Here is a 119,541-nt window from a genome sequence, read left to right as displayed (position 1 = left end):
AGTCTGGCCCTAGCAACGCGCTTTGCATCGACCGAAAAGCAAGAGACCGAACATGTGCGCGCTCGGCAGAAGCGCCTCGGCGGGGGCGGGATCGTCGTCCCGCTGGGGGCAGAGGGGGCGCCGGAGCACCCGGCCGCCGGAGGTTTTAGCGAGTCGGCGTGTGCCGGCTTGTCCCTGCTGCACCAGAGGGCTTCTGCTTTTTGGGGCTGCGCAGAGAGCTGTCAGTCAGGGAACGGCCCCAGCCCAGGGTGATGTCAGTGGATCAGCTGCTCTATAACAAAGCGGGGAGAGCCGAGGGTGGGGAGAAGAGCGGCGACAGAGGAGCTCGCCGGCGTGCGTGGCGGCTCCTCGCCAGCCTGCTCAGCGAGCTGTAGGGGGAGACCGCGGCAGTCAGCCGCCCGCTCGCCCCGGCTGGACGAGGCAAGTGCCGAGGCGCGGGCGCGCTCCCGGACAGGGTTAGCTGAGCAAGTTGACTCTGCCGCCGGCGCGCTGTGCTATGGACAGTGACGAGGAGACGCTGGAAGAGACCGTCGAGGGTAACTGCATCCTCGCTGGGCCTGGGCGAGGGAAGGCGGGCGTCCCCTCGGGGAGGGCAGGCAAGCCGAGGCGCCTTTCTGCGCCGGCTGTGGCTCCGCGGAAGCGCCCCTCCCCCACCGGGAGTTGTGGGGGTGGTAAACATGGTGCCTACTTTCCCGCCTCCTTTCTCTTTGGCGCCCACTGGGGCGTATGGGGAGGGCGGCCAAGCACCGCCCGGGGGAAGCCGCTCGGCGCGTGGCACGGCCTGGCCTGCCGTTTCAGAGAAAGCTCCAGCCCGCCTACCTCCCCAGTAAGCCGGACAGAAATAGTTGCCCCACCCCGAGGGAGGGTGGGGTTGCCTCGTCTCCTCCTGCATCTGTCGTTCCTCCCTCCCCGCTCGCTTCCCATCTCTTCCCTGTGCTGAGCTCTTGGGAGGATGGAGCGGAGAACACGTTTGACCGCCCTGAAGCGTCCAAGAACCTTAAGCTAAGTCCAAGTTAACTGAAGAGTAAGTTCCGTGGGCTTGCTGGGGCTTGCTTCCAGGTAAACGTGGTTGAGACAGTGATGCCAAAACAGCAAGCCTCAGAATGCATCTTTAAAATGTGTGTGTGTGTGTCTGACTTAGCTCAGGAGCAGAATAGTCAAGTTGTCAAAAACATTTTCAACAGCCATGACGGATGATGAAATAGTAAAGAGTCCAGTAGCACCTTTAAGACTAACCAACTTTACTGTAGCATAAGCTTTTGAGAATCACAGTTTTCTTCATCAGATGCATCTTAAAGGTGCTACTGGACTCTTTACTATTCTGGCTAACTCCTCTGGTTCTATGACGGATGATATGAAGCTTAATGAAAGTTGAGGCGTTCATGATGTTATCACTGCTTGATTTATTGAACTGGCCTTATGAAATGGGAAGATGTCTGATCAAAACTGCAAGCCTTGGAAAGCTTTAGTATTTTGCTTTCTTAATTTCCTGCTTTCTTTCTTTTTTGTTTGACAATATTAATGTGCCAGAAACACCTTTCTGTAACAGTGCAGATTTTAAGAAGGAAATAATGTTGATCTTGGCCCATGATTGCTATGGCTCAGTCTGTTTCATACAGAGGGATGATAATGTGTCTTAAGGACACATAGATCTCAACAGGCTTTGAGTGTTCAAGTGACCATTAAGGTTTCAAAGAGGTGAACTTCCAGTTGAGCTAAAAGAGGAGCAGGCAAGTGTGTCTCTGTAAAAACACAGTTCTGGTGATGGAAGAGACAGAGAAGCAGGGAGTGACTGCTTTGAGTTGGCTCCAGTGCCTTGGGTGCTCTCTCTCTCTCTCTCTCTCTCTCTCTCTCTCTCTCTCTCTCTCTCTCTCTCTCTCTCTCTCTCTCTCTGAAGATGGTGTGGGGTAGCAGATCTTCTGCCCCGTAGGCGTGCCTCTTTGCTTCCATCAGTGCTGCTGTTTATTTGTATTTGTATATTTACTCTCTCCTACAAAAGTAAGGACTGCCCCCCTGAAATATGTAATTTCTTTTGTGTATGTACTTTTAGATTTTGTACCCAGGATACAATGATGTATTTATCATGAAGTCCCTCAAATAGTTTCAGCTGAATTGATAGAATGGGTACAGTGACTATTATACATTGTTAGCATGAAATGTGTTTCATTCTGAGTTGTAAATTACTATCTGTAAAACAAATCTGACACTCTGTAATTTGGACATGAGAGCCACAACTTTCCCTCTTTTGTCCAATATGGATTATGACACTTCCGCTGCCGAGCTGACTTTGTTCCTGTTGTGGGTATATTTAAATGCTGCCTTCTGTTTGAAGGAGTAGCTCCTCATTTATTGTGTTCTAATCCTATTAATAGTTATGTGCAAGTCCCATTGACCCTGGCCTAAGCACAATTGTGGACAGGATAGCAGCTGTGCACAAGAGTTTTTCACATAGCATATCTGTGGAAACTGAACATGATGAGGGAAGGAAGATTCTACTTCTGCTCTAGTGTGCTGAATATCCATGAATATGCTATGTGAAAATAGTTATTGTGTCATGTAAAATATATTGGAATTTTGTAGCATTTGCAATGCTAAATTATTTTCTGTTGCAAATGCTACAAAATTATTTTCCAGCAGAATTATGGTGCACGGCTAATGATTAGATAATGGGACTGACAGACAACTGTTATATTATGTCAGTTAAAATAATTTTTCAAGCACTGAACAGATAAGTATAATACATAGTTTGTGTTTTGCTTGCTGTCTCTAAAATGTTAAAAATACTAGATGTGAGTATTTATCAGTAAAAAAAATGGTCCAGTATTTTTAAACATTACATTTATTAGAACAACAACAAAAACATCAACAGGTTTTAGACTGGTGTTGATTACAAAATTATAGTATTTAATTTTTAAAATAGTAATGTATTATTGTAACTTTTAAGAATTTTAGGTAAGATTTCTACAAAGAGTTACTGTTCGTTGGAAAGGTCTGCTATTTGGCTTTTATCTTGGTACACCAGGGTTAGTCTGCAGTTGCAGTTTTTAAAGTTGTAATTGAAAGAGAAATAAAGCTAAGAGACAGAGAGGGGGGGGGCTAGTGTCTGTTTTCTCCAGCACAACAGAGACATGGACACTCTTAGGCCTCTGGTGACTACTTGTGTTTCTGCTCTGCTTGGAGATGCCTACAGATGTAACAGGTGGTTAGTAAGAGAAAAGCTTTGCTTTGTTGCTGTGCTTTTCCTTTGCAGCATGCTAGAGGGCCCTTTCGAACAAACTCTAATAAAACAACAGAGGTGAACGTACACCTATAAGATACTGTTGTGGCTTTGTGGAATATATATAACAATATTTCACCATGATCAAATAATAAGCAGTCAATAAACCTGTGGACTAATAATATGTGATCAGTCAGTTGACTGTTGTGAACTTTTGGACATTTCTGAGAACTGTTATTATTGATAATAAGTATTTTATTTCTTTAATATTGGAGGCATGAGCCATGGTATAATTCAGGACTCCTTCACATTTCTGGAGTTCCTCATGACCCCATCCTCTGTGGACCTTATCAGTCAGCATTTCGAACTTGAGACCTAGGGTGTATTCCATTAGATGTGAAAAGGGCATTGGAAACACATACTGGGGAGATGGGTCACTTAGATGTAGGCCAATAAACTCTCTAAAATTGGCTCTGTCACTGGAGATTGGTACGTTTTGGTATGTTTGGGGCAGAGAGAGAACCCTCAGAAAGGCCCCAATACCTTACTATGTAACAGGGCTTTTTTCTGGGAAAAGAGGTGGTGGAACTCAGCGCCGGATCTAGGCGCGTGGGCACCTGGGGCATACCTTGCCTGGGTGCTCCACATGTGCGCATAGCGTGTGTGTGCTCCCGGTGCTGCATGATGATGTCACTTTCATGACATCATTACGCGGGGGCGGGAGGCATGCCTGCCTGCACGGCAAGCCAGCCGCTCCAGTGCCCGGCGAGCCGTGGAACTGGCGGTGGTGCTGGCATGCATTGGGGCGGCTGGCTGGCTTGCCATGTGAGCAGGACCTCCCAGCCTTGCACTCAGCCACCTGCGGGGCAAGCTAGCTGCCCCAGCGTACACCCTCGCTGCCGCCAGTTCCACGGCTCACCAGGTGCTGGGGTGGGCGGCTTGCCGCACGGCCGGCTGAGCGCAGGGCTAGGAGGCCGTCTGCATGGTTCGCGTGCCCCACTGCCCTGTGCCGCCTGCGTGGCAAGCCGGCAGCCCCAGCACATGGTGAGCTGCGGAGCTGGCAGCAGCGAGGGCGTGCGCTGGGGCAGCTAGCTTGCCATGCTGGTGGCTGACCGCAGGGCTGGGAGGTCCTGCACGTGCGGCAAGCCAGCCACCCCATCGGCGGGGCTGGCGAGGGTCTCTGAACCCTGTGCTCAGCCTCCCGGGTGGCTGGCAGCTGCGCCCGGCGCCCCCTCTTTGGCGGCACCAGCGGCAGGCTACCCCCTGCCCCCCCTCGTTCCGGCCCTGGTGGAACTCAGTGGGTTGCCAGTACAGGGGGCAACTCTTGGCGGGAGGTAGTACCCCTTTTACCACATGCATGTGCGCAAAGTGTGCGCATGCTCCCAGGACTGCACAGTGATGTCACTTTGGGTCAGCTGGAACAAGGGGGAAGTTTTTTAAAGTTTATGTCGCCCTCAGCGAAAATAGTCACATGGCTAGTTGCCCCACCCCTGCTCTTGAGACAGAGGAGAGTTTAGATTGCTCTCCGCACCGCTCCAGTGGCACGGAGGGCAATCTAATTCCCCTCTGTCTGGAGAGCAGGGGGCGGGGCCGCCAGCCATGTGACCATTTTCAAGAGGTGCTGGAACTCTGTTCCACTGTGTTCCTGCTGAAAGAAATGCCCTGCCATGTAATATTTTCTGTCTAGGGCAATGTTAATATAATGTATTGGGGGAATTTTACATGACATGACTAATGGCAGAGCTTATCCTAAATATGCTTGCTGGTGCAAAGGACTGCCCAGTTTTAAAAAAAAAATATTGGTGAACAAAAACAGAAAATGTTTTCTAACGTATGTTGTTGCTCATATTGGAAATCCATTATATTTATTTTTAGTTAGATGTTTGTATTCTGCTTTTCTCCCCAGTGGGGACACAAAGTGGCATATCCAAAGTGGTCCCTCTCAGTTTATCCTAACAACACCAACCTTGTGAGGTAGGTTAGGCTGAAAGAGTGACCGGCCCAAGGTCATCCAGTGAGCTTCCATGATGGAGTGGGGATTCAAACCTGGGTCTCCAGGATCCCATTCAGACACTCTTGATTGTTATATTGTGTTGGCTTTATACATATAATATGTATTAGCCTGGATAGGGGGTGCATGTGAATGGGAAGCAGAATTATTACAAGAGATGAAATGAAAACAGTAACAGTGACGGTTTGACTTGCCCATAGAAAGTACAGTTTATGTCTTGCACTTTACTGTTATTGGATTCAGGCAGAACTAAAAGGCTGATACCAAGCCCTTTAAAGGGTTTTTTTTTAACACACACACGCATTCGATCAGTCATTCGATTAGTCACAAATATTTTTAATGCCTGGGAACAAGACTAGCAGTGCCTACATAACAACAACGAGTTTTGAGAAACTGCGCTATTGAAAGCTGTTCCATCCCAAGCACACATTCACTGCTACCATAAGTTTCAGAACTTCCTTTTCTGATCTTTATTCTCACTGCCTCAGCTTGGCTAATACTATGCTATTTGCTAAGTGCTTACTTTTCTGTGTGAAAACTTTTTTTAAAACCAATACATTCTAAATGATTAAAATATCTTTTAAAAACTCACACAGATTTCTTTAAAATTGTCTCTGTCAGAATAAACTTTGATGCAGTTGACAGCTATTTTATACATTACATACATTCCAACATTTGGATGAGAAGTGATCTTGCAAATATTTTAAATACATTAATATTTCCTGTGTTGTTTTTTCTTGGTTTGATTTTATTATTTTTAGGAGCGCTTGATGATGACGGGCTGCCACATGGGTTTTGTACAGTCACATATTCATCCACAGACAGATTTGAAGGAAATTTTGTGCATGGAGAAAAGAATGGCCGTGGCAAGTTCTTCTTTTTTGATGGAAGGTAGGCATATTGTCATGGGTTTTTTATTTGGGGTAATTTGTGGTATATATGCCACAGTGCTTGGAAGTATAATCATTGACTTCTAGTTTCTTTTTCTCCGTGGCTATATGAAACAAAATTAATGTGAACAGTTTTGAAGTTTTATCAAAGGTGGATCACTGAAATTGGTTGTTTAATTCTGCTCCCGGTGTTCTGTAAATGGTTTAGTGCTTTACTGTCTTTGCTGTAATACATTTCACAATGGAATGCCTCTCATCTAAAACAAAAATGTTTAGTCCTTTGAAGAGAAAATAATAGATGTGATGAAGATAACTGATGGGATCTGTTCAGCAAATATAGAGCCTCCCCCTCCCCCCGCCAATCTGTAATAGCTGCCCCATTCCTTTCAGGGTAAAAGAAAGGAACAGTCATTTGCCATGTGCACATCACTACACATGTGAGGCTCCATGTTGGGGTGCAGAATACTTTATTAATGTTGTCTTGAAAAACTGGTAATCTGCATGAAGTAATACATATGACTCCTCTGTACGACTTAACTTCTTTTTGCTAGTACACTTGAAGGATATTATGTTGATGATGCTCTGCAAGGCCAGGGAGTGTACACTTATGAAGATGGAGGAGCCCTTCATGGCACTTACATGGATGGGGAACTGAATGGGTTGGCCCAGGAATACGATGCTGATGGACGACTGATATTTAAAGGGCAATACAAGGATAATATCCGGCATGGTATTTGTTGGATATACTATACAGTAAGTCAATATTTAAGTGCTTTCTTAGTGGGTCACTAATAAACATACTTATGTAATTCTCCTCCGAGTCTTCTGTAAATCAGGGTTGGGGACAGAATGACATCTGTTGCAGTGTAATAGCAAACTGTTCTGTATTGTCAGGAGAATATTGCAACAGCAGTCTTTCTATAAAGGCTGTTTGAGTCCAGGAGGCCATGATTGGCCTATCAGTGTTCTTACTCAACTGATAAAGAGATCACTTTTTATCATCAGCAAATGACACAGTAGAATAGGATAGATTTGCCTTGCACTGAACATTGCTTGTGTGGAAAGTACACTGTGTCATGGTAGCCATGCCTGTTAGATTTGGATTTCACGAGTGAGGGATCTTTCCTGAGCTTTATTTTTGTCTCTTTAGACAGAGGCTTGTCTTCTTCCTAAGTGTTTAGTGAATATCCTTCTTTAATAGTTCTAAATTTAAAGACAGTATAGCAGAGTTGCTTCTTGTTTTCACAAATGAATAGCTCTATTCAGGCCATTCAAGCTAGTGACACTTTGCCTAAATAAATAGTGAATAGGTTCTGTAATAACCATGTACGTGGTTCAGCCATCAATCCGCTGTAACAAAATGTTCCAAATTCTGAAGCTGGGAAAACAAATTATGCTTTAAACTTCTAAATTTTTTGCTGTCGTCCCAAAAGAACAATGATGAAGCTGACTTCTGTATTAAGCAGTGTAAAGAGACTGATTGTAAATATTGGTTGTTGGATTTATGGCTATTCCTTAAGAAATTAGGCCTGCAATCCTAAAAGCACTTCCTGGGAGTAAGCCTCATTAAATAAAATGGGATGTAATTCTGAGTAGAAATGTTTAGGATTGCTCTTTAATAATTTTCTTAGTATATAGGAATGCTTGAATCTTGTTGGAAAATATACTACAGATATTTTCCTAATGAAAATTATATGGCACCTTGGGATGATTGTTATTATGATGTTACCTCATCCTTACACAACAGAAATGGCACTAGAGGCATTTTTAAAATTCCAAAAATAGCTAACTATTTTATTTACTTTGGAGGGGAAAGGTCAAGTGAAATCAGGAGTTGAAAATTTCTGAGGTAATTCAACATATACAGAACATGCAGAGACTTCAGTTCTTATGCTCTTCACAGATACTTAAAGACATGTTTTGAAGCTTTGGTTCCCTTGTTTTTCCCCAAGTACTCTAGGATACTTTCTTTTAGTGTTCTCGTTCTCTTCTGTAGTTAAGAATGCTGGTGCCCCAAACCCTGTATCCTCACACCCCAGTGTTTTCCTTCAGTTTTTAACTGAATCTGAACTTCTCCACAGGCAGTTTTCAACCAACCTGCCTAAGGATCTCTTCACTCTCCAGAGCTACTTCCCTGTTTGACTGGATAGGGCAAATCTCCTCTCCTTAGAAGATCTCTCCCCTTTCGCTGGCCCGTTTGGGAGTCTGAACCTACTTCCCAAACCTCCTTGCCAACTTTCCCAGTTCTCCTGCCAGTGTTAAAACTACTCTCAGTTAGGACTCCCATCTCCCAGCTCTTCACAGTTGATTCCTCTCTGATAGGGCTGAAAAAAAAAGTCCTCTTTCCAACACATGCTACCCTTGGAGTAGCCTGCTACTCAAAGCTCTTTGATTCTGTGAGAGATTAACACTTAACAGTCCTGCAGCTGGGTGTGTACAGCACTTCCAGGCTTTGTAAAATCTGCAGTCCCTCACAGTTGTCATGGATGAAGTAGACATTGTAGAAAGAGAACATAACAAGGGTCTTGGCTTGTATGATTTTCATCTTTTTAGTGCACAAAGTTACACTCTTCTAAGTCCATTGCTGTCTATGAGCATAGAAGTGTATAACTATTCTTAGGATGATGCTGTAAATACAGCTCAAAGCTTTTATGCAAATTAATAATAATAACATTTGATTTATATACCACCCTTCAAGATAACTTAATGCCACACTCAGAGCGGTTTACAAAGTGTGTTATTATTATTATTTTTTTAAAATAGTAGAAAGATAATGTTTAACCTCCTTAATGTTCAGTATTTGGTGAAACTAAATTGTTTGATGTTTTTTGCTTTGTTTTAGTAGAAATTGTAGGATTTGACCAAGGCTTTTTATATTTTAAAAAAAGCAAAGTATAATGATGTGATGAGAGAGGGACAAGCTGAGGACCGACTGGCATCATGGGATGTAAGTAGGGCCTGGAAATGACTTCAGGGTCAAAGAAAATGAGCCTCTACTTGGCATCTGTGGAATCAAAATATTGTCACAATATTTTGATTATAGAAATGGTTAACTTTATAACTGACAGGATCATAGAACTGATTATAAGAGAACACACATTTCTCCCCAATTCATGAAATTCTTGTACCAACCTTATGGTTCTCTTTCAGGATGGTGGCAATCTGGTTGGAGAAGTTAATGAAGAAGGCGAGATGACTGGAGAGAAGATAGCCTATGTGTACCCTGATGGGAAGACGGCCTTTTATGGGCACTTCGTAGATGGTGAAATGTTAGAGGCAAAGTTGGCAACCCTTTTATCCATTGAAGAGGGAAAACCACAATTTGAAGTAATGCCAGGCAGTAAGTTCCCAATACAAATTTTTGACCCATTGCATCACATGATGTGTGTACATTATGTACAACACAGCCTTCGAGATGATAACTTCAAGTAAAAAAATGTTGCTATATCTAAAAAAAGAATTTGCAAGGAAACCTTTTTTAAAAAACAATGAATTGACAACATGGATAGATGCAATTTTTCCCATAGAACTAAAAAAGTATACACAGGGTTCAAAGGAAGTTTCACATTTAGGCACTGACCTGTTTCAGATTCAGCAGGGTTGTTGGTTCATGCCCCTAAGATCATGCCCTGGAACCATGCTTGTCTGGAATGAATGATTGCTGCTGTAAAGCATGGAGATTTAGAACTACTTCAGTTTTCCACTTTGTATTTGCCCTGCCTTGGATAGCCCAAGCTAGCCCAGCCTCATCAGATCTTGGAAGCTAAGCAAGGTTGGCTGTGGTTAGTAATTGGATGGGAGAGCAAGGTAGTCTAAGGTTGCTATGCAGTGGCAGGCAATGGCAAGCCACCACTGTTCATCTCTTTCTTTGAAAAGTCTGCAGCATTACTATAAGTGTACTAAGACTTGACAGCAAAAGTACCAGATTAACCTGGGTACAAAATACACTCTCCTTGTGCAGAGTTGACATGTATGGTTCATTTACCACTTTTGTCAAAATAAAGGAAATGAGTACAAATGCAAATTGCTGCTTCTATAGACACACATTCATCATTCAGAACATTTATACTTTGCACTTTGCTTATACATACCGAAGCATAAAATATAAAATGAGAACAGCAGCATACGAGTCCAGTGGCACCTTAGAGACTAACAGGATTTTCAGGGTGTAAGCTTTTGAGAAGCTCCCTTCATCAAATCTCTGACTCTTGAAAGCTCACACCTTGGTGATCTTGTTGATCTCTGAAGTGCCACTGGATTCAAATCCTGTTCTTCTACTGTACACCAACACCACTACCCATCTAAAACTATAAAATGAGAACTAGCCCTTGTGGGGGTAGTTTCTTAAGAATTTTTTCTGCACATTTCCTTTTTAAGCTTTGTTAACGATAAAGTCTATCTATGGATAAGATACACAGTGAGTACCACTATTTCTGTCAATGTTGTCTCTGCAAGATAGAAGCTAATCTGGATCAAGAACACACAGTAGCAGGGCTTTTTTTCAGTGAGAACACAGTGGAACTAGTTCCGGCACCTCTTGTGTCCAGTGGCCCCATCCCCCCAATCTCCAGACAGAGGTCAGTTCCCCTGGAGGAAATGGCCGTTTTGTAAGGGGGCCCGTGTGTTCCTCCTTTATTTCCCTCTTGAGAGTTCCACCACCTCTTTTCCCAGAAAAAAAGCCCTGCATAGTAGTATTTCTCAAACAACTTCAACTCTGTCCAGCCTTGTAAACTTGTTCTGCTGTCTGGGCTCTGCTTAATCCTGTGCTATCATTTTGCTTGGCAGGTGAATATGTAGCTATTTTGTTATACTGCTCTTGATGAATCCTCCTGACACATGTTCTCCTACCTGCAGTCTTTATTTATTTAGAACATTTTTTTTAAATATCTAACATAAAAAAACTACAGAAGACTACAAAAGTATAAAGGGGAGGGGGGAAAAAAAGGGGAAGGGAGAACTGGGAAAAGGGAAAATCAACATACAAACAACAAACACTACACTACATGTCTTGTATTCCCTTCATACTGCAATTTTTCTTAAAAGTTAACTTTCTAATATGCTATCAGATTGGTAGGTCTTATACAATACAGATTATATTCAGGATCAGGACTTCTTCCCCACCCCCTTGCGTCTCGGTCTCAATTCTCTCTGTGCAGCTGGAGCAGCTGCGCCCGCTCTTTCCTCCCCCCCACTTTCCCCTTCAGACTTCGAACTTTCTTCCTGCTGAAACTCCTGATGGTTGAACAAAAAGTCTGTCAGCTGCACGTCCGATGTAATCTTGTAAGTTTGATCTTTATATCTGAACCAGACGCCTTCTGGAAACAGCCACTTATATTTTATATCACATTTCCTCAAGAAAGCTGCAAGTCCTTTATACTTGAATCTTCTTTTACGAGCCAAAAATGGAACATCCTTCAATATTTTAACCTTATTGCCCAAATAATCCAAGTCCACATTATACGAATTGTCTAAGATGGTGTCCCGAGTCTTCTTAGATGAAAAGTCAATAATAATCTCGCGAGGCAGCTGCCGCTTCATTGCATACTTTGAAGATGTCCGCTGGACTTCCAAAATATCATTTTTTATCTCTTCTTTAGTTGCCTTTGCGAATGGCGCCAAAAGTCCAGACACCAAATCTTTTAAATTTTCACTTTGCTCTTCTTTTACATTTTGAAGACGCAATACCGTTTGGGCACAGTCCACTTGTAATCCTATTATTTGATTCTCCAAAAGCTTCACTTCCTTACTTGTTGCTTTCATGAGTACTGCGTTCTCGTGCGCAGACTGCTCTGCTCTGGTCGCTGTTTCTTTAATGGCTTTCACCTCGCTCTCCACTGAATCAACCTTTTGCCCCATTTCATTCAGTTTCGCTACAAAGGGCTGCACAGCATCGAAAACTGCTCGTCTCACCAACTCTTCCAAAGTTTCCCCCTTCCCCTGTAACGTCGCCATCACCGATTTACTCATTGCTGGGCTCTGCTTTCTCGTCGCCATCTTAGGGTGGGGGGCGCCAACTAAGTTCCGAAACTCGGTGCAGGGGAAGAAGTCTGCGCCTTTTTAGCTTCAATTCCCACCGATCCTTCGCATACGCTTAAAAATCAGAAAGGATTCGCTTACTTACATGTCTTCACCTTAAATCTGCTTATTGCCGTTCTCCATGGCCCGGCAGCACACGCGGTGCTGCGCAAGTCTGCCGGCCTCCGTTGGAGCAAGCGGGCAATTTACTCCCTGCATTACTTCCAGAGGGTTCTTCCCGCAGCGCCCCGGATCCAGGCTCCCTCACTGGGAGTCCTGGAGGTTAACCCTCGCGGGTCAACCGCCCAGTCAGGCTGCTCAGACAGTTCCCCCCGGACCTGCGGAGAGGAACGTCCGACATGGCCGGGAAAACGAAACCGAATCATTTATTTAGAACATTTGCATGCCCTCTCTTTAGACCCACCCAAGGCAGTTCCACACCTAAAACAATAAAACAAAATCAAGCAAGGAATTAACATAACTCAATAAACACAAATCATGGCAATAAAAAAATCAATAAAATAGCCATCAATAAAATATGTAATTAAGAACAAGTCAGTAAAAACAAGCGTTGGGGTGTTATTGCACATAATCAAGTAGACCAATCTAAAATGAAATTGACAAAACAGTCCTCAAGATAGGAACAGACCAAAAAAAAATCTTTAAAAGATAGAGCTCATAGTTAAAATCCTGGGTGAATAGGAATGTTTTGGCCTGACACCTAAAGGAGCGGAAAGTAAGAGCCAAGCAAGCCTTGGTGTATGTGTGTGGGTGTTCCAAAGGCGATATGTCTTCAAAGCTCTGTCGCTGATCACTCCTCTTTAACTCTGCAAGCAGGGACACAGAAAGCAGGGCTTGAGAAGAGTATCAGGACAGTACGGGAGGAGGTGGTCCTTCAAGTACTTGGCCCCAAGTCATTTATTGCTTTGCACTGAATAGAGAACTGGAGGGAAGAAAAGAAAGCTAGGTCCTGTGGGGGAGAGAGAGCAGCTTGCTTTGTAGTTGCAGTGGTTATGGATTGCTCCTAGAATCTCACTGCTCAAACTCTTCCTGCAGCTATTTTGGTGATTCTTCCCACTGTTTGAGAAACTAAGGCATACGTTAAGAGAATTCAAGATTTCATAGAAAAATGGTTATTGGTTCAAAGCTGGTGAAACAAAACATGCAAGATAGCTTACTTTGAAAATAGAATATAACTACATTCTGTAAAAGGCTGATAGTATTCATACTACAGCCCTTTTTAAAAATTTGGTTTCCAATGAAAACATTTCCTATTTATCTTCAAATATCTAGCTTCCTTACCTGCTTTCTTCTGCATGTATTTTTTCTTGAAGAAAAGCACCAAAGGGCTTATTTAAAGGGAGGGTGTATAAATTTCATACAACCACCTTATTTTACTATTAAAAACTTCAAGAAATGGAAACTAAAACAATTAAAAAAACCTTTTGGCTTGAAATTCAATTTCTAGCTTTTTGTTTTTGTTTTTCATTACTGAACCAAGACAACAAAACTTCAGAAATTATTAGCAGCTTCACTGCTCCCATCTTAAATGTTTCCAGAGAATCTGTATCCCTGATTCCCATTAACTTTAGTGATATTTAAGCACTTGTTACTGTTGTCAGTTGAATAAAGACCTGACTGGTCAGTGATGGAGAAGGCAAGAGGTAGTGAGCATGTAACATTTCTGTGCAAAACTGACCTGTTATGTTCTAAATAAGTTAAGAATTGGGCTGGAACCTATACTTTGATTCCTCTTGGTCTTCCCCTGTGGAGGGCACATTCCTCAGGCTCATGCAAGATCAGTGTCTTTCAGTGAACTATGAAGTGCCTAGTAACAGAGGAACAGGCTATACAGCAGAGGGAAACTGCAATGTACAAAAGAACATTAGCAGAAACAAGATACAGGATCCAAGTCATTATTTCTAGTTTGGGTAAACTTAAACTAATCCTGATAACAAAATATGTCTGGCCACTGTTTCCAGTTGGAGAAAGACATGAAAAGGTAGAATAGTTGGATGCAAGTTTAGTTAGTTATTAAAATAGCACTAACAATATTTTATCTTGCTTTTTTACAAATAAAATTTCCTTGTGGTTGTACTGAATGTGTAACCCTTTTATAAGAAAAATGACTGAATGTTAATATTACCTATTAATTCCTGTACTGATTTTGTTTTTAGGCCCAGTATACAGTTTTGATAAATCATCTTCAACCTGCATTTCTACAAATGCTCTTCTTCCTGACCCTTATGAATCAGAGAGGTAGAATCACATTTTTATTTAAATGAAATTTTCACCTTGCTTAAATATTTTCAAGAAACTTTGGAAGTTCTGCTTGCCTGTTAGCTCACCATCTCACAACTTTTTATTCCTTGAATGGTGAACAAGGTTGCTTGTGAAATTGCTTGTCAGATTTGCCTTTCCGTTTGAAAGAGGTCTTGCATGAGCTCAGTTGAACTGAAATGTTTTCCTTAAAACATGACTTGACATGAAAGATGTGTGATTGTATCATACAACCTATTCCTCTGGAAGACAGTTTTAAAGAACTTTTAAATACAGAAGGACTTAACAGAAAAATTGAGCATCAGTTTAGACATTGTGAACAAACAAGACGTTTGTGACAGACATGTAATTCATTCATTGCTGGACTCGCATATTACTTCTAATCCTTTTCCCCTTATTGAAGAGTTAAGATGAAAGTCTTCAGGAAATTCCAGTTAATTGTGACCTCCAAATGTAGATGACTTAACTCACTGTTACCCATTTCTATCCCAGTAACAGGAAATCTTAACTGAGATTAAACTGAAGTTAAATATCCCAGTAATGGAGGTAGAAACTAACCTCAGGAAAGGTACACCCATGAGAGCCAGTGTGGTATAGTAGTTAGTGCAGGGGTCTCCAACCTGTTTGAGCCTGCAGGCAGATTTGGAATTCTGACATAATGTGGTGGGTGCAGCCACGAAATGGCTGCTGCAAGAGGTGGAGCCAACAACAAAACTGCTTCTACAGCTTACCTTCAGTCACACAGTGAAGATCCTTGTGCTGTGGAAGCAGCTTCTGCCAAAACAGTGTTTTTAAAAATTTGCACAGCCAATCAAATCCCCAGTGGCCAATCAGAAGCCATGCTTGGTAGAAGCCCCATCTGGCCCCATTCACTTTCTAAAAATACTTGGCGGGCCCAGGAAAAGTGTCAGCAGGCACAGTGGTTGAGACACTTGTCAAACTAGGATCTGGGATACCCCGGTTCAAATCCCCATTCTTCCATGGAAGCTCACTGGGTGACCTTGAACCAGGTATACACTCACAGCCTAATCTACCTTACAGGGTTGTTGTGAAGATAAAATCGAGGAGAGGGGAATGGTGTAGGCCACTTTGGGTCTTCACTGGGAAGAAAGGTGAGGTAAAAATGAAGTTAAATAAATATTTGGATGTCACAAGTAACTGGAATTAGTCTTGGCTTGCCATGTAAAGAGAGAAGGAAGAAGCTCAACAATTTAATCAGGTTTGTGCCTGTGACTGATAATGAGTCTCATGGGCTTCAAAGAAAGTGTACATCCACCAACCAATATGCACAGTCAAGAAACCAAAGCATTCATGCACAGAATTCAGAGAATGCTACACATTTCCATTAACACAAAAATGTCAGTCACATTTAACATTGGCACTGACATATTTTTTTTGCTTCAATTTTTTCCCCCTTTCTGGCTTAAGTAGTCCCTGTGATTAATCAGTGGTGTGAAGCACTTTTCTGCATGTATATATATAAATTACACCCTGGAGAGACTGGTGAATGAAATGTTGTTTTTGTACAGAGCCGCAATTGACTGGTACTTAACTGTGCTACATCTTAATTTAGAGCCATTTAATCTTATTTTGAAATCTTTTAAATATATGCTTGCTCTGACATTTAGGTTTCCCTTTTTTCTATGCCATTTTGGAATATAATGTAAAATTATATTGGGTTGGATCTGAAATTTCCCACCAACTAAGTAAGGATCCTTCAATTTGTGGGAGATTCCTCCCTTAGAAGAAGGGAACCTAGGATCTAGCCTGTTATAATGCAGAAAATTGCCAATGAGTCCTCAATATAGTCCCAACATTTTTTTTTTTTTGCTGGTAGATTCTCAGCTGTACACCAAGTAATATAATCTTTGGTAGAAACATGAATGTATCTACAGGATATAAACATTATTTGACTTTTCCCCTTTTTGTTAGGGTATATGTGGATGCATCTCTCATTTCAAGTGCTGGAGAAGGGTTATTTACTAAAATAGCAGCTGAAGCTGGTACAGTTATGTCCTTTTACAATGGAATACGAATTACACACCAGGAGGTAAAGTATACAACTTTACTGCTGTTTATAACGCACTTTGTCATAAAACCTCTCTTGCTGATTGTTAACTGTGTAATACTTAGGGTATACTTCAGATATTTCAGTAAGTACAAGTCTTTAATTTATATTTAGGGATTTTGTAAAATGAGTGATACAGAACACCATAGCCATTGAGGGAAGACGTCTTCTGATTGCTACATATACAGTTTTTTATTTCATTCTTTGCCTGTGGCATCAAGGTAAAAGAAGCAAAAGAGCTTAATCATAGAAAGAGAAAACTACATTTTGACAGATAAAACATCTATATCACTTTATTTACTTTACAGTACTTACTCAAAATGTTTTTTATTGTATGCCATCTATTTTTAGAACAGGCTGTCAGGTGTTGTTTGCTTTTCAGTTTCTTTATAGAAGGATGCCAGTGTGGTGTAAATGTTAGAGTGTAGGACTAGAATCTGGAAGAAACAGATTGGAACCCCCGCTCTACCATGGAAGCTCACTGAGTGACCTTGGGCCAGTCACACACTGAGTCCTGGGAAAATATTAAGAATGAATTTGTGTACTCTAATGCTACCAATCCAATTTGGCAGGTATGCCAGCAATCAGTTGAGTGGTGCAGTAGGAGAAGAAAGAAGTGTGGGAAGACTTGGCTATGGACAGAAATACTAAAGTGAAATTGTCGTCTTTTGGGTTTGACTTCTGACACACTTGCCATAAAGGCTGTATTCCTGAAAACATGCAATAAAAGACTACAAGTCTTTAATTTGATGAAATATAAACAAAGGTAACAGTGCAGTACTATTATTTTGCTTTGAAAATTAGGTGGACAACAGGGACTGGGCTTTGAATGGAAATACAATATCGCTCGATGATGAAACAGTCATAGATGTACCAGAGCCCTACAACCATGCAGCCAAATACTGTGCCTCTTTAGGGCATAAGGCAAACCACTCTTTTACACCTAACTGTCATTATGAATCGTAAGTATTAAAGTTGCATTGAATATCTGGTACTGCTTTGGAATGTCAGAATCTTACATAGTAATCCAGTACCTTGTGATAGCAGATCTGATCTAAGGACCAAACTCAGGCCAAGAGAAATTCCTGCCATGTACAATTGGGATCAAAGAAGAAGACATCCTTAGAAAGGGCCAGTATCCAGGGTGTCCTCAAGAACCCCAGGGCTAGTCTAAATTGTTTCTGTGATGAACTGCACTTGAAAGCAGGTTTCCTAAGTGCAGCAGTCAGACAGCTGGGAAAGAGTTCACTCTTTCTTGGACTAGAGAGCTTGAGGGACAGGCTGCTCCTTCCTCTCTGATTGGTCAGTTAGAACCCAGCTGAAGGGCTGACAGTTGGTTTCTGACTGGATTGCTCATAGAGAGTTTGTGAGTGAGTCTGATAGGGAAAGTCAGATAGGTTCCCCTCTGGAGTGAGGGAAGAGAAATCTTTTGCCTTAGCTGTAATATCACTGTCCTGAAGAAGAATTTTATTTAAGAATTCTTAGTTTAACTGTCAGCATAAGCTGAAATCCACTTGACACAGACACCTTAGGAGTGTGTTTTGGCACTCCCTTTCAAGCCAAAAGAGAAAAGGTTATATCTTCTTAGGAAAAGAAGATTAATTCCTGCCCAGTTTCTAAAGGAGGGTTGGCTCTGTGGAGGATCCCAGGTCTGTTGTGAAGAGAAAACAGTTTAAAGCTAACTCCAGAAAACCTGAGTTGTCATAGGAAACTCTGTGAAGAAATATTGTTACTTTTACTAAAGAATTAAGTAAAACACCTCTTACTGCTAAGAACTAAGAATATAAGAAACTAAGCTTCGCCAAAACCATTTTGCCTGTTACTCAAAGTGTATTCTGTACTACCAGCAAAATTTACCCTCAGCACTTTCATTCCCTGACTACACTTATTCAATCTCTGCCTGTTAAATAAAGTTGTTACTTTCTTTTTGAATGTTATACAGTTTCCAATGCCATTTCCCACATAAAGGAAGAGGGCTCCTGCTTCTCCCTATTAAGTTCCTGGGCAGGGCTAAAAAGCCAAAATTATATCTGATTGTCAGAGTGGGACAGACTTTCAAACCACAAAATATTAACATGCTACTTGGGGCTGCTCAGCCAAAGCAGGCAGAGTGAATTTTGGTGAGAAAATCTGCCTCACAGTGGGGGAATGAAGGTGTGTCCATCATAGTTTCTTTGTCTCAAAAGGTGTTTCTTGTAGTATCACAGACTATAATCAAAGCTGGAAATTCAAGAGCCAGTGGTGTAGTGGTTATGAGCGGCAGGGCTCTAACTGGAAAACCGGCTTTGATTCCCCACTCCTCCGCTTGAAGCCAGCTGGTGACTTTGGGTCAGTCACAGCTCTCTCCAAGCTCTCTCAGCCCCACCCACCTCACAATGTGATTGTCATGAGGATAATAATAATACACTATGTAAACCACTCTGAGTGTGCATTGTTGTCTTAAAGGGTGGTATATAAATTGAATGTTATTAATGTTATAAGACTTGGTGATACAATATAAGCATGTACCCACAGTGGTAAGCTGCAGTACTGCAGTCCAAGCTCTGCTCATGACCTGAGTTTGATCCTGGCAGAAGCAGGGTTCAGGTAGCCAGCTCAAGGTTGACTCAGCCTTCCATCCTTCTGAGGTTGGTACAATGAGTACCCAGTTTCCTGGGGTTAAAGTGTAGATGACTGGGGAATGCAATGGCAAACCACCCTGTAAAAAGTCTGCCAAGAAAACGTCATGATGCGACATCCCCCCATGGGTCAGTAATGACTCAGAGCTTGCACAGGGGACTACCTTTACCTTTTTTACTTTATATTATGTTTATAAAATGTATAAAGAATCAGCTTTTTAAAGAAGTGCATTGGGCTGATTTAAAAACTCCCATGAAAACAAATTGTTTGGGGTGCCTTACTTTTTCTGTGCTTGAAAAAATAACATTATCTGCTTCCTTGCTTTCTAGGTTTGTTCATCCTCGTTTTGGGCTGATTAAATGTATTCGCACTATTAGGGCTGTTGAGAAAGATGAAGAATTAACGGTGGCTTATGGCTATGATCACAATCCCACTGGACAAAATGGGCCAGAAGCACCAGAGTGGTATCGAGTGGAACTGAAAGCTTTTCAGGCTGCCCAGAAAAAGTGAAATGTATACAGCTTCCCAGCTCAGCAAATTGGATCTATGCACTATCTTCGTACTGAAAATGGGATAGCCAGAGATTTTTGTTCCATGGCTCTTCGCTCTATGTTAGAGAGGGATTCCTTGCATACTAACAGATTTTAACCTTTAGAGCAATTTTTAAAATTTTTGCTAGTGCTGTGAAAGAACTGTTTAATATGCTGTACATGACAGTGTGATTATTTGGCAATCTTCATCTAATTCTCCATCATATGCAAAGATGCCAAAACCTAAGAAGAAAAGAATGAGTTTCCCCTCTACAGTCTAGTTGTTACTGTGCAACTATGTTTTGTATACATGCCATTTGTGATGGTACTAGAATTGTGCTGTTTTAATATTCCTGAAGATGAGTGTGACTTTAAAACCTTTGATCAGAATATTACTTTAGATTAGTTTTTATCTTGGTGCATGAGAGTTTGGCCTTTATAAGTCCTCTCTCTGAATATTATTGCTTTCTAAAACTTGTCTCTTCTGAGGCTGCGCAGAGGCTTAAGCAACAGTGCTCTGTGCAGGTCTGTGTTGCTGTATATGGACAAAACCATTTTTTGATGTGTTCATAAAAACAGCAGGGCTGGTGTAAATCACATTTGGATAATTTCTAGTTGTTCGTTTTTTAAAGTTGAAACAGGTGACAGGGTAATTTATATAAAGAGAGGCTGCTGATTAGAATCAGTATGGAAGAAAGTGATTTAAAGATGAACCAAGAAGTCTCTTGCTTGCTTGAATCTTTTTCCTTCCTGTCCTGCCTGTGAATGATCAGGTGGTTTCCAGGAATACTGAGAAAGAAATATGTACCTCAGGTGGGAGGGTCAGGGGGTGTTATTTGGTGCACAAGGATGAAGTCATAACGGGAGAGCATTGAACTTTGAAGCTGCCTTTTATTTTATAGGATGAGGTATAGTAAAGAAAACTAAGAGTAGTAGTGTTAAAAGGTAAAATCCTGAATTATTATAGTAAAGCAGAGCATTCTGTGTATATTTAAAATATGTTTTACAAGTGATTTACTAAAACAATATCACTATAGATCAGTAACTTTTCAATGGTCTGTAATCCTGGAACTTGGCTTTTTGAATAGCATTCTAAATATTTGCAATGCAATATTAAATCTCTTGCTGTGTGATTCTTGTACCAGAAGAATAGTGTGTATGCCACTACAGGAATTTTTTTATTCTTAGTTTTTGCTGTAGAAATAGATTTTAGGTAGGTGAGTTATTTTTTTAACTTTTGGGCTGATCGTTTACTTGTATCGGGATTAAAACTAACCAGTATTCAAGCAGAACTTCAGGGTGTGAAGTTCAAATACAAAAAAAATTATTCTTTTTCCACTTCTAGGTTAGATTTTAAAGAAGAAAAAGGTTGCTTGTTTATGGTATTAGACAAACCTCAGTATGATTCTGTTACCTTATTAATGGAATGTACTGATAAAGCCTTATTTATTTTCAGCTTTATTTCAAAAGTGTATTAATCACAGAAACTTTTCTGATTGCTGTTATTTAGTTTTGCGCAGAGGATTAGCTTTTAATTTTCATGCCTGCCTGAGATTTTATGGCAAAAAAGCTATGGGTAGGAGATTTGTCAGTATTCTGAATTTTCACATTGGTGACTCTAGCTATGTCTCTTCTGCTTCTTCATGGCCGGAAACATCCATGGTTGAGATTTTAAGATTTTATTGAATCAGCTGGGTTTTCTGAGGTTCATCTGATTCTTGCTCATGAAAGTGAGCTGAAAAAGGCTGAAATGCTAACACAGCATCAGCAAGTTGGTACCAAAAATTACCTGAAACTTCCTTCTTGCATGTAAAAATGTAACCATACTACCAGTGAAGCTGCTGTTGGTTTACAAAAATGTCTGTAGAGACATCTTCTGACTTTGATATTTGTCAGTGAAATTACCCACTACTCAATGAGAAGGCATAGTCTACTGCTAGTATCCTCCTTGAGTTTGCCTGCATGTATCCCTTTGAGGTTATAGTGCTAAACACATTTATAATGGAACTTGCTTCTGAGTGAACATGTTTAGGATCACACAACCTAACTAATGTTACAGTGGATGCTTTCTGTAGGGGTAGCTGATGTGGAATTAATAGAATAGTTCCTTGTAATGCTTTGTATTGTATCTAGAGCTACTTCCACATGGCAAAGTTCTTGCTAGATCACTGTAACTTTATATCAACTGTTGCAACAATCTGATAGTTCCTCTTAACTATTGGCTTTTAAAAATAAATGAAATTAAGTCCTAATTCAGAGGAACATATTGTTGCAATAGATCATTATAACATTATAACAGTCTAGTAATTGCCTATTTTTTTAAATCCCCAAAGCAGCCCACCAGTGGCATGGGGGAGAAAATGGTTACCACAAGGGACTGTGGAAAGGAAAATGATGCCAGTGTGTGCAGGACCTGGGACAGTGCACACCTTCCTTTCCAGACCATCTGACAATGCTCTTGGACTTTGTTGTTCCCTCAAAGATTTTTCAAAAGGCAGCTTTGAGAAAGAGCATACTGGGAAAGGCTTTGTTATACAAATGGAATTATAATAACCAGTTCTGGACCTGAGAGCTCCATTAGTTGGGAGTTTTGTATGAAAAACAAAGGACCTTTCTGATAAGAACTAGGACATGTAGGAAATTATTCTGAAGTTAACAGCAGCAATGTAGTCCTAAATCATAATGCTTCTCACTACATTTTTGTAAAAGCCCCCTTTTATTGGCTATATGTGCTCATGTTTCCCTCTCATAATTCGGAAACTACTTTGGACCTTCTTTACCTTATGGCCCTTTAAGACAAGTTCCAAGTGAAAGGAACATATAGCTCAGGCCAGGGTGATCACAGATAGAAATTAAGAGAAATAGGATAAGAACTCTGCGTTCGATGAGTTCCCAATATCACTAAAGGAGTCTTCCTTTCATTTTGAGAAAAATTAAGCAGTCTGTGGGACATGTAAAGATTGAAGACTTTATCAAAGTAAAATCCTAAAAAGTTGATTGTGGCATATACACTGTTTTCTTAACTTTCAGTAACCTGGCAGCCAGTAATTTTTTTAAACTTTCAATAGCTGTATCATGTTACTACCCTATATCACCCTTATCTGAATTGTCAAAAAGTCTAGAAAAGCAAAGCAGATAGAAGTCAGCTAGAATTAGAAATGTAATGAGTTACAATATAGAATACAATCATTTTCATCTCTGTTCTGCAGATTTCTGACCTACTTGATCAGTAATTGAGCAAGCACTTTATCAGAGGTCACTGTGGATCTGCTTTGAATAAAGTTATATGTACAGCATATAACTTTGTTGTGGAAAGCCAGGCTTAGAGGAATTAACAGAACCTTTAGTAACTTTTAACCTGTCTTAGCATTGTGTGCTGTGTTTCTGACTAGGTTCACATGAGATCACATGTTATGGCTTTGTGGTGTGGCTCTTGTGAGCTGAAGTTAGCTATTGGATAAATCTAATCAGGGTAATGTATGCAGGGGGACTTCACAGAAGCAAACTAGATTTGTTTTCTGACACGTGAACTTTTTTTCATGTTCATTTTATGACTGACATCCTCTTTGCTTGGTTTGCCTATATCTATGGAGGTAGTGTTCAGTTGGCATCTCTCGTTCTCTCCTTTAAAAAATTCAGTGGCTGTGGCTTTAGATAGGTATCTTCCACACGGGGATGGGATTTTGTGGTTCCTCTGTTGCTGGTGCTCCTGCAGATCACTTCCCTGTTTCTCCAGCAGCAGCCACACCCCTCCCCGGCCACCAGAGCTTTTAATTTTTTTAAAAAATTGGCACTAGACTATTGTTACATCAATATACAATTGTAACAGTAGGTGTAGCAAGTTTTCTGAATTCCCAGCTTTCATTTTTTTAACAAAAGTTAAGTCTCTGGTAGGGTTGCCAGGTTCCTATACCTTCCGCGTAGAGGGCAGGACACAACCAGTACTCACTGGGACAATTGTCCTAGTGCCCGCACTCCTAACACTGATGCAAAGACGTCACTTCTGGAAGTGATGTCATTGCGTCAGTTGTAGGAGTGCTCCCGCACTTTGTGCGCAATGATGTCACTTCTAGAAGTGATGTTGCATCTGCCAGGAGTGAGCACACTGCACTTGTACCTGGGGTGCCTGCTAGTGGCAGCTGATCACTGAGCAGCTTGGAACCTCCTGCCAGTCACTGGCAACTGGCAGACAAGCAGGCAAACTGCCGGAAGGTTGACCTCCATCGGCAAACACCTGGGATCCCTAGTCTCTAGCCATTTCAGTTACAGATATATGCCTTTTTCTTTCTATCTTTGCAAGGAAGGGGGCTAGAGACTTTTTTAAAATGAAGAGAATCTGCTACCTCTATTCTTACAAAAGGAATATCAATATAATGGTATTCTAGTGCCAATTTTTTAAAAATTAAAATGGCTCCTAATAGCAGAGGGAGGAAATGGTTGCTGAGGAGACAGAGTCAAGGAAATGGCTGCCATGTGAGCCCGATAGTCCAACTTTTGCCACCCACACAGCAGCCATCCAGGCCTTAGGCCTCTTTCCCAAAACTATAGAGAAAAGCAAGTTTGAGAAAGATGGAGAAAAGGTTAGGGAAACCCCGGGAGGTGCACAAATGCACCATGATGCTGTGGGGAAACTGGAAAGAACCCATTTCTCAAAAGCCTTGACCTAGGATAGATAACTCGTGTGGAAGACGTCACTGTCTCCTTCATTCTGCTAAAATCCTCTACCAAATGATGATGTGATCAGTTCTAAATAAGCCCTCTGCAGTAAGATGAAGACTTCTCGAAGATGGTTCCTGCAATCGTTGCAGAATACAGTCTTGCTACTCTAATGAGACGAGTGTTTCTATTTGGGTTTCTAGGGTACAGTATATTTGGCTGTACTCAAACACAAGCCTACAGAACCCTAGTAGCAAACATCTAGAAGCCTCCATTTAGGCTGCAGTAGACGCTCAAAGGTTATGCACACATTTGCTTCCATGCATTTGCTTCAAAGAATGAGGGGGGGGGGGTGGAATTCATCCTTATTCTTATCTCCAGAGAAAAAATTCTTTTTTTTTTGTCTCTAGAAACAATAATTCAGGGATAGGAAGTGTTATGGCTCATCAGCTATACCTAGCCCATAATCTTTGCCTCTTGTCCACACAGACACAGTTTGGCATCATGTGGTGACTGCATGGTTGTCCTGGAGAAAATCAGTAGAGTTCGTTTGCATGTCTGTCACTGTAGGTAAAACCTTTGGCAGGCTAAATGTAGTCTGTCAGTTGGACGCAGCTTTTCCACAGGTCCCAGCTTTTCCACAGGTGAAAAGGGAAGACGGGTTCCCTTGGATCACCATAAAGGCTATGCTGGGGATCACAGGACCTGCATTGACAAAAACCAGGTGGGATGGGGCTGTAGTAAGGATGGGACTTGGGTAATATTGAGAGAAAACGCTGCCTGTATCTAACTCTATTGTCTTATGTTACCTATCAGTGAGTTAGTGAAATCAGTGCATAGGAAAGTGTTGATATTTTCCCCCATTAGTAGAACTATAATATTTGTTAGCAATTTTTTCTAACCAATTTAGATATATGTTTGTGTCTGTACTGCATCATTTAGAAAAGTGCCAACTTCAAAATAGGTGTAGTTGTGCAATAATACTCAGCAATCATGGTGGTGGTAAATTGGCCCTAGCTTTTATATAATACCACTAGAACTGTTATCTAGAAATACATTCTTTAACTAGTGAATAAGTTAACTACAAGATGCTTGCACCAATCAAAGGTTTTGAGCATAACTGTTTCTTATTGGTGTCTATTGCTGCTGTAAGATGGCTTTTCCCTTCTTACATTTTTACTGACAACCAAAATGAACATAATATAAAGCTGCAATTAAAAAAATATTGTGGTATTACCTAGTGAAAGCAATTAAATATCCAGGCCATAAAATCATGGGCAAGTTTTACTTTACAAGTTTTCATGTGTACATAAATAGATACATGAAAGTTATTTTTATGGCAGAATGCATATGAAACCAAGACTTAAACTAATAAATATAAAAATTAGAAGAACATACAAGAAGATGGGAAATGCTTTACAAAATAGAAATTAAACTGGTGTCTTGCAACAAGAACAAGAAAGGCTGATAGAGAATGTATATAGCTTTTGCATCTTTATTGCTAGTTTTTAATTTTTGAATTTAGGTAAATCTGATACTTTCTAAGCTCCTCTTCCTACTATTTTATATTTATTCAATGCCAGCGCTAAGCCCCAAAAGTAATACTTGGCATGCTAGATGTAAAAATTCTGCAAATTGTTATAATAAGACCTGCTTTTCCAAGATCTGTATCTACAGATTCTAATACGACAACCACATAAAATGGTGGTTTTGTTATTGTTTTAAACTTTCTGTGTCATATATGAAAACTATGTCCACTTCTTTGGTTTTTAAGGACAAAGCATCTATTTGTGAACAATTGAGGTAAGTTTTTAAAGTGGTATTTAAAATATTCTTTAGTTTCTAATTTTCAAGGTAAGCTATCTGAAGTAACATTCTAAAATTTAAAGAAAGAAAATCAAAGAGAATTTATGTTCAGCAAGTAAGAGTGTAATAACTTGGACCTGTAGACAGGTCATTCTACATCTTGTGTCAAGATCCAAATTAGAGTGGTTTGTGCTGCACAATAAGACCTCTGAGGCATAATGTAATGCAGGTTGTGGTGCCTTGACAAGTCATCACAGAATTCAAAAACTGTATTATCCACAAGGTTTGTTCTTTAAAACTTTTGTGAAGACTTGTGGGGGGGAGCATGTTTCATCAAAGAAAACTAGCAGAAGTGTACATCATTACAGTAGATGGTGGAATGAACAAAGAAAAAATAGGAAGGCAAGGCAAAGAAACAACAATTGACTTTGGCAAACTATCCATACACTTTTTAAAAAATAAAATCTATAAAAAGATAAAAGTACTGATAGACTTGCAAAAGGACAAAGAGTGCTGTAATTAAGATGCAGGGCTTTGAAGGCTGGGTTATTCCAAAGACTTGTCAGACTTTTGGAGAAAGCATCTCACAAAGAGGGCTGTTTCAGTTGCTTAGGAAATACATTGTAGTTTGTCTTACCCAAATAGAAAAGAGTCCAGTAGTACCTTTAAGACTAACCAACTTTAGTGTAGCATAAGCTTTCGAGAACCACAGTTCTCTTCGTCAGATGTATTTGTGAGGGTGATTATATCTAAGGTAGCCAAAATGCAGAGACTTTACTGATGGGAACGACTGGGGCAGGAGGGAGCAGATAATAGAAAATTATGTATAGTGGATATCAATATAGTTGTCCTGTCAATAATCTATTGAAGTTACTAACTGGTCAGCATAATTTGTCTTACATATGGCAGTGATCAAAAACAAGCATACCTGCACAAGAGATTACACAAGCAATAGAACAGGACAAATCTGAAGGTTTACTAGAGAAGAAGTAGTGTTTCAACATTCAATGGAAAAGAAAACAAAATTGTAATGGAAGACATGATGAATATTTATAAAGTTAGAACTCATATATATCTTTCATGCTCACAAAGTTATTTTAACAGTTAAAACTTATCTATGTATCAGCAGTTTATTCTGCAAATGACCAATTGTAAGGATAATGCAAGTGAGAAACTGTTTCACACACAAAAAGTCCAAAGTCTGCCAGTCACGTGTTAGGCATTGAAAATACATACATTATAAGCTACTTGCTAAGGTGATCATATTTGGTACAAGCAAATAAATGTAGTCCTTGAGTTCCCTTGCACAATGCTGTTCAGCGATTGTAGCAGGAATCAAAGGGGGTCACAGTTTCAAGAAATATTTCTCAAATGGCTGAAATGTGCTTGCAGAAAAAATACACATCAAACAACTATGGTTGTAGGCAATCAGGACTGTTCGTACTATGCTATGTACAAGCTGCAAAGGAGAATATTTAATCGGACTTGTGCATTTTATTGTAAACTATTTACAATTTTATTGTAAACTATTTTCATTAACATGCTTCCAAAAATGTAATTTACTTTTTGGTTCTCAGTGTTACTTATATGCACAAACACCTGTTTTCACTGTACACTGAGATATAATGTAGAAAGTTTCATTTTTATATACTTAGGTTGTAGTATACAAAAGGTTGTCCTGACCTGGACGGCCCTGACTAGCCTAATCTCAAGATCTTGGAAGCTAAGCAGGGTTGGCCCAGTTTAATACTTGGATGAGAGACCACTGAAGGAAGCCCAAGGTGGTTATGCGGAGGCAGGCAATGGCAAACAACCTCTGAAGTCCCTTACCTTGAAAACCATACAATAAGTTGCCTGTGACATGATGGCACTTTCTGCAGCCACCATAAAATGGTTCTATGGCAGATTATTCATGTGAAGAGACATATTTCCTGTTATCTTAGCAAGATGAAGATAATAGTATATCATGTGGCTTATTTGTGTAGAAATGGAATAAGTTACATTAAATAATTATGGAAATATTAAATTGCTTTTTTATTCAGAACATGCTTAATGTTCAGAAATGACTTTCTAAACCACATTACCTGATACCATGTGTGTTCTCTCATGTGCTACTGAAAGATTTAAAGATGGGGAAAGAGGCTGCAGTTTTTACATAGCCACCATGTGATCTGTGAATTTTCTATATATACTTACTATCCTGCAAAAGGGCACCTTATCGCAATTAGGAATACTGGAATCCCAGTTGTAAGTTTATCCCTTAATATGTTTTATAAATTGAGATGCACTGTTTTTTCTCTCTTGTATATTCTGTGAAAGTTTCCTACTGTAAGTAAATTTTGTTTTCTAAAACAGCTGCTGCTACATTTAAGCCTTGAAAAAATACTCTTATTTTTTGGATATATCAATTCACTTGTTTCTCCATGGCCTATTGGGGTGTGCCCTTCCCCTTCAGGTTAGACTATATTTTGAAAGATGTTAGATGGCTTATGTTTACAGGCAATCCCACAATATTTAACATATACTTGATGGTATAAAATAATTAATTGTACTAGAATTATGAGCCTTATTGAAATCCATAGGTTTACTTGGTTTTGTTTCCCTAAAGCTATGGATTATTGTAAAAGAAAAGTTTACATGAATGAGAGTTTCACTTCCTGTTTTTATGACTGAAATTTTTTTAGTATGTTTGGAGTGCTTATACGGGGAAGTAGAGAAAATGTTTCTGGGGGGAGAAATATACCTGGAATAATTTTAAAATTTGCTTTAAAAAGTGCTATGAAAGCAATTGCATTAAATGAATTAAGCTATTAGCTGCCTCTATCTGATTAATCTTTGTTCTGTTTTAAATTGCTTCTGCTACTGCCATCAAGTTTGTATTCATCTGGCCAAATATATTTCCTGCATTAGAACCAAAAGAACCACTTGGTTGAAAGGGCAGCTAGTATCATTTCTGTTGCCTTTTCCTTTAAGAGCCAAGCTACAAGTGACGCCTTACACAGGTTGGACACTTGTCAGCTTCCTTCAAGTTTTGATGGGAAATGTAGGCGTTCTGGTTTTACAGCTTGGCTCTCCATTACAGCTGCAAGACCAGGATGCCTACATTTCCCATCAAAACTTGAGGGAAGCTGACAAGTATCCAACCTGTGTCAGGCGTCACTTGTAGCTTGGCTCTAAGTTGTGTGGCTACAGAGGGTGGAGCTACATGTTGTGGGCAATGTCATAATGGTTTTTCCTCCAAGGATTTTCTTCTAAGACAGCTGCAGGAGCCTTGAGGGTAAGCTCTGCCATGTATGCGGCAGAGGAACTGTTTCAACTTCTTTCATCCACTCTTGAAGGCTGAAAATCCCACCCCTTTTTACCCCTCTGGAGAAGAGTGTGGGAGGAGAAGCAGTTTTGAGTGGCCTCTTCAGCCAAGGCATTATACCTTATGTAAAAGGCTCCACTGAACCACAGCCTCATCCCCATTAATGAAAGAACTGGATTATTTAAGTGTCTTAAATGACACTTGGATCATTTAACTGTCTTTCTCGTTCAACTGGCAGAAATGACAATGTAAACGATCACTATTTTAGGTATATACAGAGATTTAAAAGAATATAGGTATACAGACATTCAACTGACCTTTTGAGCAGAGAGTTTGCTGTAGTATCTCACTAGTCCCAGCAACTCAACCCCAGGAGAAAATAATAACCTAATATAAAATAATATAAGCCCTACAGGTGTTATCAGTGACACTTGATGGAGCATGTACCCAAACATTCTCAGCATGCATGAAGCGATGCAGAATTCAACATGCAGTCTGTGTGCCACCTGGATGGCCAGCTTGCAACTGAAGACACATTTCCCATCACACTGTAGTCAAACCACTTTTAGCTCCTTTCTCTCGGTTGGTTGGTTGGTTATTTCTTTGTTAAAACTTGATTCTCCTTTCCCACAGCCAACCGTTTGGGGGTTTATTGGTGTGTGTGTGTGGCAATAATCCACTTTGATACCCACACTGAATATCTATATCCTCCCAAAGCTCCTTAAATCTTACTTTCCTTTCTTGTGCTGCTTATTAAACAACCCCCCCTTGTCTTCCAAACACCTTTACAATCTCTCATGCTGACAATGATGGGGATAAACAGCTACATAACAAATGGGACTATTAGGTGACAACTGAAGAGTTTCATTTTAGTTGGGCAGCCAGTGTGATGCAGTGATTAGAGTGTGGGATTAGGAAAGTTAGGTTTCCTCGGCCACAAAGTTCCCTGGGTGACCATGGCTCAGTCACTCTCTCTTTCAGGCTAACCTACCTGACACAGGTGTTGTCAGAACAAAAAGGAAGAGGGGAGAACAATGTAAGTCATTTGGGCCCCCATGGGAAGAAAGGCTAGGAATAAGAAAAGTAAATAAATGATTAGAACATCCTTGTACCATTCTAAACTGGCACATTAGTACATCACTTTGGTGTTTTGTTTTTGATTACTAACAACTGTCTGAAAATAAGCAAATCACTGAAATGATAGAGGACAGCAAAGTGACATGAACTGGCTGAGCATTCAAAATATCAGCTTTAAAACAAACAGTTACCTGACTAAAGTCTTCATTTCCAAATGTAAACCTTCAGAATATGTACTATTACAAGAGCTTAACAGGTTGGATAAAATTTAGCCAGTATACTTTGATTAGTTAAATAGCTACATGCACAGGGTTTAATCTCAGCATGGGGACCTGATTTTTAGAGACCACCAGAGCTTGGGGTGGGGGGTGGGGCAAGTGCTTACAACAGTATACTGCTTAATAAGTTGGTGCTGCTGTAGAGCACTCAATGGGTTAAAAACAAGGGGGAAGGGAACAAGGAAGGGTGCCACCTGCAGAGGGCCCGGCTAGTTGAAACAACACTTGGGTGGGGCAAGCCTTATTCAGACTACAATGAGAAATGAACGAGAGGCTGGAGGAAAAACAAGGCACTGGCTGGCTCATGCTCCCCCCACCCCCAAAGCAGCCGCTTCTCTAGGCTGGGGAGTTCTCTCAAGGGTGTCTCACAGAGGGAGGAGAGAGGGGCTGAGGTGAGTGAATGTCTTTCAAGGCTAGAGCCCAGTGTGTGTTCCCAGGTGCTCCTGTTGCCTCTTCCTCTGGCTCTCGTTAGTGAGGCAGGGAGCCCAACCTGCCAGGTACTTTCCTCAGAAATTGCCCTGAGCCAACTGGTACTTCAGAGCGTTTGCCCTGGATTGCCTTAGCACTTGGTTGTGTACTTCAAGAGGGGGAGCTCAACCCCTCCACGAGGCAGTTTGACCAGTAATTAAATCTTATTAAATCCCCCCACTCCCACTAACTTCTTCCTGTGCAAAGAGTTTTTACTTCAACTTGTAACTTCCCATTATTCTAGTGAAAGCTTTGTGGTTTACTGGTCTATGTCTTCTGAATCATTTCTAAATACTGTTTCAAACCTTTAAAGAAAGGTTTTGGAGGGTTGCTTATACTTGATGATTGATAGCTGCCCTTCTACATGACAAGAAAAGCTGTAGCTGCCAACCTTCTCCTTCCTTCCCTCTCTCATCAACTTGCCATAGAGAAGAGCTGCACCTGCCATGCCAGTGCACCGGCCAGGAGCTGCCTGTTCTGGTGGCCAGAGCCACTTGCCAGCAATCCGGCTTGCTGATTTACCCTGAGACCTCAATGTCTTGATACATGGGACTTAACTCAATAATAACCCGGGATTGTTCGGGCTGTGTTCACCTGGTGCTTTTCTTTCTGTCATTTTCGCCACTTTGGGGCTGGACTACTTTTCCATTTCCATTTACAATGAAAAATTCTTCCATGAAACAAGACTCTGAAGACACATCAGGGTGAGACACAGATGAGACTGAAAAAGAATTTAGTTCAAAAACAATAATCTTTTAACTGGATTACAAGTTACACTATAGGCTTCTAGCCCATAAACTACTGGTTATTTTATTCTTGATGGTATCTGGGGGAGAGATGACAAAGAATCCAATTTCACACTGAAATGTAGACCACAGCCCTCATCTAATTCACACTAGAACATCTCCATTGAAGAACACACTTCCAATATTCCAGTTGTAAATGCATGAGTTTGAGAGCAGGTTTACAATCAGGGTGTGAGGCTGATACATGAAATAGAAATTATTTTATGTAATGATGTTATTAGACAAACGCTCATAACTTTATCAAGTGTGGTTTTTTTTCTGTAGCCCTTCCTCTAAGTAGCTCAGGTAGTATATATCTCCCATTTATCCTCATAACAGCCCTGGCAAATAGTTTAGGCTGATAGAGAATGACTGGCTTAATGTCGCCCTGCAAGTTTCCATACTACCCCACTGCACTAGACTGGCTGGTAGGTTCTTTGTTATTTACTGCATCCAGTCCTATATGCAGGTGGCGTTTTGTCTAGAAATAAATGGTGCACTGAAATCATTATGTACAATATGAAATGTATTTGCTACCATTGTGCATTTCCACATAAAGACTGGTTCTTCTAACTTTTACTAAGGTCAGGGCTGAGTAAAAGACCTTTTTCAAACTATTTTTAAAATATGCTGCAAGTTTGTAACTCTAACGGAATTGTTGCATAGGAATCAAGTGCCTTTCCTGAAAATTGACAACAAAATAATATTATGGATGATTTATCTATTCAAAGTAGATAAAGTGAATGTGGTTACATTATGGACAGTTATTGTACAGTGCCTATGATGTTGTGAGTGAAGACTTTCACAATTCTAACCCTACCCTCATGTTTTAGTGTACTTTGGCTGGGTGTTGTCCTGTTCTCCTGAAGCTCAGAAATACACCTAGCCTTTCAGCTTGAAAAAGCAGCATGAGTGAACAAGGATATCTGTCTTCCTGGATCCTAACACACACACACTTGTACACAGATCTAACTGGAAAAAGAGACACAACAAGCAGCTAGCATGTCACTGCAGATAGATGGGGGGCGAGGGCAGGGAGCAGGGCTGAATTCTCCTTCCATCGTCTGGAAACTTTCATACTACTGATTGAATGCATTTCTATACTGTTTTTCTCCCTGAAGTGATTCAAAACAACATACATAAATTCATTATGCTCATTTTGCACCATGTGGTCTACAATATGTTTTTAATTTGAAATTTCTGTCATGTATTCAATTCCAAACCAAATACTGGTGTGTTTGAAATATTAATCTTTTTTTAAAAAGCCTGCCAGGTTTTTTTTGTTCATGTTTTTAGACGATGACAATATGCCAGTCTCCATATATGTAGCAAATCTGACTGTTGACATTTCTGGACTATAACAGATCCTTCAGTCTGTGAATGCAATGGCATGTGAACAATTTGCCAGACTTCTTGAAGCGCTGATGCCTTTTTGTATTTTTTGCTCTGTCGCCTTTTGAAAGGTCCCCGTGCTTCTTCCCACTCAAACGTGTCTGTTAACCTGTGGATCGACTGGAATGGATCGCTACAGATATTTCATCTTCAACCAGAAAAGCATGGTTGTGTTGGGGCTCTTACAGATAGCTTTTGCTGCAATTTGTATAATCAGTGGATTAATAGATAATACTTTCAGAAGAGAATCAACACTGAGTAAAACTAGGATACCCATCTGGGCTGGAGTGGTAATTTTTAAATATATATAAAGTCTCCCTTCTTTGTATTTATTAGATTAAGATATTTTGTGTAGTTTGTGTTTCTGTTTTAAGAAAAATTTATCTTTTGTCTAGTAGACCCGTTAAACCACAAACATGCAAATGTGAAATTGTAAAAAGATATTCTGTTGATTATGTTATTGAGAAGACACAGCATGATAAACCATTATCTTAAGAGAAAAAAATTCAGTTGCCATCTCTCTGCCCTCCCCAAGTAAAATCATTTGTGTTTTCTTTTGCTTATTAAGATCCTATTATCCTGGCAAGATCACAATAAATGGTTTGCAAGATTTACTCTCTGCCTGAACTGGAAGCTGGAGCATCTGATAGTTGTTTGGTGAAAACAAGAAAGAGTCTTGCAGCATCTTAAATAGCACCAGATTGGTTGTAGCATGAGCCCACTAGATGCATGAACTAAAATTTATATAGATGCAGAGGAGTCAGCCGTGTTAGTCTGTGGTAGCAAAATCAAAAAGAGTCCAGTAGCGATTTCAGTATTGGACTAGGACCTGGGAGACAGGTTCAAATCCACACTCTGCTTTGAAGCTGACTAGACAACAATGGGCCAGTCACTTTCTCTTAGCTTAACCTACTTCACAAGGTAGTGGGAGGGGGCAACCATATGCCACCTTGAGTTTTGGGAAGGGTGAGATAAACACACGACAGAGAGACACACATGAGGGGGGTTGTGAACTGTGGGGTAAATGGCTTTAAAATGGCTATAAAATGTAATCTGTGACATTTTGGTGCAAAAGACAAAAGTATACAATACACTGATTATCCACAACAGTTATAACTAACTGTGGTGTTTAAGATATATTTTTTTAAAAGGCCATCAGGATTTTCATCCCTATTTAGAGGGTGACAATTTGTGGGCCTCTATATACATAGTTAATCTGAATGTTAACACTGCTGAATGTTGACACCTTTTTTAGTTAATTGAAGCAAATTACAGTGCAATCCCAGAGTTACACTCTTCTAAGTCCATTGACTTCAGTGGACTTAGAACATTGTAACTTTGCTTAGGACATTTTAAAAACACTTTTACTTCCATGTATCTTTTACCTTCTCCCCTGCCCCATCTGCAAGTTTTACTTATGCATCTTATTAAGTGGACTCTTCTTTCTAAACTAAATCGGGTACTCTTTTAAGTGCATCAAGATTCAATTTTGCTTTTGCTGCAACAGATTTGCATGGCTACCCTACTGGAATATGTTAGGTGGAAGGGCATAGGAAACCTGATGTGGGCTGGCTGCTATATTAACTGGCTCCTGTTCAGATTAACAATTCATTTTGGAATCCTGTCTTTTTGAAGTGGCATGGCTTTGTTGCCAAGGCCTGTTTCTTTAAGCTGCAGGCAGGGGATCAGAAGATTGGATTGCTCTGAAAGAGAGCTCTGGGCAGGCATGAGAGGGCATAACAGCTATAACATTCTCCCTGTTGGTTGTTTTCAATATCTGATAATTGGAGGTATATGGCTTCAGAAAACTGAAGTTCCTCTTAGGTTTCTTGACTGCTAGGAGGGGTATCTATGGACAGAACAGCAACGGGGGGGGGGCTTTGGACAACTAGAAACAAGGGAAAATGTGATGGGAGTGCTTTGGCTAGTTAGGAGGGACTTCTGGAGGCCCTAACTGCTTCATTTGGGGGAGGGGCATAGGGTTGCCAGCCTCCAGGTAGTAGCTGGAGATCCCCCGGAATTACAACTGGTCTCCAGGCCACAGAGATCAGTTCACCTGGAGAAAATGGCTACTTTGGGGGGGGGGTGGACTCTATGGAATTATGCCATGCCAAGGTCCTTTCCCTCCCCAAAACTCTCTTTCTTCAGGTTTCTCCAGGTTTCACCCCCTAGATCTCCAGGAATTTCCCAGCTTGGAGCTGGCAACCCTAGAGGGGCATGAGATTAAGAAAGGCAAATATTTTTTCCAGAATGAATTATGTTAGCCCGTCAAACTAATCTGGTTCTGCTACTAGCTTTTTAAAAAAATATTACCCCCCCCCCCAAAAGCTACCTTGGGTTGAAAACAGGAGCAGGAACATTGCAAGCAAAAACCAGCTGGGAACATTTGTGACATTACTCACTGGTAATGAGTACCAGCATCTTTGGGGGCTCTCCCAAGTCCTTATCCTCATGCACTGGCCCACCCCACTCAGCCAGAGAAAGAGAGAATGGACCCTCAGGAATGGCAGAGGGAGGCGAGAATTGGTGGAAATAGGCTCAGCATTATATATGAGCACTGGTAATTTTTTAAATAGAAAAGCACTGAGATTAAGTAATTAATGGCAGTAGTCTATTTCAGTACAATAATTCTCTCCAAATTTCCTTTACTCCTGCTGTTATCAGGGGTGAATTAGATGATATAATTTATACTTCAAAAAGTGCAGGCACATAATTCCTCATCTATATATGGACTTAGATGCAGAGAAGTTAGCCGTGTTAGTCTGTGGTAGCAAAATCAAAAAGAGTCCAGTAGCACCTTTAAGACTAACCAATTTTATTTTAGCATAAGCTTTCGAGAATCAAGTTCTCTTTGTCAGATGCCTGATACAGAGACTGGTCAAACACAGAAGAGCAGAGGGAAGAGGCAATTAGGGGGGGAGGGGGAGGGAGCAATCAAAACATTCCTTTGCTAGTATATGTAAACATCTCCTTTTGGTGTGTGTATCAGTTGGCTTCAAAGGAGTTTGCCCTGTTAGTTTGTAGAAGCCAAACAGCTAGACCATCCAATTCCAATGCAGTATGGGCCTTCGATAACCACAGCTCTCCCTGCCAGATGCATCTGAATGCAAAAAACTGGACATTCTACCCAAAGGACTGTGTGTGAAGAACCCATTGAAATCCACTTACCACACAGACTACAGTGAGAAACTATGTAACACCTTATCCAGAAAACTCTTAATTCACCTCATTGGACTGATGTACAGCAAGCAACAATGGATCAAACAAGAGATCTCTGAACTAGACTCTTCCATTAAAAACAACCCCTCTGCACAGACCAGGAACTGGCAGATGTTTACCAAAACCAGAGGAAGTATTTATTGCACACTATTTACTGAACTACAGAAAAAAAGGAGAAGAAATTCTCAAAAATCCTGCATGCAACAGAGAACAAGAACACTCTGGATCCACCCAGCAACATCATCAATCTATCCAGTCATAAACTGACTCCGGCAGAGGAATCTGTCCTCTCACGTGGTCTATCTTTTTGCCCAGCCAGACCCACACAAACCATACAACTTTGTGGAGACCTGGAGGCCTATTTCAGACGCCTAAGACTGAAAGAATTCTTCAACTACTCTGCTGAACAAAATGAGGCACAAAGCACTGAACAGACACCATCACAGCAACCATCACTCTCCCAACCCAGCAATACACAATCATCGTTACAAAACTCCAGAAAAAAGAATTCCACATGGACACCCCCTGAGGGCTGGAACTCTTCATTGGAGTTTTACATTGAATGCTTCCGTCGACGCACCCAGGCTGAAATAATTGACAAACAACAACACCTAAAGCAGAACCTCAGCCATGCAGAAAGAGATGCCATAAACAGCCTCCAAAACAATTCTGGCATCGTAATCAAGGAAGCAGACAAAGGTGGAGCAGTGGTCATCATGGACAAACAGAATTATATACAGGAAGCGGAAAGACAACTCTCCAACACAACATTCTATAAAATACTACCTGCTGATCCTACGGAGCAATATAAAAGAGAACTCAATAAAATATTGAAGACTCTTCCCGTGGACATACAAGAATGCATCCATACGGACACACCCCAGGAACCACGGCCAGGAAAATTCTACCTACTACCCAAAATCCATAAACCGGGTAACCCAGGACACCCCATCGTCTCAGGAAGAGACACTATCACGGTAGGAGTCTCAGGATACATGGACTCTATCCTCAGGCCCTATGCCACCAGCACACCCAGCTATTTACGGGACACCACTGACTTCCTCAGGAAAATACAGTCCATTGACAACCTACCTGATGACACCATCCTAGCAACCATGGATGTGGAGGCTTTATACACCAATATCCCACATGCAGATGGACTGCAAGCCATACGGAATATTATCCTGGACAAAACCACAGCACACCTTGCCACTGAACTTTGTCACTTCGTACTCACTCACAATTACTTCGAATTTGGTGACAACTTATATCTACAGATTAATGGCACAGCCATGGGCACACGCATGGCACCACAATATGCTAACATATTCATGGCGGACTTGGAACAACGCTTCCTCAGCTCCCATCCACTGGAACCACTACTATACTTAAGATTCCTGGATGACATCTTCATCATTTGGACCCATGGGAAGGAAGCTCTTGAGAGATTTCATCAAGACTTCAATAACTTTCACCCTACTATCAACCTAAGCCTGGACCACTCTACACAACAGGTACACTTCCTGGACACCACTGTACAACTACATAATGGACGAATAAATACCACTTTATACCGGAAACCAACAGACCGATACTCATATCTACATGCCTCCAGCTACCACCCTAAACATACCACTCGGTCTATTGTCTACAGCCAAGCCGTACGTTACAACCGTATCTGCTCCAATGCTCTCGACCGAGACTCACACTTGAGAGATTTACAACAAGCATTTTTGGGACTACAGTACCCACCAAATGAAGTGAAGAAACAAATCAACAGGGCCAGACTAGTACCCAGAAACAGCCTACTCCAGGACAAACCTAAAGGAACTAACAACAGAACACCACTGGTTGTCACCTATAGCTCCCAGCTCAAACCCATCCAACGTATCATCAGTGAGCTACAACCCATCCTGGAAAATGATACCTCTCTCTCAGAAGCCCTGGGTGGAAGACCTTTCCTTGCCTACAGACAGCCCCCCAACCTTAAACGACTTCTCACTCACAACCATGAATCGGCCAGCAGAGCCACCAGCACAGGTACCAGGCCCTGCAACAGACCCAGATGCCAGCTCTGCCCCTATATCTACCCAGGGAATACAATTACAGGACCCAATGGCATCAACTACACTGTCTCTGGCTCTTACAGCTGCTCATCCTCCAATCTGATATATGCCCTCATGTGCCAACAATGTCCTTCTGCTCTGTACATTGGACAAACCAGCCAACCTCTACGCAAAAGAATAAATGGACACAAATCTGACATTAGAAATGGAAACGTCCAGAAACCAGTGGGAGAACACTTCAATCTACCAGGACATTCCATCAAAGACTTAAAGGTCACTGTAGTTCAACAGAAACCTTTCAAAAACAAAATCCAACGGGAGGCTGCTGAACTGGAATTCATATGCAAATTTGACTCTGTCAAGCTGGGACTGAATAGGGACTATGAATGGTTATCACATTACCACAGGTAACAGATTTCCTTTACAGAGGTGGGGTCTGGGGGAGCTCAGTGGTACCTAGTGTGGGCTTTCGGGAACCACAGATCTCTTTGTCAGATGCATCTGGCAGGGAGAGCTGTGGTTATCGAAGGCTCATACTGCATTGGAATTGGATGGTCTAGCTGTTTGGCTGCTACAAACTAACAGGGCAAACTCCTTTGAAGCCAACTGATACACACACTAAAAGGAGATGTTTACATATACTAGCAAAGGAATGTTTTGATTGCTCCCTCCCCCTCCCCCCCTAATTGCCTCTTCCCTCTGCTCTTCTGTGTTTGACCAGTCTCTGTATCAGGCATCTGACGAAGAGAACTTGATTCTCAAAAGCTTATGCTAAAATAAAATTGGTTAGTCTTAAAGGTGCTACTGGACTCTTTTTGATTATATATGGACTGTTGGCCTGAGGATCATCCTTGATGGGTTTAATGCCCTCATGTGTCAATTAGATTTCCACTAATACAAAGAGAAAGCAAAATGTAACATTGGTTATGAATATTGGTTTTAGAATGGAGAGGCAAAAAGAACTCCACCCCCATCTGTAGTGTCAAAATGCTCTTCTCCACAAGCCCTTGTAAAATGAATAGAAACTGTACATCATGAGGCCCGTAATCGTTTTGTATCACTAGGTAGCTAAAATCATGAAACATCTTGACAATGGCTATAATTTTAATTCTTTTGAAACACATTTTGATTTTTTGCATGCTAAAATTTATGCACAGTAGATGCATAGTTGTATTTAACTTTATTCCACCGTCCCAACTCTTCTATTCTGCAGTTTATGGGTATTCCTGGAGTAATGGCTTTATTTTCTTCTCAGAAAAAGAATCCAGTTCTGGTAGGTTTTTATTATTTATTTTATTATTACTTGGTTTTTATCTGAGATAGAGAAAATCCACAATCACCTTTATATAAACAATAAGTTATTCATATAATGTGACATGAATAATTTATATAATGAAAATAATACCTCCAAACCATATAAACTGTTACAATATTTTTAAATTCCTGTTGGGAGTGGGGGTGGGGGTCACTTGTAAGCACCTTCCATTTACATGGAACTTGCTTCCAAACATGTATGGGGGAGGGGGAGGGGGAGCACTATAGAGATTTCTTCTGGATTCTTACACAAATTCCCGAAAAACACAGGCACAATCCATCACACCAAGTCCCATTGACTTTAATGGACTATATGACTAATTAAAGAAAGGATTTGGTCAATTGACTAGTCAAATTTTTAAAGCATTTTTAAAGAACAAAAACAAAGAGAGTTTGTTATATAGATGATACTTGTACTAATTACAAAACAAATTTGTTGTGAAACAACTTTATAAAATTGGAATTAACGTTTATAAACTGATGATTGAACAGTTCTTCTCTTTGGCTTTTATTTTGGAACACCAGATAAGCCTAGTTTAATTTTTTAATGAACTGAAATTAAGGAAGAAACACACCAAAATATATCATCTATGAAAAGATTAAAGGCTGTTTTTAGGTAGGCAGTGGGCCAATTCTTCCTTTGGCAGATGTCAGTCTTTACTGCAGGTAGTTAGCAGGATACCCCCTGCTGCTAGTCTGCTCCTGACTGCTGTGTAACTAGGAGCCATTTATAGGGTTGCCAGCCTCTAGGTAGTGGCTGGAGATCTGGAATTACAACTGGTCTCCAGGCCACAGAGATCAGTTCACCTGGAGAAAATGGCTACTTTGGGGGGGTGGACTCTGTGGAACTATGCCATATCAAGGTCCTTTCCCTCCCCAAACCCCACTTTCTCCAGGTTTCACTCCCCAGATCTACAGGAATTTCCCAACTTGGAGCTGGCAACCCTAGCCATGTATCTCCTTCACTAATAAAATGATATCCTGATAGTCTAACAGATGTAAGCTGTTATATAGCATGGAGTATTTTACTGCAGTCAAATAGCTTGGGAAGTCACTGTGGCTCAATGGAAGAGCATTTTCTTGGCAAGAAGGTTCAATCCACTAACATGTAAAGCCAACTTTACTGCAAATTAAGCTTATCCTTAGTTTGGGCCAGATTTCATGCTCATGTTCCAGATGTACTGTAAAAAAAAATTATTATTTTTTTGCTCTTGTCTTCATCTTGGACAGTAAACCACTGCAGACTACAGTGGTGGCAGGCACAGCACAGCTTATTTGCACTATTTAATTTTAAACCCAGACTGATTTTTTAAAAAACTTCTCTATCCCTTGTCTTTCAGGTAAATGTGATGATAATTGCCTCTGTGTTTTCCTATTTCACCACTTTAATTGTGGTGATCTATGCCTCTCTAACTTTAGAGTATGGTGAAAAATATGAGGAGTTTAACGATGTGTCTTCTAATCATCCAGCTGTGGTGAGTGCCAGATTTTCTGACAAACTCTCCCACTTCAGTTCCTGCCACTTAGGAAGCATTGCAAATATTCAGGAAACTGTAATTAAAACTATTTCAAAAATAGTCTTAAGGTTGAATTAAATGACATAGACGTGTTTTTGTATTGCAGGTGTTTGTGCTTGATCAGCTTGTGGAAGGAGCCAATATAACAATGCTGATTGCATCTATTTTTAGTGCTGTTACTGTGCTCATTATTATTTATGTCAGTTGCAGAAGCCTTCCATTTTGTTCATGCTTTGACAGTGTAACTGGGCTTGTAAGTAGCAATATTATTAAATTTGGTATGTTGAATTATCTTGAGTTTAATTGAAAATCCTTTGGGGGCTCTAAAAGCACCTATTTTTGATAATTTGTTGATTATAAAAGCCATTTTATTTCTTTACCCAACTTTAGTAGTCTTGCCAAAAATTGGTTTCTTCCTACATCCAAAATACGTTATCACTGTGTTACAGTGAGGAGAATGAATAAACCACAAGCAGGGAATGCCATTAACATTGTTGAAATTAAATAACTGTGGATCTCATTAGTGCCAGTATGGGATGCTACAGGGACTCCAAGAAACCCATCCTGAGCTTTCCAACCAAGGATGGGTCATAAATAAATAAAATGTTAATTTTTCTCAGAGTAAACATCTTGTATTGCATTCCTTGGGCTACATATGTTCAGAAAGTATTGTTGGTTAAGTTATTGCTTTCGTTTCCCTTTCTGTGTAGGGCTTATACTAGGGTTACCCCCCTCTGGCTTGGGGAACCCTTGTAGATTTGAGAATGGTGCCTGGGGAGGATAGAGTTAGGGGAGGACAAAGAGCTCAGTGGGTTGGGATGCCACAGAGCCTGTCCTCCAAAGCTGCCATTTTCTCTAGGGGTACCAGTCTCTTTAGTACAGCTGCTGTCTCTTAGCCATGGCTAGAACTCTCTTGTAGAGGAAAGGCATTTGGTTGTAATGGAATTTTTTTAAACCAGGAAACCTAGGTTCATATCTGTAGTATGACATCAGTCTTAATTCTTATCCAAATCTAATGCTCTTGTTCTTAGGAAAGACTACAATCTAATGAAGATCAACTACAAACTGCAGAACTAGTTACTATGTCACATGGTATGTAGCTTCTGTTTTGTGACTGTCAATTTTAGCTGCTTTATCTATCACTTATTAAACATACAAATGAATCCTGAGGAAAATATTTGGGGTTTGGAGCAAATAACCATTGTGCTCATGACAAACTATTGTTTTTCTCTTCTAGGACAAGTGGACAGAATTTTTAACTCTCCAGTGCAATTTCCAGATCTAAATTTAGAAAGAGATGATGAAATAACCAAACCGCCCCCATATATCAGATTTTCTTAGAATTTTATAATGGATCATGGTTTTTATCAGGATAAATGTAAGAGATTCTGCTATAAAATTTGAACATCTGCCGAAGTCTTCATTTCTTAAAAAAAGACCACTTAAAATACTACTGACTCTCATGAGCAGAAGAGCCTGTAAGCTTTATGACTGGTGATCATCTTACACAGCCAATATACCTCATCCCGTCTCAGATGAAATTTGAACCTCAATTCCCCAACAGTTACGTAAGCTGGGATGTTTATCAGTTTTATACTAAGACAGCACTTGATTCAGAATCAGGGAACTATATGCAGGCAGATTACTTTGTTGGATCAGGAATGTGCAAAACAGGATCACATGTAGAAGGTACATGCCAATTGGCTTCCTTTGCTCCAAATGTACAAGGCAAGGGAGAATACTGTAGATACTGTTAATATCAACGGTGGCAGTCCACACCTCAGCCCTAGGCTACCAATTTCCCTATTCATTTATCTTCATGGTTGTCATATGGAATTACTTACCTCCTTAAATAGCATTCCTATAACATCCCTCAGATGCATAATCTCATTGATTTCCCTCCTTTTATTTGTTTTTAAAAGCTACATGTGTACAATCAGGGTTTTAGATGATAGTAGGTTTTGTAGCTTAAGGTGGGTAAGAATGTTCCACATGAACAATTATCCTTCCATGAGTTTCATAAAACCGGCCTATTCCAAATTTTTAAAAATCAAGAAAAATATGTAAGGCACTAAGTTTGACAAATATTTATGAAGTATTGCTGAAATCAGTGGTCTTCAAATTTTGACAGCCTGCAACCCACCTTTACCACCCCCTAAGAATGTGATGTAATAATCATATGATGGAAAGAGAAGCCAGAGTTATGATCTTATTGCTAAAGAGGGGTAGCTTGATGCCTGAAACATGCTTGCAACACTGGAAAAGCAAGTGGGAGGAAAGATAAAGAAAGCTTTTGAGGATAGTGTTTTTCTGAATATGTCATAAAAAGAAGTCCTCTGCATTGCTGAGTAAACTCACCTTGTCTTCCTGTTGGTCCTCTGTGTACTTGTGGGTGCAAACGGGGGCTGGAAGTGAGACAGCCATGCTCCCTGTACATGCACACTAGCAGCAGATCCGTTCAATACATTGTTGGCTCTACATGGGCTTGCAACCCACCACCAAACGGTCTACCCTTCCATGTTGTATAGAAAATATATGCAATCAACGAATGGCTGCTTCCTTAGAAATTGGCAAGAATGTTGGGACTAACCCACGGGAAGCATTCAACAATATCAATCATCCACTTAAATAAATTTTTATAAATTTTCAGTTTTTAAAGTGCAAGTGCTATAAACAAGGTTAGTGCAATACATTAAGTGTAATAAATATAATAAGAAGCTAACTCTTCATAAAAGCAATATAGCAGCAACAATTCATGTACAGTTTAAGTACATTCTACTGGAACAACCGGGAACTATAAGGTTAATGTCCATGTCCTGTCTCCGTTGTCGTTTCTTCCAACAATTATCTTAAGGTGTCTCCTCCAGATGGTAGAAAAGCCGCAAGGTTGAGACTGGCAAGGTGAACCTTTTCACCCTATCTGGGGCCGGCTGAAGCACAGATTTCACAAAAGCTTCCTCAGGAGTAACTGCTCTATTAAAGACATGCATACACTCTAAAACCATCTCAAAATACGATAGGTTTACCACAAAAATCCTTCCTCCCATAGTATAGAAAATATAAGCTGGAGGCCTGTGAAGAATTGCAGGAAGGAGGAACAATTTTGAAATGCGAACTCATCCTTCACATCTCCTAATCTAAGCACTTGGGGTGAAATTGTCATCCTGCCACCCTTTGGTGTGCGGGGTCCCGCAGGGAGCAATACGCTCCCCATTATTGTTTAACATCTATATGTGCCCCCTTGCCTGGTGCGGTTTCGGACTTGGGTGTCATCAATATGCAGATGACACCCAGTTGTATCTGATGATGGATGGCCGGCGTGACTCAGCCCCAGATGTCCTGGAACATGCTTTTGCAGCTGTGACTGGTTGGTTGAAGCAGAGTTGGCTGAAACTGAGCCCAACGAAGACAGAGGTCCTGTACTTGAGCCACGGGGGATTAGGTTTGGGACTCTGGCACCCAACCCTCGATGAGGGAACAGTTAGTGCCAGTTCCGAGGGTTAAGAGCCTGGGGGTGATCTTGGATGCCTCCCTGAAAATGGAGGCACAGGTCACAGTGGTTGTCAGGTTCTCTTTTTTCCATATGCGGCAGACCAGGCAACTTGTCCCTTACCTGTCAACCCGTGACTTAACTACAGTGATCCAAGCAACGGTCATCTCTAGGCTAGATTACTGTAACTTGCTCTACACAGCGCTGCCCTTGAGCCTGACCCGGAGATTACAGCAGGTACAAAATGCAGCGGTGCATGTTATTGTATGTGCCAAATAAGGCGCATAAAACACTGTTCTTACGCGAGCTGCATTGGTTGCCAGTGGAGTACCGGATCAAATTCAAGGTTCTGGTATTGACCTATAAGGCCCTGTGCGGACTGGGACCAGCGTATCTACAGGACCGTCTCTCCCCATATATTCCCCAGAGGACACTCCGATCGGGACAAACAGCTGTTGGTGGTCCCTGGCCCCAAGGAGGCCCGCCTAGCCTCGACTAGAGCCAGGGACTTTTTCGGTCCTGGCTCCCACCTGGTAGAATGCTCTGTCTGCTGAAATCAGGGCCCGGCAGGACCTACTATCTTTTTGCCGGGCCTGCAAGACAGAGTTGTTCCGCCAAGCATATAGCTGAGGCTGGGCCTCCGCCGGCCTGGAAAAGGGGTGTATAAATCTTAACCCTCCTTGTGAAGGCTACCATCCTGTTTTAAATGTGTTGTTTTTAATGTACATGAATTTTTTAATTGTATTTTTAATATGTTGTTATCTGCCCTGAGCCCGCTTGCAGGGACGGCAGAATACAAATCTGAAATAAAATAAATAAGACTTTGTAAATTCTGAGGGCCTTGAGAAGGCTAATTTCCCCTCCCTTTTTACTTACTTTCCCACCTGTCTCCACATTCTTTGCTATGGGAGCATGTTCACTCACCAGCACAGCGAGGTTTGTTTTTTCTTAGTTAAGTTACAAAACCATTGTTTCTAGATGCCTGAAGAGTGCCTCTGTGTGGCACTATATTTTCCAAGGGGGGTGGGGTGGGGTCTGGCTGTGATTATCCATACAAGTGGGTAGTCACTTCACTATTAGGTATAGTGATTTTATCATATCAGCACCACCTGCTAATTCTTTACATGATTTGAGAGTGAGACCAGAGAAAAACTACAAATTGATCATAGGTTTTCTACCTATTGCAGCAATTGAACTTTAAAAAAAAAACAATCAAGAGGTCTTAAAAACTATGATGAACCTGAACAGGAAATACATTCTTTAAATAAAGAAAAATCTTCCCAACTTCCTGAAACCACTGAAACTGCTGTATACATTGTGACCATTATGCAAAAGTCAATTTTAATTGCTCTATATGGTGAACAATTCACGCACAATGGATCGTAATACAGATTAAACAGTTTTCATGCCACTTCTGGAATTTTGTCAGCTTGCCTGATCTTCACACATACAAATACTTAATAGGTAATAAAAGGTGCCATGTGGAATGATATAAAGTAGCAAGAACTGAATCGAATATGTTCCATTAATACAGTTATTCTGCAAAATCCAAATTTAAAAATTAAAAGTCTGAAGCAGACAGGAAAGGCTGTTGATTGTTGATATTTTAGCAAAAGTCAATTTAATTGCTCAATATAGTGAACAATTCACGCACAACGGATCGTAACAAAGATTAAACAATTTTCATGCCGCTTTCATGCCAAATGTTGTTTCAGTCAAATAAGGCAACAGATCATGTAACTAACAGGTAGAATGTTGACCAGTCAGCAAACAGGATATTCTCACTGTACACTGATAGGTTTCTGTCTATTATTCCTGCCAAGCTTTGCCCTATGAAGGACAGTTCAATGGATGCCCATATTTGCCTTTTGGAGGTTGAAATGCTTCCCTGTTCCCAGGAGAATTTTAATAACTTATAAACATGAATGCTTTCTCTTATCTGTCTGAAATTTAGCAGGGAGGATTTCAACCCAATTGCTTAGAGAAGAAAAAAAATTATAGCTGAAAATCTTTCCCATTGCACCAAAGTGAAACAAAGAATAGAATAAACAAAAACAAACATGGATAATATTGTGTGTGACATATTCCTAATTTAAGGGAGACTCCATTTGTTATTAAGCTCTGAATATTGGACATGAAACTATAACTATGTACTGGACTTCAGCTAATTCAGTAAACTTGACCTGAAATGACGTGGTATCCCTGTCCCAGCTACCTCCATTTGATTATGCAGTCCTCCCCCAGCATAGCTGGCAGAGGAGGTGGTGTTGCTATTGTTTTGTCTCTGAAACTTTCAGCTTCCTCCAACTCCCAGTATAGACATTATGCTCCTTACATTGGGAACTAAGGATAGATTGGGTATTATATTAGCTCTCCAACAAGTACCTTTTCTGAGCTGGCAGAGCCGTTCTTGGACATGGTGCTAAGTGACTTCAGCATCCATGCTGAATATTCCACATCAGGTTTGGCCCAGGACTTCTCAGCTTCCTTGGCAGCCCTAGGCCTCTGTCAAATAGTGACGGGCTCCATACATGAAAAGGGCCACACCTTGGACTTAATCTTTTGTTCTGAGCCTTTGAAGGAAGGTCTTTTGGAGTTGGAGATTCGGCCTGAACCATGGACTATTTACCTGGTGAAGTCAAGGGTGACCATGACCTTGATAGCCCACAAAATACAGGAGCCCAGTTAAAATGGTCCACCCATGAAATCTCATGGATCTTTCTGGATTCCAAAATGCACTGGGAGATTTTACAATTCCAAACTCAGGCCTTGTTGAGGCTGCAATGGAAGCATGGAGGCTGAAGCTCCTGGAAGCTCCTGGCAAAATTGCTCCTCACCAACCCTTCCCTTCCTTGCAGAGGAAACCAGTCCCTCGGTTCATCACAGAGCTGGGTGACCTAAAGAGGACTGGAAGATGCCTGGAAAGATGCTGATGGAAAACTAGTGCTGAATCTGATAGAACATGGTATGGAGCCCATTGGAAGACTTATGAAGCAGCAGTAACACCTGTGACACCTTTGCAAAGTTTTTTGTTGATAAAATAGCTTGAATACAGTCTGATCTGGATGCTACCTGTAATATAGGTGAACCGGAAATAATGCTTAACACACCATTCAGTCTATTTCTAAATCATTTTGACCCAGTCACTGTGATGGTAATTGACAGAATTCTACCATCTGTGAAGGCCACTACTTGTACTCTGGGTCCTTGCCTATCCTGGCCACTAAAATCTTGTAAAGACCACATAAAAGAGTCCTTGATGTCTATCATAAATCCGTCGCTAACTCAATGCACTTTCCTTCAGCCTTTCAAAAAGGCAGTCACCCACCCACTACTTAAAAAGCCATCCTTAGACAAAAATAATGTAGCCAGTTATTGCCCAGTCCCTAATCTACCCTACTAGCAACAAACTTGGCAGTCAGCTCATCACAAAGCACAGTGACTTTATCTGTAAAATAAGCTGCAAATAAGTCACAGCTAAAAATTGAACCATCTACCACTTTAGACTCCGTAGAAGCAGTTAACTGCCAAATCAATCTAAAAAATTGTGCTGTACATGAAATAACAGATGTGAAATGTAATTCCTCTTTGCTACCTTCATTGTCACTTCATAGGTCTTCAACTGAGCCCTGTATGTGTTCTCATAGACTCATCACAAGTCTGACACCATTTATGCTCTAGCTGTCTTAACAATCTCTCAGCCTCTCTCAACTCCTCGTTATACCATGGAGCTGAGGACACAACCTGGGAGAGACCCAGTGTCACCATGGCAGCCATAAAGTCCAAGGCTGCCCCAGACAAGACAGCCTCTGCATGGATGTTGAAATCCCCCAGGACCGCTGACCTGGGGAACCGCAGCACCCAATCAGCGACAGCCTCTGGGCAAGCTGGGTGATCAGAACAGCAGCAGAACACCCGTTCTCTCTCCAGCTCCCCATGCCAGGCCTGCACATTCAATGCCAGAAATCTTTGGTGCAGGGATCCCTCCAGAAGGTAAAAATGTCTTGGAGAAGTATCACTACCTCCCCAACCTTCTGTTTGAGGTTGATGAAGGACTGGGTAATCTGGTGGTGTTGTGTGAGAGGGGCCATATCCTCCTCACTCAGCCAGGTCTCTCAAACCAGGTCACAAGTGTCCTTCCTGGCAGGATAAGCTCCCGGAGGATATCAATTTTGTTCATCACTGACCTGGTATTACACATCAAACTGGAAGAGAAGGAAATGCACTGGGCCTGACCACCATCATTCCGAAGGATGGGATGGAGGTTAGAACAGAACCGAGCATATCCATATCCCTACCCACTCCTTTGAATTCCATTCTTCCTCCTGTGTCCTCCCCCTCCCCCACAAATGTCTGAGATACTCTGATCCTGGGGGCACATTTCCACCCCACAGGCCTGAGATGTATACAGCTAGAACTAAAATTTGGCTGAGCAGCAAAGCGAGGCATACAGCTAGTTAGTACCATTCAAAGCAGCTGATCGCTCTCAGCATAGGCAGTTTTCCCTGTGTCACCACAGGCCCCTGGAAGCAGGCCTCAAGTTGCCACCAGTTCCCTCTAACTAATCCTTGTGCTTAGAGACCAAAGAAACCAAGACTCTAGCCTTACCAGGCGTTAATTAAAAAAATCAGCCCTGCAAGGTAGAAGGCCTGCAGACCAAGTTCCACAAAAATAGTTATTTGGTAGCTAACAACAACGTTCGATTTATATACCGTCCTTCAGGACAACTTAATGTCCACTCAGAGCAGTTTACAAAGTATGTCATTATTATCCCCACAACAAAATACCCTGTGAGGTGGGTGGGGCTGAGAGAGCTCCTAGAAGCTGTGACTAACCCAAGGTTATCCAGCTGACTTCAAGTGGGAGTGAGGAATCAAACCCAGCTCTCCAGATTAGAGTCCAGTGCTCTTAACCACTACACCAAACTGGCTAAGGCCAATCAAACCAAGATACTGGATTCAGATCAAAGCTCCAAAACCAGTAACACCACAGAAGTATGAATAATAAAGTTTATTAAGAATCATGCAAATATAAATACAGAAATTGTGCAAGACAAGAAAGAAAATAACAATCTCAACCTTTCATTAGAGACATAAAATATCCAAGAACTGTTAGTCCAAGATGGCTGGAGGCAAAGGCCCATAGCAAGATGCCTTAGAGGGAACATCTGAACTAGTTATCAGCCCAATATCATAAAACAAAGTGAAGACTTTACTCTATGCCACGTCACCTCAATACAGTTCAATCAGGGTGTAGCTAAGGCATGTGACTACATCCCTCTGCAGCTATGTGCCCACAGTGCCACTGGCCCCCATTGGTGCTCTAAGCGCTTATGAGATGGAATGCAGGTGATGAACCTCCCTCTGTTCCTGGCCTTGAAGGCCTCGGATCTAAATGGCAACATTCACACCTGGGTTCTATGAGTCTCATTTCCAACCTTCTCTTTGAAAACAGCTAGCTCAAAGTTACAGTAAGTTTAGAATTCTTTTGTGGCCTGACTAGACCCCGAAGTCTGAAGGAGATTTATTCTTTTAAGCTCCTCATGATAGTTGTCAAGAAACTGGTCTCTTCTAGCCTATTTCTTGGCTCTCAAAACTTGGTTTAGGCTTTTCTGAGGTAGATTAAGCTGTGTGTGTGTGACCAGCAACTCCCATCATCATCCTAAAGCTGATGGCCAATTTTGAAACTGCTAACTTTATTTTCTGATGAGTTATGCCTACCACCCACGGACGGACATACAGATCCTTTTATGATAGTTTCCACTCTACCATCTTTTGGTTCATTTACAAAAAGTCTGTTCCTGCATACCTCAGGAGGCTCCCATTTATGTAGCAACCATGTGTACCTTTGAAGCTTTAAATTGGCATAACCACCCATTTTATTATAATATATATAATAGTAATGGATGTAATGAACTGAAGAAGGCTCTACTAGTATATTTAAACATTTTATATTCACGTTATCCACACAAACACAATCTTCCAAGCCCTCATAACTGTTCTAGTACTAATTATTTCTGAGTGGTAGAGCCTTATCCATGTTAGCTGGTAATCTAAAATACAACAAAAACAGAAACAATGTGTCAGAATATGATTTATTTGTTTTAAAACAGTGTCACATGGTGTGGTTATTTTAACAAGAACACATACAAAGAAATTCTTCATTATTTTGGCATGATAAAAAATACAAAATGACACTGCCTTTGTACTTAAAGCATTATTGTTATATAGGGAAGCATTGTGGATTAATAACCATGTAGATATGTAACAATATGATTAAGAAATGCTGTTGGAAAATGTTACATAGCTTCATTATTTTGTGATTCTATGGCAGAATGATTCTATACTGTAAAGTTATTTTATACATTTTAAACTAACTACTTCACAGGTTGTATTGGGAGCTAGTACCTACATGGCTCGTTTTTTTTCCACTCCCTATCCTCTAGGATTAGAGAACCCTACATTTTGTGCTTGACTGACAATTTTTAAAAGTTTGTAGATAAATATTAATACATTTGCACTAAATCCTTTAATTTGTATTCTTAATTTAAGTAAACAGGTGAGTCCTCTAAAAAAAAATGTAAACTATCTTTGAAAATCATGTATTTAAGACATTCCTTTATTCAACATAATTACAAACACTTACCAATTATTCATGGAAGCAGTATAAAGCAAATGAAAATTGCTTAAGCTTAAAAAAAGATAAAATTCCCTTTTTCGAGTGATGTACAAAGAAGTCCTGTCATAGCTGTACTGGTAATTGAAAAGACTATATAAAATCCTGAGCACAATCCACACGCATGCTTAAGTGTCAGTGGGTTATGCTCCCTTGTTGTTAAATGACTTGAGGTGCAATTCATATTTATTTAAACCTAGACATAAAGCTAGCATTTTGTACTTCAGTAATTTACAAGATAATATCTTTTCTCTATTATTTAGTTATTATATATCTGTAATTATGCTAAAATGACTGAAGATAATTATAGCACAGGAAAGGTTAAAAGCTTGAGATGGTGCTTGTATTAATTTTTTCCCAATAGTGGCATATAACAAACATAGTGTCAGCAAACTACATTGAGCAAATTAAGTGTTAACACACAATGGTGATTCTCCAAAGGTGGTTCCATATTCCACGCCTTACTTTCCCTTTTTATTTCAGGTAATCAAATGGTTATATGGCCATACTTAGAAGAGGCATTGTTCTTTCCCTGTCATACAGGAAAGAAGCTCTTTTCTTAGCTCTTCTAATGCTGTATGTACATTATCTAAAAGCAAAGGAAGTATGCATTATTCATCAGAACTATTGTTTTATTCACATGCAAGCTTATGCCAATTTAAATCATTAAAAAAGCCTTGATTAATTGTATGAGTTTTAAATGGATGACAGCTTCATGTCCAGAACTTACATGAAACTCAGGAGTCTATCTGCAAAGAGATAAAAGACAACTTGATCTCAATTTTCCTATAAAGCTCTGCCAGAAGGCCACAGGATTCTCCATTGTCAGAACTGCATGTTAAGAAATGATCATGGGAATGTCAAGGGATTTTGTTAATACTGTTTGCACATGCAGAAACATCAAGCCAGGCCTGTCATATGTACCTAAACAAAGCTTTATAGTTGCTTCATTTACAAAAAAAGCAAATTACTCATTTCTATTTTTCCCCTTGACAGCCTGTAAAATATACTAAGGCACAAGTTCTTACATGCTGCAGACACTTAATTTTAGCCATATTATTTTAAAAAACATTAAAATAACATGAACAAGGATCAACTTGTCACAAAGAACAGTATTTGGTCTTCCAAATCAGTCTACGTAAACCTAAATTTGCACTTCACTAGACCTTTTCAGTAGTGTTATCACTTCAGTTTTAACCATTTTACTTAGACATCAACTTCATAAGCTAGTATCCTGATCTAAAATGTGTGCCTGGAGCTCTCTCAGGCTGTGATTGGTTTGGATGCTCCACTAAGCCTGTAAGCCTATGCCACATTTCACCGGACAAAAGAACACAAAATATAAATCAATGGTTAAGAATTGTCTGATCTCGATGGTGTCAATAATTTTAAAAGCACTGAAAAGCAGTACTTGGAGGGGGGCACCCCCACCCTCCTGCTGTAATACAGAAACAAGTTTTGCTCCATGGCAGCCAGGAGAGGCAAAGGCTAGTGGAGTGCAAGTGGGAATTACCCAGCTCTTCTTATGCTGCCAGAGAGCTCTTAAAGGTATAGGCACAAGGTTAAGAAAAGAAAATACTGATTGTTCCACCTCCAGAGTACAGTTACTGTAGCAACAGTTATATAGTTATAGTTTTCCAGTGCTGTTTCCAATGTTTCATTAGATTCACATGACATGCCTATCTGGTAAGAGATGACAGTGTAAGGGTGTGGAACAATGCAGGAATAATTCTGGATAGTCTCTCAGAAGTATTTTCTATCATTCTCTCACACAAGAATGAGTATTAAGATATAAAGAGTGCTAGTCATATGAAAAATGACATTTTGAGTTTCAAACATATTTTTATGCAGAAAAGCTCTGAATGTGCATCCCTTGATTCATGAACCTAAAGAGAGATTATAATAAAGCACCGAGAAGAATGCAAAAGGCATTCAACATTAGCACTCAAGCAAAATTTTCCCATTCCATTGGGCATTGGTCAAAATATACAACTGAAATGTTAATTTCACCAAGTATCCAAGGTTAGTTCTTTGTAACACTTTAGGTTTCTACAGAACCATGATATACTCAGGTTGGCACACATTTGAAAACTAGCCTATATATGTGTTTTTTTAGTGGAGAGAAGATCCTGAAACTACAAGCTACTTTAATAGGATATATCAGCTTTTCAAGTAAAGTTTAACTTTCAGAAACTTCAGTGATTTGGATGCAACAATGACAAAGTGCAAAGAGTGTAACACATCTAGACACAAGAGCATACAGTAAAGTGCCAACATAATTCCTACTGCGCTGGAATATGACCAAGGCCACACTCTTAAAGCATTTGCACACTAGACAAAGTGATTAAAAATAGTTAACACCAACATGTCACGGCAGGTTTTGGTTCACATTCTAAGTGTATTGTGCTATGAGCAGGTGGCTGACTAAGCATTAGTGGCTTGTGGCTCTTGAGCTTATGAGCCAGTGTCATAAATATGGCTTCCACATGATCATTGTCATCAGGATTTTTAGCAGATGTTTCAAAAAGTGGCATACTATGAGTATCAGCAAATTTCTGTGCCATGTCCGTAGGTACCTGAATTGCACTTCTCAAATCACATTTATTTCCAACCAAAATCCGGGGTATGTCATTGGTGAGCAAATGTTGCTTGCACTCCTCGATCCATGATGGTAAACTATGAAAACTTGCAATGTTTGTCATATCATATACAAACACAACAGCATGTACATTCCTATAATAGTGCTGGACCATGCTCTTCCTGAATCGCTCTTGTCCCGCCGTATCCCAGAGCTGGATCTAGAATGAGTCAGAGGGGTGAGGAGAAGAGAGAACACACAAATGATTCTGCCCATGGTGGCAACAAGTTAAAATACTGTTCAACTTGTTAAAATCAGATCTTTTCTACTGCTAAGAGTTTGGTTTACATGAACATCTTTCAGACAGTGCTTTTACGGGTGAATCGGGGGGGGCTAACGACCAGTATCCTAATGCTTTAAGGGAAAAAAACTATGTGAAAATTAACACAAGATATTAAGAAAGGGTGTGTCACACTTCTTTAAGGAATCTATATCTTCATTAATGTTATATTGCTACCTCCTCCTTCCTTTAAGGAACGTGAAGAGAGATTCTCGGTTCTCTCCCTTCCCCATTATATCCTCTTATCAAAAGAGCAATTGTGCTCTAGGAAAACCCCCAAAGTCGCATTTCTCCACTGACGGGGATTTGCGCTTGGATCTCCCAAGTCCAACACATTACCCACACCGAAGGTCTCCTCTAATAAGCTCTCTTCGCATATTACCTCTTGAAAGGTAACGATACCCAACAGCTCACAACGTTTGCATCTGAGAGCTAACGGCGCCAACAATGTCACATTTCCAGGCGCTTCAGGCTTTGTGACGAGCAAACGAAGTTCGAAGCCTGAGCTTGGAGTTGCAGCGGAGCACACGGTTTCAAAAGGGGACCCGGAGCGGCTTTAAACACACGGGGGGTCTTTAGTGGCGTGGAAAGGCCAGAGCCGGGAAAGAGGAACCCGCGTTCAAACCCCGTCCTCGTCGCCACCCCCTTCGCCTTAACAACCCCACAGGGTTGTTGTGAAAGCGAAGCGCGCCTCACCGGAGGCGAACGTGAGCAGCAACACCGTCCCCCCCCCCCCCACCCGTGCTTAAGGGAGGCGCTTGTGCCGCCTCGCCGCTGCGAGCGAGGGGGGCTTCTGGCGTCAGCGCCGCCGTACCTTAATCCGCTCCCCGTCGATGGCGACGGCGCGCTCGCGGAAATCCACCCCGATGGTGGCCTCGGTGCGCTCTGGGAAGCGGCCGGCGCAGAAGCGGTAAGTGAGGCAGGTTTTGCCCACGTTCGAGTCCCCGATGACGATGATCTTGAAGATGCGGGAGCGCGCGGGGGGCAGCGCCCCGGGTTCCGCGCCGCTGCTCGACAAGCTCAGCTCCAGCGACGACTCCAGCTCGGCCGCCATCGCTCGGCCCGCCGCTCCGGCACGGGCAGCGGCGCCCCCTCCCCAGCGGTGGACGGCTGTACGCATGCGCAGGGGACGGCTTGGCGGGATGCAGGCTCTGATAGGCGGTGGCCGTTCTCGGAACACCTTCCTCCCCCTGCAATACTGCCATTGGTGGGACCTAGGCAGCCACGTGGCAAAGGTTACCCCGCCCCTTTTTTGGTCAGGAGAAGGCTGATAGGCGGAGGGCGAAGCTGGGCAAAGGAGCGCCAGAAAGGGAGGCTGGTCAGCGGGGTCGTGGCTTCTTCCGGCGCAGTGGCGCATCGTTAATGGTGGCTGCTGAAGGCACGATTTTTAAAAACAGCCTTCATTTCGCCTCCCATCACTGTGGCAACCCTGAGCGCCAGGATTCTTCGTTTGGGCCTGGCTAAAGCCAAACGGACCCTTTTCTGGTTTGCAAAACAAAACAGAACTCTAGTGAATTAATCTAGGAAAGCTCTCTGGAAGCCTATGGACGGGGAAGACAATGGGGACATAAACCTAACTAGTCCCCTCTAGAACAGCCATTCCGGGGTACTGCCTGCAGGCAGGGGCTTTCCTCTGCCTTGTCCACCATTATCTCCACCCTTTCTCCTGCTCTTGGGCCTGTCAACCTCCAGAAAAACCAGGGAAGAACTTCTCTCCAGCTGCAAGGCTAGTGCCAAAGTTTGGTGTGCAAGTCTGCTCTATGTACATAGTCAAACACATCTAATCTAAAGGTATGATTACATGCTGAAACAAGAATACAAAAAAAAACTAGTTCACTTGTAGGGATACTTAGAACTTTTGCAGTCCAATAATGTCACCCCATCCTGGCAACCATCAAAAGCTTGTAAAACAGCAGGGTTAATATTATGGGCCAGCTAAGCAAGTCTGAATTTTCATCTTACACATATTGCAGGAACTAAGTTGCCTGTGCTTGCTTATGACGAGAAGAGTGCTATGCAAGTTAATGGGAGCACTACTTGCTCAGCTTCCTTTGCCTTCTACAATTGTACCCATATTGTCATGCAGATGCTTTTTAAAAATAAAAGGGCAAAGCTGATCTGTGTACTTCTCCAATTCTGTATCTCTCTGAACAGGAAACACACAGCCCTGAAACTATGTTTGAAGTGACTTCTGGAGCAGAGCTTACAGTTACCAACTGTCACTGAATTGGAGGAAGGGGAATAAGAGATATCTGTAGTAACCACCCATATCTACACTTTAGTAGAGCTCACACGTAACATAGCTTCCAGCTACACAGAGAGGGCTGTATCAGCATGGTTTCTATATAGTCATCTGCACATGTAGTTTATGGATTCCTGTTGTAAAAACTGAAAGTTTTACAGCCTGAGATCTTTTGGGGCTAAGCATAATCTTGCTCTTAATACTGCTGACACAGCATTTGTTCCACTAACGGAGCAATAATTTGCTCAAATACTGGCCCATGAACAGCGTGATTAACATAAGTATGACAAAACTAATGTTGTTCGTAAGTATACATTTGCACAAACAGTATATTTATAGATGTGAATGAGGAATCCATACTTTTTATATACTTTTCTTATCACAGAAAGAGTAATGATCTCCCTTAAAGGGATGCACAACAATGAAAACCACCAAAATGTCAACTGTCAGATCTTGCCAACTGGCAACAATTTAGACATTTCCCTTACTAAATATTGTTTCTAGTCTGCAGTTTTCTAGTCTATTTAAGTTCTCAGTTAATTCACGCTCTTCCAAAATGACGATGTATTTTTCAGAACCATACCCTTTGCCAACTTGTAAATTACTATTCACAGTTTCAGCTACTATGGTTAAAATTAATTGGGGGGAAAGGGTGGAGGGGATTAGTGTCTCCAAGCACTGTTGCATTATGCATTGTGGGATTTCACCAACACTAATAGATTGCCCTACTGCTTATAACCTGACAGCAGCTTTCAAATTCTCCAGTCACACAGCTCTCTTTCAAAACATTTTATTGCATTATATTTGGTACCTTATGTTTGACAAAGGAAATTACATCTGTAACTGCAGGAATAAGAAGCTGGTCTGTTATTGAAAAAAAATTCTTGGGCCCGTTAAAAGTTACAAAGTCATGGGCTTGCCTGAAACAACTGAGCAAGAAATATATTCTTAGAAATGTAGGGCTTCAAGTATTACAAACCTGTGACACTGTGGAAAAGTTCCAGAGGTATCTAAACTGCAGCACTTTTTTCTGCATAACGTGAACAAGGCCTGCTGAGGTTTTTAACAATTAGTCTCTCGATCAGTCAGCAATTGGTAGTCAGGAGTTCTGCTCTTTGAAATTTCAAGCCATAGTTAAGTTCATTTATATTTCCACTGTACGTGAAATATACATGCTGTCTTTCTAATGAGTTGGTGCCACATCACAGTGCATAATTTCATTTGGTTCTTGCATGACAGTTTTAACAAGTTTAGCCAAACAATACTTGTTTCCTGAATAAGCAGTTGATTTCTTTTCAAATTCTTAATTAAAACGACAAATGTTCTAACCAGTTCTTTCATTTAAAAACTGTGGTGCAAGAACACCAAACTGATCACGTGCAGTGAATTTCGGAGACACAACAAGCTTATTGAACACCTTATGTTTCGTTATTTTGCTTCATATTTTATGTCCCAGTCTCTACAACAACATTGTATGTGTGTTGCAGGTTTGTCTGCAAATAGTGATTCACACCACATACTTCCAAAGGGTAGAATCATCTTGGTATCAAAATCAGTCAGATGCTAAAGCCCCAACAACTCTTTGTGCTCAGTGAAAGGATCCAGTGCTAAAACAGCAGTTTTGCTGTCTGAGATAGTCATCTCAACAAGACAAATTTAAAGTAATATTTCTGCCACACACCTGCTCCCATGGTGATCAGCCTTCAGATTCCATATAAATTAGTTTAAAAACGGGGTGTGTAGATAAGGGATACGTTTCAATTTTAGCAGTGCTTAGTTTTTCTTTAACTGAGCCACCTATATCCAGTAATACATTACTTTATATTATATACTTCGTCAGCAGGATAAAAAAAGTAAAACTTTGAAGGCAACCATTTTTACTTCTCCATTCGGTGTACGGTAGAACAATTCAGCAGGTGCGTGACAAAAATATTATACACCAGATACGATCCAAAGTTATTCCACTCCTTTTAAAAGTTCATATTTCATTGGCCAGTTCTTCTGTTTCTGCAGATATATCTCCGTTAACTGTGATCTTCATATCCTCTTCATATCCAGGGGGCATAAAAGCCAAAGCATAAGGGAAAAGCTTATGACAATTTGCTCTGTATGCTTCTGCTGCTTCTTTACAGTCTCCAAGGCTACCATCATTCAATGCTTCCAATACCTCCATACAAGTCTAAAAAGGGGGGGGGGGGGAAGGGGAAGAGAGTTAAACTTTTTAGGGGTTCCTCTCTACCAATAAAGCATATTAACGGTGATGGATGATGTTATAGCTAGGCATGATATTTTCTAGGTTTCATAATGAAACATTTGTTGTAAAATTATTATCTGAGGACATAACCGCAATGCACAAACATATTTGTAAGAGGGGCTTTTTCTGTGCTCTCTAAAAAACAGAATATTCCTATCATGTTAAGCAAAGCAAAGCAGTTTTTTTTAAAAAGAGAGAGATAAAAGACTACTATCATATTTGGCAAAGTCACTCCTGGACCAAAGAGAGTAAGTAATTTTGCATTACTGATAATATTTACCTGAAGATTTCTGTTCATAAGGGATTCGTCAAGGCAGGTCGCCAACTCCACAGCTCTTTTCTGGCTAGCAGGATCCAAATAGTACACCATTTTGGCAGCTACAGAAGAGGGGGAAATCAGCTCTATTCAGTTACACTGGTACAAGGGCGATTTCTTGAATTTACTTCTGAATTTAGTTTAGTGATTTTGACTGCTTTTCTCCATAAAACACCCAAAATTACTGTTCTATGAAAATGCACGTGGTTCTGCTGTACCTTCTACTGAAAAGAAAGCTATTAGATCAAGCAGTATCTCACCATGTGGGAAACTGCATCAAATTGTTTAGGATCAAAGTCATTCAACATGGTTTGGCACAAGGAAACGCAAAGTACTCATACTTGTTCTCCCCCCATCGTTTAACTATAGTATTACAAAGCTGTTTTATATAAAATATATGAAAATTTTATGGAGTTACAGCTTTAGAGAGGTGTCTAAAATAATTTACTTTTAAAGAAAACAAAGTTTAATCTACTGTGATCAATGCAATTCATTATTTTCATTGTATGAAATGAAGACCAATATTATTTCTAAGAACATTTTAGCATCATGGCATCAAAAGTGGACAAGCCAAATTCTATTTTTTAGAAACTTTGCTAACATAACCATTCACGAACTTTCAAATATGTTTTAAGACCACGGGTTGTTTCCAACCACTGGTAGGAAGTTCTGACAGTCTTGGATTTTCCCCATAATCCAAAAAGCCACACGAGTCACGGCTGCTGTGGCAAGGAAGAGAAAAAAATGTTCATCCCCCGTATTCTGCAAGCAGAACTCAATGAATAGTAAAGGGGCAATTCTGCTCGACTCTCCTCCTCACTGTGGCCTCCTGACCCACGCAGCCTTCTGTCCACATCGTCTCTCTACTGCAGGTATCTTCTTTCTGGGCTTCAAAAGGACTGCTATGAAAGGGGAACTTAGGGGAGATCTGTATATGTTGTGCTGGAAGTTGGTTGGATAGAATCCAGCATAATTTGTTTTCATAAAACTAAAGGGATAGTTGCAATGCGAAGGCTGAAATTCCACACCATTTCAGACACAAACTCGGTAGCTGCTTGCTGCAACACTGCTTTCAGTAATCGGTGGGTTTTAATGACTATTACGCTATTCCCACAGCTTTATCTAGCTCATTATCCTTAAGATACTTTGTTTAGCTAGTGAGGTGAACCCAAGGCTTCCATGAATTGTGCTTATCTGCAGAATGAATTAGGATTTTTATTACCTTCACCAAGCAGCATCTTGAAATCTGCTGCCTAAGATCATGAAATCTTCCAAGAAACTGTCCTGTAGCATGAATGAAATCAGCTACGCCCTCCCCTACTTTTGCCTCAAGGGAAGAGGGGATCTTGACAATGTCTTTTCTTGCTTACCCCCCCCCCCCCCCCAAGAATACCACACTGTTCTGGGAAGGTCCAAACCCTCAGCAGTAGCTCTCTGTTCAGTAGGAATTCTATTAACATGCTTCAGCTGCAGAAGCTCTGTGCCCATTCCTATGACAGTTGTGAAAATGACCTCTGCATGCCTCCTTTAGGCCCTCGTAATGGATGATCCATTACCTCTCCCTCCCTTTCCATTAGCACAAGTCTTCTGTTGGATTCAACCCTAGTTTGCAGAGCTTTGCAGCTGATTCAGTACTTCTGCTAGGGAATACAAGAGTCATGACATCTCCCCTGTAAGAGATAAACAATCAGCAGCCGCATGTGATAGATCAAATGCTTGAGCTCACTGAGAAATCAACAGTTTTATGTTCAGACAGCATTTTTGAAGGGAAAAAAGGAGACCATGCTGATGTCTGATCTCTCATCTGCAGTCTGAAGTGGTACCATCAAGCAATAATCACAGCATGTGAGGCAGATTATGTGGCTGACTATGTGGCTTGGATCTAACATTCTCTCTTGTGCCTCTTGAATGAAGTATAGACTACTGTGTTTAAGTAATAAGAAGTATATGAAGGACTAGAACTGCTACGTTTTCAGAGAGCAGCAACAACAAAAAAAACTCTTGAAGCAATACAGATCAAACTACATACCAGATAACCTGTGTGGTAGTGAATCATAGTTCTGTTTAAGGAAAGTTTCATTGAAGTTCTTTGGATTAGTTGCTCCAAAAAGCCGATTCACTTCTTGATTCAACACTGTTCTGACTGTTTCTGGTAGATCTTTGCTTTCAGAAACTATAGCATTAAGAATAGAGAGTTAACTACTTCATGTTGTTTTTGGCTTTAATAATCTAGCCAATAAAAATGCTTCTCCTATGATATCAAAACCACTACCTTACCTTTACTCTACGCAAGCTAAAATTTGTTCTGTACACTCATGGCAGATAACAGATATTTATGTACTCTCTATGGTTATGTTTCAGTTTTATTTCTCTACAAATCAAACATATTATTTTTCCATATAAAAGCTCAAAATGTCATCCATGTAATTTTAATTAAGGATACTACTTATTGCTGTATACAGGTGGTCTTTGAGACTACAGAGGACAGCTTTAGACAAGGTAGGATCTGAAGAGATAGCTAGGATTATGCATATTTACACATCACTTAGCACAGAAACTGGTACAGAACTAGGCTACTGGAGAATGAATTTCTGCCAAAATCTGCAAATATGCAATCTCCACTTTATGCTAAGAATCAGGACAGGGGAAAAAACAAATAGAAGGGAGGCAGTAGAGGAAAAGAAAATTTTGGAGAGATTAAATTTTAAGTATGATGTTTGTTAAAAAGATAACTGTTGTAGAGAAGAATGGAAATGAAGTATGGATTATTGTTTTATTTCTAAGTTCTGTTTTTTCTTCTTTTCCTTGTACACTTTTTACTATTTTCTTTATTTTGCTTTCTGTCCTTTTTATTGGGCTTTTAATTCTATGAATAGAATAAAAAAATTAAAATAAAAGAATCAGGACAGGCTGGTAGCCAGTCTATCTGCTTGATTTCAAGGGCACTGCCTTGACTCCAGTTCCAGCTCAAATATTTTTTCCTTTCCAACCTGATAATTCCAGTATTTAGTAAAATACTCTGATTTGGCCAAATCTCAAGCACTATATAATTAAGAAAAAGCACCACCACCCTGCAATGAAGGGGTCACATTTATATAAGTCAGATGGCAAAGCATGTATTACACTGCTTTATATCCTGATACCCTGACAAATTATTAAAAACTTGCAGAGAGTATATTAAGGCTGAAGTGTGCAAGGGGGGGGGAGGGAGAAAGAGTTTGGGCTACATGAGCATATGAAGCTGCCTTATATTGAACCAGATCACTGATCCATCCAAGTCAGTACTGTTGACTCAGACTGGCAGCGGCTGTCCAGAGTTCCAGAAACAGATCTTTCTCATCAACTGCTATCTGATCTTTTTAAGTGGAGATGCTGGGAATTGAACCTGGGATCTTCTCCATGCCAAAGAGATGCTCTACCACTGAACCGTTGCCTTCCCTTACCAAATATGTTTGGATATATTCAATTGTACAGTAAACTACATTATTAGCTGGGCTTTTTTGAGGGGGAACACCCTGGAATGGCATTCCGGCAGCTCTGGAATCTGCCCACATGATTCCTTCCTCCTTTGGCCCCGCGGGCTTTGCAGAGAAGGCTAAGCTGTTTGAGTTCATTCTGCTTTCTTTTCATTCCTTTCTTTCTCTCTCTCTTTCTCTCTGCGTGTGTGCGAGAGAGAGAGAAAGTGCTGGGGCCCAGTGTGGGCGCTCCAGAGGAGGCTAAGCTATTTTGAATTCATTCTACTGTGAATGAGGGAAAGTGCAAGCTGGGGCCCAGCGCAGGCTCTTCAGAGGAGGCTAGCTACTTTGAGTTCATTCTACTATGAGTGAGTGAGTGAGAGAGAGAGAGTGCAAGCAGAGCTGCTGGGGCCAGCACTCCAGAGGAGGCTAAGCTGCTTTGAGTTCATTCTGCTTTCTTTTCATGGGGGTGGGTGGGGCTGTGCGTGTACGTTTGTATGTGTATTACTTTCATTCTTTTGTTGACTGAAGTTGACGTTGTTATGGTTCCCACAGCTTTTGAATGCAGACTGCTTCTGTGTTAGTTAAATATGGATAGCTGTGTCCAAGTCACAGAAGGCTTTCATCAATATATTCATCAGCATATAGGTGTTCTTATGTCTTATGTCAAATGGTTCTCCCCACCCTCATCTGATTAACATCACTGAAATTGCAGTGGACATATGGGTGTTAAGGAAGTTTTTATGAATACTGTTTGTCTGGGACATTGGAATATTTATGAGCATTTCACAATGTCACAACAGCTTAGCCACTGGTAGAGTTGGCAGGCAACAACAAAAAAAAGCCATTTTAAACTAAGTATAAATCTAATGCAGCTAAAGTTGAGTATCTTCTTTTGAATTGCTCCAGTAAAGCAAAACCCTCCCTGAAAATTTGAAAATTCAATATTCATTAGATTAGGAATTTCAGACTCTCTGGAATTTTGAGAGTTTTAGAATTTTTTTTCTATGCTGGCAGAGGGAATCTGTTAGAATTTAGATTTGTGAGATGGGTTTTGGATTTTTAGAGGGCCCCTCCTTCTTGTATATTTTAAAATATGATTCCAAAGAAATGAAATATTTGAGAAAGGGAATGGAAGATTTCACTTTTTGTAGAGGATATAGAAAAGGAAAAAACCCTTTCTCCTAATAGTGTAATTTCCCAAGCTTACTAACATTTATCTCATTGTAATGCATTGTGCTGGGTTCCGGGCAGCGCCATCACTTCCAGAAAGTGGCGTCACTTCTGGAAGTGATGTCATCACACATTTCTGGGAGCGTGCACACGTGTGCGTGTGCTTCATGCACAGACATGTGGTAATAGAGAGTTCCACCACCTCTTTTCCCAGAAAAAAAGCCCTGATTATTTAGTAACATCAGATTAAAAAGTTTGCTTACAGCACATGTAGCTCATGGGTTGGATCCAGACTAATGTTTCTGCAGTGCCAAGAATTTCTGCCCAAGGTGCATGGATTTTTCCACCTCTCCACTACCAGAGCACCCTGAAATAGCACCCCAATCCTCCTCTAGGAGAAGATGGGCCCATGGATGGAAATCCTTGCGTCTGTGGAAATATCTGGCGAGATCCAAGCCCATTTTATGCAAATTTTATAACTGCTTTTCAAGAAAAAATTGGGTCACATATTGAGTAAAATGTTCAGAGTTATCATTTGCAACAGATTGCTACATATAACAGGTTCTGGAAGCAGGGTGGCCAGGCCACCGCTTGGATTCCTACCACTGCTGAAGAGGTGAATCATGCACTCGTGAAGCCACGGATGACTGGGGTCAATGGCAAATGCTCTCTTCACAGACTGCAGCATAAGAAGGAATTTTTCTGTTGGAAACAAAATAAACGGACACTGCATTACAAAGTATTCTTACTTTCTTGAACAGTTGCATTCAACAGAGAACCCAATTAATGCTTTAGATATTGCAATGAAAATAAGTTTGAAAGAATGAATGGAACAAACAAGTGGGTGATCCATAAGAAATCACAGGGGCTCCACTCTAACAAATGTGAGAGACTGAGTATTTTGGCCTCCGCTTTCAAATGATTTTTAAATAATGCCATTCAAACTAGGACCACCATCTCTTCTAAGATGTTTTATTTTGATAAGACTGATTAAGGAGCAAGTTGGCCTCAAGTTTTTTTAAAACATTTATTAACTTCTTATGAACAACAACAACATTAAAGATAAACAACAGTAATATTTAAGATAACAATAAAATCAACTGCTGCAAGGTACAATATTGACCTAACTCAGTTAGGTTATCTGCGTGGATTCCTTTGTTGTTACATGAGACTGAAAGCTTTATTTTGTTGTCAAAGTTATTGAGATGGGCACAAAATAAGTATGGCCAATGCTGAAAAGAAATTGCAACTTACCCTTGGATACATGTTTTAGATTACTGATGCAGCTCCACTTTATTTATAATATTCATTTTATTGAATTTATATTCCACCTTTCTACCCTTAAAAGGGCTAAGGTGACTCACAAATTAAACATGAATAATTAAATCACATTTTGAAACCATTAAACCTAACCCCAAAACACACCATTAAATCAATTAAAATCATAAAATCATGAAAACAACAATTAAAATATTAGGCAGGATGGAGGGATCACTGAAGGAACATCAAATGAAACAAAACAAGTCTCCAACACTTGGTGGAAGATGGCAATAGAAAGGGACAGACGCAGCTCCATGGGGAAAGAGTGCCAGAGTTTTGCTGCCATGATTGAGAAGGCCTTCTTCCAGGTTGCCACCTGTCTATTCTCAGAAGGGGACACCCAAAGAAGGAACTCCAATGGTGTCTGTACTGACCGCAATGATTGGGTAGGTTCATAAGGGAGTAGACCGTCCTTTAGGTAGATTGGTCTCAAAACATAAAGCAGTACCAATACCAGCACCTTAAACTGTGCCCAGAAACAGCTTGGGAGCCAGTGTAGACAGACCAAGACTGGAGTAATATAGTTCCTATGTCCCACTCCATTCAACAGCCTAGCAGCAGCATCCTACATAAGTTGAAGTTTCTGAGCAAATCTCAAGGGCAGCCCTATGTAGAATACACTGCAGTAAGTTGTTAGTTGTAACCAGGGCATGTACCACAGTAGTTAGATCTTTTATGTCCAGGAGAGATCACGCCCGGCTAACCAATCAAAAGTAGTAAAAGGCACTCCTAGCCACAGCGGCCATCTACTTATCCAACAGTAGGCTTGGGTCTAAAGCAGCCCTAGACCTGTTCCTTCAAGGGAAGTGGCAACCTTATCCAGAATGAGTGACACCTTAAATCCTGGGTCAGACCTTCTGCTCACAAACTTGTGTCTTGTCAGAATTAAGCTTCAATTTATTAGCCTATATCCACTCTAAAAAGAGCCTCGTGGCGCAGAGTGGTAAGCTGCAGTACTGCAGGCCAAGCTCTGCTTATGACCTGAGTTCGATCCTGGTGGTAGCCGGGTTCAGGTAGCCAGCTCAAGGTTGACCCAGCCTTCTATCCTTCCGAGGTTGGTAAAATGAGTACCCAGTTTCCTGGGGGTAAAGAGTAAATGACTGGGGAAGGCAATGGCAAACCACCCTGTAACAAAAGGTCTGCCAAGAAAATGTGATGTGACGTCCCGCCATGGGTCAGTAATGACTTGGTGCTTGCACAGGGGACCACCTTTACCTTTACCCATCCACTCCAAAACTGTCTTCAGGCACCATATCAAGGTTTCTACGGTCTCCCTGGGATCAGCCGGAAGCACGAGATAGACCTGAGTGTTGGTGACAATCCAACCCAAATCTCTGGATAACTTCAACCAGTGGTTTCATGCAGATGTTAAAGAGCATAGGAGTAAGATGGAAACTTGAGGGCCCCCACAAGCCAAAGGGCTGAGCAACAGTCACCCAACACCACCTTCTGAAATCTACTCCCAGGTAGGACAGGAACCACCACAAAACAGTGCCTCTAATCCTAGCCTGGGAAGGCAGTCCAGAAGGATACCATGATTGATGCTACTGCAAGCCACTGAGATGTCTAGCAGAATCAACAGTCTCCCTCCCTCTGGCCATCTCCCAAAGCAGATCACCCACTAAGGCAAACAAGGCTGTTTAAGTCCCATAACAAGGCCTAAAACCAGACTGGAAAGGATCTATTCAGTTTACTTCATTAAGAAAACCTTGAAATTGTCCAGCCACCACCTGTTCAATCATCTTTGCTCAGAAATGGAACATCTGAGACTAGCTTATAGTTATTGAGACGCCTGGTTTCAGGACAGGCTTCTTTAGAAGTGGATGCACCCCAACCTGTTTCAAGGCTAGGGTGAGCATGCCCTCTCTTCTCAGACCCAGTCAGCCAGCCCCCCAACCCCACACCACAGATTTAAGTAACTTGAAGGGGCAAGAGTCATACAAGCAGGCAGCAGGCCTCAAGCCTCCAAGGACCCTGTACATAGCCCTCAGACTGAACAAACTGAAAAGTAAGCCAAACAAGCTGAATATCCTAGCACCACCATCAGACCCTGTCACTGCTAATGTAGAGACCAAGTTGGAATGGATGCTAGAGATTTTATCTGCAAAGTGTTGAGCAAAATGGTCATAGTAGATCATCAAGCAGTCTACCTCCTCCAGCAGGTCAGATCCCTAAAGGCCTCTGACAACTTGGAACAGTTCTGCTGGTTTACACTGTTCAGACACAAGAGTGGCAAAACGTGTTGTTCCTTTGCTGCCATCACCTTCACAGAGTGTGCTTTAAAATGAGCTTCTTTCTATTTGTCCTGAGTCTTCCTTCTCTGTCACTCTAGCTGTCTCCCTTACCTTTTCATCACCTGCAGCCCCTCAGCAGACCGAGGGGCTACCTCTGCTCTGACACTTGAGAGAGGTTGCCTGGGAGCAGTTGTATCAACAGCCTGAATCATTTCCTCATTCCAGAGGTCAACCAGAGCATCACAACAAGACACCAACCATATCAACAGGAAAATCCCTTAGAGCTATCAGAAAGCCACTTGGATTCATCTTGGGGAGGATCTTTTTAACAGATCCTCCTCTGCAGGGTCTTGGTATCCCTGTAAGTCTAAACCCAAGCAAACAGTGATATGTCCATAACAAAGGAACTGTTTCAGTTCTTTCACCCTCAGATCACATTCATCCAAAAGAAAATACCAGATCAATAATTTGACCTGCATAATATGTAAGACCTGTTATTACATGAGATAGGCCCATGGTTGTCTTGAAAGCTACGAAATCTTGAGCTATTCCTGACAAGACAGTCTCAGCCTGAATATTGAAGTCCCCCAGGAAAACCAGCCCAGGGCTCCACACCTGAGACCACCTCTATCAGGCAGCCAGGTGGGCAACATACCAACAAAATCCCAATCCTGTATCATAATCCCAACATTAGGTACACAGCCTCTAAACCACTAGTGTCCTGGATGGGGCACCTTGCTAGGGGGATAGAATCCTTAGTGTACAGTGACACCACCTCCCTGCCTGCCAGACCTATGCTGCTGATGCATTAGCAAGTACTCCAGAAGACACAGCTGGGAGAGGTTAGCCCCTCAGTCAGGACTCATGACTTTACAGTTTTTTCCACCTACCTTTCCTGAAGTAAATTTCAAAGGCAAAAAGATGAGTTTCTATTTTGTTCTTCACCAAATTCTTCAACGGAGTTAAAAACTTAATGGCTTCTTCCAAAGGTGCTTCAACCTGAAAATGCAAAAATATTTGCCAAAAGAGGGGTGAGCCACTTCATAGACAGAAGCATTACATTTAAGCTGACAAATCTGTATGAAAAGATCCAGAACTTGTTTCCACACATCTAGGGTCCCCAAGGAGAGGCAACTGATTAAGCCCTGCCCCAACCTGTTTGGTGTAGTTGTTAAGAGCGTGGGACTCTACTCTGGAGAGCCAGGTTTGATTCCGCACTCCTCCACTTGAAGCCAGCTGGGTGACCTTGGGCTAGTCATGGCTCTCTGGAGCTCTCTCAGCCCCACCCACCTCACAGGGTGTTTTGTTGTGGAGATAATAATGATATGCTTTGTAAACTGCTCTGAGTGGGCATTAAGTTGTCCTGAAGGGTGGTATATAAATCGAATGTTGTTGTTGTTATTATTCAAGTGTGATATTTTACACTGCTTTATGTCAATGGCTGCCATTTCTTCCTCTGGGAAAAAATGAACAGCTGCTTTTGGGGATGAGGTGGGAGGAAATTCTACCTCCTCCTCTTGTCCAGTGCCTAGGTTATTCATGTACATGGATACCATGTTTCTTTATGCAAGAGCCTTTGCAGCAAACATGTACTCATCTGACACAGTACACCAATGAGTACGCATGTGCTGACATATGAAAAATTAAGCAATAAGGGATGAGGAGGAAGCCTGCAGATTCTCTGAGAAAGGATGATCAAAACTTTATGAAGTGAAGTTCTGTTTAATGAACTCTATAAAATTACACAATCAAACTAATATTCAACAAAAACAAATCACAGTCCATTGCTTGAATACCTTTGCTAGTTTCTCAGGAATAAGCTCTTCCTTCGGTCCTCCAATTTCTTCATCATCATCATCTTTCTTCTTTTTCTGGTTTCTCTGCTGCTTCTCTTTTTCTGCATTCTTTTTTTCTTCTTCTAGCTGAGCTTTTTTCTGAGCTCTTCGTTGCTTATTGCGTAGCTTCTTTAGTTCTTTATCAGACATATTTGCTTAAAGAAAGTACATGTGAAATAGATCATGAAGAGAATATCCAGTTCTTATCAATATAGTAAACCTCATTTTTGGCAGCTCAAGTTAATCACTGCTATTATTTCAATTTTCTAGCCCTAACCTTATCTGGCTCTGAATTATGATCCAAAGCTGGGACGCTGGAAAAATAACAGAAGGCCATTCAACTTCCCCTCAGCCAGAAACATGTCCCTAGATTCATAAAGACCAAAGGAACCTTAAATAAATTGTCTGTAATTTACATACATAAAACATGCAGACTAACTGCATGGCAACGCATCCCTGTGAATTTTTGGCTTTAATATTTTAAAGAAAAGGCAGAATGGTGAGAATGCTTTATCCTAATTGTGATGTCTTAGCTGAATATTCTTATTTTAAGAACAGCAAACAATGTACTTTTCATTGAAAGGCAATACTACCCACTAATTTTGCAGCCATATCTAATTTAAAGATGACAAAGTAAAATGCTCTTACACAGCATAAACACAAAGCTAAGACTCAACAACACTGCATGCAGTGAGTACTGGAAGCATCATATACCTGTATCAGCTTCATGCTCTTTATTCTCATCTGTCAGAGGGTTATCATGAAGTTTCAAATATATTTCTATGGCAATTCTTGCTGCCTTAAAATAAAACGGATGCTGCCGAAGTACATCTTCTAGTTTCAACAAGTCCACGTAAGATCGAAGTGTGATCTTCCTCATACAGTATGTGTGGAAGTCAAATTGGTCATCTGTGATTTCTACAAAATGCTAACACAATACCAAGTCACTTAGCAAGTGTCAGCAATCACAAAGATCAAAACATATGTATCTTCAGAATAATCCATCAAATGTAATTTGGATAATATTTTATTAGCACTTGGGGGGTATGGGAAGTGACTAGCAAGCTAGAATTCAATGCAATATTCAGTAATTTAATCCCAGAAGGATAACAAATAAATCCTTCACACCTTAAAGACTAATTTATTACAGCATGTACTTTCACGTGACCCTTTGCCGGTGCATGAAGTCACTGGCAAGGGACCTATGAATAATTTTCTCTGTGGTAAATGAAGTTTTAAGAAGGCTTTAGTATCATTACAAAAGTCTGATTTTTGTTACACTAGAAGTGCCTCAGTTATACAAGTTCTTTGGTTAACTACATTTCAGAAGCATTCCATTTTAAGTATACGATGGAAACAGAAGTTTCAATCTTCAACTTGTGTGTGCAGCAAAGAACATCTCCAAATAAAAAAATACAAACACAACCTTCAATGCATGTTCAATATAGTTTTCCGAATGCGACACAAAATGCAATCCTAAGTGGAGTTACTCCACTCTAAACTCATTGAATTCGATGGGTTTGGACTAGAGTAACTCTTCTTAGGATTGCATTGACAAAATGCAGATTTTAAGCAGAGGCATGTTAGTACTGTGGATACAGTACTTATCAATTGTTTAATCGAGACATAATGTTAATTCACAGCTTGGAGGTGCTCTACTGTGCATGTGTTGCCTTTTTCTCTTCCCAATTTTTGTTATGACACTGTTCCCCTTGACATTTGAAATGACAAATCATGGTTAGTACCACACCATCAAACCTTATGAATGCTTAAATGCAAATGAGTTTGCAGACTGTGGTTTAGAAGCAGGGTTCTAGCCATGGTTTGACAATCCAGACACCAGCAAGACTACAGATCAGTGTCAAAATTTGCCACTCTTAGGCAAACACTCTTGAGGGGTTTGATCTGCCTAGGCTAGATAAGAGTTGTGTTGCTTGTCCAATCATGTGAAGAGCCTGGAAATTGCTTCAGGACCCAATCTTGCTTTTTCAGAAACAGGTTGGTGCTGTGGCCAGGAGTGTTTTCTGCCAACTGCATCTGATTTGAAAAGCTCCCTTCCCTTCCTGATCAAGTAACACTAATCCATGCTTTTATATCGACCATATCAGACTACCGTAATGTGCTCTGCTGGGGATTGCTCTTGAAAATATTTTGGAATATTCAGTAGGTGCAAGATGTAGCAGCTTGCCTCTTGGTTGGGGCAGGGTGCTCTGTGCGTATAATACCTCTTTCTGAACAGCTGTATTGGTCTTGTTTTTTGTTTCTGGGCACAATACAAGGTGCTAGTTTTAACCCTTCAAGCCATTATAATCTTGGACTCTTATGTGAAGGACTGCCTCTCCCCGAATTCATGCCTATATGCCAGGGGAGATAGGTTGCCAATTTTTGTTAGAGCTCCCCTTGTATCACGAGGTTTATCTCATCTTTGTAAGAGTTACAACTCTTTCTGTGGCAGTCTCTATTCTCTGGAACAGTCCATCTGAAGAGGTGCATAGGGTACCTTCTTTGGCAAGATCTTGGACTCTTTGCAAAGTTATTTTGTTCCATTTTGCCTCTGGGGAATTTACATCCTGATTTGCTCATTGTTCTACAGCTTGGATGGTTGGTTCTCTACGGGGGGCAAGATCGGGCCTATGAGTTTCATATGGGATTGATCTGAAGGTGACTTTTTCTATAGGGTAGTGTTTTTTGCTATTTATTGTGACGTAAAATGATTATACTGAATTGTCACCTTATTGTTTGGAAAAGTGCAATGAGCTTTGAAGAGGAGAGTGTAAAAATAAACATAAAATGCATGCATACACGCTTTTAAAAATTCCAGTTAGAAAAATAAGATTTGCTAAACTCTATTCTTGAAGTGGACTATCAGAAAATATTAAATTTAAATTCAGTAGGTACATACTCTCTCAATTTCGTGGCATTTTTTAAGTGCTTCACCAAATTTATTCATTGTTTTATAAGCCTGGGCGCATTCTGTCTGGAACCACATACACTGCATTTCATTCAAGTTTTCTACTGCTGATGTTCCTTCCTAAAAAGGAAATTTTAGAAATATTTCAAAGCAAAGTCATTACATAAGTTCAGTTTATGAACAATCAACTCTGAATAAGTGATACCTGGGTTCTGAAATGTTCTAGAAAACATTTATCAATTCTTAGAAAGAGAAATATGGAGAAAACAAAATGAGCTGAGGGCACTAGTCGGAACACAGACATCAAAAATGGAATTTGAATAAAACAGATTAACAATGCAATCCTAAACAGAGTTATCCCAATCTAGGCCCAGTAACTCTGTTTAGGATTGCACTGTAAGAAACTTAAATTTATAAAGATGAGTTAATTCTATAGTAGCAGGAGTGGGGGTGGGGTGCACATCCAAAACAGTTTATTTAAAAGCTTGTGGTCTCTGTAGAACAGCACTTAGCAGCACACCTCAAAAACTCCTAAAATACTTTTTTGTTAACTTTTCTTGGCAGGCAAATAGCCCTAAAGTAGCATGAACTGAATTTCGTTACAAAGCAATGGGAGACATTCTGATGTCTTAAACTAAAAACCAAAGTGAACTGTACAAACCCTTGTAAACTTTGAACACATTTCTTCTGCCTCTTTTATCAAGTTGGCTTTCAGCATGTATTTTGCACATTTGGAGTTGATAAACCTATCTGCTGTGTCCAGCGCTTGAGCCTCATCCATCCATCTCGCTGCTTCTTTTATGTTTCCAGCATGCTTAAAAAGAAAACAAAAGCAAACTAGATTCATACAGCAATTGATCTGTGTCATATTCTACTCCTTGATGGAAGTTATAATCAGTGCTAAGAAAGGTTCTCATCCCCAAACTGAACCACTAAGCCAACAAACTTCAATAGTACATCATGCAACGCATATTTTATTAGTTATTGTTCAAGTAATTGTATCCAAATCCATGTCAACACATTTCTCAGCAAACTGCTGCAAGATGAGATTAGGAATAGGTGCCCTAAGAACAAAGAAGCCAGACAGCAATGGATAAGGACTGAAGTCCCACTCTGATCACTCTGCAGCCACGTATCCTTCAGATTTTTCTACCTGCCAGGCACTGCAGACGTTTCTAACCATAACACCATTTCCAATACCAGTGGTGTTAGTACTAAGGCGGGGACAGAGACTGGAAGTTAAATTGGTTTGCCTGTTTAACATATAAATTAAGCAACAACAACAACAACATTTGATTTATATGAATTAAGGACCTCAGGATGGCAAGTTCTGCACCAGCCTCCAGATACGCTGATGGTGTAATAGAACTGATGGTTCATGAAACACATTCCTGCAGCCCTGACTGTCAGCCAAAGAATCAGCTGACTCTTTGAATACAAGAAAAGGCAATGTTGGTGCGAGTCAGCGGCAATAACAATGAAGTTACCTTGTAGATTTTCGCCTTCACAAGGAACAGTTCTATCAAGGTGGGTGTACTTTCTATTGCAGCATTAATGTATTCCAGCGCTATGGATGGCTGCCCTATTTTGTCATAATGTTGTGCCAGGTAGTACTGGACCCACAACAACGTAGTCGGAGGTTCTTCTTTACCATCATCTATTTGAAGGAAAATTACCATTTGAAATTAGATCACAAAAAGAAAAACCCAGTGGTGTGCTAAAGAGACCATTTACTATCGCTCACCAACCAGTTGTATCTGGACCTTTCTAACAGTTAGGAAAATTCTGTAGTCCCAGGAATCACCAGCAGAGCACATTTCTTTTGGGGGGTGGGGTGAGAGAAAAGTCTGGCTGACAAAGCTAATTAGATTCAGGAGGTTTAAAGCAGACAATTCAGTTGATCTGTTTCATGAATAAGCTCTTACTCCTTTTAAGAGTAGCACATTCAAGAGGATACAAACTACAAGATCACAGAACACTTCAGCCTTTGAAGTACATCTTGATATTAGTGTTTGCTGAGCACATTCCAGGCCACAACTACCACTAAAAGATAGAAACTAGGAACAGCTCCAAGTTTCCAGGTACATTCAGTTGTATTAAAGCAACAGGGTGGAGGGATGCTATACACGATGTAGCCCTTCATCTAAGCCTCTGCCATGAGAACAGAAGTCAGGCTGGAGGCCCCAAACCTGCAGTGACTGAAGACAGGCGATCATCTTGTCAATGCTGAGAGTGGTGTTCACTGGACAAGTTTGTCACAAAGTGAAAGGGTACAGAGGATGAGTTCAGGTGGTGGCAGGATAATGACAAGGTTGCTACTGGCACAGTTTAGGAATGGCCAAGGAGACAAAATGGGATTATGGGTCAGTCAGTATCTTCTGCGCTGTTACACTTACCATTTGGATTAAACAATCTGCAGCTTTTAAGGGAAGTTTCATAACCTACTACCAGTTCTTCTATGATTGCCACCTATATTTACAAGACATAAATTTAAGACAAATATTTTAGTTCAACATGGACAACAGAATCTCTACTAAATCCTAAATCATGAATGTATATGTAAGACAGAAGCAGAAACAAGAGCTGTTATGACTGTGAACTGGCTGTACACAGTTTCACACTATGTTTTACTCGCCTGTTCAGCAGCTAAATTTACAGGAGGGCCACTTTATTTCATCCTCAGAAGGTGATGGGCTAGGCTGCACCCAAGCCTCACAGGCCACGGTCACCAGTCCCTCCACATGTTTATCTTGCCATTGGATTGACAACTGGAGGGCGAGCTGTGGATCTGCAGGGGGTCAGCACTGAATGTGGAGCCTCCAGGAACAATTTCTTACTACAGACAGTATTTCATGATTGAATGTGAACCAGCAGAGTAACAAGAGATATTTTGTAGATTAGGAAATTTAACATTAAATTTTTGCTATCAGGATATAAAACTGTAAAGCAAATCAACAATTAGATGGAAGGTCTGAGTTTAAGCATTAAAATGTCAGCACAGACATCTTCAGAATTCCATGGGGAAGTTACCTAGGACTGCATTACACATGGTTGTATGAGACTCAACATTTTCAAATAATCTCTATAATGAAAAAAACTCAGAGCCCAGTTTTACAACCCGTATTTTACTTCCCTAACAAACATTTGATACAGCTGCTAACTCAACACAGATGTTCTTTATGGTTCAGATATGCAAACGCACTTCTTGATTAGAATCCAGAGTATGCATGAATCCAAAGTCATGTAGGGCAACTCTAACTATGCTAGCAGCCCCAAAAGACACTTCTGCCCAGAAAGTACATTACGGTTTGTCTCTCAGACTGAGCCCATGAAAATTAAGGTTTACAAGGGGAACTAATGGGAATTTCTATTATTTAAGAAATATACCCATATAACTCTATTAAGCCAGCAAGTTATGCATGCTAGATATGTGCTTGAGTGTGTGCGACTACGGAGAGCACCACATAATGTATGTTATGATTACCTTTTCTTTATCTTTGTATAATGATCTCAAAGTATTGAAGACAGGTGGGCAGCCTTTGCTGAAATTCATCCTTAGAAATTTGTCCAAACATTCCTTAAATTTCTCACCTTGGGAAGAAAAATATCTGTTCATTCTCTTGCATTACTTCAGAATTTTAAGTTGGATCTGAAAGAGTTGGTGGAGTGGATTCCCCCACCCCCTTCTCCTTCTCCAAGCAGCCTGCCATTTGTACCCAAACCCTCAGAGGAGCAAGGGAGCCTTGCAAATCAAAATCAGCCTCAGGAAATCATCTCTTCCTCCCATAACGTGCATGAGAGAATGAGATTTTATTCAATCCTCCCTCATTGCTGCAGCACCCTGTCCTGTGGTACATTTCCCTTGAGATATTCTCCTAATCCTTAGAGAGATGTTTCAGAACAAATGGCAGATGGCAGGTTGCTCAACAAAGACAAAGATATATTCAGTTAACTCCTTCTGTGAATTCTTCTGCTTGAGCAAACCCAAGATCTAAGTTCAAACCAAACAAACAGCTAGAGTAATCACTGCCCGTGATATTACCTCCCACTTCACAACGTTGACAGATGTGCATCCCACGGATCATTCTTGCAACAAACAAACAGAACCTGGGAAGATCTGCCCCCATCTACAAATGCAATACGTGAAGCAAGTAACGGGCCAAACATTCGCCCAGATGGTATTTCTACGTATCTACATATCTATCACCCTACATGCAGACAGTGACAGATACATCTGGGTCGGGACAAAACATATACAAATGAAGCAGTCTACAGACACTGAGTTTGAACTGAGTTTAAACACATCTATGAACGAACCGGAGGTAGCCGCAAGCCTCTCTACCACTACAATTTGTGTTATAGGAACAACTTGTGTAGGCACTTCAATTAATATAGTATGGCAAGCAATTCTAAGGCTTAGGACTATCTACTAATTTTTTAAAAAGTTAGAACCATTTATAAAAAGCAGCTTTTTATATATACCAGATAGATATATCATATTAAGCCATCTTCCAAACAAGTTTAATTTAAGAACAATTTAGTGGACACAGTTGCTATGCAAATGATAAACCATGGTGTGTCAGTATGAGAATGAGCCTTGAAAATTGTTAGGCTCATATGCTTCCCTCCTTCTCCTCAGTATGGCTTGAAATTTCATCACTTCTGCATTATCAATATGTGTGACTTTGCATGAGATTAATTCTGATTTGAAATTAAGAATACAAAGATCATGGGTTATTTGACCAAAACAATCAATTATGATCGATCTGAGGATGTGACTGATTTCTGAGTCATATAATGACAGAAAAGACAGAAAGCATAGAATCTGAGGGTTCAAGGCTTGCTCCTATAATGATAAACTATGGTTTATCTGAATTCAACAGCCAGTATGTCTACAGAAAATACCAGGAAAAGGGTGTGTGTTCCCCATAAACCCCTTTTTGGAACACTCATCAGTAGATCTTTCACTAAACTTCAAACTGGGAGACAAGTCTACTTCAGATATAGGTTAGAGAAGATCTTTGATCTCTCCCCCCCCCCTCCCCAAACCAGGAATGCTACCTTCATGAGCAATTTAGAAAACTCATTTAATAGCTCCTCAACAAAATTGGGTGGGGAGGGCTCACATTTGCTTAATTACAATAAAGGAACAATATTATTGGACAGATTGTTTTTCCTCCTAGAGCAGACAATACTTGCAAAACAATTTAAAAAATAAATTCAGCCACCGCCATCTCCAATACAAGATGGCTCAACTTGGAAATGGCACAAATTTCTCTTTGTTGTTTCCTTTTCAAAGGGATGGGTGTTCAGGACTGTAATGATGCTAAATCTCTGTAACATTAAAGTTCTGGATTTTTACACAGCCTTTTCTGAACAGCTGCCACTTTAACCACTCTAACATAAGGTAGTCATGGCAACAGAAGCAATCAGGAAGCCTAGTCTGTAGACAAAAGAAAGGCCCAGTATTCTCTTAGATCTACAGCTGATGCCCAAAAGGAAAAAAATTGATGTCATGTCTAAGTTATTGATGAAAGGGTGATAAGACATGAAACGTGCTATTCTCTAATGGTAAAACTATTCTATTAAGTTGCTAAAAACGTATCTTACCAGATAAGAAATTTAATGGCAATCTTCTTGGAACCAATCCTCTTGGGTACTTAGTCCAGGCTTCTTCATAGATCTTGAACCGTTCCAACATGTTACCTTAGAGAAAAACAAACACGCACACACAAATGTTTGCAAAGTCTTATAAAATGTTTTTCCTATGCAAGTAAATTTTTCAAAAGTGAAAAAAGATTACTTGCAAAGGCCCATCTGGTATTTAGATAAGACAATAAACCTCACAATAATTGCCGAACACTACAGCAACAACATCCTAAATATACTGCATTTCAATGTTAACCAAACATGCAATCAGTTTAAAATGTTTAATCATGATCCAATATTTGACATTTCCCCATGCCAAATAACTTTTGGAACTACTCTAAATTTCAATAGCAGCTTCTCATATGGTACAGGAGGCTACTAGGCAAAAAAAAAGGATCACACCATTGGAATGAAATTATTATTCATCTTCCTTAAGATTGCTGGACATTTGTAGTTCCTCCTGCCATGGCAAGTTTTACCATATGTAGTTGCTTTAAAGTAAGCTTTCCCTTTGCTTTCACAGTTATGTCCAAGAACCAAGCTGATCAAACTAAAACTCAAGTGTGTTGTGAAACAAGAGAAATGTCACCAATTTTGTTCACATTTCTGGAGAGGTGGATAAAGAAATGTACATTAAGTTACTTTCACTGAAAGTTATACAACACTGAAAACCTTGAATAGAAAAAACAAAACGAATTCATCTTCCACCATTAGGATAATGTAGACACATACAATCACAAAATGTATTTGTCATCTACCATATTTAATTTTCCTGCACAAAAGCAAAATTAAACTACTGCAATTCCATATGCCGAAAAAGTAGCCCAAGAGAATGAATGACCTCTTCTACATAAAATTCAATAAAATGTTAACTATTTCACAGATTCACCCTTATCTTTGCCCAAGCTTTGTTACCTGGTTTAAGTGCCTTTTCTAAGCCTTTGTAATAAGCCCAGTTTTCAGGATTTCTTTCTTGCAATCCTCTATAAATCTCAGTTGCTTCTTCCAGCCTGGAGAGTTGTAACAGAAGTTCTCCTGTTAAAAATGCAGAATTACAAATAAATTTTAAGAGGCGATTGAGTGATACAATTTTAGAAAAATGCTCTCTCTTACATGTAACCCCCCAACTATTTACCCTGCCACATTTAAGGGATTTTACTTATTTCAAACTGGGCAAGGAAATCAAGAAAAGAAGTTCTACCACAGCCCAACATGCTGGGATACCAAGTAAACTATTCCAAAAAGAGGAAGCTGTGCCTAGTTACTAAAAACAAGACTGATGTGCATTATAAAGCACATCAGTGCTCCAAATCAACACACTTTCATATATGAGTGTGTGTTATGTGCTGTCAAGTCGCCTCCGACCTATGGCAACCCATGAATGAAAGACCTCCAAAACATCCTATCATTACCTTGAAAACCCTATGATAAGACTTTCATATATACCTTTACGATTTAGCAATATACATTATGTTATGTATTACAATGCCCCTACCCTATTTACCCCTGTGTGCTTTCGGTCATTCTGCTACAAATGTAATTCAATTTACTGCATTTCTAGCCCACCCTCCCCGCAAGTGATCTCAGGGAGGGTAACAATAATATTAGAATGACATAAAATACAATATAAAATCAATAATATAATACAAGATATGAAAATTAAAACCAAATCCAAGCAGCAATATGTGATATCTCTGTCTCAGCTAAACGGAAGACAACCAAGTAGCCCGTCCAAGCCTCAACCATTACCATAGGCCTGGCAGAACAACTCCGTCTTACAGGCCCAGCAGAACTGTAACAATTCTCTAGTCTGGACGCAATTCCACCAGGCTAGTGACAAGGCTGAAAAGGCCCTAGCCCTGGTCAAGGCTAGGTGAACATCCTTGGGGCCAGGGAACACCAGAAGATGTTGGTTGGCTGAATGAAGGGCCCTCTGGAGAACATATGGTGAGAGGCGGTCCTGTAGGTATTTAGTTCCCAGTCCATTTAGGACTTTGAACATCATAGTCAATTCCTTGAACTTGACCGGGAACTCAACTGGAAGCCAGTGCAGCTGGTACAGGACAGGTCGTATATGTGTCCAAACCAGTGTCTCAGTGAGGATGCATACTGCTGCGTTCTGGAACAACTGTAATTTCCAGATCAACCTCAATGGCAGTAGTCTAAGCTGGAGATGAACGTTGCTTGGATCACTGTAGCCAGATTGCTGGTCGAGAGGTAGGGAACAAGCTGCCTGATCTGCTGAAGGTAGAAAAATGCAGATCTGGCAACTGCTGTGAGCTGGGCCTCTATTAACAAGGAAGTGTCCAGGATCACACCCAGGCTCCTCACCACTGGCATAGGTGTCAATGATGTCCCAACCCTGTTGACACACAGCTCAGATACAGGACCTCCATTTTTGCGGAGTTCAACCTCAGTTGACTTTGCTACAACCACCCAGTCATGGCCTCCAAAGCCCTGGCCAGATTATCCAGCGTGGCATCTGGTTGCCCATCTAACAGTAGATATAACTGGGTGTCATCCACATATTGATGACACCCTAGTCCAAAACTCCGAGCCAGCTGGGTGAGGGGGGGCATAACATGGTGAATAACATCGAGGAGAGTATCGCCCCCTGGTAGGATGCTGCATACCAGTACGTAGTGTGGTGAAGTCTTCTCCCCAAGTGCCACCTTCTGCCACCAATCATGGAGAAAGGAGCCATCTCATGATGGTTACTAAGAGGCACCTGGTTCACTCAAACTTGGTTCACTTAAAGCAAACTAGAACTATTAGATTCTTTAAAATGCAAAGACTTGATATAAAGATTCTTCTAACTATAAAGAACTCCAAACAGGATCTAATTTTTGAAAAATAGGCATGCTTAACACATAGGTAACCTTACAGACTGGTTATCAATTTATTAAAACTTTGGTAAAGAAGCTTGATGCCAACAGGGCCAAATGTCTTAATAGTTTAGAATGTCAATATCTTGCAACAGAGTAATTAAATTTTATATTTGGATCAGCTCAATTAGCTTCCATTAACACAAAATAACAGATAGTCCATGCACTGAAAAATTTCCAGATTAATACAGGTTGTCTAATTAAGTTTTTAAAAACTCACCATATTTTGCATGAATATAACCTAACTTACTTCTGTACAAAGGAAATACTGAGTGTCCTTATGTTTCCAGACTTTCTCCCAAGACTCGTAATATTTTTTTAAAAGAACTATACTTATGAAACAAACAAATTACAACATATTTATGGAGGCTTCAAAAGACATGGCTACTTTTCAAGCTATTTCTCTAAAACTAGAATCCTGCAGCAATATCCACACAATCATTATCTTTATTAGCTTTTGATTCACTCCTTTCATGTCTATTGGCACAGTGCTATTACATCTGTTTATATGCAGCCTTGAAATGTAAACACAAACCAACCACACATTTCACCTTATTTGGCTACCAGTTAAGCATTATCAGCTGGTGTACAGCACAAAATTCAGCAAATACTATAATGAGGCAAGCTAAAGCACTGAACAGAAGTATGTCTCCATCATCATTTATGTTGCACTTCAGTTCACATTCTCAAATTATGACGACTGGAACTCATACAAGCAAACACAACAATCTGATGAACTAGTAACCTCAAGTAATGTGATTATTGGCAGCGGCATCCAGTTTAGAATGAATGCAACTGATTTTATCCACGAAGTGCTCAGACAGCTAGAACATGTTTTCTATTGAAGGTTCTTTAGGATTATCCACCTGATACACAATATATATAATTCAAATGAACAGCACTGTGAATGAAGATGCCCTTACTTAGAAATTCTTTAGACAGGATGGTGAAGTATCACTTGTGAAGAATGAGGTAGCATTCCCCCCAATGAAACAAGTAGGGGATGCTTTTAGTCAAGGCCAGATCGAGGGGGGGCAGGGGGGGTAGTCTGCCCCTGGCGCCGCCAAGGAGGGTGCGGCGGGTGCAGCTGCCAGCTGCCGGGAGCGAGTGGGTGGCAACATGGGCGGCCTCCCAGCCCCCCGCACTGCCTTTCGCCTGCCCTGCAGGACAGGGGGCAGCCAGCTTGCCATGCGCCCCGTTCTGTGGGGCAGGTGAAAGGCAGCACGGGGGGGCTGGGATGTCACCTGCGCCATTCGCCTGCCCCATGGGACAGGGGGCGGGTGGCTGCCCCCTGTCCTGCAGGGCAGGCGAATGGTGCGGGCAGCTTCCGAGCCCTCTGCGCTGCCTCCGCCAACTCCGTGGCACACCTGGCATGCCGGGCGGTCGGCACGCTTCGCCTGCATGAGGACGTCATGGAAGTGACATCACGCAGCGCTAGGAGTGCGCACGCTGTGTGCATGTGCGAGGGGCTGGACTTGGGTTTCCCTGGGCACCAGCAACCCTAGATCCAGCCCTGCTTTTACTAAGGCTCTGCCTTTGGATACACAAGAAGTATCCATGACTTGAAGTACCTTCACCAATCACGACTGGAATGCTAGCTGTCTGCCTTTCTGCAACTAGATACAATTATCCATGCTCTCTATGGGTTGTATCAAGCCAGGTTTTCCACCAGTTAAAAAAGGGTGGAAGGCCCTTCTATGATCTAAAAAGGCTGTGGTAAAGATTATGGGATCTGCATGGATAGGAAGCATGTGGGATGGGAAGTAAGGAAATCAAGTGAGTGAAAAAGCCCCATGCGAGGTCTGCCAAGACCTGACAGAAGCTTCAGCTGGTTTAAGATGCCTCAATAAAGGTTTTAAAAAGGTACATACTGCAGTATTCATGTTTAAAAGCTACACTGGTTAACAATTTTGGCCCATTCTGCATAGCACACTTTAAGCTGGTGCATCTGAGTATTCATGCCAATTGGTGCTGAATGGGTTTGGGCTCCTGGCATTCTGCACTGCATGACCTCGAGGAGATTTGTCATCTGCCTTTTTATTCCAGATGAATCAAGGTATGTCTGTGTCAAGCTGCCTTTTGTGCAGGCTGGAGCCAACATCACTATTTTTTTCAAATTTCAGATTATGCATTGTAATGTTGCAACCTAGTGTAAGCCCCCCCCTCCTTCTTCCTTTTCCTGTATTCACTTATTGGGCAGTCCCATGCCCACCAATTGGCAGCGGAGTTGGTTCTTGAAGCGAATGTACCAAGTACTTTTTGAGCTTGTTCCACTAACTGCTAGCAGATTGCTCTGGTGTGGTTTGAATTGTTGGCTTGGTACAAAACGGTGCTTCTCTGCCGGAGTAAAATGCTAAAATACCGCTACCCAAACAAAATGGCATTCTTATTGGCCTCCTCACATCATGTGACCGTGTTCTGGGATGGAGAAGGCAGATTCTTGAGACAAGTCCCCAACCCTCATTTCCATATCACTGTGAACATGAGCCCTGATTGTAAAGAAAGGAAATTAGAAAGTAAACCCAAGAAGTGATCAATGGGGAATGTGGATTGCGATCAGGGAACAGAATGGATATTCTGTTTAAAGGGGTAGAATGCATGAACATCACAGCATTGTGATTCTCCCCAAATTAAAAAAAGGGGAGGGGGTAGATGCTCAGTTGTTTGGGGCTTGTTTCAGAGTACTCCTAATGCCAAAGTGTCAGTCAGATGATAAAAATGTAATTTGTGGGCACAGCTTGCAAGGCTACGAATTTGCAGTCTTGATTTCACAATACAGCAGCATAAGAAATGATGTCAGTTTTACAACCCTTCCGTCATTAAAAAATAAATAAATAAATAAAGAGGGTGTATGTGGAGAGCTGGGGAGGGAGTGGTTTCTATCAGCTGGCCAACCAATCACTGCCCAGGGAAAGTGTTGTGGGGAGAAAAGCAGTGCAGGACTAAGAATTCTGCACACATAGAAGACGCATCAGTGGCAATTCAACAGCTGCTTCAAAAAAAGTCGCTGTATATGCGCAGGGGAAAAAGCTGGGGAAAAGGTGGGGAATGTTTGATTCTGCATCTCATGCCTCCTTTTCTCATGTGAAACTCTGGAGACTGTGAGAAGCAGAATGAAATCTGAACTGCTATAAACTGACTGTGCAGAATGGGTCTTTATTTCTAGGCCCATTTTTAAGTGCTGTTTTTGACCTTTAAAGTGCTCCATGAATTAGGTCTGGGAATGTGAAACACCACTCTCTCCCATATGAATGTCTGGCCATTAATGTCTTCTTGAGAGGCTCTTCACTGCCTAGAGATGCAACATTTTTGGAAATTCTGAAGCCTTTGAAAGTTACTTTTCCAGGATCCTTTGCGGGGGGGGGGGGGGGGGAAGGTGTGGAAAAGTTGTGAAAAATTGAAATATATGCATTACTTCCCTATCAAACAAACATATTTAACAACTTTTTGTACTTGTGTGCTGGTTTTAATGGTTTTTAAGATAAGATTTCAATTGGTATGTTTTAATTTGTTAGCCGCCTTGGAGGCCCTAGTGGGGCAGAAAGGCAGGATACAAATCTTGTTAATAAATAAACGTAAAATGCATCATTTATAACATTACATATAGAATTGCACTATTTGTATATTTATGGTGTTTAAAAGTATAAATTGTCTTGGTTTTCCATTAAAAAATTGAATATACACAATATTTGAGAGCTGCAAGCTGCTGCACCCTATGCTTCCTTAACACAGGTATTATTTATTTTATTTATGTTATTTATAGTCCATCTTTCTCATTGAAACTAAAGGCAGATTACACAGTGTGAGACATTATGAACAACAACCGGGACATTAAATAAACAATACGATAGGGTATGCATGGCAGAAATATGAAAAAGCAGCAAAACAATTGTAAGAAAAAGGTTGAAGACAGAAAATAAATTCAGTAGTAAACAAAATAAAGTGTATTATTTCTACAGAAACACTCCTACATAGCAACAATAAATAGGACTACCAGAATATTTGGATACCAAGTTGTATAATAACCAAGTTGTATACCACCTAACTACCTAAAGATGATGCAGTGTTCCACAAGATTTCCCCCCACTCCTGACTGCATATCTTCCTGAGGTAGCGCTATCAAGAATCTGGTATACCTGTTCCAACGTCACTGAAGTAGTATTTCTACAGAGTTATCACACCCCAACTCCACCCGCTCATCAAACTACATCTTGATGATACATGCCAAGACAGCTCCATTGGTCCAGGATCACATCCTGGCTGAGAGCTTTAAGACTCAATGATTCAGAGGATCAGGAAGGAGACAAGCTCAGAGGTATTTAGACTCCTCGTAATCTGGCTACCTGATTCTCACTACTAGTTGAATGCCAAAAAAAAAAGAAAACAAAAATTTTAAACCAATATATGTAGGAGTTTGAATCATGACATATTCTGAGATTGTGAAGCATTAAGCACGGGTAAGCATGGGCACTATCATGAGCTATTAAAAATATACCAGGAAAAAGCCCAGATAAGGATAAGCTGCCCTAAGGCCCAGGGCAATGAGCCACTTAAGGCCCAGGCAACAAGCTGGTGTGAGGCTGGGCACAATGGTGGTGAGCCGCACCTGGCCCGAGCAAGGTACAACGAGGTGGGACAGGGTACTGGAGAAGGATCTTTGGAAAGGGGAAGGAGAAATCAGGAAGTGTCTTGGGAGGGGAAGGTAAGAGGAAGAGGTACTTGGGAGGGGGTGTTGAAGAGTCAGGTGTTTGGATGGGAGAACCCCTCCGCATACAATTTCCATGGGCCCCCAACTGTACCTATATAGTTTACAAAGGTAGAAACACTGTACAGTAAAGAAATGGTTCAAAAAGCTACACTGGTAAAGGGACAGGGACTGTAGACTATATTAATGTGTTCTGTCTGTTGTTGTATGTTTCTACTGAGTAGTTTCTGCATTGCTTAATATGTCATGTTTAATTGTTATGCTTGTTTCAGCACTGTTTTCAGCTCTGTACTGGATTTGTTTCAAATTTCTGCAAATCTGCATTTGAATACCCTAGGGCATTTTTATTGAAGATCCCAGCTGATGATACTGACTTAACACTGTGTAATCCACCTTGAGACCCAGTGAGAAAAGTGGACTATAAATAACGTAGATAAATTTGTTTTAAATGTTTACTGCCTTGGGGGCCCTATTTTGGTACAAATGCAACATACAAGTGTTTAAAATAAATAATTCACTATATAGAATAATATACATTCATGTGCTTACATACATGTGTAACAGGCATTTAAACCAGTATGAATCACATATTTTGGACTGCAGACAGGTTTAGACAATATCCTGCAAAATCAGTTACCTTTCGTTTCTTCAACAGCTAATTTGTCACAGATTTGTTTTTCATAGGTGCTAAGATGATCCAAAGCTTCTTTATAAAGTCCTGCTTCTCGGAGGACCTGATTCTGGTACAAGAGGAGCTCGCTATATTCATAGTCTACTTTATCAGGAGATGTCTGCATATGTAAGAGAAGACTGAAGCAGTCAATTTAATTTCAACAACACAACTTCTAAAAAAAACACTTAGTCCCAATCCAGCAAAGGTAAACCATACATATCAAACAGGCATTACCACACTGATTAACACATGATCCAGTCTCTAAAAAAGGTCTTGGTATAGAAAAACCACCTATATGTAATTCCTTTGACTAGAAGTGCAGTGTCCATTATGCAATCAAAATGGTATATGCACTTGCCAAACAAACCCAGAAGCAACTAGTCTTGGGTGTGTGTAGAAGCATGCACTCAATCCACACACTGCTACTTCCTTCCCCTGAAAAGGAAATTGGCAGAGTCAAAATAAATGGTTCCAATTACTGGTTCTATAGGAAGGTTTTTATATACAGCTGCATGTATATTCTGTCTCTACATCAGGATATATTATTAATTCTCCATTTGCTGTTCTAATCATTAACTCATAATACCTGTTGAGTCTTCCTAAACTCCTCCAAAATCTTTGCTGCCATTTCGTAATCTTCTAACAGATGATAAGCTATAGCATAGCCAATCCATGATGCCCGTTGTGCAGGTCGGAGTTGAAGCAACTGATACCTAGTTTCCTGCAGGGTAGTAATAAAACAGCAGTTTTTACTATCTAGTCTTTGCGCATTCATTACTGAAATTCTAAGTCACAAAATTAACTTCGAAATGCATTACAGGGAGTTGGTATTTTTTAAAAAGTTTCATTAAAAACAAGCAACTTAAATAGACATTTTGTACAATACTTTAGTGAATCACACTGTCTTTAAACAAAGCTGAATGCATTGTCAGAGCTAGCATGTTTCCAGAAGTAAATTCTAGATAGGGCCAAAAATCCAAGCTAGTTAACTCCCCCCGAAAACAATTGGATGTTAAAAATAATATGCTCCATTCAATGCTACAGAACTTGGTGACAACTCACTTGAGCTGGACTAGGACTCAACTCATAAGCAGACATTGAGCTATTATATTGTACTGGCAAGATCCAGGGCCGGATCTAGGGTTGCCAGCACCCAGGGCAACCCAAGTCTGGCATTCCCCCCGCATGCGCACACAGCGTGTGCACGCTCCTGGCACTGCGTGATGACATCACTTCTGTGACATCATCATGCAGGGGTCTGGAGGTGTGCCGCCCGTGCGGCAAGCCAGCCGCCCTGGCGCACTGTGTGCCACGAAGCTGGCGGCGGCAGCGTGGGTGGCTGAGTGGAGGGCTGGGAGGCCGCCCGTGCCGTTCACCTGCCCTGCTGATGGGGCGGATGGCTTGCTGCGCACTCCCTGTCCTGCGCACGTGGCAAGCCAGCTGCCCCGTCAGTGGGGCAGGCAAATGGCGCAGGCGGCTTCCCAGCCCTCTACTCAGCCACCCACGCTGCCACCACCAGCTCTGGTGTGCTCCCGGCAGCTGGCAGCCGCACCTGGCATCCCCTCTTTGGCAGTGCCAGGGGAAGGCTACCCCCCCATTGATCTGGCCCTGGCAAGATCTAATGGTTTACTGTTCATTTACATTTAACAAGATTTTTACCCCACCTTTCTGCCTTCACTGGGTCAAGGTGGCTAACAAATTAAACAAACAAATTAAAATCTCATCTTAAAATCCTTTAAAACCAACATAAATAAATCATTAAAACAAACAGTAACGTAAGAGAGATACAAAAGATAAAAACATTTAAAACCTTGAAGAGGGAAGAGGTATCACTAAGGGAACAGCAAGTGGAAAAGAAGACTTCACCTGCTCATAGAAGATGGCAAATAGCAAATATCATCAGCTAAGTATGTATTAACATCACTAATCCATAAAAAAGAAAAGTATGGAGAAGAAAACAGAGTTGCACTTAACTGAGACTGTTGTTCACCGAGTAGTCTTCTGTGCAGGCGCACACTGGGGCTGCACACACACAGGCCAGCCACGAAGATTCCCAAAGCATTCTAGAAGCATTCTTCAGAATGCCCCTCCCACCCTTGGTGCTTTCCGGCCAAAACCATCACATGACCAGGAGGAGGGGTACTATTCCCTCAGTTCTCTCCATGCTGCCGTTGGAGAACCCCCTCCCCCTGAAACTAAGGTTCCAAAGAGTTCACAGCAGGGCAGGAGGGAGGGATGTGTGACTGCACAGAAGACTACTCCATGAACACAGATAAGTGCAACTCTGTTTTCATCCTCATGGCTTCTGTGCAGTCCCATACTGGGAGCAAAGCAAGCTCATTTATTGAAGAGGATGCTTAGCATCTCATTGACATTCACCCACAGGTGCTTCTAAAGAAGCAGGGAGCTGTCCACAAGTGTTCCTGCAAAAGGGCAAGCGGGAATGTGGCAAGGAAAAACAGCACTCTGGTGGGAAGAAAAGCCAACCCCTGGCAGGGAATCCTACTAGGCCTTTGAGAAAGAGCCATTCTGAGGGGGCTTGGTCAGATCATGCCTTCAGGGTAAACTGGTGACAGAAAGAGCAGGCAGCTGAATCTTGCAATTCCCAGGCAGATAAGGCACACAGAACTGACATTTTTCAGTATCAATTGAAGGCACAGCCAACAAAATCTTGAGGATGCCCTTCTTGAGCCATAATGATGAAGGGAAAAGCAGAAACTTTTCTTCTTTAAATGTAGCTTTGTTCTTCACTAGAATGACTATCGGTGGTTAAAAAACGTAAGAGAAATAAGTCTCATCAGCCACAAGAATGAGGAGAAGAAAAAACAGAGAACAGCAATGGAATGCAGTCTTATTTGATGATCCAGAAATATTTTTAAATCTGGACACATTCTACCAGAACAATGTTAAAACAGAAGTACCATTCAAGCACTTATATAAATATTCACAATAGCACTGTCTGTGAAACAGTTCTACTATGAAGCAGTACCTTGCCCAAGATTCATAACGAAATAAAACAGCTCCTACTCAAGGACTAGATCCAAAGAGCTATGAACAGAGCTGCACTCACAGAATGGATTTTTCCTACATTCCCACTGCATCCTCCTGAAAAGCCACTTCTGAGTATCAGGAATGGTGTGGGCACTCCAATGGGAAAAAGGAATCTGTAGAAATAGCTTCCCTCTTTCGTAGGCATGGAAGAGGAGTTTGGCAGTAAACCCTTGGGAAAGTAACAGCGATTGCAAAGTCTTGCTTCCCTTGTATTTTTAATTTCCAAGAACAAATTAGTTAGTGTACTTGCAAAAGCAATGCTTCAAGTTTCTCTGCTCACCCTGTAGCCTTCTAGATCTCTCATTTGAATTTGTAGCAAAGAGAGGTCCCTCAAGATTTGGAGATTGTCCTTATCCCATTTCAGTGCATTTCGATAACATTTGATAGCTTCATCATATTTCTTGTCTGACCTCTGGAGTAGACCATAGACATGCCAGCCTGAAAACTTTAATTAAGGATATCACGGTTTCACTGCAATTGAACGTAAGTGAAGTACACCATATTAGTATTTGGTGATAACAAAATAATATTTTCCAGGACTGTAAGAGAGTTTGCACATAATACATGTATGAACTAGCATAACAGTTCACATGTGTAACAGTTAAATATGCATTACTCTAAAATGCATTACTTTTAAAATATGGAAGCAAAAGTACTTCTAGGACTCCACCTGTGTTTGAACACTTGGAAATTATCAGGCTTCCATCTGAATCCATAAATATGACATTTTCAGGTAGAAAAAAAGAGGGTGCTCAACTGGTTTACGAATAAATTCCACTTGCATGATAGGCTGGTTTACAATATTACTATTCAAATGTTTTGGGGAAAACCCTTCTAGAAATGTATATAACAAAATCTTCACTTAGTAAGCAAAAAGGAATCAGTTACATACTTAAAGCTATTAACCATTTTTTCCCATCGAAAACTAAACGTGTAACTTAAAGGATACAGACATGACTCTTCAAATCATTTCGCAGGCCCCTACGCACCAATTCGTATGCCTCCTCTTTTTTACCTAAGCAATTTAACGTTAGTCCTTTCATAGCCAGGGTTTCTACAAACAAAAACATGATATTCTGTCAATCCATAATCATAAGTATTAGAAAATTTAATACAGACAAGCGTAAAATGGAGAAATGGGTAGCACACATTTAGGTATACCAACTAAATGTGAGATTTTACTTGTCTCTAAATTTCAAGCCACATTTCTATTAAATCTGAAAGCTTTACAGAAATGCAAGTTGCTTCTGTCATTGTTGGCAAAGTCTTTTTCTATTGGGAATTCTTAGTTTCTGTTTGACCAAAGCAAACAAACAGCCACATTGGTTCAGTGCAAAAGCCATGCTATACCATTTACTAAAACCAACCAAAATATAACAACGCACCAAAATCTCAATCTCAAAAACTCTTTACTAGGCTGAATGTTTTTTAAAAAGGGGTAAATGGGTGAAGATCTCTTTGACCGTGATATTAAGGTCTTAGGATGCTGACAAAGAGATCCTAAGACCATAATCTAAGAGATTTCTTTCTGTCCCCATTTCTAGCACTGGGGAGCACAACATCTGGCCACAGGATATATGCAACCTGTGGCCGGAAACCACTCTCACCTGAAACTCCACCAAAATTTGAGGAAGGGGCGGGATTAGAATGCCTACTCCCAGATTAGAGTCAACATTCTGACCCTACCACCACAGAAACTGTTTGTGGGGAAGGGATCAGAATGCTGACTCCTCAATGCAGGTTAGCTTTCTGATTCTCTCCCCTGCACAGGAAATTCCTTGCTGAATTTCAGCAGGGACATAAATTTAGGAGGGTGGAATTCTGACCTCCCCAGCAGATATTTTGAAGAGGAATCAAAATGCCATGGGGTAGCATTTTGATCTTCACTGACTTCTCACTATGTTCTGGGGACGTGGAGAGAACCAGGAGAGATGCAGAATGCCACCCCTTAAAAGCATTCTCATTCCTCTTACACAAGAAGTTTCTTTTGTTTACAAGCACCTGGGAGAAAATGAAACTTTGTAAATACAAGAAATGTCTATGTTGTAGCTCAAAATCTTGCAAATGCAAGCACCCGGGATCCAACAGGAATATTTCTCCTCAGGCATATGCAAATGTACATACTGAATGCCAGGGACTTACAATGAGATGCAATGGAAAAAGTTTCCAGGGACAAGTCAAAATGCCATCTCTCAGCCCATACAACAGCTGAGAAGTGGCAGTGTAATGACCTCGCCCCATCAAACAGCAACATAGGCCATAGGAGACAGGGACAGGGACTGGGTGGCCTACTTAGCTACAGTCACGATTAGGAGTGTTCACCAAACATTTTTGGTAGATTTGAATTTTTTTACCAAATCAGAGAAAAAAATATCAAATTCCCTGATTTCTGAATTGATTCTTTAATTTGGTTTGGCTATTTCCAATACATTTGGTAATATTCAGCCACTATTTCCTATGGGGAAAAATGTCTGGGGGCGGCATTTTTCAAGAAAATGCCACCAAATTTTGGGGCAACCAACTCCTGACTGTCCTCTAAAGACTCCTCAAGTTTCAGGAAGATTGAGCCATGGCATTCCCCCAGCCACTTCATTCTTTCCTATGAGTAAATAAGTTCAACCTGACTCTAACTGCATAAACACACTGGGGCAAGGCTGCCACGGCCAAGGCACACCCCCAAAAGCAAGCTGAGCTCATCCTAGAGAAAGCCCAACAGAACCAAATCAAAGCAATGTAATGGAATCCCCCCCAGAACCAAAGTGAAGCAAAGGGACCGACATCACACTAGAGAATCACATCTATTCCACCCAAACCAAATTGAGGCAAGGAACACTCTCATAACTTAGCCCAATAGAGGCAAACTGAAGCAAGGGAATGGAATTCCCCCAGAACCAAAGTGAAGAAGAGGACCAACATCACAGAACCACAACCATTCCACCCAAACCAAACTGATGTTTGGATCTTGCAGTGGGAGTCAGCTTGGACTTTTTCCCCATAGGAAACAATGGAGTGGTTAAGGGCACCTTGTTCAGGGGTTCAATCTCCCTGAAACTTGGGGGAGGAGGTCTTTAGAGGACAGTCAGAAGTACGTCTCCTGCAAATTTGGTAGGGTTTGTTTGAAAAATGCAACCCCCAGTCGCCTGGATAGTCCCCATATATTTTTCCCTTAAGAGAATAATGAAAAGTGGCTGGGGGTACCTTCCTTGGAGACCCATAAAATTGGCCCTCAGGATCCAATCTACATGGAACTTGGGAGGTCTTTAGAGGACAGTAAGAACTAGGTTCCCTCCAATTTGGTGAAGTTCGGTTGAAAAATGACTCCCCGAGTCCACCAGATACTCCCCCAGTCCCCAGATTGATTTTCCCACAGAAAACAATAGCTGAATTTTACTGAATGTTTGGTAAAAATATGGAATTATCTGGTTTTTTATTTGGAATATTTGTATTTCACTGAATCACCCAAAATTTGGTATTTTAATCCGAATTTTGAACTGAACTGCACATCCCTAGTCAAGACTCGTTATTGCCCACCTCACTAAGTCAAGCACCCTGATATAACCTGATCAAGAGCTCTGGTCAATTCAAAAGCTTGCACATTCTTATTTTGGTTGGTCTTAATCAATTACATTGGTTGGTCTTAATCAATATTACATGCCTTTCATTCAAACAAAGAATTTCTTATTTACTTGGATTAGGTTTAGAAAAAGACTGCTGACTGAAGTATGTTCATTACATAACAATGTGGAGTACTAAAGATAGAAAGATTATTTTTCCACAACCAACATACTCAACGTTTTCAACAAATTCCACAACAAATTCATTTTTCTGGAGTGAAGTTCTTAAGACAGTGGATTGAAATCTAAAAGCAGTGAGAAAACAGTGTAACAAACCAGTAATGTGTCATAAAAGATTCTCTGGAAGAACCTAAGCATAGGATAAGCATAACTGCTTAATAGTTTTAGGAAGTTTCATAACTTTTTTTGTTTCTATGACTAATAGAATTTTAATGGAAATAGAACTTTATCAATCACATATGTAGTCTCTCAGGGCAAAAGTGGATGTGAGGCCTTTTTATATCACTACTTAACAATGTGGGGTAGCTTCAAACAGAAAAGCAGTGAGGGAAGGTAAAAAATCCTTGCTTTGTGTATCAATCATCTCCAGAAATTGTTTTTGCCTTGAATAGATTTCAAAACCAGAAATATGTGAGGCAAGGCCTTTTTATTTGGGCTATATTCTCACAGCTGGCATGGGACGAAGTTTTAATGTTTCTGTTTATTCATTATCAACTGACTGTGTATAGTTACATAATGTACCAACATATTGTTATCCACTCTAAACCTTTAAATTCGGTTTAGGCAACAAATCCACTTTTAGAATGTATTTACTATTTATCCTAAACCTATATACTGACAAACTCACCTCCATGTTCGGCAAACTTTGGATTGGAAAGAATTTGTTTGCAAAATTTCAGACCATTCCTGTACTGCTTATGTTCATAACACCTCTGGAAGAAAAATAATTGAAACTGTATTAGCATCTCATAAGTGCAATAAATCCCACAGAAATAAATTCTAAACCAATAAACTCTACATATACACAATTCCAATGCCAATTCTCTATTTTAAGATACTGATCAGAGGGCTCCAGTGGGGAGGGGAAGGGGGTAAAATCACCTTTCCTGTTTCATCCCATTCGCAGAGCTGTACTGGAAGAATAGGACAACCTTACCCCACATCTCCTCTTCAGTGCAGCCCACCCCCAACCATGTGGCTATTAATCCACAGGGGTCCTGTAACCTTAGGCATCAACTTTCTTGGGACCAAATGATCATGCTGGGAGAAAGTAAATGCAGGAAAATAACCTTGCTTCTTATACTTAAAAACTGCAAGATCCAACCTAATAATGATCTCTCCAAATCTTAATCAAAAAGAACAACCCCCACACTATTTGTTATCAAAACTGATCATGTGAAATTTGCTTGTTTGAGAGTAGTTAGTGTCCCCCATTCCCAAATTTATCCAATAAGTGGCTAATATAGTATAATACTTATTCCAGAATCTAAATATGTAAAATAATTACCTAGTAATGGTGACAATTGTTCAAGATTACATTAAGAATATTTGGGAAGCAAGTTTAATCTTTATCAGAACCCCCCAAATCAGGTATTTCCCCCGCCCTCCACATAAACAAGATCTAATTCTTCTACATAAACATCTGTCCATTGCTCAGTTCCGTTAAAAATTTAGTACTGTGAGAATTATTATCCATATATGAGAATTAATGAGAAATGAGTTTATTATGAATATGAACATCTGACCATTTCAAATACTTCTAAAAGTAAAGGGAGGAAGACTCTGCATCAGGCAGCAAAGTGTCAAGCCAGAGTACTACTGCTATAGGTCATGTATTCCTCACTGAAAAAAACAAAATATCATGTTTCTTGAGACTTTTAACAGTAAGCACTCACAGCAGTTTATGAATATGGAATATCATAAACTTCTTCCTCAATCTGTCATAAAGAACAAGATACTGCGTGGCAGGGCAGAACAGATGCCAACCCCAGCTGGAGTTGGAATATTACCAAAAAGTGTGTCAGATTGAATAGCTGCCCCTCCATGCCCAGGAGAAGCACTTAAGTGAAACAAAGAAGTCTTCCAACAGTTCATGAGTTAATCTCATCCACACCCTTTCCTCCCCCACCTTACTAATCAGGACTACTCAGGGACCTGATAGCTCCTCCCATCCAGCAACTGCAGGTCATCAAGCATTTTTCACACCTATAGTCCACCTCAGGAAGCCTCTCCCAATCCCACTGTTCACTTCCAGAAACAGCCATCAAGTCATTGTCTTTGGGAGCAAGATGTCAGTTTTGCCCCAGGATACGTTTTGCTCTATAACTGGGTTGCTCTGCCATCTGACTACTCTGTGTGTGTGTCCTTGGATCTACTTGCACACCCTAGAACGTGTGTCTGAGCATTCTCCTCCCAGCAGCAAAGCACGGGTCGCTCAAGCTGCTGTCTCTATGGACATCCTCTCTCTCCTAGACTAGTAAATATCACCCCATCCCAACTACTCTCTCCCACTTTCCTCCCTGTTTTCTAATTAGCTCTGTGTGTTTTCCTGTTCGTTTGCCTTTTACCTCTGTTAATAAACTTTTCCTGTAGAACATCTGCCTGCTTATTTGAGAGTTCTCTAATGAAATAATCCTGGTATACATTGGTGGAGATTCCAGTTACCCCATCTTGCTGCTTCCCCTTGTATACTAATTCCTCCAACTCACAAGGAAACCCCTCATTTAGGGTAATACAGCCATTGCCGGGTAGACCTATCGGAACACATAGAATACATCTTTGCAATAGTTATCATAAACTGATTTAAAGCATCATATTGCAAGGAAACTAATTTTCTCATTTACATCTTCCGTGTTTTGGCTGATAGTTTAAAGATGGACAGATTATCACTCAGTACTGACTGTCTAGATTGGCAGAGGCTTTCCAGAGCATTACATGGATGAAATTTCCATCATGACTACTTTAGCTGGAGTTGCAAGGGGCTGAACCTGATTTTTTCTACATGCAAAGCATGTATTATCTACTGAGCTATGGCACAACCCCTATCAGTATAGATTTCATTGTTAAAAATTTTATTTGATTTTGTAGTTGTTGCTCACTCTTAAGGTCTTGGTTACTTACAACATTTAAACAATATAATGAAATTTACCACACATAAAGAGTGGTAAACATGTTTAAGAACCAGAATAAAGAAAAATTTACTAAAGAGCCCTTGGAAAAGGATCAATTAATATATTTCTTTCATGCAAGAAGTTATTCCAACTCAAAAACAGACTCATAGGTAATTCCAAGACTATTCTGAAGTTTTATTTTTCTTTTTAAAATAATTTTATTTAAATGTGGTTGTAACAGATCTGTGCAACAGATGAATAAAAAAAGTGGTTTAACATGATAAGCTGATAACTATTAATCAAATATGCCTATTATAGTTAGTTACTAATGACTGAGAAAGACAAACTCTGTACAATAATAATTGACTTTTAAAGATATTTACAGATAAAACAATGCCTCAAAATATTCACTGATTGAAGTGGACCTATTCACCAAGTCATTTTCTGTGAGATCTTCAATAAGGTATGATTTGTGGTTGCGGTGTTCTGTTTCTGCAATCTAGTCAGAAAGTTTCTCCTTTCTAGTCAGAAAGTGAAACAGTCCCAAACACGGATGATCCATTTGGAGATTTGAGGCACAGTTTTTTCTTTCCAGTAAAGGGCTATAGTTGATTTAGCTGCTGATAGCAGAGGGGCTATCAAGTTCATGCAAGAGGGTGGAATTGTTTTATCACGCCAATGGTTAAGAAGTATAGTCTCCGGCTTTATAGGTACAGTATAAGTCATTAATTTTATGATTACAACTACCTTAGTCCAAAATCTTTGGATTTCTACACATTCCCACCAGCAATGAATATAGGTACCCCTCTTATCACATTGTTCTCAGCAATTAGGCAATAGCTCAGGGTTTATATGATGTAATTTGACAGGGGTTAAATACCAGTGATTCATGATTTTCATAGTTTGCATTTTGATATTGATAATTTTGGTTGTTGGTATATACAGGGGCGGTGCCAGGGTCTCTGGCGCCTGCGGCTGCCCCTACCTGTGTGTGCACGCCCCCGGACTGTGTGATGATGTCACTGCGTGATGCTGTCATCATGCAGCAAGCCAGCCCCATTGTCCGGCGGGTGGCTGGGACGGCACACGGAGGCTGCCCGCGCTCCCAGACGGGCATGGCGGGTGGCTGGGGAGGTTCCGCATGCCGCCCCGGACACCTGCCGTGCCTGGCCCGTGGTTGCTGCACCCGGCCAGGGGCGTGTGTTGGTGGCAGCGGTGGCGGTGCACGGGGCTGGCCAGCTGCAGCAGCTGTGGGCCAGGCACACTAGCTCCATGGCGCGCGCCTCTACCCCCGGCACCCCCCTCCTGCACCTCAGCGCCCACCTCAATGGTGGCGCCAGCCCTGGGTATATAAGATTGCCAGATTTCTTTCCACTGGTAATTTCTAAGCTCAAAGTGACAATCTCTATGCCACAAGGTTTGATATGGAAGCAGTTTATATTTTGTGGTGTTAGTTAAGGTACTGTAAATTTTAGCTAATGTACCTTTATTCTTTTCTGCATCATGTTTTATCAAGTCCTCAAAGTCAGTATTTGCTTTTTTCTAAAACTTCCCTGATGTTGGGGTCTTCCAGCAGGTGTTTTATTTGAAACTACCTGACGTTTCATTTTTCTTGAATCTAAGTCAAACAGTGGCATTACCAACTGTTTGCTCAAGAAGAGTGTAACCGCATATGTATTATGACTTAATCAGAATGTATGTATAAAACTAACTGAAGCTCCTGATGCTCAAATTATGAGTGTTTTTTGGTGGGGCATAGTAACTTCTCTCCATCACATACCGACTTGGAAACTTGGAAGAATTTTACTGCATGGACTCCTCATTTGCTGGGCCATCCTTGTTCCACAGGGGAAGACAGCAGCAGTGCTGTAGGCTTGGTGGGTCATGGTGCTTTTCCCTATAAGCGGAGGGGAGATTTGTAGAAAGAGGAGCACTGAGCGCTACAGATCTCTGAGAAATAGCTCTCAACATCTGATGGTTTTGGGTGGGGACCAGGGACAAAGAAAAAGAAGCGCTGTTGTTGCTTCCTAGCTTTAATTGGCTAGCAGCAAAGAAAATACCAAAAAATAAAAAAGAAGACTGTTTCAGTCGAGCAGACCTTCAAGAAGCTGTTGACAGACCCTGTTGTCCCCATGGAGAAAGACTAGAAACTGCGGACTCTTTCCTCCATTTAGGGGCTCAAGGTTGTTTTTGGTCCCTCTGGAAATGGATGGGAATAGTAGCCCATTCCAAGAAGTCTTCTTCCACTGAGAAACAGTGTTTCAAAGTTTTCCCACTCTTACTTCTTAAATAGTAAGGGAGGGAAAAAAACCAAGAAAACTTACTCCTTTATGAGCTTCAATTTCTAATTAAGCTCCCATCAATAAGTAAACCTAAATTAAGATCTTAGTAGTGTGTCTATAATTCAACTGAAAAAGTGTGCACACGATCAGGATTCAAAGATTGCTTTCAAAAATAGCACCACCCCCAACCCTTATTGCAAAACACACACAACACAGCAACCCATGACATTTGGACTGTACTGGTGCAATTCTAAGTGGTGCTGCATCTCAAATCAATTCTGCAACTGAAGCAACAAATTAAATTGCCATTGCTGAAACCCCTGTATTTTCACTGGCATTTGCTCTAGCCAACATTATCCACCTTTTTTTATAGTTGATTTAGTTAGAGTGATCTTGCTTTGCTAAAACAGAATAACCTAAATGAGATTAAGATGTTTCAGTAGGAGCAGCATGATTCTGTTGAGTAGGGCAGCCTTCCAGAGATTTTATCAGTGACTCTTTAGGGTGTGCCCTGAAGTGTAATGCTCAGCCTGAAAAACAGCAGCATGTTTCCAAATCACTAATCATGGTAAACACATTGGGATAATTGTCTATTTAGGCACTCTAGAACAAGTTAACTGAGAGGTCCAAATCACCTTCATAAGCTTATATATATAGTTGATAAATGTAATCATATCTTCCAGCTTGTTTTAGACAATCATAGTTGTCTAAAACTATGTTTAGACAATCATAGACAACCAGGTTTTAGACAATCATAGTTGTCTAAAACATGCTCTACATGTGCAACTGCAACAACAACAACGACAACGACAACAACGACAACAACGACAACAACAACAACAACAGGTCACTGAGTAAAAAGTATAATCGGCCAGTATCAAAGAATTCATGGGAACATCAGGTGGAAAAGGTGCTAGAAATGATCAAGTCAAGAGCTTATGAGAGTTTAGAATACAAACTTATCGACACCTTGAACATAATACACCAGTCATAACAGTTGTGGGAAAAAATCAAACAGTTTGGCTAATGGACATTGCAATTCCAGCATATGCCAGAGTCGAAGAAAAAGAACAAGAAAAAATGATTAAATAGAGAGACCTGGCAATAGAAATCACTCGATCATGGATGAAGAATACAACAGTAGTCCCCATTGTCCTCGGTGAACTGGGAACTATTTCGAAAAAGTTCGCAACTTATATGGAAAAACTGCAGCTTTTTGATGTAACACCTACAGAACTGCAAAAGACGGCATTACTTGGAACAGCATACATTTTACACTGATACCTGGCTGATACTTAGGTCTCTGGTGGAAACTTGTATTAAGCTCAGCAAGGCCAATCAATGATAACATGTGATCTTTATTACGGATTGTGTTGTTTGAAATTTGAACAACAACAACAACAATAAAAGTTCACATGCACCAGAAAGTATCAGGTATTTTATGTACTTGCATAATTAAGCCAAGTTGAAAACTGCATAGCCATTTAAATGGCAAAATTTATGCTGCGCCATGTAAGGCTAGCTGTGTATAATAAGGTACTTGGCCTAGCCCTTCCTCTGTTTTTAATGTTCATACCTTGCCTGTACAAATGCACGGGAAATAATTCTCTAGTTGAAAGATTTAAATTTTTCACAATGTGAGCTACTGTTTTTTAGTGCAGAGAAGACTTTAAAAATCCACATTACTCAGTGATATGTTACCAGTTCCAACTCACCATAATTTAAGCAGTTGTTTTTAAAAAGCTATCAATGCAGAACACTTTAAAAGGGACAATTCTGCAAATAATAAAAATTTGTACAAAGTTGCCCAAATGAAAGCTAGAAATGAAACTGGTATGCAATTTCTAATTAATGATAGAAATAAAAAAGGTAAAGTCCCCTGTGCAAGAACCAAGTCATTACTGACCTATGGGGGGACGTCGCATCACGATGTTTTCTTGGCAGACTTGTTATGGGGTGGTTTGCCATTGTCTTCCCCAGTCATCTACACTTTATCCCCAGGAAACTGGGTACTCACTTTACCGTCCTTGGAAGGATGGAAGACTAAGTCAACCTTGAGCCAGCTACCTGAATCTGGCTTCTGCCAGGATCGAACTCAGGTCGTGAGTAGAGCTTGGACTGCAGTACTGCAGCTTACCACATTTCTAGAATTTTTTCAGAAACATACCATAACAGTTTCATCTCAAAAAAGCAAAGGTGTGACTAATAAGATAGCAGGTGCAATTTATTGCTACAAAATAAAACCCAGAGACATCAAAGCCAGCTTTCAAAAAATGCTGAATCTTGAGCATCAGTCATACATTCTTACCTAGGAGTAAACTGCATTGAACAAAGCAACATATCAAGTAAATAAGCACAGGAATTCATTGCACAGAAAGCATAACCTTATTTTGAAGTTGCAATCTGTGACATACTTGTCACATTCTTGGATAAAGACTGGTAGATATGCCAATCACAGACTGATGGTACAGCAACATTTAGATTATGCTGCACCAAACTCCACAGTACGCTGAACAACTCTCTCCAAATTATTATATTAGGTTCATACATAAATCTTTATCAGCAACTAGATCCAGTAATTCTCAATTTTGTAAAAAGAAAGTCAACTAATTTTTTAGAAAAAGAAAACAAGTTAAGTTTTTATAGGGAAAACAAAGCTATGTTCACATGAAATAGATCAGGCTGCTGCATTTTCAGAAGCACTTGGCTAGCATATAGTAAATATGGACATTTAACGGAACAGCAGGATTTAAGTCCAGTGGCACCTCAGAGACTAACAAAATTTTCTCTTTGAGAATCAGAGCTCTGGTCTTCAGAAACAAGCAGGAATCGAGATCCCCTGTGCCATTATATCCCAGCCAAAAGGTGGGTGGGGTCATTACAAGGAAGGGCATCAGGATGCAAAGGATACAACACAGCTCATCACATTTCAGATGCTCAAAGCACTTCATATACGTTATCTCCCTAGACCTTAATAAAAGCTCTGTAAGGTTGACCAATAGTGATCCCAAGACTATAGATGGATGCTGAGGCGCTACAGGAACTGTGACTAGTCCAAAGCCGCCTACCAAGTTTGTGGCTAAAGTCAGAGGTGTGCACTGAAAATTAGGCCGATCTGCATTCAGTATACTGAACTAGAAAAATAATTCAGTATTCCCTGAATACCGAATTCATTCTCCAGTTTGGCTCAGCCATACAGAGCAAATTCGATAAAATTCAGCTATTGTTTCCAATGGGAAACGCAATTTGGGGCTTTCCAGAGGGCTGGGGGGCATTTTTGGACCAAATTTTACCAAATTTGCTGGAGACCTACTCCTAACTGTTCTCTAATGGCACCCCAGGTTTCCTGAAAATTGGACTTCAGGGGGCCATTTTAGGCCCCCCAAAGAAAGTGCCCCTGGACACCTCCAATCTCCATAATTCCCTATGGGGAAAACTAGGGGAGCTATCTAGGGGAGTTATCTAGGGGGCTAGGGTAGCATTTTACAAGCAAAATCCACCAAATTTGCAGGGGACTTACTCCTACCTGTCATTTAAAGACCCCCAAAGTCTCAAGGAGATTGGACTTGGGGTGGCATTTTATGCTCCCTCCAAATAAGGTGCCTCCAGCCACCCCATTTGTTTCTATTGTTGTTCAACAGTGACTCCCACTGCAGAAACACATGGATCATGGCTGCCATGGCCATAGGCTCACTCCCAATTACAATTTACACACCAGAGAGCTCAACGGAACCAAAATGAAGCCCCCCTCAAAAATTCAGCACCCCCTGACTGGACCCCCCAGGGTCCAATCTTCCTGAAATGTGGGGGGAGGGGAGTCTTTAAAGGACAGTCTCCGGAAAATTTTGTATTTTTTTTTTTTTGCAACATGCCACCTCCTCCCCCTGAATAGCCCCAATAGTTTCCCCCATAAGGAATAATTGAGAAGTGGCTGGGGACAAACAGGTGGGAAGCCTGTCAGTGATTCTTGCTGACAGCAAGAAACACCAGTGCTGCGGCTCCTGAAGTTTACCGAATGTTACTGAATAAATTTGATAAACTTCAGTTTGGTGTTGACAAATCATGTCAGTGATACTGGATTGGGTTCAGTAACGCCGAATTTTCCAAAATTGGGTAAAATTTGTTATTTTTTACTGAACCCTAAACTGACTGGCACATCCCCAGCTAAGGTGAGATCAACCCACAAGCTTCTTGGTCCACAATCACATTGTATCAGTTAAAACATATCACTGACATTCCTTCAGACATCAGTTGAACAACCCAGATGCTTCTGGGGAGCCCTTTTCCTACTAACTGTAAATGAGGAACATGTCTCGAAGAGCCAGGTTAATGCAGATCGTCTTCGTCCTTCTGTGCAGACACACATTGGGACTGCGCAGGTGCAGGCCAGCCGCGGAAAGGATTTTTCTAGCTTTTAGAGATGTGAAGGGGACGTTCGGATCCACCGCGCATGCACGCCAGTGTTCCCGCCAATTTCGAATGTATATATATCCGAACGTCCCCGGCATTCCCTCAGTTCCTTTTTCGCTGCCGTCGAAAAGGTTCTTATTGTCTAGCGTTAGTTGTCTCTCAGCGTCTCTTCGGAGTTTCTTGATCGTTTCCTTCTGCTGTTCGGTATTTTCCTGTGTCATCTGTTGGGAGATACCGTTCAAAATGTCTCAGACATCTTTATTTAAAAAGTGTCTGAAATGCGGCACGAAAATGACACACTCGGATGGCCATGAGCTCTGTCTCATCTGCCTGGGCGAGGGACACGTCGTGGAGCGTTGTGCGGTATGCATGTCTTTCACTCCGAAAGCGAGGAGCGATAGAAAGGCCAGGCTCCGTGCCTTCTTGTGGGATGCCAACCTTCTCCCCCCCAAGCCATCGGGCTCATCAGGAGATAGGCCCCGCTCCGCTGCTCCGTCACCGGCGCCGTCTCGTAAGTCGCCAGAGCCGCTCCCATCGGAACCGACGGGGCAACCCGTTCCGGAGGCCCGATCTGACTCCGGTTCCGGGGATCGTCCTTCGAGCCGGAAGGCCAAGAAGCGTTCGTCATCCAAATCGAAGTCCTCGTCCAAACCTTCGGCCACGGAGACTTCGTTGGAGCCTCCGCCTAAAAAGGCCAAGGCCAAGTCAAAGGCCAAGGGCCGTGCACCATCCCCGACTCCAACTGTGCCACCTGGTACTCCGCCCAGACCGGTCCTGATAGCTGACGATGTGGTGAGTCTCCACACCCCGTCACCTCCTTGCACGCCTCCTCCATCGGTTTCCGGGGAATTCATGCCGTTCCCGCCTTTCTCGGAACCATTTCAATCTTTCGAGCGTTCCCTGCCGTCCGCCCCGGCGCCTTCGGAAGCCTCCGTTCCGATGCAGTCTACCTCATCGGTTCCGACACCGTTTCGCTGGCCTGCCCCGGTGCCTGTTCATCTACCTCCTTGTCAGACTGTCCCGGGGATAGGGAACATGACCTCCTGGCAGGATTTCGTGGCCTGGTTCCAGCAGTCCGTGCCCTTCCTGCAACACCATTCGGCTTCGCAGCCTTCTGTTCCGGCTCAGCCGATCGTGCACCCTGCGCCTGCTCCACCTGCGGCTAGCGTGCTACTCCATCCCTCGGTTCCTGCGGCTCGTCCATCTGCCCCGGTCGATCTCTGGACTTCGGTTCCGATGCAAACCCCGGCAGAGTTTTCGGATTCCGAGGATGAGGAGGGCCTGGCTTCCCCGTCGGAATATTCTTCGGATGTGGCTTCTGACCCTTCCCCGGATGACACCGTGGGTGAGCTTCGTTCGTCGTCCCCAAACGACAACTACAGAATGTTCGCCGAGCAGATGGTGAGGATGGCCGCTGCGCTGGAGATAGACGTTTCCTCCACGACTTCCAAGCCCAAAAGCAAGCTGCTAGAGGCGTTGTATTCCGGGTCCCCCGCGTCGGTAGTGTTCCCCCCTGTGGAGGATTTTGTTGACAATGCCCTTGCGCTCTGGCAGACACCGGCGTCCCTGCCACCGACGGCAAAGAAGGTTGAGAGGTACTACCGCCTGAAGCAGGACGACTGCCCGTACCTCTTCACTCACCCTAAGCCCTCTTCTATCGTGGCGGAGGAAGGTCAGGCTCGGTTCCGTTACGGTTCCTCTTCGGCTCCGGCGGACCGAGAAGGCAGGAAGCTGGATGGCATGGGCAGGAAGCTGTACTCGTCCGCGTCCTTGGGGTTCCGTATAGCGAATTTCCAAGCTATAATGGGATCCTATAATTTATTCTTGTGGAAAAGGCTGTCCTCTTACCTCTCCGACCTCCCGGAGGATCGCCGCCACCTGGTTAAGGCCCTTCAGGCCGAGGCCATGAAGCTGTCGAAACAGCAGATGACAGCTGGCAAGGACGCCGCCGACTCTGCGGCGCGAACAATGGCGACTTCGGTGGTCCTGCGTCGACACGCCTGGCTCCGGTCCACGGCCCTGCCGCCAGAAAAGAAAGCGAAAGTGGAGGATTTCCCCTTCGAGGGGCCCCAGCTCTTCTCGGAGAAGACAGATGAATCCCTCTCCTTGATGAAGAAAAATCAGCAGACCACCAAGTCCCTGGGAGTCGCCCCTTCAGCTCAGCCGTCGGGTCCGAGGTATCGTTATGGTCGGTTCCGATCCTACCAGACCCCTTTTCAACCTTACCAGCAGCGTCAAGGGCGCTTCTTCTCGGGCCAGTCCTATGGCCACCGGTCCTACTCGGCCCAGCAGCGTCACTCATCAAGGCGCTCCGGCCGGTCCAAGGGCAGGCAGCAGCCCTCCTCGCCTAAACCATCGACCTCTGTGCAGAAGCCCTCTGTCTTCTGACTAAGCCTGAATGCTTCCCAGTTGGCCTCCAAGGACTCTCTCTCTACTGCCCGGTTCTTGGACAGGCTTCGGCCCTTTTTGCCCTATTGGCAGCTTGTTACCTCTGACACTTGGGTCCTGTTTATTGTGTCCCATGGTTACAAATTGTTATTTGCTGATGCACCCCCCCTTCTCTCCCTCCCCGTTGTTCTCCATGTTGTGATGTTGTGTTACACAATAATGTTATGGAGTTGGTGAACAAAGGTGCTGTCCGGGTGGTCAATGTCGCTGCTTCCCCTTGGGGATTCTATTCACGATATTTTCTCGTAGATAAGAAGGATGGAGGGTCCCGGCCCATTTTGGACCTTAGAGGCCTCAACAGTTATTTGAAGGTTGAGAAATTTCGGATGCTGACCCTGGCACGGGTCATAGAGCTCTTGGAAGCAGGCGTCTGGCTAGCTATTCTAGACTTGAAAGACGCCTACTTCCACATCTCCATCTTTGAGGGCCACAGGAAGTACCTGCGGTTTGTCTATGGGGATTCTGTATATGAATATACGGTGTTGCCTTTTGGGCTGGCCTCTGCACCCAGGGTTTTCACGAAGTGCATGGCCACCGTGGTGGCATATCTACGGTCCAGGGGATGCTTTATCTACCCTTACCTGGATGACTGGCTCCTGGTGGGACCCTCAGCTGACACTCTCCAGGCCCATATTGCCCTCACCTTGTCTGTGCTGGCTAGGTTGGGCTTGGTAGTTAATGGGGATAAGTCTATCCTAACTCCTGGCACAGCCCTTAGGTTTATAGGGGTCCATTTCGACTCACCGCGGGGCAGAGCCTACTTGCCCCCGGATCGCTTGACCAGGCTTTCCTCCCTAGCCCATCATTTCTTGCACAACCGTTTTCAAACTGCCCTCCTGATTCAGACACTGCTAGGCCTTATGGCCTCCTCCACAGGGGTAGTTTTTTTCGCACGCCTGCATATGAGGCCTCTGCAAAACTGGTTCGTCCGGAGGTATAACCCCCTCACTATGGGCCAGCGTCAGAAGTTCTCCATCCCCAGGGTGATACAGCGGTCCTTGGCTTGGTGGACTGTCCCTGAGAACTTGTCCAAAGGTTGTCCTTTTGGCCCTTTCCTGGCAGGGGTCACCGTCTTTACTGACGCCTCCAACTTGGGATGGGGAGGGCGCTGTGGGCAGCTCTCAGCCCAAGGCATCTGGTCTCCAACTGAGGCAAACATGCATATTAACCTCTTAGAGCTTAGAGCGATCCGTTACTCCCTTGCTTCTTTTGCAGATGCCATTCGGAACAGGAGGGTTCAGGTCCTGTCGGACAATACCACGGCCTGCTATTACCTCAACAAGCAGAGAGGAATGGTCTCGCTCAAGCTCTGCAGGGAAGCAACGACTCTCTGGAAATGGGCCATGGTCAACAACGTCCTTCCCAGGGTCGTTCACATTGCAGGGGAGCTCAACACCGCAGTGGACACGCTGAGCAGGGTGTTTCTGCCTCAACACGAGTGGTCCCTCAACAGGGCTTACCTCCACCTGGTTTTTCGCACTTGGGGTACACCGCTCATCGACCTCTTCGCAACGGCCCACAACAAGCAGGCCCCGCTGTTCTGCTCACGGGCCGGAATTGGCCGTCACTCACTAGGGGATGCCTTTCAGATACCCTGGTTCCCAGGGCTCTTTTATGCATTTCCCCCCTTCCCGCTCATGCACAAGGTCCTCTCCAGGGTTAGGGCCTTCAACACCCACTGTATCCTAACTGCCCCAAAGTGGCCTCGCCAGGATTGGTTCCCTCTCTTGCTCTCCCTCTCGCAGGGACGATGCCTGGCACTGCCACCTGCCCCGGACCTATTAATCAGGGACGGAGTCAGGCACCACAATGTGGCAGTTCTGAGTCTAGCCGCCTGGCTCCTGTGTGCTCCGGAGTAGGCCTCTCCTCAGAGGTTCTTAAGGTCATTCTGAATGCCAGGAAGCTATCAACCAGGCTGTCCTACCAGAGGAAGTGGTCCCGGTTTTCCGGGTGGTTGGCCCCCAAGGGGCTTTCTCCCTTTGATTGCCCCTTACCTATCATTCTGGACTACCTCCTATATTTGTGCTCACAGGGTCTTGCCTTCTCGAGCATTAAGGTCCACATGGCTGCGATCTCTGCTTTCCATGAGCAGATTGATGGGAAGACCGTTTTTACACACTGGCTTTCCAAGCAGTTCCTAAAGGGCCTGTTCAAGACCTTCCCTCCTAGGGCCCCGCCGATTCCTCAGTGGAGCCTGTCCCTGGTACTCTCCCAACTGATGCTCTGGCCCTTTGAGCCCCTGTCCACCAGTCCCTTGCCTTTGCTCGCACAAAAGGTAGCCTTTCTGGTGGCAGTCACGTCCTCTAGACGTGTTGGGGAGCTGTCTGCCCTGCGGTGTGACCCTCCCTTCCTGCAGTTTTTCCCTGGTACGGTCATGCTCCACACTAGCATGGAATTTCTGCCCAAAGTGGTCTCTAAGTTTCACCTGCAGCAAAAAGTGTTCCTCCCTTCCTTTTTTCCATCACCGTCATCCCCAGGGGAACGGGCACTACACACATTGGATGTAAAACGTGCTTTATTGTTTTATTTACATCGCACCAAATGTTTCAGGAAGTCTCCTGCCCTGTTTTTGTGTTACTCTGGCCCTCGCAAGGGCTCACCTGCTTCTGCCCAATCCATCTCTCGCTGGATTGTGTCTACAATTAAACTTTATCAGCAAGCTGGAGTCCAATGCCCTTTGCTGGTTACTGCTCATTCTACTCGAGCGCAAGCTGCTTCTGCTGCCTTCCTGCGAGGAGTGCCGCTCCGGGACGTCTGTCAAGCTGCAACATGGTCCACTGCAGACACTTTCATCAAACACTACTCTGTGGACGTGAATGCACGGCGTGAATCAGCTGTTGGCACGGCTGTCCTGCATTCTTTGTTCAAGTAGACACTCACACCCGCCCCCATTGGTGAGATGCTAGTTATTCTCCCAATGTGGGGCTGCACAGAAGGACGAAGACGATAAACAGGGTTTCTCACCTGTAACTGTTGATCGTCGAGTCTCTTCTGTGCAGACACACATTCCCTCCCACCTACCCCGCTGTGAGTGCTTGGTTACTAAGATTTTCTCCGGCGGCTCAGGTGAACTGAGGGAATGCCGGGGACGTTCGGATATATATACATTCGAAATTGGCGGGAACACTGGCGCACATGCGCGGTGGATCCGAACGTCCCCTTCACATCTCTAAAAGCTAGAAAAATCCTTTCTGCGGCTGGCCTGCGCCTGCGCAGTCCCAATGTGTGTCTGCACAGAGGAGACTCGACGATCAACAGTTACAGGTGAGAAACCCTGTTTTTCTACCACTAGCCACAATTAACTTGAGCAAAAAGACCAAATAACGTTCAACCTTGTATAGTGTACCTGTAATCCTTTTTGAGAAGTTTAAGACTGAAGACATGTAACAGTCTCATTTGCCATTTCTTCTCAATCATGTTATGTAGAGACACATGTCAATATATTGAAAACATATTTCAATGTTTTAGCATTTAGCTATGGACTAACTTTTTTTACCCTTTATGACAAACTGCATAAATGGTGCCATTAAAGTCATATGTATTGTTCCATCATGGTCATAATGCCATCCATTACAACACTAGTAGTAGGAGCAAAAAAGGGAGTGGACCTCAATCCAATTTTAAGGCAAGGAAGATAAACAAAATTACTGTTCATAATAACTTAATAAGACTTAATGAGTGAAGAAAATGAAGATAACATATAGGAATACCATTTGAAGAAGCAGGTGGAAAATATACAGTAAGTGTTGGGCACAATCTCTAAAACCAAATGCTGCCAAGTTTCTGGATTTGAGAAGATAAGATCTTACTTAACCCTTTGCTGTTAAAACATACTGGACTCATGAACCACTTAAGTATGTCAGAGCCCAATGACAAAGTTGAAAAATTAGTGATTTGATTGAAGATGGCTCCCTATGTTACAATAACTTCTTGTACAGAAATAAAAGCTCCTATATAAAAAAACTGGGGTCAACAACAGCCAACATTTTAAACCCTGCAAGGTGTCCTCAGTTTGATTTGCAGGATATTTACAAAGAGAGTATATATACAATTTAATTATGCACTAGCTCTAACCATGGACGATATTGTGGGGATAGGAAACGTCTGGAAGGCTGTGCTTGAGGAAATGTTAAGAATTAGTAACAACTAACACTTTGCAAGACCAGTTCAGTTTGCAAGAACTGAAACCGAACATAATATGTAAACAGTAATAATTTATATTTTTGTACACATCTAGGGAGTCACGCAACATTCAGTAGCTAGCTGTCATAGTGACTGATCGAGGGGGTTAAAGTGACCCTTCAACTAAACAGGACATTTTTTTCAACACAACCATCTCTATCCTGGGGGTGGGAATTGCTTAGGAAGACGATTAGGAGGCACGACAGCATATCTTGCACTTGCACCACTGTAACTCCTACGATGGTGCAGCAGCCTGGTGAGTTTTCACAGTGGCAGTGCAAAAATGTGCAGGGGGACTTGGCGAAAATCAGGGTGTTCCTCACACTCACACACAGGAGGAGAGCTGAGCTCCAAATGTCTGATTAACAACCCCCTCTCAAGTTCCTGTACAGGTAACCCATCCTGAGTCCTGGTTCAGGGAGGGGTGAGGACACACCAACAGATAAGAAGGAGCTGACGAGCTGGCTACTCTGGCTTGCTTGTTCACACTGGCCCCTCCTATAGCCTCACCACCCAAACGTTGGTTTCTGTGGTTGAGGATCACCGGTGGGGTTGTTTGTGGCCCTTGCCTGCAGGCTGGCATGACCCATGCCTGCCCAAGAGGCAGCCACCTAGGGAGCTGCACTTGACACAGCTGTTTCAGAGGAGGGGGGATTCTAGCTGCCCATGTTGGGACTCCTTTGCCACACATGTCTCTGTTTCCCTTTCAGGCAAGTCGTGACCTATAAGGCAGGCCAAGGAGCATGGCTGTTCCAGACCCCAGCAATGGTTCCCAAGGCAGCCCTCAACTCAACCTTGTTCCTGAGAAACAGCACAAGGAATGGCTCTTCTGGCTCCAATTTTTGAGCAGACAGACGTAGCTTCCTTCCCAGGCAATAGAAGCTGGGAACACATGTTCAGACATCCTCTTCACTTTTGGCAGTTCAATAAAGTCTGTTCCAAATGACAACTTCCTTCCTTCCTGTTTGCTTGCCTGTGGATGACAGCAGCTCTCCCTGCCCCCACAGGACTGCTCTGTCACCCCCTCTCTGGTAAGGATGAGGTGGCCCTGAAGAGGCTCCAGGTGCCTCCACACTTTCGTGGGGCTCTGCTGCCAAAAAGAGCAGGGGTCCAGTGGCACCTTGCAGGCCCCAGCCCCACTTAGATTCACTCTCTTTTCCTCCTCAGATTCACTGCAGGCAGCTGGATGGGACTTGGAGTGTTTCCTGTGTGTGTCTAGCGGGGGGGGGGGGCGCCACAGAGAACTATTATTCTCCGACAGTGGTGATGGCATCTGAGAAGCCAGGCAGAGGCCCATAGATCGAGGGAGGGGGCAGTCCTTGTGCCATGTGTGTTGGGGGGGGGGGAGCAGATGGCAATTCCTAGAGGGGATCATGGGTGGTGGATGTCCCTTAGTGAATCCTATCTATTCATCAATGAGAGTGGGAGGCTGGGCAGGTGGCTGGCTGCCAGTCCATTTGGACCGAGAACATTAACCCAGAAAGAACTGAAGAAAAAGAAAAGGTGGTGGGAGGGGCCAGCAGTCCCGTTGGATGAGTTCTTCCATGTGGAGTATTGATCTGGAGAGATAGAACACGTGTGTGCAGTACTGAAAACATACGCCTGCTCTTTGTATTTACTGTGTTTACAGTCACAATCGGACAAGCCCAGATAACCCGAGGGCTGCCTGGGCTGGATGAGACTTCTGCTCCCTTCCCCTCCACCTGCCATCTCCAAAAGGTCTTTTCAGGCATGGTGAGCAGCCCTTCTGCCCCAGTATGGGGAAGCTAGCCAGCAGCAGCAGGAGGTCCCAGAATGGCTGCAGCATCCGCTAGCCTGACATGCTCCTAACCACTTCCTCAGTGTGGATGGAAGTTTTAGGCTGGAAGCTCCCCTCATCTGCATAAAGAGATCCATTGTGGCAATCAAGGGAGGGAACCTTCCAAGTGAGTGGTGCATCGGCTGCCGGCCTGATCCTTGCCAAACGCAGGGGGTGGGCTTGCACTCTGACTGCCGCTTGGCTGAGCAACTCCCCCTGCCCGCGTATGGGGCCCCTCTTGGGCCAAGTGCCTCTGTGGGGTCATGGTAAGCATGACTGTGGAGGGTCTTCATGCCCTGAGCACCCGCTCTCTCCAGGGGAGGAGAGTGACACTGACAGGCAGCCCCATAGGGTCCCATCTGCGAGGGAGTGAAGCCTCAACGGCCTGCCTGGCCCTGGAAGGGAATGAGGAGGCCTGCCCCACTGGCAGCCGGACTCCCCCCCCCCCGAGGGCTTCTCCAAGTCATGTAACTTGGTATGGGCACCGCAATCATGGCAACCTGTGGTCCCTGTGCTGACTGCACCTTTGCTTGCCACTCACAGGCCTTTCAAGAGAGGTGGTGTAGCAATTGGAGAATGCTGGCAGGATTGTCAGGAAGACAGGGGGCATGCACTTCCTGCTGTGAGCTCACTGCCGTTGCCAGGCTCGGCCGCTGGTGTAGCTCTCCCATGAAAGTCCTTTGGGAGGGGATGAGGAGCGCCACAGCTCGGCGGGTGTGTGGGCGCCAGCAGGGAGGCAAATCTTAGGATTCTACTGAACATAGCAAGTTACAAATATAGCACTGATGTTTCACACTACAAAAGGGTTAACTGCTGTGTAAGCTAAATCAAATTAGTGGTACCTAAAGGCTTTGTCTTTTTGTACACCTCAGGGATATCAAGGAAATCCACTGTGGAACAAAGTTTATGTAGTACATAATCATGGAATAAGGACTTATACACACCACTATTAATTACTAAATACAGTTTTAGTAGTTGATTGGACAAACTAATAACTGAACATACTCAATTCAGCTGCACTAACTTTTGAGTTAAGTTAGTACAACAGACTACATGTTTCTTCATATATTCTGTTCAGCATTTCTCATCACCATCTGAAGACCATCATTTCCTCTAATGCAGCAATTCTAACTGAAGTGGACATTGTGCCTTTCAATCTATTGACTAATGTGCCAGTGACAAGTTATCCCGTTGAAAGAAAATGCAGTAAGATAGCTAAGCAGGATTTACTGAAATCTGCTACTACAAAAGTACAGCCAACATTTGTCACAGCATAAACAAAACATTTTCTGGGCATCAAAAAATTGAGGATGATGTATTTCAACATGATCAGTTTCTAATACATAGTCATCACATTACTAGGTTTTAATTTCCTACCAATGCTCTAATTCTTTTAAATTTTAAAAATGTTGTCTCTTCTGTGTTGTACAAGATCATTCCATTAGCACAATAATGATTTAAGTATCCTAGAATTATTCACCTTCCTCCTTTATGCATCAATCACACTAGCAAATTCTTTTAAAATCCGATCATATACTGAAATCTGTTTATGGAACGGATAATTTCTGAAGAAATGGATAATTCCTCTCTTTTTTCCACATTCAAGCACATAAAAGACAGCATGGAAAAACAATGTTTTGTCAGCAGCAGTATTTCTAACAGCTATTTTAACAGCAGGTGAATTGACTGCCAATGTGCACTTTTCTATGATGGTATACAATATTGGGGGGGGGGGGGAAGCGGGGCGGTGTAGTTACATACCTTGACACCACAAAGATTATAGGACATTTTGCAACAAAAGATGCTGCCTACTGAACACAATTCCATTATCATTAATTTCAACGTTTTTTTTTTAATATGGAGAGTTCTTTACTTTTGCCCTCACTTCTTTAATCTACCTTGCAGGCAGTATCGATCCGACACACATTGGCACAGTAGCAGTTTCACTATTCAGGCAATACAGTCCTCTTATGCGGACACATTTGACAGGACAAAAAGCCTCTATTGCTACAACATACTACAATAAGAAAATAATACTAAGAAGGCAAGTTTTGCACCATCTGCTATGTCTATTTGGATTAATACAAGTTATTTCAGATGGCCATCCATTCAGCAGACAATCAGGCTTTGTAGCCTTCTGAATGTGAAATGCAACCATTACTGATATACGCACACACTGTCAAAGAGAAACTTGCCACTTCACCTTAAACTGGCCAACAATCCCTTGGTAGTAGGTGGTTATTATAACTGATTTTAAGTAGGGAAATCTAATAGCAAGAAATAACAAGATTTGCAAATCCTTTGTTCAGAAGCACACCTTTCATAACAGTATACATCATGACTAATAGCTCAACAAATGCAAGTAACAAAGCTTCCTAAAATAAATATGTACACAATATAACCTCTGGTTTGTGCAGAAGCTGTCTTGATTAACTTAGAATTATTCAAGCAGCTAAGTATGGAGAGACCAAACACACCAATCATTCCTGAAAAACTGAAAATGATACTTTTCTTCTCAAGATAATTTTATTTATTTAATTAATTTATGTAATTTACAGTCCGCCTTTCTCACTGAGATTCAAGGTGGATTACACAGTGTGAGATTAGTACAGTCAATACCAAGGACATTTCAATAAACAATGCCATAGGGTATATAAATGCAAATTTGCAAAGTCACTCATAACATCAGCAAAAATCCAATGGAGTTGACAGAACGCTGAAACAGAGCACAAGCAATTCTAAAACTGATATTAAACAACACAGAACTACCTAGTAGGATCATACTTAATGCAACAGATAGGACATAAGGGAACAGCACACAGTGAAGTCTATGGTCCCTTATCTCTTTAGTGAAGCATCTTTTTGAGACCACCTTGTACAGTACAGCCCTCCTATCTGAGTAAAAAAGCCCTCTTGAATGATCTAGTTTTGCATAATTTTTGGAAAGCCAGGTGAGTGGCTCCTCAGAAAACTGTTCCATAGGGTGGATACCACCACAGAGAATGCACGTGTACAGGAAGCTGTTGATTTTGCCCATCTGCAGGGTGGCACTTGCAGGGCACCCCGTAAAGATGAGCAAAGCTGCTGTGGAGAGAGAGAGGCGTTCCTGTAAGTATGCTGAACCAAGGCCATGAACAGCTTTGTATGCAATAGCCAATACGTTGAATTGAGCCCAGTAACTGATAGGTAGCCAATGGAGCGCCTGTAGAATGGGAGTAATATTCATGCTCCTGCTCACTCCCAATAATAGTCAAGCTGCAGCGTTCTGTACCAAATGGAGTCTCCTAGTTGACTCAGACAGGAGACCTATGTATAATGCATTAAAGGTAGGTAAAAGGTAAAGGTAGTCCCCCTGTACAAGCACCGAGTTATTACTGACCCACTGGGGGACGTTGCATCACGACTTTTTCTTGGCAGACTTTTATAATAAAATAATAATACATTACAATATAATATATTACAATAGCCAAGTCTTGATGTTATCATAGCACGGATCCAGGTGGCCAGATCAGCTGTGTTGAGGTAGGAAGCAATCTTCCAGGCTAGAGTGAGGTTGTAGTAAGCATTTTGGCAGCTGCCTTAACTTGCTATTCAAGCAGTAGCAATGGATCCAGTATAACCTCTAAGTTTTTAACTGAATCTGCAAGGGTCAAACAAAACTCCAACAAAAGTGAGGAGTGCTTTCTTGTTCGAAGCTATAACCAATCGTGATTAAGTATTCCTGTACATAATTGTATATAGTTAACTATTACTTTGTTGTTCTTTGTTAACTCTGTTCACTGATTTTAATATGTTAATAAAAATATTACTTAAAAAAAAGTGAGGAGTGCAATGTCTTTCCTCTGCCTTCCCAATGAACATCACTTCCGTCTTGTCTAGATTCAATTCCAATTTGTTCGTTTTCAGCCATTTAACCACAACTATCAAACAACGACCCAAGATTTCTACTGCATCCTGTGGTGATCTGGGCAGTGAGATACAGAATTAGGAGTCATCTACATACTGATGACATCCCACTCCATAGCTGTGAATGAGTTCTCCTAAAGGCTTTACGCAGAAGTTGAACAACATGGGAGATAAGGTTGTGCCCTGCAGAACCCTGTAAGACAGTTCCCTTTCTGGAGATAGCTGATCTCTGACAGCAACCCTCTGAGTTTGTTGCATGAGAAATTATTTAAACCACTCCAAGGCATTCTGTCTCTAAATGCCCCAATAGGATGGCATGGTCTACTGCATCAAAGGCTGCAGATAGATCCAGGAGGAGCAATAAGGAGGCATGGCCTTTGTTTATATTCAGACAGAGATCATCCACTAAAGCTACTAGAGCCTTCTCTGTCCCACAACCTGGTCTGAATCCAAACTGAAAAGGATCCAGAGCACTAGAGATATCCAAGAAGACTTGGAGCTGGTCATGTGGTCAAAAGGGAACTATCTCCCTCCTCTATTATTAAATATCATCCTATCAGCCTTTGCCTTCACAATTAAGTAAAATATTTGATAGTTCAACCAGGATAATGCAATGCTAATGGTCCATTTTGACTTTGTTTTGATTGCATTTTTTGCATTTAACAGGCTAATATGTAGCAGTTGAATATACAGTGTACTTTACCTCCTCACACTCAGCATTATGGTACTGTATTGAAATGTACTTACTTGATACTGATTGTATTAACCTCATACTGTGTAATCCGCCTTGAGTCTCAGTGAGAAAGGCGGACTATAAATGACGTAAATAAAATAATCAATATACACAATGTTTACTTTATGAAAAGAGGAGTTAGGGTACAGGATTACACATATCAAGGCATTCCTACTTAGGGATGTATGCTGGTAACATTTAGGTAATGCCTAATGTGTGAAGGCAGGGTTGCTATGCTTTGTCCCATGCGCCATACTGACATGCTGTGTTGCAGATTCCTCAAAGAACTGAGAAGTTCTAGAATTAGGTGGAAAGCCAAACTACACATTGTTTGTTTAGATGGGTCTAAATCCAAGTCACTGACATTAAGTGAATGTGAATAGAATAATGACAACTCTTCTTAAAATGGGGATGCATTTGTTTAACTCAAATTCACAACTGAACAGGTTTTAGAAACCTAAGAACAACTTATCCAGGAGAGTCCCTTAAATGTGCCTGATAAAAGAATTTTACAGACTTGTTTATTTGCATAATAGTACTGAAATGTGTGCAGGCTGGAACAAGCAAGAAACGTTAAATTAACTTCCTCACCTTATGTCTAACAGGTTGTTCCAAAAGCCTACTCCCAATTGCAAAGGAGATGTGACCACAATGGAGTAATAATCACTCTCTAGTTTTACAATGAGTTTGTGTCATCCGGTGGGTGAGATTCAACACTGACCTGGGCCCAAGTCCTATCTCAGTCACGGGCAAATGTCTGAGAGTACCCAATAGCATTGCTAAAACTAAACAGGCAGAGACCTGATTAGTGCCTGAATGGAAGAGCTTTGGAAGCACCAGATGTAAGGTGCTCCCCATTTTAAAGAAAGAATAAAGTAAAAACTCAAGTAAATATATTAGTTTATGCATCTTTGTTTTTTTTTACTTATTTTATATCCTGCTTTTCATACCAAAGGAGACTCAAAACAGCTTACACCATTCTCCTCTCCTCCATTTTAGCATCACAACACCCTGTAAGATAAGCTGAGAAAGTGTGACTGACTCAAGATCACTCAGTGAGCTTTCATGGCAGAGAGGGGAATTTGAACGTGGGCCTCCCAGATCCTAGTCCAACCACTACACCACTGGCTCTCTATGCATTAAAAACATTCACATAAAATACAAAAGCAGGATCACAGATAAAGAATTAGAAGAAACTTTTTTCTAATCAGTTTCATATTGTTTAGAATATAATTATGTTACAATTATCTTCATGGAGCACTGTATGTCAGTCATGCAAATATCTGGGAACTATCTAGTGTATGTGCAACTAAGAGGTGATCAGCACTTAAAAGTGTTGCTCTGTATGATTTACTATTCATTAATACATAACATGTCAACGTCAAATACTTCAGCAACTTCAGAACAATGCAAGATTTACTCTTCAGTTTTTTTTAAAAAAATACTGTTCCAAACAAATATTAACAGATGTTTGTAAGGGGACACTAGTAGCAGAAAGGCCAACATCTCTATGTGGCTCAAGTGATCTGTAACATAATAACTGTGCCACTAATTAACCTAAACATTTGCAGTATTCTTGGCTCTATACATTGTATTAAAGACAACAAAATAATATATATCTTAAATCTTAAATCTTAAACACTAGATAGACAATATAATGCTGGGCTCTAAAAATTTCAGGGAAACATTTTACTTGCTTTTAAGTCTTAAGTGGGTAATATTATGCATTTCTAATAGTTTTGACTATTTCCAATCATTTCCAATAATATTTTCACAATTTGCCACTACATCAATTGCTTTCTAAGTAAACCAACCCTAATTTTGCTAAACAAAAATACTGGGGACTTAGATTTTCTATTCCTAATGATTTCAAACTATGTTATTAAAAAAAAAAACCTAGTCCAACTTTCCAAACATTTCTATTTTGTTTAAGTAACAAATTACATATTATGTCAATTTAACTATTTCACAGACATTCTCAACTCAGAAGATTGTGTACTTTTTACAAAGTTAACATAAAAGTGGAGATTTGCTTCATTAGCACAATGAGAAACCGGGCCACCAAGGCCTATTTTACAGTAATTAAAAACAAGACACGAAGAACTAGCAAAACACTCACATTCCCTCCCCACCCCCTCTTTGAACTTATACTTGAAGTTAGTTACAAGAGGAGCTGCTAATTTCCAGGAGCTTAGGGTAGGCTGGGATAATAAGTGACAGGCTGTGCAGACGGGAAGGGGGTGGGGAGTGTCCGCCAAGGCACTTTTAAAAGCAATTACTGCAGACTCAAGACGGACTAATAAATCAGTTGCTGAATGTTTACCTCTCCCTTTAATTAAATGTCTGGACAGAAACGCTTACAATGAATAAGGAGCTCAGAAGGAAAAACAGAAGGAAGCCTAAAAGCTACAGCTCCTCTGGCCCCTCACAGTTTTTCTTCCTTCCCTCCCCGACCCCACTTTCTCAAAGCAAAGCAAAGCAAAGCAAAGCAGCCCTCCTCTCCGGGTCAGGAACGCCCGGCGCGTTCTACAGAAGCGGGAGGCTCTAGAACGAGGAACGCCGACTTCTCCCGGGACGTCTGTCAGGCCGAAGGGGAGCAGAGCCCCCGGCTGGGCGCGCGTCTGCCTGCGCCTCCCGAAAGGGACTGGCCCGCAGGGAGGCAGGAGCCGCAAGCCGATCCCGGCCCCTCGCAAGCAACCCGGTCCGACCGAGCGGCCTCCGTCCCTCACTCACCAGTATGCGCTTGAAGAGCGCGTTTTCCTTGGGCGGGAGGCTCACCGACGGCATCGTCTCCGCTGGGATGCCTCCTCTCCTGCCGCCGTCGCTCCTTGCTGCTGCTGCTACCGCTCCGAACTCCGGACCGGTCCGTCAGGTCCCTTCTCACTGTCGCCAACTCCCAGGAGGGGCTCCCCGCCAGGCCGCCGCCCCCAGCACAGCCGAGATTCGCTGCCGCGCCGCCGCCGCCTCCCTCCACGCCCTTCCGCTCCGCGCGGCCTCTGCCAGCCGCCCCGTCTGCGCCCGCTTACCCTACCCCGCAGCGAGCCCCAGGCGGCGGGCAGTTCACGTGGTAGCTGAACAGGCCGGAGAGAGGAGGCGCCGCCAAAATGGCCGCCACCGAGGGCTTCTCCAGCCGGGTCACCCGGCCTCGAGCGCATGCGCCGCGACCCCATCGCTTCTCTTCCCTTCCTCAGGCCCTGGGAGGCGGCTGGGAAACCAGAGCCCCGTCGCTTCCCCCTCCCCTCGCGGCCGCTGTACAGGCACTGCGCATGCGGGCGAGGCAGGGGTGCTCAGATGGGATGGCTGCGGCGAGCTTCGAGGCGTTTGCTTGAGGGCTGCCCTGTGCCTAAAATAGAAAGTGTCCTCGCCCGCAGTTCTGCTCTGAAAGGTCGAGGGGGGGGGGGGGTCGTATTCGTCCTGTTCAGCAACCCTAAAGAATAATGCACTTCTATGCTAAACTTGGGAATCCGCTTCAGTGGGTGCGAGAAATGGGCTCAGGTCCATAAAGATTCTGGTATAACAAAAGTCCAGTTAAGGTGACACGAGAACTCCTGTATGTTCTTGCTGCAAACGACCGATTCGACCACACCTCTAGAGTGCATCATAGCCAAATAAAGCTGTGATTGTTTTTTAAAAAGTCAAATAAGTATGCAGGCATATTAATATTTTAAATAAATTTTATAGGAGACAATTTATATTTTTGCCCATTTATTTATTTATGTTGTTTATAGTCCATCCTCACTAAGATTCAGGGCAAATCACACAGTGTGAGATAGAATAGTTTCAAGGACATTTCAAT

At 41.9% G+C, this 119,541-nt stretch overlaps 4 protein-coding genes across 5 annotated transcripts; 2 read left to right on the top strand and 2 right to left on the bottom strand.

The window, feature by feature from the left end:
• Nucleotides 1–319: 319 nt before the first annotated feature.
• On the top strand, nt 320–28,905 carry SETD7 (SET domain containing 7, histone lysine methyltransferase). Its single transcript, XM_054989882.1, has 8 exons — nt 320–536; nt 5,990–6,119; nt 6,670–6,871; nt 9,269–9,458; nt 14,311–14,392; nt 16,346–16,463; nt 17,286–17,443; nt 19,430–28,905. The coding sequence occupies exons 1-8, from the start codon at nt 497–499 to the stop codon at nt 19,608–19,610; spliced, it is 1,101 nt and encodes a 366-aa protein (XP_054845857.1). The 5' UTR covers nt 320–496; the 3' UTR covers nt 19,611–28,905.
• Nucleotides 28,906–30,998: 2,093 nt separating this feature from the next.
• On the top strand, nt 30,999–45,816 carry LOC129337101 (uncharacterized). Its single transcript, XM_054990601.1, has 7 exons — nt 30,999–31,146; nt 33,471–33,689; nt 39,898–39,957; nt 41,339–41,473; nt 41,622–41,768; nt 42,547–42,607; nt 42,753–45,816. Exons 2-7 carry the CDS (start codon nt 33,525–33,527, stop codon nt 42,854–42,856), a joined length of 672 nt encoding a protein of 223 aa, XP_054846576.1. The 5' UTR covers nt 30,999–31,146; nt 33,471–33,524; the 3' UTR covers nt 42,857–45,816.
• A 5,269-nt stretch (nt 45,817–51,085) lies between these two features.
• RAB33B (RAB33B, member RAS oncogene family) lies at nt 51,086–55,692 on the bottom strand. 2 transcript variants are annotated; one of them, XM_054990532.1, is made up of 3 exons: nt 55,413–55,692; nt 54,257–54,478; nt 51,086–52,269 (listed from the first exon to the last, which is right to left on the bottom strand). In XM_054990532.1, exons 1-3 carry the CDS (start codon nt 55,650–55,652, stop codon nt 52,249–52,251), a joined length of 483 nt encoding a protein of 160 aa, XP_054846507.1. In that variant the 5' UTR covers nt 55,653–55,692; the 3' UTR covers nt 51,086–52,248. The 2 variants fall into 2 exon arrangements, with proteins under 2 accessions (XP_054846507.1, XP_054846505.1); XM_054990530.1 differs by having other exon boundaries at nt 51,086–54,478.
• A 1,922-nt stretch (nt 55,693–57,614) lies between these two features.
• On the bottom strand, nt 57,615–118,866 carry NAA15 (N-alpha-acetyltransferase 15, NatA auxiliary subunit). The gene is made up of 20 exons (XM_054990184.1): nt 118,479–118,866; nt 93,724–93,808; nt 90,251–90,355; nt 89,582–89,739; nt 86,837–86,971; nt 86,215–86,368; nt 78,903–79,022; nt 77,949–78,044; nt 75,823–75,929; nt 74,735–74,807; nt 73,826–73,995; nt 73,000–73,152; nt 72,330–72,458; nt 70,142–70,355; nt 69,389–69,582; nt 68,483–68,591; nt 64,642–64,740; nt 61,440–61,583; nt 59,375–59,472; nt 57,615–59,019 (listed from the first exon to the last, which is right to left on the bottom strand). Exons 1-20 carry the CDS (start codon nt 118,530–118,532, stop codon nt 58,819–58,821), a joined length of 2,598 nt encoding a protein of 865 aa, XP_054846159.1. The 5' UTR covers nt 118,533–118,866; the 3' UTR covers nt 57,615–58,818.
• Nucleotides 118,867–119,541: the final 675 nt, after the last annotated feature.

Source organism: Eublepharis macularius, chromosome 10 (genome assembly GCF_028583425.1).
Source record: "Eublepharis macularius isolate TG4126 chromosome 10, MPM_Emac_v1.0, whole genome shotgun sequence".
NCBI lineage: Eukaryota > Metazoa > Chordata > Lepidosauria > Squamata > Eublepharidae > Eublepharis > Eublepharis macularius.
Note: the sequence above shows the minus strand (reverse complement) of the source record. Positions and strands in the feature narration are given on the sequence as shown.

Coding starts and splice junctions, on each gene's coding strand:
- SETD7 (XM_054989882.1), top strand. CDS start 497: ATGGACAGTGACGAGGAGACGCTGGAAGAGACCGTCGAGG. Junction 9,459..14,310: donor ATTTGAAGTAATGCCAGGCA/GTAAGTTCCCAA, acceptor TTTTGTTTTTAG/GCCCAGTATACAGTTTTGAT. Junction 17,444..19,429: donor CCTAACTGTCATTATGAATC/GTAAGTATTAAA, acceptor CTTGCTTTCTAG/GTTTGTTCATCCTCGTTTTG.
- LOC129337101 (XM_054990601.1), top strand. CDS start 33,525: ATGGATCGCTACAGATATTTCATCTTCAACCAGAAAAGCATGGTTGTG. Junction 33,690..39,897: donor TACCCATCTGGGCTGGAGTG/GTAATTTTTAAA, acceptor TCTATTCTGCAG/TTTATGGGTATTCCTGGAGT. Junction 42,608..42,752: donor ACTAGTTACTATGTCACATG/GTATGTAGCTTC, acceptor TTTCTCTTCTAG/GACAAGTGGACAGAATTTTT.
- RAB33B (XM_054990530.1), bottom strand. CDS start 55,652: ATGGCGGCCGAGCTGGAGTCGTCGCTGGAGCTGAGCTTGTCGAGCAGC. Junction 54,479..55,412: donor TCGACGGGGAGCGGATTAAG/GTACGGCGGCGC, acceptor GACTCATTCTAG/ATCCAGCTCTGGGATACGGC.
- NAA15 (XM_054990184.1), bottom strand. CDS start 118,532: ATGCCGTCGGTGAGCCTCCCGCCCAAGGAAAACGCGCTCTTCAAGCGC. Junction 86,972..89,581: donor GAGATCTAGAAGGCTACAGG/GTGAGCAGAGAA, acceptor ACTACCCTGCAG/GAAACTAGGTATCAGTTGCT. Junction 59,473..61,439: donor ACTACCACACAGGTTATCTG/GTATGTAGTTTG, acceptor CCTCTTCTGTAG/CTGCCAAAATGGTGTACTAT.